The 144,179-nt window shown below is 39.4% G+C and overlaps 1 protein-coding gene and 1 pseudogene across 1 annotated transcript; both read left to right on the forward strand.

Moving 5' to 3' along the window:
- The first annotated feature begins 1,343 nt into the window (after positions 1-1,343).
- CAND1 (cullin associated and neddylation dissociated 1) lies at positions 1,344-44,503 on the forward strand. Its single transcript, XM_042947105.1, has 15 exons — positions 1,344-1,961; positions 12,997-13,140; positions 23,139-23,293; positions 25,076-25,199; positions 26,805-27,061; positions 27,141-27,246; positions 28,641-28,786; positions 31,906-32,198; positions 33,936-34,077; positions 34,411-35,904; positions 36,619-36,714; positions 39,372-39,541; positions 39,622-39,786; positions 41,386-41,493; positions 42,461-44,503. The coding sequence occupies exons 1-15, from the start codon at positions 1,894-1,896 to the stop codon at positions 42,683-42,685; spliced, it is 3,693 nt and encodes a 1,230-aa protein (XP_042803039.1). The 5' UTR covers positions 1,344-1,893; the 3' UTR covers positions 42,686-44,503.
- A 16,611-nt stretch (positions 44,504-61,114) lies between these two features.
- On the forward strand, positions 61,115-61,700 carry LOC122223668 (annotated as a pseudogene).
- The last annotated feature ends 82,479 nt before the right edge of the window (positions 61,701-144,179 follow it).

Raw genomic sequence — 144,179 nt, forward strand, 5'->3', positions numbered from 1 at the left:
ACCCGAGGTAAATGACCAGCTTGTTTGTGTGTGATGTGCAAAGCATAGTTTGTGTAAATATTGTGGAAAGGTTGTTCACAAGGGAGTCAACTGTGGCTGAAACTCTTAGAGAATGATGGTTGACTTGGGTAAAATGAGTGAAAAGACACGGTGCTACTAGGGAGAAACACAGCATTAAAGTAAAAGGACATGTGGGGGTAAACGAGGGGAAAATTTAGGTATGAATTATGAGGCCAGATCACATTTCATCGGTTTTAAACCGTTATTGATTATAACAGTGCCTGACTTTTAGAAAACACAACTACAGGAAAGAACAGTAGGGAAGCGTCAGATTTTATAGTTGGAAGGAAGGAGCTTTTTCTTTTTCTTAACAAGAGCAGTAGGAGAGACCATTTTCGTTGTCGCCTGACTGGGCTTTCCCATTCTTCTTTTAGAAAGGCCTGTTAGCTAGCTCCAATTCCAATTAAACAGATAAAAACGTGGGTACTAAAGCAAAAGATTTGGTATCTGATCTCCCACTGCTGTGTGTGTGTATGTGTGTGTCTGGAAACAATAAAATACACAACTGCAGGATTATTAAATCCATAAGAGTTGACTACAGAGGATAGTCCTTTAGGTAATCTGAATAAAACGAGTAGGCCTGAATACAATCGTTGGTCGTTGACCTTCCTTGCTTTAGGGAGCTAGCTCTTTCATGCACTGAGGGAGCCAGCAGAGACTCCGCTGCCTTCAGAGGATGAGACTACCATCATTCTCAAGGATTAGCGCTAGGAAATCTCTATTACATCTCTGCCAAGAACACTAACTGATCCGCAATGCGCCTGCCCAAACCGCAGCAGCCAAGCTCTGCAGACATCCCACAACAGCAAAAAGAGCTGCAAGAGGAAATCCGAACCCGCGGCAGAAACCAAGGGCGCGGGGAACTAAACGTTTTATCCACCACAACTGCCTCGCTAGACTACAAATCCCGGCATCCACTCCTCTCACGGAAGCCAATGAGGAAGCTACAAGTTCCTTCAGCCAATCACATCCTGACTCAGTGTAACAACCCCGACTGCATTCTGGGATTTGTGGTTTTCACGTGGCAACACTATTCCCCCGTGGTGAAGGCGAAGTAGGCCACGCGTCCGATTCGAAATGAAAGCTCCTTTTAATAATTCTTATGTTGGTTGCCACGCTGCATCTAAATTATCAGTACTCTATCGCCTTATACTCAAGAATCGTAAACCTTCCCCGGTACTGTCGTACAGAAAAAAAAAAAATCAAGTTATTCTCATATTACAGCATGCTCTTCCCCCTCACCCCCCCCGTCCTTTAACCGTCGCTTTCAAGTCTCGCGAGAACAGCCCCTTTTGGTCGTTGTCATGCTTTCTGAAAGGCGGGTCACGCGAAGACTGACGGAGTCTTCAGCCAACAGGATTGCCTTTTAACTAGCGTCTCTACAGCGTGCGTGGGGAGACCTTCGTGAACCCTGACCTCAGCTTTCCGTGGCGTCCCGCGTTCGCCGCCCCCGCCCCTGGAGCGAAGGAGGCGGGTTTTGGCCTCTTGCCCTAGGGAGCGAGTGCGGAGAGAGTGGGAGCGAGACGGATCCGAGTAGAGGCGTCTAGCTCCCCGGAGAGGCCCTGCTGTATTCCTCGCTGCCCATGAGCTCGTTCTCCTGCGAGCAGCGCCGTCGTTAGGCCGGCCCCGAAGCCTCTGCTTCCCCCGGGACAGGCCCGCTCCTCGCCGAGGAGGAGGCAGCCTGTCGAGGCGCCTCCCTAGTCCGCGTCGGCGTCGCGCTGCGACCCTGGAAGCGGGAGCCGCCGCAAGCGAGAGGAGGAGCCCCAGCTACAGCGGCGCCGGCAGCGGGCAGCAGCACCAGCAACGCCAGCGGGCGGGATCGAGGCCGTCAACATGGCGAGCGCCTCGTACCACATTTCCAATTTGCTGGAAAAAATGACATCCAGCGACAAGGACTTCAGGTGAGGCCGAAATCCGACCCTGCGCCCACCTTGGGGTGCCCCATCCGCGGCCCTGGCCCTCACACAGGCCTTGCCCCACCCCTTTGGCCTTGGCGGGTCCCTCTGCCTTCCCGAGGTCTCCGGCCCACCACCCCGCTCCCCGCTCCCGCAGGCTCCTGTGCGCTCCCACCTTCCAGCCCCCTCCCCCCATTCTTTAGGCGGTTGCCCGCCGCTGCTCTGAGGCCCCTTCTGCGTCCCCAGACGCCGCCACTGCATTCCCTGCCCCCACCCCCAATCCCGAGACATGATTCTCGCGTCCCAGGTGGCGTGAAGGGACAAAATCACCCGCCGTTGTGGGGAAGGGAGTTACTCTAGGCTTGGGGACCGGGAGACCGGGCCTACCGGCCCGCCCGCCTCAGGCACTAGGCCGCCCTGCTCGCTGGGGCTCTGGCTGCTGCCCACTCCGGGCCCCAGGTGCCGCCTCTTTTCCCGCAGCTGGGAGTGGGCCTAGGTGCATTCAGCTTCAATGATGTGCTTGTTTTGGGGCGGCTGTTCCTGGATTGGGTTATAAACTTTTTCTTTGGACCATTCCTTTCGGGAAGGTGGGAAGAAGGGGGTGGGGTGGAGGGGAGCCCGGCTGGGGAAACTTGACTCGCAGGGTTTTCCCGCCAGCGTCTCTTGTCATTTTTCCTTGTCAGGTAAAAACTAAGCAGGAATTGGGGATTCCAGTCTCATTTCCTTATATCCAGAATTACTGCCAGAAAGGTGAATTCCTGAACCTTAAACAGAAGAGTAAAATGAGCAAATGGATCTTACTGATAGAAGTTTTCAAATACGAGGGTGGTGAATATGAAGCCTCATTTATTAGCAGTTGTGTTCCAGAAGACTTGTACAATCGTTTCCAAACCTTGTAGCATGCATATTGAAGAAATATTATATTTTCACGGGTTATCTTGGTTTCTCTTGGTTTCTCTCTCTCTCTCTTTTATTTTTATTTTTTGCATTACAGTAATTGTTGGATTTCTTCCTTCCTACCTCCTATCCTTACTTATCACAGAATAAATAAGCTCCTGGTCTAAAAACAAGCTTTATATTTCTTTGATACCTGTTTTGTTCTCTAAGGCTCGTTGATTGTGTTTTGTGTGCATTTTAAAGAAAAGAACAGATAGTCTTCTATTAAAATCGTGGCTGAAGTCAAAGTCTTAAGGCTATAAGTTATAAGTCTACACAAGTTTTATGTAGATATGAACAGTACCCTTTAACACCTGAAAACCCATCCAGACCTTATCTGCCAGGAAGAAATTTCCCCATTTGTGAAAAGAGAACCATGAAAAATGTAATGATCACGTTCCTAATTAAATTGATGTGCTGGTGTATTCAAATGGCCAGTGAAATACAGTTCTGGTTCTGTGACTTCAAAGCCAGAAATGAATTTTTTTAAGTTTTGCTACCTAGGGAGTTAAGTATTGCATTTGAAACTTTTTAAACCCGGTTTGCTAATACCGAAGATTTTAGTGTTGTGACTTTTTGGAAGAGACATGTTTGTTTTGGGTAGTGTAGATCAAAATCAAGATTATTGGAGAAAATAAAAGTTTTGGTTTTTTGGTTTTTTTTTTTTTTTTTTGCTTTTTTTAGAGTTAGAATTCTGTTTACTTCCCTTTGGAGCTTTGCTTGCTCCCAGTGCAAGACACTGAAATTGAAATACATATTTGGGTGATATGTACACACACACACATTTAAGAGTGTGTGTGTGTGTGTGTGTGTGTGTGTGTATTCATACTTACGGCTGTGTAGAGTGTGTGGTGAGATTTGCCCCCTTCCCATTTCTGTCAGTTTGGCTCATTCTGTAAAAGTACTCAATATCATTCTGATTGTATGCAATTTCATACTAGAGGTAGGTAGCACTTTCCTGTAATGGCACTGTTTTGGTCAGCCAGTGAGACTTGTGTATGGGTAATATGGTATAAACAAATCAAGTCATGTGAATGTTGCATATGTGATTTTTGACTGAAGATACTTAAATTTCTTATAAAGATAATACATACATGCTTTCATGTTTTCTTTTTTAAATAAACTATATGAAAGAAATATTGCTCTGATGTTAAGTTATAGTCAGTGTTGAACTTGATAAGAATTATCTACCAGTTTCAGCCAGAGTAAATCAAAACACTGCTTGGTGGATTATTTTTCTAAAAGTGTAATATTGATATATTTCTAATAGTTGGTGAACATTATAGAAAGATAAGTGTGGAAACCGTGACTTGAGCAATTTGACATTAAGATTTTTTTTTTTTTAATTTTTAATGTTTATTTTCGAGAGAGAGAGAGACACACACACACACAGAATGTGAGTGGGGGAGGGGCAGAGAGAGAGGGAGACACTGAATCTGAGGCAGGCTCCAGGCTCTGAGCTGTCATCACAGAGCCCGACGTGGGGCTCAAACTCACGGAGTGTGAGATCATGACCTGAGCTGAAGTCGGACGCTTAACCGACTGAGCCACTCAGGTGCCCCTTGACATTAAGATTTTTATTAACTCTGTTCTAAAGACATGTCTTATGTTCAAGCCATCTAGTTAACAGACAAGTCTTTGGAACTAAAGCACTGTGTATATTAAATTACAGATATTTAACAGATTGATTAAAATAGTGAGCACTTGAAGTCAAGTATTTTGAACATTTTTCTGTATAATTGCAGTACAGACATTTGAATGTATGTGTTCTATTTTAAAATTATGCCTTTTAACTTCTCACTTGAAATTTATTTTGGTATAAATATCATACTTTGTTGCTACGTGTTTTAAAATATCTACCAACAGAAAGATCTTGAGGACAAAGTTAAAAGTCTGGAATATCAAACATGTGCAAGGGCACTTAGCACTACTTGTGCTAAGGGCAGAAGAAAACAATGCTATATCTAAAAGGAAAAAAGAAGATTATTATTCTCATGGTGGAATCCATAGAGAATATGACCTGCTGGTCACAAAATATGGGTTCTAGTCATGGGTTCTAAGGAGTCTTTTCTGTGAACCATCTGTGAAATCTTGGGCAGGCTACTTTATTTGGGATTAAATTTTCACTTTGTACATGAGTGATTACAAAAGGTCCCTAATAGGCCTGAAATTTTAGGTCTCTGGATAACTACATAGTCCATTCATGTAAAGAAATGGGTATAGGCTTCAAAAATTTTCAGATGTCAGCATTTTTAAAGAATCATTTTGTAAGATTTAAATCATGGGTTCAGTTGGGGGGGGGTGTCTAACGTCCTTTTCTTTCGTGTTTTAGTATTCTGTATTCTTTGAAGGTGGTATCTTTTTTTTTTTAATGTTTATTTTTGAGAGAGAGCGAGCGCACGAGCTTGAGAGGGGAAGGGCCAGAGAGAGAGGGAGACACAGAATCCAAAGCAGGCTTCAGGCTCTGAGCTGTCAGCACAGAGCCCGATGCCAGGCTCGAACTCACAAACTGGGAGATCATGACCTGAGCCGAAGTTGGACGCTTAACCAACTGAGCCACCGAGGTGTCCCTGAAGGTGGTATGTTAAGGTTTAGTGCCAGTAGTTAACAGTAGATAACAAAGTGAAAACTTTAGTGTTCATGAATCATGTGAATGCTCCACTTATGAATATTAATGTTGAAAATTCAGTGAGTTGAGGTAACTAAAGTTTTGCTTTTATTTTCATATGCTTCACCACTAACTGAATTATGGTATTACGAGAAATCAAGAGCTAAAGAAAATTTACCATTATTTTATTTTTTTCTACATAATAGTTAACATTAATGCTTACTGTCAACTTCGTACACTTGATCCTAATTATCTTTATTATGATACTAGTAAAGTGAATACTAACAATCTCTCTTCCAGTTGAGGAATCTTAGATGTGGTGATATTAATTAAGTACTTGCCCAAGGTGGGTTAGACATTAAATCTGGGATTTCCAGACACCCCCAGAGCATGAACTCTTAGCTACCATGTTATGTTACTTCTCCAGAATTTTGACTAGGGTGCATTTAAGACTAAGAACTTAAATATCAGTTCCTTCTCAGGCTTATGGAATATTTTGTGCTAGAAGATGCTTTTAGTAATTCCCTGAGAAGGACTACAGAATGTTTAAGATCTAGTGCTTGCCCTCAGTAATACTCCATGCTTGTGGAATGGTTAAGACATTTTTATAAAAAGGTGAAGAACCCAGGGCAGTATGTAGTTATTAGGCTTAAGTGGCAGAGAAGATGAAAGCCAGGAGGTTGATGTTCATAGAGTGATCTGAGCTAGGCCTTGAAATTGTAGGTAGAGAAAATGAGTATAAGTATGGAAGCACACTGTACAAAACTCCATTGGGGGAGAGGGAGTAGGTAATTTTGACTGGAGCTGGGGGTCAGTATTGTGTAGGGAACTGATTGAGGGTGGGGACCTTGTTTCACTGAACTGAATCCTGTACTGTTTTGGCCTTGCGGGTTCTTAATAGGTGCTTGTTTTAGTTGAATTGGATTTTAATTCCAGAGTTGAGAGAAAAGCATGTAAGGATTTTGGGAAATGTCTTCCAGAAACCACTGTAAAATCTCCCAATCTTTTTTTTTTTTAATATCATTTGATACAATTTAAAATAATTTTGTAGTGCATTGCAGAATTTCCTAGCTTGATAATGGTTTATGTTACCAAATTTATTTATTTATGTGTTGTTTTGGACATTAGGAGGTATTTTCTCTTGGAAACTTTAAAATGCTAATTAATAAAAACCTCAGGTCTGGTATGGAATCATAGCCTTTCAGAGCTGGAAAGGACCGTAGAGGTCTTACAGCTGAAAGTACTACATGGGCATTTACAATAATGTAACAATAAATGCTAGCTAGGTTCTCTGGACAACTTGTACTTGTAGAAAAGTAAGTTTAATCAGAAGAAATAGATTTGTAGAGGTTAACAAGGTGATGTCTGGGCACTTTTTACGTACTTTGCTGGTTGATGGCAGTAAGCTACTGGATTTCACTTATGTGATTTTTCTTGATAAAGGTGTACTGCTAACGCTGATTATCAGCAATGATTAAGGCTCACCACTGAAAAATAGAAGAAAGACCTCATTGAGGAAACTGGGAAGAAGAAAGAGTGCTAAAAATTAGTCTTATTTACATGAACAATACTAAGACTGTCCTAAATTCGTGTTCTAAGGGAATAAATAAGAAAAAATGAGATAGTGGTAAGTTCTTTGAAAGATAATTGGTTCACTGCATGATGCACTTGGCCGGTATTATTTAGCTTTCTTTTGGTAACAAGGGTAAAATTGTGTTTGTACATGAGGGGAGGGTTGTGAGAGCTGCTCATTGTGCAATACGAGGTGTCTGTTTCTACCACTGTTTCTACCACTGTTTCTACATCTCTACCTTGGATTTACTAGAGATGAATTAATCACCTCAAGGAACTTTCAGTTCAGTAGAATAAGCCAGGTGTTCCTAACTGCAGAGCCTGGCACGATTCCTAATGATGGTACCCCCCCAACTGCTTATTGAATAATGAATGAAATGGCACTGCCTGTAGGTTACATCCACCTAGGACTCCTGTAGAAGCCTGGAAGTTAACGTTCTAACTTCCCTGTCTCCCGTCTTAAGCCATTTTTATTCTTATTTTGTCCTGTTAGATTACCATCTACCAGATGGCCCAATTTGGAAAACCTTGATGTCACCCTTCTACCTTTCTCTGTCTCATTTAGTTCCCTGATGAGTATTTCTCAAATTAGTCTTCCTGTCTCAGGCCTCTTTTTAATCCAGTCTGTTGGTAACTCTTCCACTGGAGTTTTCTTTCCTAATGTCACAGCTGATCATTGCCTTCCCCACTAGTTCCCATTGACTGCAAGACAAACTCTAAACTCCTTAGCTGTTGCCCACCTAAGATCACCGATGCTACTTTTCCCCAAATTTCTAACAAGCTCTATGTAACTAATTCAGTGGATATTTTCTTTGTTTATCTACTTGATATACAAGGACTGTTTACCACTTGTTACTCCTTGAAATTCTCTTGTAGAGTCATCCCTGACACAGGTTGGGTTTATAACCATTACAGTGAGGGAGAACACACACTATGCGAAGTCTCAGTAAAAAGATGTTGGGTCCTATTCATTTGGGTAATTTTGGGAAGGGTCTGAGGAAGTGGAGTTTCACATTAGATTGGATTGTTGGAAAGTGGGGCAATTCCATCATTTGACATCCTAATACACGGAGGGCAAGGCTAAAGCAGAGGCAAAACTAATTGGTGAAGAAGCAGCAGTCACTTAATGAGTTAGAAAGGGGATGTTCCGTATTTTGTGGTAAGTGAACTTGTCTGAGATGGATGTTCTATGAGGTTGTTTATGTACAGGAAAACAATATGTTTTAGCTGTAAGCATCAGATGGGTTTGAAATAACATTGAGATAGAGGTATAAGCCTCAGATCAGTTCCTGAAGTGCAGAGCTACAGTTTTTTTCCTTCTCAGTCCTCACTTTTGGCTGCAGGGCATTGATTTATGGTGTTCACACCTTCACTCTTGCCGAGATTTTGTTGATTAGGATTCTGAGGAATGGACATTCAGTGTAGTCTGTAGTTGAGGCAGGTTTCTTAATCGTTTCTCCTGTTGTAAGATGAGTGGTTGAACCATCCAATGTGGCAGTGGCTGTTAAATCACAATAAGACTCCTGAAGGGGTACATACCTGACTGTAACGCCCAAGTCCTGTGGTTTTCCTCCTCCTTCTTTGCCCATTTTCTAACTCATCCCTTACCATCCCCATATCTAATCCATTTCAAAGACTTACTTTAACCTTTTAAATCTCAAATGATTGGTTCTTACTATTCTCATTAGTTAGTACTATAAAGTTACTATGAATGTTGAATTAGTGATTCTAAGCCTTCTAGAAGTACAGTGGTAGGTTCCTGTGAGCCTCTAGTCACAACATTTTCATAGTTGGTTAGCTCATAACCTTGTTTTGTGTATTCCTGTTTAAAGACACCTTATTTAAACTATGTTGTTGATTCATTCACACGTGCTCACGACCAGCAGCACTAACTTCATGCTTGAAAGAAGCTTATCTAATACATGTATTTTTTTCTGGAAGATACATCACAGCCTTGTAGTTTGGTAACACTAGACAGTACTTCACTATGCTTGGGGTTCATTTTAAACAGCAAAATTACGAACAGAAAGCACAAACATGCAAAAGATGTGGCAATACATAGAGAAGAGGATACTCTACAGTGTGTGAGCTGAAACAAGAATGCATTTACTCTGCTAATAATGAGGATCGATTGTATGTCCAATTTTCTTCCTCCATTGATTGTCATAACCCTGATTCTGGCTACCATCATTTCTCACTTAGACTGCTGCACTAACTCTCCTAACTGTTCTCCATTCAGTTTGGCTGAAGGAAGCTTGGTTCTCTCCAAACTCTTACCATAGTGTATGTAGCTGGAGTAATGTTTCTGAAATGCACATTTAATCATTTCCATAGTCTCCCCATCTCTACCTCAGATGCCTTTCAGTAGCTTCCCATTGCTTTTCAAATAAAGACTAAAATCCTCATAAGACCCCCAAATCTCTTTAACCTCCTGGTCCTTGCTTACTTGGCCATCTCCCTGCTCCCCGCCCAAAAAAAAAATTTCCTGCTCGTGCTTCGGGTCTCACTCTTCCCTGGTGCACAACCCCCAGTGCAGTCTACATCAGGTTATTTTGTTATACCATTGAGTTCTCTTTGTGCCATATTCCTTTCCTTCCCTTCTTAGCATTTATCTCTGTTCATAATTACATATATAATTAACCCATATATGTAGTTTTTTTTTAATTAAAATGTCTCTATTTGACTATTGTAAGCTTCAGGACCGCAGAACTATGTGCTTTTACCATCTCTTGTTTATGCAGAGCCTAGCATAGTACCTGATACATCATAGGTTCTCACTACATAGTCAATGAGTATATAAGACCTTTCTTATCCTGACCTCAACCTACATTTCCGTCTTCTTCCTGTTAGGTTTCTATCTGTGTCCCAGCCATTCTTAACTGCTTCTTGGCCCTTCACTCTGAAGCGTTACATCCCTCAGCATTGCTGTTGGTGCTACCAACCCCACCCCCACACTAACACAGACAAAAATGAAAATTTTAAATCCCAAACCAGCTTTCCCCATGCAAATTAACACTCAAAGGTGTTAATCCTTTGAGATCCAAACCAATAGTCCGTTCTTTGGTGTGATGATTGTCAAATGTCCTTGAGTATTTTTCAAAATCTGTAAGATTAGGATTTGTACATTTACCTGTCTGCCGTATTAGATGAAAAGGTTAAGAGGAAGGGACTGAGTCTGTTTTATCATCTTTGTTCTTAGCACCATACCTAAAATAGTAAATGCTTAAGAGACATTTTACAAATTGTCTTTTGAATCTGCCATGGACAGATTTTAAGCTCGTCAAACAACTTTCTTATAAGATGATTTATAGTGCAAATTTTTATATCAAATTAACAGGAAGAAATTCTTAGAACCTTCTGGTTTTGGGGTCACCATAAAAAGTAACTTTTGGTATAACTTAATACTATTTCAATCTGTTTTTTCTCATTTGTAAAAATACCTTTTGGTAATTTTACTGGTGCTTATTTCAACTTTAAAAAAAATGTTTAACCATTAATCATAGGTTTTAATTAAAAAATACTTCTATTGAAGTATAGTTGACATACAGTGTTATATTTCAGGTGTATGACATAACGATTCGACAGTTTTAATTTTGCATTACACAGTTGTCACCATAAGTATAGTCACTATCTGTCATCATACTAAATTATTACAATATTGACTATATTCCCTGTGCTTTACTTTTCATCCCTGCCATTTATTTCATAACTAGAGTTTGTGCCTCTGAATCCCCTTTAATACCCTCTAGGTCCATATATGCTGTTGAAAATGACAAGATTTCATTCTTTTTTATGGCTGAGTAATATTCCATCATTCTTTATCAATCAGTGGACAGTTAGGTTGCTTCCGTATCTTGGCTATTATAAATAATGGTGCAGTGAAGATAGGGGTGCATATATCTTTTTTTTTTTTTTAATTTGTTTAATGTTCATTTATTTTTGAGAGAGACAGAGAGAGAGGGAGACACAGAATCTGAAGCAGGCTCCAGGCTCTGAGCTGTCAGCACAGAGCCCGACACAGGGCTCGAACTCACAGAGTCTGAGATCATGACCTGAGCTGAAGTCAAACACTCAGCCAACTGAGCTTCCCAGGTGCTCCGTGTATATATCTTTTTGAATTAGTGCTTTTGTTTTTGGGGGGCAGATACCCATCAGTGGAATTGCTGCGTCCTATGGTATTTCTATTAATTTTTTGAGGAACCTCCATACTGTTTTTCCTAGTGACTGTACCAGTTTGCGTCTTAACCATCAGGGCATGAGGGTTCCCTTTTTTCCACATCCTTGCCAATACTTGTTATTTCTTGTATTTTTGATATTGGCCAATCTGACTGGTGTGAGGTGATACCTTGTGGTTTTGGATTAATCATAGATTTTTGAAAATGAGTAGACTCCTCTGAGGTCAGGAGCCAAGGTTTATTTACTTTTTGTCCTTTGCTCATAGTCCAGCCTTTGTAGCATAATAGGCAGTGAATAAATAAGTGGTAAATAAAGGAAAGAACCTGTGTACCAGTAGACTCCCTTCAGAACCATAAAACAACTTTTTGCCTTTAGATTATTTGCTTTTTTACCTAAGTTGAAGATTGCCATATTCTCTTCAACCAGATAATAAGCGTTTCAGGGGTCTTTAGAGCGCCTAACTACTAACTGCTGTCGTTTTATTTCATGGATTTTATGTAAGTTGAATGGCTAAGATGTTAAATGGCTTAAGGTGTGTAGAGTGCCTGCATTAGTATGCTGCTCATTTTTGTTTTTTATTTTCTAGAATATCGTGTGGTTTTGATTTCATTTGTCATCATATAAAATGGAGAGGAGCTTCCAATTAGAACTGTGTTCATTTAAAAAAAGTGCATGCTTACTTTACCTTGTGTAATGCCAGTTTGAACACAGGCTTTTCTTTATAAGCTGTTTTATAAAACTTGGTAAGAATTGTACTTGCATTATAGTTTAAAACTTTGTCAAATCAGCATTAAGTGAATGAACATACTAACTCCTTAAATTCCTAAATAAGTTGTTTTGCTAGTCCTTATCCCATAGTTTATTGCCTATATTGCCAGACTATCTGTGTAGCTATTTATCATTTCAGCTCCAATAGTTGTGTTTTTTAATTGACCTAAACATGGATTTGACATTTCTGTACGTAACATAAAATAACTACACTTTTCCTCAAACTGGATCTGGTTCAAATACAGGAGAAAAGCATTAAGTAATTGTTATTTAAGTAAGGTTATTTCAATAAGTAGAGAAGAACCAAGAACTATGGGAAAAATTCATTTGGCCCTTAAACAGATTTGAGAGGCTTTATTTCAATGTGATTATATATTACTACGAGAAATTACTTTTAAGACCATTGTTTGGTGAGGTATATGAGGAAAAAATCTGAACATCTGTTTACCTTATTTTTATCTCCTGTTAACCCTTTACTTCAAAGCTGAGATTAGACAGTTGATCAATCTGGGTTTTTTGTCAGACTATTCAGTATTAAACTTGTCTGTGGCAGTGGTTTTTGAGGGGTCTGGATGTCAGATGGAATGATGTTCTAGAATCACCTCTTTATCATTTTGAAAATACACCTGATACCTTGTGATGGGAGGTGGGGTAGAGGTGAGAATTTGTATTTTGGAGGTTTCCCAGTAATTTTGTAATGTGTGACCCACCCCCGTGCCCCAACACACATAATATTAAACAAGAAGGTATTCTTAATGTTTGTAGTTAAAGGCTTCCTAGATAAAATTAAAACTGCATGCAAAGAAAAAATAAAGGCGCCTTTCTCCTCCTGGAAGCAATGATGCTATTAATTAGAATGAAAGAGCATTCACTGTAGGTCCTGTCAGTAACTTAAAACAGGACTAACCTGGAGGAGAATCTTTTTTTTTTTAATTAATGCTTAAAAATGTTTAATTACCAATCAATTTAATTTTTTGATAGGTTTATGGCTACAAATGATTTGATGACAGAACTGCAGAAAGATTCCATCAAGTTGGATGATGATAGTGAAAGGAAAGTAGTGAAAATGATTTTGAAGTTACTGGAAGATAAAAATGGAGAGGTACAGAATTTAGCTGTCAAATGGTAAGTGTTTTTTTACTTGCTTCCCACCTCCACCACCCCATTAAAAAATTTAGTGTAATAGTTGGTAAATTATCTTAGTCTTGTGCTGTGTCTTTCTGTAGTTTTCTTTAGGGTTTGCAGGTGAGTCGTGGGTGTTTAATGTTTGTAAGTGGTACATACATACTTCTTAAAGTTTCTATATTGACTAGATGTGGCTTTTTATGGTATTTATTATTTAAAAAAATTTTTAATGTTCATTTATTTTTGAGAGACAGACACACACAGTGTGAGTGGAGGAGGGGCAGAGAGAGAGAGGGAGACACAGAATCCGAAGCAGGCTCCAGGCTCTGAGCTGTCAGCACAGAGCCCAACGTGGAGCCTCGACCCTTATACCTAGAGATCATGAAGTTGGACACTTAACCGACCGAGCCACCTAGATGCCCCTATTTATTTATTTTTAAAGTTTTGAGAGAGGGAGGGAGGGAGGGAGGGGAGGGGGAGAGAGAGTGGGAGAGAGAGAATTCTATGCAGGCTCTGCACTGTTGGCATGGAGCCCAATGCGGGGCTCAAACTCATGAACCCTGAGATCATGACCTAAGCTGAAGTTGGATGCTAAACCGGCTGAGCCACCCAAGTGCACCTATGGTATTTTAATTTGTGTGAAATATATATATGAAACTTCAGAAAGAGTGGTTCTTTCACTTGTTTGACTTGATTTTTTTTTAGCTGGGTTACAAGGCCTCCCTGCCTCTATTCATCTCTGTATGAAAATTTAAGAACCAATGATCAAGGGAAATAAAAAATAAGACTTCGTAAACAATAGCAGCAGTTAAAACCATAGTTAGTCCAAATTAACAGTGATGACACAGCAGTTACAAGAATTGTTCCTAAAAATTGTGGGAATTCCAATTGTCTTTGTGTACAGTGCAGTAGGAGCATCTAATTGGGCATGATATTGACAGTTTGACTCTTACTTTTAGTAATCAGGTACAGAATTTGAGTTCTCAGTAAATTCTATTAACAAATAGTTTAATTTATGCATATCAAATACTAGAAAACCTTAACAATTTACATAGTAAGGTATTAGAAAGTATAACGTTTAGTTTCATATGACAGATTAGGGAATTTTGTCATTTTGTATGCCCTATGATAATTAGGCATCAGTTTAAATAAAGCATTGTCTCATGATTACTTTTTTATTGCATTTTATTTATAAAGGTTTTAAGTTTGTTTTAGGCTAAGCTTTTACATACTTGCTGTAAAAACAGGCAAAAATGTGAGAAATCATTGGTCATCATAGAATTTCTAGACCTGCAGTACAATTTTCTTTAACTTGGGACATTTGCAAGTTTAAAATAAAATGTGTCTTCAAAAGATAAGATGCAGAATAATGTAAATGAGTATAATTTACTTTAATCATGATTTTTTATCTTTTATTGTTTTTGTCTGTGCTTAATAAAATTAAGTTCTGTTCAAAATATATGCTGAGCATTTACCAGCTTTTGAAAGTAGTGTTTGTCCCAGGTTGAGAGTTGAGAGGTACATAGCTCTTACTTGGATGTATCATTAGGAACCTGAGCTTTTGATGTTTTGAAGACCTTTTATACTTAAAATTAACAGGTTGGGGGAAGAAATGACATATGTTCAGGAAAAAAGAAAGGAATTAAGATGTAAACAAAAGTAATACAGTAGGAGATAAAACCCAAGAGTGATTCTTGGAGGAGGGAAAATCACAGTAGGTAAATTACTAAGTAGCCTTATTGAGAATTTGGGAAAATTGTTAAAGAACCTATCACCCAAAAGAAACTCAGGCCCAGAAATCTTTCACACAAGTCTTTGAAACCTCAAAGAACAGATAATTCCAGTACAGAGAGTTCTAGGACTATTTCAGAACATAAAGTATGAAAACTTCCCTGTCTTTTATTTAAACCCAACTACTGATAACAAATCCTGACTGAAGATAATACTAAAAAAGAAAGGTACAAACCATTTAAATGTTAAAAGTATAATCCAACAATATAGTAAGTGTAATAGACCACGATCAAGTGAGATCAATCCCAGGAATATGAGGACAATTCAGTATTATGTGCTTGATCAGTATATCTCATCATGTTAACAGATAAGAGGAAGAAAAAACAGTTGTCAATGCACTGGTAAGATTCAGCATTGACAATTAAAAAACAACAACACAAAACACAACACTTAGGTCAACAACAACAACAATACAAAACAGAACACTTAGTTAGGTTACTTAGTGTAATTAGAGGAGTGAAACACCTTCCAAAGACCAATATCCTACTTAATATGTCATTGGAGTGAAGAACAGGTCAGGTCAGGGATGCTTTATCTGACTAGGGAAAATTCACTACCTGTTTCAAGGGAAACATTTAATAACATGGAGTTGACAAGACCTTTTTTAGCATTACAAGTACACAAACATATACATTCATACCTCAGCCCAAAAGCCAATAAATTACCAGATACCTTTACACTAAAATCAGCTACAAAGCAAAGATGGTCTCTATCTCCACTAGATTCTCTTTGAAGGTATTAGTCACTGTAGGACAAGTGGGTAATAAAACTGGACACGTAAGAATTGGAAGAGGTACATGGGAACGTGGGAAAAATCAAGGCAGTCAAAAAAATTTAACGCAAATAGGAAGAATTCAGTGAAGTAATACGATGTGAAAGTAATGAACAAAAATCTGTAGCTTTCATATAAGCAAGCAGTAACCAATTGGAATATCTCATGGAATCAAATGTTCATTTATTACAGCAACAGAAAGACAAAATGCCTAGGAATGAAATGTAACAAGAAATGTGAAGTGGTGACCTTGAGTAAGGGTATTGTATGGTGTATGTAAGGTTATAGTTTTATCTTTTTCAAAACTTAAGGAAAACTTTAAAATATTTTTGACCCCTAACAAAAATGTACTTGGAATAAATGGAAAGACATTCCATGACCTTGGATAGGATAACTCAACAAAGTTGTTGGTTCTCTCCAAGCTTAGTGCTAACTTACTTGTAAAAATCCGTTATTTCCACAAGCTAGACAAGTTGATTCTAAAGTACATTTTAATAAATATTTTTAAATTTTCTTTTAACGTTTATTTATTTTTGAGAGAGCACGAGATGGGGAGGGGCAGAGAGAGAGGGAGACGATGAATCTGAAGCAGGGTCCAGGCTCTGAGCTGGCAGCATAGAGCCCGATGTGGAGCTTGAACTCATGAACTCTGAGATGATGACCTGAGCCGAAGTTGGACGCTTAACCAACTGAGCCACCTAGGCGCCCCATTCTAAAGTATATTTTGATGGGAGAGGGAAGGAGGCAGGTGTTTGCCAAGAAAAGTCTGAAAAAGTATATCAGTTGCTGAAGTTGGAGAGGTATTGCTTAGCCCTACTAGATATGAAGAGACTATTATGTTTCTCTAAGTACAGTAGTGAGGCATTAATGGACAAATGGAGTAAAATAGAATAGAAACTACGTGATGGAAAGTTGAACTTTTTTTTTTTTTTTTTAAAGACTGGTTAACCATTTGAAAAAGATAAAATTGTATCCTTATCTCACATACAACATTCCTACTTAAGGTCACCATTGTTTTGTTTACCTTAAAGTAGTTTTGCCTGTTTTAGAACTTCATATAAATGAAGTTATACAGTATGTCCTCTTTTGTGTCAGCTCTTCTCACTCACCATATCTGTGAGATTCATCCATGTTGAGTGTATTAGTATTTCTTGACTTTTTATTACTGGTTAGTAGTCCATTGATATCTATTTATGTATTTGGTTTCTTTCTTGGGTTTGGCTATTTTGAATAGAGATAAAATGAACATTCTTGTATGAGTCCTCTTTAGGATATAGGTCTTTCCTTACGGATAAATACCTAAGAATGAAATTGCTGTTGTCCATTTAGATTTTTAAGAAACTGCCCAGTTGTTTCCCAAAGTATTGTATCATTTTACACGAATGTCCCAGTTGTCTCCACATTCTCCTCAGCGTTTGGTTTTGTCACTTTTTAATTTTAGCCATTCCAATAAGTGTATAGGTGTAGTTTTTTTGTTTTTGTTTTTGTATAGGTGTAGTGTTAACTACATGTCCATGATGACAGTGCTGTTTTGTGTTTGTTATACTTTTTTTTTTTTTTTTGCTGGACTTTTCCCAATTGAGGCGGGGAAATATATGCAATTCATATATATACATATATTTTATATTTTCTCCCAACTTGATAAGCTTAAGTTTTTAATTTTAGTTTTAAATTCAGTTTTGTTTGATAATTTATAAATTAATTTTAACTTTCATGGTAATTGTTTTCCCTATCATAAGAAACCTTAGTTTTACCTTTTGTTGCAACAATTTTCTCTTGTTTTTTTCTAAAAGCCTAGGAGTTTCAGCTTTTACTTTTAGTCCTGTGATCTGTCTTGAATTTTTTGTGAAGTAAGAATTGAGTTTTTTTTGTTGTTTTTTTTTTTTAATTTTTTTTTTAACGTTTTTATTTATTTTTGAGACAGAGAGAGACAGAGCATGAACGGGGGAGGGGCAGAGAGAGAGGGAGACACAGAATCGGAAGCAGGCTCCAGGCTCTGAGCCATCAGGCCAGAGCCTGACGCGGGGCTCGAACTCACGGACCGCGAGATCGTGACCTGAGCTGAAGTCGGCCGCTTAACTGACTGAGCCACCCAGGCGCCCCTTGAGTTTTTTTTTTTAATTTAATTTTTTTAATGTTTATTTAGAGAGAGAGCACGTGTGCAAGTGGGGGAGGGAGAGAGGGATACGCAGAATTGAAGCAGGCTCCAGGCTCCGAGTTGTCAGCACAGAGCCTGATGTGGGGCTTGAATGCAGGAAATGCAGTATCATGACCTGAGCCAAAGTCGGATGCTTAAGCAACTGAGCTCCCCCAAGTTCATTTTTTTCACATAAATTTCCAGTTGCTGAAGCAACATTTCTTGAAAACACCTTCTTTTCTCTATTGAATTGCGTTGATATCTTTGTCAAAAATCATTGACTATTAAAATGTGGGTTTATTCCGAGGCTCTGTTGTGTTTCTGTTTGTGTATTCTTTTGCCAGTACAAAACTGTTACATTAGTGTAGTGTGTTAGTCAGCCTTGCCACTATTGACTTTTTGGGCAGATAATTCTTTGTTGTGAAGAGCTATCCTGTGCCTCCTGTGTACTGTAGGATGTTTAGTAACATCGTGGCCATTAGCCACTATTTGCTAGTACCATTCATTCCTTCTTCCCCCTGGAGTGACAACCAAAATGTCTCCAGACATTGGTAGCCGTCTGTTGGAGGGTAAAAATTGCCCTTTGTGCAAAAATGCTGGTATAGATCTGTAGAAGCCTGATGTAAGGTAGTGTAAGTTCTGTAGCTTTATTCTTCCTTTCCCAAGAGAACTTTGATTTTTAGTTGTTGGTTTTTATTTTTGTTGTTTTGAATTTCCATGTAAATTTTAGAATCAGTTTGTCAATTTCTCTTCTTCAAATAAGTTTGCTCAAATTTTGATGGGGATTGTGTTGAAGCGATAGAGATTTCTGAAGAGAGTCAACATCTTAACAATACTGAGTGTTTTCACAGGGAACCATAGTATCTCATACTTACCTGGTTAATAGTAGTTTTTGTTAATTCCTTGGGATTTTCTACCTAAACAGGGGTCATCAGTGTCATCGGTGAATATCCTCTTTCAGTTCTGATTTTGATAATTTGTGTTTTCCCTTTTTTTTTTCCCTCAATTCATCTAATTAGGGATTTACCAACTTTACTTACTAAAGAATTAAGTTTTGTTAATTTTCTCTATTGTTTGTTGCCTATTTCATAGATTGCTTCTCTTTTACTATTTTCTTTTCATCTTCCTTTCACATTTTTAAGCATTTAAAGACATATATGTGCCTCTATTTACTTCTTGAGCTACATTATACAAATTCTGGTAGAAATCTATCTTTTAAGATTTTATTTTTATTTTATTTTTAATTTTTTTTAATGTTTATTTTTGAGAGCAAGAGAGAGCACGAGCAGGGGAGGAGCAGAGAGAGAGGGAGACACAGAATCCGAAACAGGCTCCAAGCTGTCAGCCCAGAGCCTGACGTGGGGCTCGAACTCACAAACCATGAGATCATGACCTGAGCTGAAGCCGGACGGACGCTCAACCGACTGAGCCACCCAGGCACCCCAAGATTTTATTTTTAAATAATCTCCAGATCCAATGTGGAGCTTAAATTCACAGCCCTGAGAACAAGCGTTGCATGCTCTACTGAGCCAGCCAGTGCCCCTAGTCTGAAACATTTTTAATTCAGCGTGATTTTTCTTTGATCCATGGGTTATTAGAAGCAATTGTCAAATGTTTGGAGGTTATCTAGATGTTTATTTTTACTGGTATCTAATTTAATTCCATTTTGGTCAGAGAACCATACTCTTTAAAATTTCAGGATGTTTGTTTTGTCTACTTACTGAGGTTTCTTTTATGGTTCAGCGTGTGGTACGCCTTGGTGAATGTCCCATCTATACTTGGAAGAAAGTATATTCTGCAGTAGTTGGGTATAATGTTTTAGAAAGGTCAGGGTAGTTGATAAGGTTCAGATTTATATCCTTTGTGATTTTTTTTGTTGTTGTTGGTATTAAATACCGAGAAGTGTTTAAGATTTCCAACTATGATAGTTTATCTTTGATAATCAGTTTTTGCTCCCATGTATTTTAAAGCTATATGACTTAAGGGCATATACATTTATAATTATGTCTTCTTGATGTTTGACCTTTATGGGCATAGAATGTTTCTCTTTAAATATACCTTATTGTGAAATATATTTTCTCTTATGTTAATATGGAAAAGCCACCCTAGCTTTTTTTCAAAGCTTTTTTAAAAATGTTTTATTTACTTTAGAGAGAGAATAAAAACAGGTAGGTAGGGGAGGGGCAGAGAGAGGGAGGTGCCGAGGATCTGAAGCAGGGTCCGCACTGAGAGTAGTGAGCCGGATGTGGGGCTCAAACTCAGAAACCATGAGATCATGACCTAAGCCGAAGTTGGACACTCAACTGACTGAGCCACCCAGGAGCCCCCACCCCAGCTTTTTTAAGATTAGTGTTTGCATAATGTATCTTTTTTTTTATTTTTCAGTTTAATCTGAATCTGTGTTTTTATCTTTAAATGCTGTGTCTTGTAGACAGCAGATAGTTAATTCTTGCTTTTTTTTCTTATTGTTTCATGGTTTTTGCCCTTTAATAGGAGTGCCTTTGTAGTCCATTGACATTTATTGTAAATAATTGATTTGTTTGGATTTAGGTGTGTGTCATTTTTCTTATTTTCTTTTTGTTGTGTTCTGGGTTCTTTTTTTTTCCCCTGCCTTCTTTTGGGTTAATCAAATATATTTTTTAAAAATGTTTATTTACTTTTGAGAGAGAGACAGAGACAAAGAAAGAACAGGAGTTGGGGAGCAGAGAGGGAGACAGAATCCCAAGCAGGCTATGCACTGTCAGCTCAAAGCCTGACTGGGCGATCTCAGGACTGCGAGATCATGACCTGAACTGATAGGAAGGGTTGACACTCAACTGACTGAGCCACCCAGGCGCCCCTGGATTAATCAAATATTTTATAGCAACAGTTCTTAAAGTTTGATTCAGGGGACCTTGGAACATCCCATGACCCTGAAAGTGTCAAAATTATGTGAATAATTCTAAGGTGTTATTTTCCCCTTGGCTCTCCATTTTCTTTTAAGTGCATGGTTTAATTTTCCAGAGGCCACATGACATGTGATATCACAACAGACTGAATGCAAAATCAGATAATGAGATCCATTTTTTTAAGCGCAAACATATAAAACAGTGCTATTATTCTCACCTTTTTTGAGAGTATAGTTTATTTTCATTACTTGTAATTTTTAATATGGTATAAACATCGACAGATACAGTGCACATAAAAGCTCTTTGGGATCTTGATTGATTTTCAAAGTGTTAAAACCAAAAAGTTGAGAATTGTCACTCTAGGGGTTATAAATTGCATCTTAAATTTATGGCAATCTATTAAAAGTTAATATTGTGTAGTTGATATAAATTATATAAAAACCTTGAAACATTTTTCATTTACTTTCTTCCTGTATTTGTGCTTTTTTTTTAAATATATGTATGTGTGTCTATAATACAATATTATAGTTTGAAGAAAAACTATATAGTCTTTTTAAATTTTAAATTTATTTATTTGTTTTTTAGTACTCTATACCCAGTGGGAGGGCTTGAGATCAAGAGTTGGCATGCCCTACCACTGAGCCAGCCAGGTGCCCCATATAGTCTTCTAAATATAGCCTTTTATGTTTACGCACATTTACATTTCTAGTAATCTTTGTAAATCTGAGTAACTATCTGGTTTAATTTTTCTTCAGCCTAAAGAACTTTTCTTTGGCAATTCTTATAGTACAGGTTTGGTGGTGATAAATTTTCAGCTTGTGATAATAAATTATCTTTACAGTTTTAAGGAATAATTTCATTGGATTTGGAGTTCTAGGTAGATCTTTCTCTGGTTTTAGTTACATCACTATCTGGCATTCAAGTTGTTGTTTTCAAAAATACAGTTTTAGAGAGTTGACAGACATTATTGCAGAAGGGTTAGTCCAACAAAACTATTTTGCCATTGCCAGAAGTTAAACTCTTTAAATTCCTTTTTGGAATCCCTTTTATTTTCACTCTTAATGTTTTCATTGTTTCACCTGGGTCTCTACATATATGCCATGTCTCTTTTGTCATTGCCATCATTTTGGATTGGACTGTTGTTGGAGAAATCCAATCTTCCTGATTGTTTTTTGTCCTCCTAATTCTCCAAATTGCACTGCCTTGGACTTCTCTAGTCAAGTAGTTGACAGCTAATTGAGCGTCTGTATATGAAACATTGATCTGACATTTATCAAATTAAACTATTTTTATCATGTCATGTATGCTTGACAAAGTGCACTGGCTCCCAATTTTACCACATCACATTTAAATTTGCTGGCCTGACTTTAAAGGTTTCCATAATGTCTCAGGGGCCTACCTTTCCTGTTTTCTTTTATGTGTATTTTGTATCAAACAGTTCTTTTCACCCCTCATTTCTTTCAGTATGCATTCCACTCATTCTGTTCTCTGATCTTTCCATTTGAAATGCTCTTCTTTTTTTAACAATATTCCATCAAAGTCCAGTACCTAAAAATCTGTCCCTAAGGTTCAGTCTCCTGTCCTGTAAATGCTAATAACATTGAATTTAAAAGTTTTTTTTTTTTTTAAGAAATTGTGTAGAGTAGTGAATGCCTTCATTTCTCAAGTAGTTGTGTGAATTCCTTATCAACCAGTGGTAAATGTATGGAGATAGGAGCCATACTTTTCTTATTCAGTATAGTCTTGAATACAATGGCTCTTAAGTGAAAATTCATGCACCAAACATCTACTATCTTAAATTCTGTGGGAAGCATGCAAAGGAAGAACTTTTCTTCATCCTCAAACAGTTGACCTGCATGCAAACCTATAATAATAGTGTAAGATACTAATATGGAAGGAATATACAAGGTTCTTTGGGAAGACAGAGTAGTACTAACTTTTTGCAGCAGATTATTTAGTGCTTTAAAAATTTAAACAAAATAAGAGGGATGTAAATTTTTTTGGTTCACAAGATAGAGTTGGTGATGATTAGGAGGAAGGAAGGGTTAAAATTGGCAAAGTGAAATATTGGATGGCATTGCTATTTCATTTAAACCGTAGAATCCCTGTTAGGAGCAGACTCCTAATTAGCCTTTTTATTACTAAAAAAAATGTGTTGTGTATTTGAAGGGTTGGGGGGGTGGTAAGCATCTTGTTTCATGATACCATGGTAGAAATCAGTGGGGAGATGTGGGAAACCCATCAATCAAATTTGTTTTAAACCCTTATTCATATACTATCTGTGATTCAGGCATAGTGTATTTGCTTTGTGCCGGTAGTTGCTAGGCAGAAGAAATTCTTTTACTTGTCTATTTTTCTGTTTTTGTATTTAATGTAAATTAAAAACTTTATTTTCTATTTTATATTACAGTCTTGGCCCCTTAGTGAGTAAAGTGAAAGAATACCAAGTAGAGACAATTGTAGATACCCTCTGCACTAACATGCTTTCTGATAAAGAACAACTTCGAGATATTTCGAGTATTGGCCTTAAAACAGTAATTGGAGAACTTCCTCCAGCTTCCAGTGGTAAGCAAGAGCACCATTTTCTTCCTAGTTCCTTTTTACTTGGAGGTTTTTGCCCTCCACCTTTTTTTTCTCCTGGTCAGGGAGGGAGAGCAGTGCCTGTCAAAAGGTCTTTGTAAAGATCCCATTGAACAATCAAGGGAAAAAAAAAGCCTGGAGTCCTATTTTTGCTTAAAAATAAATTCAATTTTCAGTTTTAAATGAATATCTTTTGATTGAATTTAAGTATCTTGTAGGAATACCAAGATTTTATATTGTTGTATGTACCATAACTACAGAATAGAGTTAATGCCAACCTATGCAATGAGGGAAAAGATAACCAAAATTTTGAGTTATTTCTGATTAGTTCTCTATTTTCAGTATTAATTTTGCTTTGTATCAAGATTTATGATGTGTAATACTTAACACCATTAAAACAGCTGTGAAAGAGTTGAGTTTACTAGTATCTTTAAGGCTGAATCTACAGCTACCTTGGTAATTTAAAACTACAATTAATGAATTTGTCTATTAGATTTTGGTCTCTGGCACAAATATTTAGGTAATGCAGATTTTAGAATTGGTTTTGACTACTAAGCTATCAGCTGAAATCAGCAGGCTAAGGTTTTTGATGGTCTGATTCACAGATGGGGAGAAATTATTACCTCCCTATTTCATGGAAAGATGGAGACTGGTGGTAATGTAGTCTAAGTGTGTAGGTTTTACTCCTTTACTTAACAAGTATTTATTAATCATCTGCTCTACTAGCTACCATGCTAGATGATTCACGTGTATTATTTCAGTTAGTCTAAAGATCAGCCATATGGGAGGTCTTAATATTTCCAGTGTATTGTTGAGGGAACTGAAAGAAAGACTAGGTTAATTCACCCAAAGTTTCGATTACCTGTTTGGGTAAAGATTCAAATCCTCCATTATCTTTTAATCCAAAGCTGATGCTTTTTCTACTGTATCTTACCAGTTTGTCCTTACTCTTATTAATTATTTCAATAAAATATCTCTTATATTATTACATTGATTAATTATGTCAATAAAATATCTCTTGTATTAGTTAACACTGATAATCATCCTTAGTTCTTTTCTCTCATTGAAACATGTTTTAGTTGGTTTCTGGTTCTAACAAGAATTCTAACCATTTAGATTATTTCTTGTTCCTTTTTTTCTTCCACTTGCCAGTAACAATACGAATCTACTTCAGAATAGTAATAACCTTGATTTATGAGTTCTTTGGAACAGCATTTCTACTTCATAATGAAGTTTTGGGATCTTTGGATTGGAGTACGAAGGATCTTATTTTAGGTTACAGCTCTCTCTCTCTTTTTTTTAAGAGACCATGTTAGGTATTGGAGATTAGAATATATTTGGTTTTTAGTTCACAGAAATTTTAAAATATCTAGGTTACTAGTAATAAGAGTATTCAAGTAGAAGAATAATCATTTCTGCTTTCCAGTCTAGAGGTGCAAACACTATAGCCATTACTGGCTCCACAGGCGAGTCATTTCTGTATATAAAAGTAGTTGTCCAGGAGAGTCTGTTGAATTGGTATTGTTTTGCCATTGTCGTGTACTCCTTCTGCAGTTATTATCTCTTATTCTTGTTTATGTCTAATAAATTATTTTATTGGAAAACAATCTGTTTTGGAATACATATTTTTCTGAAATGAATCTCTTGAGTCAGTCTTGATTATAATCAAGTTTTGAGTTGTTGAATATCTGGTAACCACCATAAATACAAGGTGGAATCAACATACTTACTTGCCTTGAAATTATAATTGGTTTATTATTTATGCAGGCTCTGCATTAGCTGCTAATGTATGTAAAAAGATTACTGGACGTCTTACCAGTGCAATAGCAAAGCAGGAAGATGTGTCTGTTCAGCTAGAAGCTTTGGATATTATGGCTGATATGTTGAGCAGGTAAACATGCCTGTGATTTATATTATTTGTAATACAAAAACTGTGCATTTATTAAAATGCCTTTTGATAAAAATAAAATTTGGCCTAAAATTGTTCATGTTTGTTTATTTTTAATATTGTTATTTTTTAATTGTTCATATTTAAATTGTGGCTGTTTTATAGATATGTGGTTAGGGGTAAGAGGAGAAATAAGCTAATTATTTATCATGTAATACTGCATAGCAAGCATTTTTTGTAGTTTTGAAAAGTAATTAAATTTGTCATTTGAATGTTTCATCACAGTTTTTATAGTTTTTTACTCTTATATTTTGAATATAATGATCTATTTAGATAAGAGTTGTGTGGGTAGAAGTAACAAATTTTCCAGTTAAAATAATGCTGGTATACATTTTAGCACCCATGATTATACTGCATGTTTTGGGAGGAGGGAGCTTGACTTTGTACATTTGTTCCGTGTTTGCTTTCATCTGGAGGTCAAACTTGGGAAGATAGGAAGATCTAAGCAACTGTTAGGGGGAATATACCTTAAAAGACCTGTCAATTTCATTTTGTCCCTAATTCTCCAAATCATTATGTCTTCATTGTATATTGTTTTTGCCTGATCCACTGCAACTTGAAAATAATCAAATGCCTTCGTCTGGTACATACTTATAGTGAAAGGTAAGAGCAGTCATCCTGGCACACACAAGAGCTTATATGGTACTATAGGAGATAAGGACAAAAATGACTACAATGTAAGATTGAATGAGACTAAATACTGAAACTATTAAGTGTATTTTTGGGTTTAAAATGGACGATTCCAAGATTCCAAGAAAGATTGGCATTTGAATTTAATTTTGAAGAATGGATAGGACACTGGTGTATGTGCCCAGGCTTAGAATATATTAGCATTAAGTAATCTTGGAGTTGGGAAACATTGTATTCTTGTTTTCCATCATATATGAAATGAATAGAAGAGTAGTAGGAAATCATTTTCACAGGTTGTGGTTATGTTGAAGAGGGTGAGGGATTTATACTTAATTTGGTTAAGTAGGAACTATTCAGTTAGACTTCTTGTCCTGTGACTGGATCAGTTGCAGTGTCCTGGCACATAGATGCTTAACTGCTATTGACTCCTTGAACTGCCCATGTGAAATGATTTAGAAGAGAGGGTTGAATCAACAAGATCAATGCAACTTTGTATATAGATGTGTTGAGGAAGGCAGCAGGGATAGTCAAGAGATGCTGAGATTTTGAGTGTTGTGAACTCCCAAAAAGCTATAATAGAGAAAAAGCTATTAATAGAGAAAACAATTAGAAATCTGGGAGGGGGAGAAAGGGACAAGACCATTGGTTTTTTCATGTATTCTCAAGCTTGTTGGTTGGATAGGGATACAGTTCTAGATTCCAGAAGGGAATTTTGGGATACAAATTTCAAAACTGTATTTACTTAACTTTTTAGTTGGGTTGGTAGAGAGAGTAAGAATTTAGTTTTACTTTAATTCTGAATATGAATTAATGCCTTCTAACATTTTTACTCTTTGACTACATTGGGGTCAGAGGCCAGATATTTAAGTAGTGCTCAAACATCTTGAATTTATTTATTGTTTTCTTTTTTATTTTAAGGCAAGGAGGACTTCTTGTTAATTTCCATCCTTCAATTCTGACCTGTCTGCTCCCCCAGTTGACCAGCCCTAGACTTGCAGTGAGGAAAAGAACCATTATTGCTCTTGGCCATCTGGTTATGAGCTGTGGAAATATAGTTTTTGTAGATCTTATTGAACATCTTTTGTCAGAATTGTCCAAAAATGATTCCATGTCAACAACAAGGACCTACATACAATGTATTGCTGCAATTAGTAGGCAAGCTGGTCATAGAATAGGTAAGAAATATTTAAATACTTTAAAATTTTCTTTAAAGAAAAAAATGAATATTTTTAAGAACCAATATGCTTTTCTTAGGTGAATACCTTGAGAAGATAATTCCTTTGGTGGTAAAATTTTGTAATGTAGATGACGATGAACTAAGAGAGTATTGCATTCAAGCCTTTGAGTCATTTGTGAGAAGGTAAGTCTTAAGATCTCTATTTTTCAAATAAAAATGTTCCCTTAGAGTAATAATTAAGCTCTAGGTTAGGTGGGTGTGGAGAAATGGATTGTTTTGACAGTCAAGATTTGAGTTTTGGATTTCAGATGTATCTTGATTAAATTATTAAGCTGATCATATAGTATTTGAAGTGGATATCATCTTATATTTCAGAATACAGTCTTTATTTTGAAATGTTTCCATTTCATTCTTAGGACTTGAACTTAGAAAGTCATTTATTGTTGTCTTTTAGTGTAATTTGATAATGTGGTTACTATCCTAAAGGGCATTAGGGTAAATTAATTATCTGGCCAAAAATCAATAGTGAATTTTATATCTTTTCAGCAATTGTTGAGGTTTATCACCTCCATTTTGCTAGGACAGTGGATCTCAATTTGGAAACCTTGGTTCTAATAATAAAATCTGCATTTATGTGCTGGAAGGCCATACTGGCTAAGTAGCAGATTTTTTTTTTTTTTTTTTTTTTTTTTTTGTGCCTTTGGTGAGAATTAAGTTTGGTAGCACAGTGTCTTGAGACTTCACTTGTTATCTGCAATAATCCTTTGTCCCACTCATGGTTTTGAGAAGCAGCTTCATGGTCATACCAAATATTTTTTTTTATGTTTATTTTTGAGAGACAGAGCATGGGTAGGGGAGGGGCAGAGAGAGAGAGGGAGACACAGAATTCGAAGCAAGCACCAGGCTCCGAGCTGTCTGCACAGAGCCCGACGCGGGGCTCGAACTCATCAACCGTGAGATCATGACCTGAACCGAAGTCGGACGCTTAACCAACTGGGCCACCCAGGCGCCCCCATACCAAATTTTTAAAATCAGAAATTGTGGGATTTGTTTCTTTTTTTTTTTTTTTTTTTGTGGGATTTGTTTCTGTTCTTTTAATTATTCCTTTATTGTGGGGCATTTCTATGTTCTATCTCAGAACATATAGCCAGAGCTAGAACGTATAGCATATAGCTAGAAGACCTAGCCTAGAAGAGTGTGCCCTGACAAACAGTCCTAGTTGCTGAAGAGCATGTTCACTTGGGCTTGGTCTTCTAGTCATATGTTCAGAAGATAGACATAAATATACAGATTTCTATTCCACCCTAAATTAACCACAGTATATCATTTATTGTAAGAATCATCCTGATTTCAGAGATGTGAAAATGTGAGGGGGAAAGTTCATCTTAAAATTAAGTGTAATTTGAAAAGTAAATATTTTAAAATATGTCGAGTCATTGCTATTGAAAAGGCTAGGAACCACTTTTCCTGTGCTATGTTAAAGGGAAGAAAGAAATCTGGTAATAAAGCAAACTGTGTCAGATATTACATGAAGGGGAAAAATAGTTATTCAAGGCAGCTTTTATTTTTTTCTTCAGATGTCCTAAGGAAGTATATCCTCATGTTTCTACCATTATAAATATTTGTCTTAAATATCTTACCTATGATCCAAATTATAATTATGATGATGAAGATGAAGATGAAAATGCCATGGATGCAGACGGTGGTGATGATGACGACCAAGGTATTTCAAATTATATAGAAGCAATGTGTTAAATTTTCATCAAAGAGCCAGTGTTATAGATGGAGAGGATTCTTAACCCCAAATTGTACCATTTATTTATAATAGTGAAAGTGGAAATGACCTCAGTATTCAACAATAGCAAGTTGATTAAATAAATTATGGGGCATCTATGTATTAAACTGCTGTGCAACATTTTCAGAGTCCTGTTCTAGAAAAATATTAAGGCACTTATTAATAAGCTTTGTGAAAAAGTGGGACAAAGTTGTGTCCCAGTTTTATTTTTTTTTTAATATACAGAAAAAAAAGATGTTAGTATTTTTCCCTTAGCTAGCAATATAAACGATATTTGTGTTTTGTGTGTGTGTGTGTGTTTTGTTTTGTTTTTATTTTTCTTTATTCAAATTTCTACAAAGATTTTGTAAGGAGGGAAATGAAGGTTATTTTAAACTGTGATGTAGATATACATATTCAGTTGTTTGGCTGGTTGTATACATACTTTCATGAAAAATCCTAAATATTGTTTGAGGCTCCATTTAACTTTCATAAATAATCTAGACATTTCTCAGGCTCCTAAGATTGATGTCCTCATGCTGTGATTTGTACTCTGGAAAGGGATAGCACTTTTAGGAACATAGATGTTTGTGTTGTTTCTGCTAGTATTAAAAGAATCATAGTGGAGATAATTAAATAGGTAAGTTATGTGGTATATGGGTTGGTGGATTTCATGATAGTTTTCATACTTTTGATTTTTGAATTTATGTCCTCTTAAGTCTATAATTTCATTTGTCTTAAAACAACAAGCAACTATAAAAAAAAATCTCCCTTAACCCAATATTACACTGGCAGCTAATGCCCAGTGTCTCTTACAACCGAACTGAAAAGAACGCTCTCCAATTCCTTTTTTCTTCTCTCTTAAATCTAGTCTTCAGTGATGGACAGGATCGCCAGTGATCTCAAATGTTTGCCTGTTACTAAGTTCGGCAGTGTTTCTTGAACTTCCAGGGTACCACACTCTCCTGGGTATAGTCCTGTTTTTGTGATTATCCCTTTTCAGTCTCTGTGCTGGTTGCTCTTCATAATCCTGACCACTAAACTTCAGAGTATTCCAGGGCTTAGACTTCTCTGTGAACTCATATTCTTGTTAATTTTACCTAGTCTCCTAGGTTTAATATCCTTAAATGTCATTTAATATCATTATGCTGAAAACCCAAATTTTTCTTTATTCCAGATCTTTCCTGTGACTTTTAAGTTCATGTATACATCTGCTTAATTGATTCACTGCTTAGGTATAAAATATCTTCTCCCCACTTTTCCCCTATCTCCTGCCTAACCAGTTTATTCTTTAGCCTTTTCCATCTCATCTTAGTCTCTCAGGCCAAAAACTTTGAGGTTATACATAATTACTTTTTCTTGCATACCCCCCTCATTCAGTCTCTCATCTCCGGGCTTTCTTCTTTATTTATTCCTTCTCAGTGTTTTTATTTTCATTGCATTTAATCCCTTTTGACATACTGTAATTATTTTCCACATCTAGGATGTAAGTTTCATGAAGACAGAGTTTTAGTTTCTCTGTTGACTGCTTTATCCCAGTGCCTAGGGTAGTGCACACAGTAGGCACTCAGTAAATGTGTTGTATTAATGAAGGGATTATAATAGAATATCTTTTGAAAAAAGCAGTAGCAATATCTTCCAAGTTTTGATTGTTGGTTTTTAGTGTGCCAGGTACTTATGTTGAATAACTAACCAAGTCCTTTAGCTGTTACATCAGTTTTCATGGGTTATACCTAATGACTGTCTTTGCACCATAGTGTTATTGTAACATAAAAGCACCATAATTTCAGTGATTAGGATATTTAATGTTTTAATAACCCTTTTTTTCCAATAAAGTATATTTCTACAAAATAATTCACATGGGTTGCCATGGGGAAAACTTTATTTGTTTGCTTTTAAATAATCTATTTTGATATAGTACCTTTTAATTTTCAAATATGTATTTGCAAATAAGTCATATGCCTTGGGTTTAGTAGTATGTGGTTAGGTTTTCCTATAATGTGCCAAAATGAAATTAAGTAAACAAAACTTTAATATAATCCTAGGATTTTGTAAGGCATAGCTGGCCACATTTAGCTGTCACTAAGCTAATTGGAATATAAGCCAGTGAAGAGATGACATCTTTTCCCCCCACTGAGGAATCAGCGTGTCAGGGCTATAATCTTATCTAATAACAAAATTATTGTTAATTTTAGACTGTTCTAAGAACTGCTAGCATTTTTGCCATCCTCCTGACTTTATGTTGCCCAACTGATTCAGTCTGATAGTGTTGGAAGGAAATAATTTTCAGAGATTTTGTATGTAATGAAGCATACATAAGTGAGGTGGAGTTGATAATGCTTATACTTGGAATGCTTATTGTTTTAAGGTTTAACAGGAATTTGGAGAAGATGGTGCTTTGTTGTTAGAAGGATTTTCTTGTAATTGAGGAAGTATTGTGTTTTTAAACTGTCACGAGAATACGTTGAAAGGTTGGAAATACACATATTTTTTCCTAAGAGCCCATCATTAAATGTAATGAAAACCCTTGTAATCCCAAAGAAAGCTGATGTCAGTCAGGATTCTTTTTCTCCCCAGAAAATTAGTCTACAGCATGTCCTAGGATTGTAACCATGCTTTTTAATATATCATCTATAGTCACAAATCATATTTGCTGGTTTATTTTATTAACGCCTTCTGTGATTGATTGATTGCTTTTCCTATAGAGTCAAGTAAGTAAACATACTGTTTAAAAGGTTGGGATGAGAGATTTATGTTTTACAAGTATTTATTTTGGAAAGAAGTTTCATGTGTTAATAATTTAAAAATGATTTTAAATGATTTAAGCTGCTCATTACCCATAATAAGTGAGAAGATGATTAACGAGTTAAAAACAATTACGATTATTTTCTTTAGAGGTTAATTTATATGTAACCTGGTATAATTTCTATCTGTTTAAGTACTTGCACTTTTAACACTTGCTGTACTTAAGTGAAAAGTTTTAAAACTGTCTTAGTTTGAATATCGATTCACTTTCTGTATTCAATGATAAACTTTTCTTACCTGTTAACATTAAAACTTCTCTCTAGGGAGTGACGACGAATACAGCGATGATGACGACATGAGCTGGAAAGTGAGACGTGCGGCTGCTAAGTGTTTGGATGCTGTAGTTAGCACAAGGCATGAAATGCTTCCAGAATTCTACAAGACTGTCTCTCCTGCACTGATATCGAGATTTAAAGAGCGTGAAGAGAATGTAAAGGCAGACGTTTTTCATGCATACCTTTCTCTTTTGAAGCAAACTCGTCCTGTACAAAGTTGGCTGTGTGACCCTGATGCTATGGAGCAGGGAGAAACACCTCTGACAATGCTTCAGAGTCAGGTCAGTTTAAAATTATGATTGAGGGGCGCCTGGGTGGCTCAATCGGTTAAGCAGCCGACTTCGGCTCAGGTCATGATCTCGTGGTCCGTGAGTTCGAGCCCCGCGTCAGGCTCTGTGCTGACAGCTCAGAGCCTGGAGCCTGTTTCGGATTCTGTGTCTCCCTCTCTCTGACCCTCCCCCGTTCATCCTCTGTCTCTCTCTGTCTCAAAAATAAATAAACGTTAAAAAAAAAAATTAAAAAAGTAAATAAAAGTACGATTGAAAGTCATGTTCATAAATATGATCTTGTAAAATTGGGTTTTTATATGGAAATGTGAGTCTCAGGACATCTTCAGCGAAGCAGAGTTCTGGGATATACTTCTATAGGAGTTTATGTATACTCATTCATGCTATGTCACTTATAGTTTATTCTGATGGAGGTATTCTTGATTTATTAGATAAGCAATATTAAAATAATTTTAAGATTCAGTAAAATTATCTCTGATGTTAACAGAGGAATCTTAGGAGTGAAGCAAAGTATGAACACAAGTAGTGTGACTCCACAGCTCTAATTTAGCTGCATGATCCTGGACAAGGTAGTTATTTTTTTAAACCTCACTTTTCTCACGCGTAGTAATGGTTTACTTAGAATTGTCTACCCAGGGAAGTAAGAGATGAGATGATCTATGTAAACATTTAGTGTAGTGCCTAGTACATAGTAAGTATACTTATGGATTTTTATTACTAAGAGCTGGCATTGATATTTTTCACTTTAGGACATCTCTAAGATTCTAAAGATCAGAGCTAGATAGCTCCTATTGAATGTTTGGTGCACGCTAGGCATTTTCCTATCTTGTATTTAATCCCTACAGCAGCCCAATGGTGTACACATTGGTGCATTTTTATAAATTACAAAACAGATGTTGAGAGGGACTGAACAACGAAACTATGGGAGATGTACATACCGTATGTCTCTTGCTTCAAGTAGTACAAATTAACAGAAAATTCCTGGTGAACTTAAAGGTGAACATTGAAGAATGCACTGTAGAAGGAAACGAGATAAAGTGTATGGAGGACACAACCCATTAAATAAATGTATAGAAGTCAGGTAAAATCATGGGACATTCTGATGGTTTGACAAATCAGGTTGTTGTCTTTTGTCTCTAGCCCTCAGGTCACTCTTCAACATGGTATGTGTCTGTATGTATCCTCCCACCCAAATACCCTATGTATGTTTTACCAGCTAACAAAACGTTAGAAAGTTTAGAAGCAGATGTCTTTGAATCATAAACTTGCTGCATGTAGCTATATTTTGAAGTGAGGTCTTATTTCATTGTGAGAGCAAACTAAAAGCAAAAATAAAGACCTGTTTAATGGTTTATTTTCCATAATTTGTCCCTTTTCGTTTAATGCGTATCTGTGCTATTTTTGTTCAAAAAGCCATTTATAAATTATGTTGCTAAAATTTTGGTTGAAAATTTACTATTTGGTTAGATTTCTACTTTAATTAAGGAAGACTTGTTGCTCTGTTAGAGAGCTAATGCTAGCTTTTCTCTGTTATCAGTATAAAGCAAATACAGTTCAAAGAAAACAAATGTAGTGGGTACAACAAAAGCTGCATCAGACAATCTTGTTAGTAGATAGCGGAATTAGGAATTTGACAAAAAAAGATAAACTGTTCATTCTCCCCGTCCCCTATAATTTGTGGTAAGTGTACTGAGGAAATACCAATAGCTAATGAGTGTGTGATAATTCCAGGTTCCCAACATTGTTAAAGCTCTGCACAAACAGATGAAAGAAAAAAGTGTCAAGACCCGGCAGTGTTGTTTTAACATGTTAACCGAACTGGTAAATGTACTACCTGGAGCCCTAACGCAACACATTCCTGTACTTGTACCAGGTATGAAAGATAAATCACTTTGGGGACTTATCACAGACTATTATTAAGTCTTCGATAAGCTTAAATCGTTGTTTGCTTCAAAAGCGTAATTTGTGACAACTTAATTTGCACGTACAACCATCTTGAACTCAAGTTAGAAACTTTCAAGTACAGAGTTTAAAACCTTACTCTAACTTTCTTGGCTGTCCTATTTATCGTAGATTGTGGAGTCTCTACTACTTTAGAGATAGTATGATGAAGTGGAAACTTTAGTAATATTTTAGGGATTAGGTTTTCATTTTTTTCTTTCATGAAACTAAGAATTATTGGACTTTTTTTTTGTTGGCTTTTTAGGAATCATTTTCTCACTGAATGATAAATCAAGTTCATCAAATTTGAAGATTGATGCTCTGTCGTGTCTGTATGTAATCCTCTGTAACCACTCTCCTCAAGTCTTCCATCCTCACGTTCAGGCTTTGGTCCCTCCAGTGGTGGCTTGTGTCGGAGACCCATTTTACAAGATTACATCTGAAGCACTTCTTGTTACCCAACAGCTTGTCAAAGTAATTCGTCCTTTAGATCAGCCTTCCTCGTTTGATGCAACTCCTTATATCAAAGATCTATTTACCTGCACCATTAAGAGGTTAAAAGCAGCCGACATTGATCAGGAAGTCAAGGAAAGGGCTATTTCTTGTATGGGGCAAATTATTTGCAACCTTGGAGACAATTTGGGTTCTGATTTGCCTAATACGCTTCAGATTTTCTTGGAGAGACTAAAGAATGAAATTACCCGGTTAACCACAGTGAAGGCGTTGACACTGATTGCTGGGTCGCCTTTGAAGATAGATTTGAGGCCTGTCCTGGGAGAAGGGGTTCCTATCCTTGCTTCATTTCTCAGGAAAAACCAGAGAGCTTTGAAACTGGGTACCCTTTCTGCTCTAGATATTCTAATTAAAAACTATAGTGACAGCTTGACAGCTGCCATGATAGATGCAGTTCTAGATGAGCTCCCACCTCTTATCAGCGAAAGCGATATGCATGTTTCACAGATGGCTATCAGTTTTCTTACCACACTGGCGAAAGTGTATCCCTCCTCCCTTTCAAAAATAAGTGGATCCATTCTCAATGAACTTATTGGACTTGTGAGATCACCTTTATTGCAGGGGGGAGCTCTTAGCGCCATGCTAGACTTTTTCCAAGCTCTGGTTGTCACTGGAACAAATAATCTAGGCTACATGGATTTGTTGCGCATGCTGACTGGTCCAGTTTATTCTCAGAGCACAGCTCTTACTCACAAGCAGTCTTACTATTCTATCGCCAAATGTGTAGCTGCCCTTACTCGAGCATGCCCTAAAGAAGGACCAGCCGTAGTAGGTCAATTTATTCAAGATGTTAAGAACTCAAGGTCTACAGATTCCATTCGTCTCTTAGCTCTGCTTTCTCTTGGAGAAGTTGGGCATCATATTGACTTAAGTGGGCAGCTGGAACTAAAATCTGTAATATTAGAAGCCTTTTCATCTCCTAGTGAAGAAGTTAAATCAGCAGCCTCCTATGCACTAGGCAGCATTAGCGTGGGCAACCTTCCTGAGTATCTGCCATTTGTCTTACAAGAAATAACCAGTCAACCCAAAAGGCAGTATCTTCTGCTTCATTCCTTGAAGGAAATTATTAGCTCTGCATCAGTGGTGGGCCTTAAACCATATGTTGAAAATATCTGGGCCTTATTGCTAAAGCACTGTGAGTGTGCAGAAGAAGGAACCAGAAATGTTGTTGCTGAATGTCTAGGGAAACTCACTCTAATTGATCCAGAAACTCTCCTTCCACGGCTTAAGGGGTATTTGATATCAGGTGGGTACCTAGATTTTCTTACTTAAAATTTTATTAGCAGTTGGTAACCTTGAAAGATGCCTAATGCAGAAGCTAAAACAATCTTGTGTTATATGTAGAACCTGTTGCCATATTCAAGTGACATTTTGTTGTTTAAAAAGATAGAATAATAAGATAACGGTTACATGAATCTGTTCTAATTTCCAGGTTCATTATATTTCAGTGCTACTTTTTAATCTTAAAATTGTGGAAAAGACAGATGTTTGTTGAATTAATGTCTCCTAAGGAGCTTGGTACTACTAATTATAATACTAAAATTAATGAATTTAGTTTAAAGGAAAGAACCTAGGAGAGTTTTGTTTTCAGATTACCAGTGTCAACTCCTTTCGACCAAATAGGGGATAATAATAGCCATTGCTTTTTTTAGAAACTGCTTTTTTAAGAAATTGTGGGTTTAAACACTTCCCTTTTGTGAGGGCTTAGATCCCCCACTGCTGTTCTTCCAGCCCTTCTCCTTCCCAGAAGACATTATTTCTTTTGAAACCTAATGGGATTATAGTTTACGAGTAAAACTTTGCTTCCCTGAGAACAGTAAGTGTCACCCCTCTGGACCAAAGAGAATTTTAAGGAATTGAAGACACTGGTGTTAGTTGAAAGTGGTTTGAAAATGATACAGATGCCCGTGGATTTTAGTGAATTTACATACCAGTAGACTTAAAATTTATTTTTAATTAGGCTCATCGTATGCCCGAAGCTCTGTGGTTACAGCTGTGAAGTTTACTATTTCTGATCATCCGCAACCTATTGATCCATTGTTAAAGAACTGCATAGGTAAGTGGAAACAAAGATGAACATACTGATTAATAATTTCAGTAGCCAAAAATATTACCAAGGAACTAAAATGCTTTTAAGGGTCTGGTAATTATTTCATTAAAAAGATAATTGATAATGTGTGATTATCTATCATCCCTCAGTTTGCAGTTGTTACCAGATAATTTTGCAAATCACTGAAATTGGTAAATAACACTAGGATGTCCTTCAGAGTCAACTACATATTTGGTTCTTGCTTTATCTGTGGGAGCCCCGGTTTTCTGTTATTACTTGTAAACCCTCCAGCTCCTAGGGAGATCTGTGAAGACTTCATATGTAAGGTGAAAACAGTGGAAGAATAAAAAACTGAGTCGGGTAGAACTAAGATAGCCAAGAAAGACTAGGGCTGTCTCTTTTTCTGTGACGTCAAGAATTAGCTTCTAGGATTATTAGTAATGATTTTATAATTTCTTGTGTTGATTTCATCATCAATTTTCTTAGAGTTGGTAAAACTAAAAACCTTTAGAGTTTAGTTTGGTGTTTTCTTGGAAACAGAGCAATGACAATAACAGCAGAGAGAATAGAGGGATATGGCAAAGAAGCTTTGTAGTTTCGTGCCATTGTGCAGTAGGCCAACAAAGGGAAAAAACACAATTTAAAAGAATTACAGTGGATTACCTGGTGATCAAAAAGAAGGAAATCTTGTCATTTGTAACAACATGGATGGAACTAGAATGTATTACGCTAAGAGATAGAGCAAGATGAATATCATGATTTCACTCATGTGGAATTTAAGAAAACGAACATAGGGAAGGGAAGGAAAAATAAGGTTAAAACAGGGAGGCAAATCATAAGAGATTCTTAAATACAGAGAACAAACTGAGGGTTGCTGGAGGGGTACTGGGTGGGGAGATAGGCTGAGTGATGGGCATGATGGAGGGCACTTGTTGGGATGAGCATTGGGTGTTATATGTAAGTGATGAATCACTAAATTCTACTCCTGAAACCATGATTACACTACATGTTAACTAACTTGGCTTAAATAAAAATGAAAATGGATTTTCAGTTAAGAAATGGATTACCAGTTAATAAGAGGGATGCAGGGATAAATGGATGCTATCGCTGGGACCTAGAAATAATTTAAAGAAGGTCTGTATTGGAAGATTCTTGCCTTTGTTCTCCTCACCTGTTTTTTGCTTTGATATATTTGTTGACATTTTTTGTGTTGTACAAGATAGGACAAAGAATCCTGTGCCACATCTCTAGAGACATATTTCCAAGTTGACAAGTCAACTATTGTGTATCGTTTGTGTAGTTATTTGAGCAGATGATTGTCATTCTCTTTGAATTATGATCTAGTTTAGTATTATTTGTGACTAATATGAACATCAGAACCACCTAGGAAGCTTTTTAGAAATTATAATTTTTAAACTGAAGATTTGGGGATCTTTGATCCTAGTCCATGTCATCATTTGTCCATAATAATAGCAATATTTTAGATGCTTTTCTGAAAGCAGATAATTAGAATAAAGTATTATTCTCATTTACTGTCTTAGTAATTCTAAGCAAAGAGAGGGATGAGGAGATTTAGTCTGGTGTATTTGAATTCTTTTTGAATCCAAGGTATCTCCTGAACTTTTTTGTAATCAGAAGTTTCCTGGGGGGTCAGCCTTGAGTTTGCCCCCCAGTGTATGGTGTCTGAAGTATTACTTCCTTTCCATTTTTTCAAATTGCTGTTGTGATACAGTCAAGTGTTGGCACTGCTCTTTTTCCCCATGTATTCCAAAAGATTGCTGATTGTAGGGTTGAGACTGCATAATGAAGATTGGTAGCTCCATAAGAATACCAGGTATGTCCCAGACTATTCAACAGTGTACATGCAGCTTATTCTACTCATGTAGTCTTAAAAGGTTTGGAATTCTCATTTTATAAGCTGAGAAACTGAGGCTCTTGCCTAACGTACCTTGCCAAAAGTCATAAAATTGGCAAATGAAGTGGTTTGGATCCCCCTCTGTGTGACTCCAAACATCTTTGCACTATAATTTCTTCCCCACGTTTGCAGTTTCTACTTTTTGTTCGGTGTTGAGTTTCAGGTTCCTCCTTCTGTATTCTTAACCTCTTACCAATTCATACATTCGGCATTAAAGATAGAAATAAAAGTATTTTGAAGGCGCATGTCTCCTTATCATCCGATAAATTGTGTACTTGTTAATAGTGTTCAGTTTATCAAGCAGTGGATCTGTCTCAGGCTAATTATTTTATTTGAACTCAGTTTTTTCTATTTTTGTTGCTTTTAGTGAAAATACTAATTTTGAACTCTTGAGTGCACCATTAGCAATATTTTTATAGCTGCTGGTTCCGTCACTTCTCTGTGCAACCTACCTTTTTTTTTAAATTAAGTATCTGTAAACGTAATTGAAGAACTTTTGGGACTCACTCATTCCATACCCTCTGCATTATATAATGGTGCTAAGAATCGGTTATCATGTCTGAATGTGAGTGGGTTTAATTGATTACCTGTTGCCAAAAGAAGTTCTGTATTCCACTTATCATGTCCTTCTGTCACCTGCATGGAAGAAATAATATCAACATAAACTTAGCCATTTAGAAAAAATATATAATGTATATTGTATTTTAACCCTGCCATGACTATATGATGTTTCTCTTAAAATTTTCAGGTGATTTCCTAAAAACATTGGAAGACCCAGATTTGAATGTAAGAAGAGTAGCCTTGGTCACATTCAATTCAGCAGCACATAATAAACCGTCATTAATAAGGGATCTTCTAGATACTGTTCTGCCACATCTTTATAATGAAACAAAAGTTAGAAAGGAGCTTATAAGAGAGGTAAGTTAGTTACATTACTGTTTATCTAAGCTTGTCCTTTACTTTTAAGTATATCCACACCTTCTTTTTTGTTTCAACAGGTAGAAATGGGTCCATTTAAGCATACAGTTGATGATGGACTGGATATTAGAAAGGCAGCTTTTGAGTGTATGTACACACTTTTAGACAGTTGTCTTGATAGACTAGATATCTTTGAATTTCTAAATCATGTTGAAGATGGTTTGAAGGACCATTATGATATTAAGGTAAGATATTTGTGCCTGTTTATAAATTGCTTTAGAGGAAGACTTTGCTATAGTGACTTTCACCCTTGCAATTTACTCTTGTGTATTAAGAAAAATTGATTTGCTTGTCATGATTTAATAAGTGTACTATAAACTAGAATATGCAAAAGTAATAGTAATACAGTGTAACATTACAGGGAAAATCCAGAAACCTCATTGGAGGAGGAAGTCAAGTCTAAGTTATGGATGGAAAATTCTCAAATTCTGTATGCCAGCTTGCTTTAATGCATAGACCAGAGATCTTTCCATTACTTAAAAGAAGAGTCCAGGCAGGTTTTGGTGTTCAGAGTATAAGGAGTGAAATTATTACTACTACTACTACTACTACTACTACTATTTTTTTTTTTTTTTTTTGGCCTGTCTTAATATTGGACAGTAATCTTCTCAAGGGAGTTTTTTTTTTTTTTTTCCTTTTTAGTTTTCCATCAGTGTCTTGGCTAATTCTTTTGTCTGTCTTTAGAGCTGTTCTATATGATAACTGTTTTACTTACATGAATGGGGGATTTTTATTTTCCAGTATAATAAGCTTAATATCAAAAGTATTGTTAAAGGATAATACAGAAGGACTGTTTCCACATATACATGGCAATCTGTAGAAATTAGAGAGAAATACCCTTCAAAGTTTTAGAGTAGGAACTTTGCATAGCTGCTCTTTGTTTTATTTGCTCATGTCCATTTTAAATATGAACTATAAAAGGGTGATTTAAAAAACGTTCATTGTCTCTTCTTCAGGCCCTTTAGTCAAGCAGGGCAAAAGTGGTAGTTGAAAAGTAATTCAGCCATACTATCAGAATTCCAACTTGTTTCCTATGTGGTAGTAACCTGACCCTCCCAAATTCAATGAAGAGAACCCCAAAAGAAGTAATAGGATCCTCCTGTTTTATTCTGTAGTTTATAGTGTAAGAGAAAAAAAAGATTATGAGTTACTGGGCTTTATATGGATAACATAAGGATAATATAATAGAATATATATATTATTCTATACATATAATCCATATATTATATATATAATCTATATATAAGGATAATATAAGGATAATATAATATATGGATAATATATGGATAATATAAGACTGAATAACCAGTCTTTTTGATTTTTTTAGGAATATCTGCTAAGACAGTGGAAACTTATTACAGAGCTTTTCTCCTAGTTATTTTCTTGTTCAATGGTTTCCATTCTGTTACACACAAGGCTTTTTAACAAATACTGTATCTGTGACCCTATCCTGACAGGTTAAGTAAAAATCTCTGGGAAAGGGGTTGAGGAATTGGCAGATTTCTAAAGCTTTCCAGCGCTAATGTGCAGCCAGGATTGAGAACCACTTTACTAGTTTTGGACTCTAGGACCACATTATAAGGTCGATCTGCCTAATGCTCATAATTAATATTCCTCAGAATAAACTTTGAAACAAATTTATGTGATTCCAAATGGCAGATTACATTAAAATGAAACTTGATGGTACATGCTATGCATTTCCTCTTAGAAGCTTTGTTAGAATTTGGAATTTTGTCTTTAGAAAATAATGCAAAGTCTAAATTTTTTGTTTGAATTTCTAATAGATGCTCACATTTTTAATGTTGGTGAGACTTTCCACCCTTTGTCCAAGTGCAGTGCTGCAGAGGTTGGACCGACTTGTTGAGCCATTACGTGCCACATGTACAACTAAGGTAATCACTGATAGACATCACCCTAGGCCAGACTTGGTATATTCAAGAATCCTAGTTGATTCCATACTGTAGTTTTCCAGATTTAACCATGCTAGCACTCTATGTATTAGTTGGCTTTAAAAGTGAATCTTTTAGGGGCTCCTGGGTAGCTTAGTTAAGCATCCGACTTTGGCTCAGGTCATGATCTCGAGGTTGGTGGGTTTGAGCCCCGCGTTGGTCTCTGTGCTAACAGCTCAGAGCCTGGAGCCTACTTCAGATTCTGTGTCTTCCTCTCTCTCTGCCCCTTCCCCACTCACACTCTGTGTTTCTCTCAAAAACAAACATTAAAAAAAAATTTAAAAAGTTAACCTTTTAGATGTGGATGTTTTAGAAAACGTAGCACCATTAAATGCCATTCTTAAAAGCTTTTAATGTTATAGATATGTATCATACGTTGAAGTATCAATTCTGACACCATAAAGGAGGAAATGGTGTATTCCGGTAGAGGAGGTGGTAAGTGGGAGTTCTAGAAAACTTCATATGAGCACGATGACATATAAAATGGACCTTGAAAAGTTAGAATTATTTTTAGATTCAGAGGGAAACAGGACTTTTCATAGAAGAAATACATAGTACATGGCAGTACATGACATGTTTGAAGAAAAATGAGTGAACAGGGTAGCTAGAAGAATAGTTTCTTAGAGGCCAGAGTAGGACTTGCTTAAGCAGGTAAGGCTCTGGGTCCCATTCTGTTTTCAACCATGAGGGCTCTGAATTTTGTTTTTATAAGGGGGCTTTGTATAAAATGTTCCCTCCAAGGAAGAGAGCTACTGCTCAACAGTTTAAAAATAACTGTGTTTAGGTATAATGTATCTTTTGGACCTATAAGACAGTGGCTTTGCTTTATTTACCAGAAATTTCTACATGCTTAAATTTTGTTCAGGAGCTGTCTTTATAACCTATAATATAAATTTACTCAATGTTACAGGTGAAAGCAAATTCAGTAAAGCAGGAGTTTGAAAAGCAAGATGAACTAAAGCGATCTGCCATGAGAGCAGTAGCAGCATTGCTAACCATTCCAGAAGCAGAGAAGAGTCCACTGATGAGTGAATTCCAGTCACAGATCAGTTCTAACCCTGAGCTGGCGGCCATCTTTGAAAGTATCCAAAAAGATTCATCGTCTACTAACTTGGAATCAATGGACACTAGTTAGATGTTTGTTCAACACGGGGACCATTACTTTGACCATATGATGCACTGAATTGACAGGTTAACCATAAGACATGGAAAGAGAAGTATTTAAGGCTTCAAAATGTTCCATTTTTTTCCCTCTTCTCATGGAGACAGTTTGGCTTTCTTCCATTGTTGTTTTTGTAGCATTTATTTCAGAAACCTGTATTTCCACAATCTCCAGAGGTTGTAAAGCCACTAATGTTTTAGTGGTTAGGGCAACATTTAAAAAATGGAAATTAAAATTTAGGATTTATGGAGATAGGGTCCAGTATCTATTTGCCCTGTAATGTTTAGGATTAAAATGTTGAAATTTTGTGACCATGAATTTCTTTCTTTTATAATTTTTCTTTAAAAAAAAATCAAAATTTTACAAGACGAAAACCATGTTTTTCTCGTATAACTTTTTGTTTCAGCAACATAAATCGATTTTTAGGTGGCAGACAAGAATATCTGTGTAAGATTTGTTACGTTTCAGAGGGTTTGGCAGTTTAAAAAAAGATAAGGTATCATTTTTTTTTAAGTATGGGGATTAACAGTATCCCTATTGTGCACACTAATTTTGCATGAGCAAGTTTACAAATATGTATTGTCTGTAAAGCAGCATGTGCAGATTATTCATAATAACAAAAGTTAAAATAGTATTATTGTATTAGTGCAATTTTCAGATATTTATTTTTGCACAGAAAACATATCTGGAGAAAGAGAGAGAGAGGAGTAAATTTTTGAAACTTTGGTTTTCTTAATGCCAGTGTGAATTTGCAGATGTTTTCAGCAAATCAAGTCACAATAACAGTTTGCCACTTTTTCTATTATAAATTTTCTTACACATTTAAAATTTGAATATTTAAGTACTCAGTTTTTCTCAGTTACCCATTTGTGTGCGTGTGTTTCCAACTTAGAAATTTTTAAAGCCAGATGTTTCTTTCATTCCCTTTGGATCCCTACATTCCTTATTGAAGGATACAAATACTGTGTACGCTTTTGAATTTTATTTTTAGGAAAATTCTGAAGCTGTCACAGGTTTGTTAGCTAATATAGTGTTTTCTTTTAGTTGAGTTAGATTCCCCCCCCTCTTGTAGCGCTAATTCACATATTGTATTTGGTAAGTGTTGACTACTTTTCCTGATTAAGGGGTCTGTGCTGGGGGGAAGCAAAGCTTTGCAGTACCTTATATTGTAGTTAAATTTTTATTTAACATATCCTTCAGTGAGCTCATTTCACACTGTAGCCTCTTCCTTCAAATTTGTGGTGCTCCTGTAACAGTAAGAACTAACTTCTGAAATAAAAGACATCTCCTAATGCTGTGCAAACATAGTTTACATGTATTGAAGGAGGCAGTTGTTAAATCGACCAATTTAAGCAATCAGATATTTGAAAACTGCACCCTTTATTTTTGAAACTGTGAATTAGAAATATTTTTTCCTGCTGTATAACTTCCTGCTTTAACATCTGAATATGCAGTGATTTTAATTGATAACATACTGTGGTTATTCGATTAACAGCTTGATTTCAAATGTTCAGATGATAATGCATAAGACATCATTACCAGTAAGGATTTTAGTACATTAATCTAGAACGTTACATGAAGTTGGTGCCATTTCAAAATGTGGCAGGTGATAATCTTCTACCATAATTTGCATAAAACTGTAATAGAAATTTATTTCGAGATGTTAGTATATTATGTACTATGCATTACCGTGGTATAGATGTTGTGGATATATTTAAGTATTTGGTTACATGGTTTCACAATAAATTACAATACTGCAGGCTCTAGGACCATATAGGAGACTGACATGCATATGTTGTGTGACTGTCTTAGTTAATTGTCTAACGTTAAATCCAAATACTTCTCATGTATTGGATTTTTTTTTTTTAACTTCCAAGATGCATGGTTTTTTTGTCTTGGAAGACGGCTGATTTTTCTAACAGCTGAAATTCTATCTTTTAATACGAAAGTAGATTACACTTTTTTCTAGTAGTAGATCTGGTTTTAGTAGTTTTTAAAATATATATATTCACATATATATATTTACGTACATGACAAAATTAGTTAACAGAGAAGAATACTCCCGATTTTAAATGTTGAGTCATACTGATTAACTTGGTACTTCTAGTGGCGATGTACTAATTCTGGAACGGAGGTTGCGAGGTGTGGGGTCTGGTCGTAGTCTGCCATTCATACTACTTACTGGTCTTTTACCTACTATGGACAACCATTAAGCAAAACCTCCTTAATATGTAGGTTTCTCTGGAGAGCTACAAGTTAATAGAAAACAGCTGTTTGCCGATTTTCTTGAGGACATATAAACTGTTTAGATCTGACTTTAAAAAAAAGTTCAATACAGGGTTGCATTTTGAGGCTATTTTATGAAACCAAGGCAGAAAGGAAATTTGGTATGGCAAGGCCTAACCTAAAAATTTTTATATAAAATCAATAGCACTGAATGATAATTTTTAATTTTGGAGAGTGTAAGCAGGGGAGAGGAGATGAGAGAGAATCTTAAGTAGGCTCCATGCTCCACGCAGAACCCGGCATGGGGCTTGATCCCGTGACTCTGGGATCACTACCTGAGCTGAAATCAAGAGTCGGATGCTTAACCAACTGAGCCACCCAGGCACCCCTGAATGATAATTTTTGAAAAGGTAGTCATGTCTTCAGTAGTGATGGCTAAAACTTTCTGACCATTGGGAATTAGAATGCTTAAAAGATTGAATAGTTACAAAAAATTTTATGTAACCATAATTACTCAAATCAGTTTTTTTTTTTTTGTTTTGTTTTTTTTTTGTTGGTGAAAATAGATACGCTTGTATGTTATTTACCCATTTCTAAGGGATTTTTGTTTATACCTCGTTCAGGCTCGGGGACAACAAACGAATATGATTATACAGTCATGGTTGAAGTTCAAAAGAATGAGATATTTAAAATCCCTAGTCACTGAAACACTTCACTAGTTAATAAGCCGTGAGCTTTATTCAGCCACGTGACAAAGTATATAGCAATACTTCACAATTAAAATGTTGAAGTAACATTTTCTGCCCACATTAAATTTTACCAAAAATTTAAATTGTTAAAGTTAACTGCCATTCTTTACATATATTATGCTTCGTAAATATTTTGATATTAAAGAGCTTAAAAATCTCAGTATGTTTTGTATTCTAGCTCTATCTTAAATTGAATCCTGTTTTTCAAAGCAATGCCACCCCAGATCCATCTTTTTAAAATCTTATTTAATCTGTAGAATGGAAAATGGAGTAACACTTCATATTACTGTTTGGGAAAAGGATATTCTGGTTTTAAATGTGATAAGTTTTCCTTTGATACCTTTGGTTGTAAATATGGAACACTATGGAAGTCTTTGGTGGCGAGCTCCCAAAGGGCTCACCAGAGGAGGCCATTTTCTCTAGCATACACAGTAAAATTACTTCTTTTCCTATTCCTAGAAAAGATGTTGTGAACACCTATGCTACACATTAGGACGAGATCTATCAGCAACACGTTTCTGCTTATAAAGTTCTAATTGAAATTGGGATTTTTCATTGGGCATCATAAAAAAAACCAACTTCAATTAAAACTACTAGAGGGGATATTGCAGGTTTTACTTTATTTAGACCCTGTGATGTCAATGTGTGTCAGGTTTCAGAATAGAATAAAATTTTTAGAGGGAATCTTAATACCCTGACCTCCTCCTACCTTTTAATTCTGATCTTAATTATTCTTGATGATTTTGGCAAATTGAATTGTTTCACTTAGGTCTTAGAAAAAGCTTACATTCTATCAACTGAAAATTTTCCAGATTAGGTAGTACTGGAATTAGTGTGTATTTAGCCATTATCAGTAACTAAGGACATTGAGTGATACTGTTCTAGAATGCTCTCTCTCTCTCTCTCTCTCACACACACACACACACACACACACACACACACACATAAAGAATTGTACTCCAGAACTGGTTAATGTATGGCATCATAGTAACCTCATGTTTTAATAGCCTGGACTAATAACCCTGTTATTCTGAAAAGCTGTTTTACTTGTTTCACAGACATTTCACTTTTAATAGAAGCCCAACTACTTTCTTAGGTAAGGGCAGCTAAATGTGTGTGATGGTAGCTTACTATAATCCTAGTGTAGTATTTTTAGAAGACACACAAATGTGTGATTCTGTTTGGAATCATTACCATCTATGAACTCCGTTTAGTTAGGCTTTCCTAAAAGGGCTGGAAATAAACTCCTGGCTCTTTATTCTAGATCTAAAATCCGTGCTTTCCTCCAAGGTTTAGATTTCAATGGAGAAAGACCTGTTCTTTTTTAGACCGGGGTTTCTTATCCCTGGCACAATGGACATTCTGGACTAGATAATTCTGTATCATGAGGGCTGCCCTGTGCAGTAAGATATCCCCTTGCCTCTACCCACTTAGATACCAGTAGTACCATCACCAGCCCCAGAACTACCAAAATTGTCCCCAGATATTGCCAAATGTCCCTCCCCCATGTATGCAAAATTGCCCCGATTAAGAAACATTGTTGCAGAGATTTCTTTCTAGCAGCTAAACCCAACCGAGAACTGTACGTGTAGAAGCTTTCAGACCTTGTGTCAGTTCATCTTCCTAAGTACTACTTCAGATGAACCTATTTTCTTCCTAATCGTTAAGTTCAAGTCTCATGATTTAGTGAAAATAGGTTTCTACTCTGTATACTGTTCGCGCCTCTGATTGAAATGGGTGGTCTTAAATCCCTTAACACACACTTTTTCTCTGGCTGTAAAATGCTTTCTGCACACCTAATAGAAATACGAACATAAAGGGGCTGCTACTATACAGGCGACGTGAAGCAGTTTGAACGCTTTGGGATCAATGCGCTGCTGTATACAAAAGTTTAGGAACAGGAGCCATGAGCAACTGGTACGTTTTCCTTAATTCTTACAAAAAGAATAAGATTTGTTCATTTTCTCTTCAAGAGAGTAGTTGATTAATCCACCTTATTGAACTAATGATTTCTTTCCCAGTACAGGTAATTTCCTATTTAGCTAGAATATGTGAAGACCTGCCGAATAGTGCTGTTTTTTGTAAGTCCAAGGCAATATCTATTTGAACTTTGAAAAGCTGACTATAGCAGATTTTTGCTATTTTTCTGGCATTAGTTGATGTTTGGAGACAACAAAATGCTTCCGTATGAATCTTGATACCCACACATGGGATTTTAAAGACAGATGGTGGTAGGCAAGTGGCAGAAAAACGACCTCAAGGTTGCCTATTCTTTGAAACAAGACTGCTGTGTGAGTCATCTTTCAAGTACCACTTGGGAGAATTGGCATAAGCAAAAATAAGAGTTTCTCTCCTTTTACATGATACTGAAATATTAATGAGGTTATTTGTTCACAGCGTAGGTCCAGAATAACCTTGACAGATCAGTCTTCAAAATTGCCATTTAAAAGATTCAGAAATTTGTTTCAGCATCAGTTGTCTTCTAAGATGCAGTCAAGGATTATCAGAGGACCATGTGTTGCTCTCCAGATAAGAGCCCTGACTGATAAGTGTTCTGGAATAGCCCCTACTCACAGAGTTCTACATGTCAAGATTTATATAAAATATACTACCATGCTTCCCTTCCTGTAAATGTATCAGAGGCAAAGCTAATGACCTCCCCTCCCCCACCCACCTTTCCTTGGTACCTCCTACTTTTTAGTACTATGTGCTTGGTAGTGGAGACAGTACCTACAGGGAAAACACACTGCATAATTACTATTAAATAGTTTTGTAATAGAGGAAATACAAGGTTGTGCATGGTTTGTACCACAGTGGTTCCTGGTCTGGGGTTCAGAACAAGCCTAAGCCAAGGAAGCTGTGTACTCCAATGGGAACAGAACTGGCAAAAGTGTAGAGAGACAAGGGGTCATGGCATATTCAGAAGCTGAGTATGGCTGTACTTGGCAATATAATAATGAGAGGCTAAAAAGGGCAGATTATATGGGGGCCTTGTAAACAGTTTGGATTTAATTTCAGGGATGAAGACACACCATAGAAAGACTTACAAACTAGGCAGTCATGTGATCAGATTTGTTTTTGTTTTTGTTTTTTTTGAAAAATTAGCTAGTTTAGAGAATGGGTTAAAAGGAAGGTCAGACATTTGTTGATGAATTAGGACATTGCTGGTATAAACAGGTGAGAAGGAATGTTAACACTGAACGAATAATGAATATAGTTTGGAATGGAAGTCAGGATGTTTGAAATAAAATGGACAGAAGTATATACAATAATACTGCAATATGAACAGTCCCCCAAATAGGGAGTTCAGGACAACCTGTTTATTATTCTACACGTCTACTGTAGGTAGCATGGGGGGTCGCCTTCCCATCTCACTAGGATGCAGTATGACCAGGCTATCTGTCCATTGCTGTGACAGAGGGAAAGTGAATCACATCTGTCTCCTATTGCTTGTGCCCAACCATGACATATCACTTATCACATTTTGATGGGCAAGAAGTCATGGCCATATGTAACAGCTGAACGTTCACTCACAAGGCAATTGTGATAGTAAGCTGAGTTGTGATTTTTGTTTTTTAAGTAGAGGCAAGGGATGTAGAAGAGTTGTCACTTTGCATGCTCCACCACAACTCAAAATTAGATGTTCCTACCTATAACAAGTTCTCTTCAATCAACATGCTTTCTCTGAAACTACTTCACTCAGTGCCGGTGTCTGACTCCTCTCCATCTTTTCTCTTTATCCTCTATGATTACCCTCACCCTTTCCAGAATAAATTTTACGCTTTCAACACTGGCACCCAGGGCCATGGGAAATGGATCACCTACGTCAAGTCCCCTTCATCCCTCCCCATTTCAAGTGTATTCAAACAAAAGTACCAGCAATGTTGGTTATTTTCTAACATACGTATGTAGATAACCAACCCTATGATCTCTCCTTTTATCAACTTTTCATCTTTACTATTTCAACCAACCATTCTGAGGGATACGGCTTATTTTCATTTAGAGCTATTTGAACTTAACCCCAGATATCCTACTTCAACTACAACTTCCTGTCCATCAAATTCTGTGCTCACTGGCTCTAAACTGATCTTGACCTCATAGAGTCCTGCAGTCTGTATTTCCCACACTTTTGTTCTCAGTCCTTCCTAACCTGTTTTCCACCCAGTATTGATCTCCTGGTTTGATTTTCTAAATGGCTCACTCATAAAATTATTTGCATTTAAGGATGCTCACTCACTCCCTAAATCTTGCTTTAAGTTTTATACTTAGCTTTCTTCTCCATACCTACTGGATTACCATTAGTCTAATTTTATCAGTAAAATTAAGGTCATCCTTCCATCTAAAATTCTCACATCCATTCCCATCTTCACTCATACCCTCATCTCAGAGATTGAGTTGTTACCTATTAGCTCAAGACCAACCATTAGCTCCCAGAGCCCTGCGCTCTCCAGCCTTTCCCAGGTTTTGGTTAAGTTGGTTCATTTCTTCCCTTTATTCTCAACACCACTTCCACTGATTCCAGCTGCTGGCTGCAAAAGTACACTGAAGTCTCATCTTAAAAACTTCATTTTGTTTAATTGCATATCCACAAGATAATCTGTTATCTATAGAGAATGAGGTTTGCTTTCCCAATTTTTTTGCCGCCTTTCCACCGAACATAGTCTAATCTGGCTTTCATCCCTTTATTAGTGTCGTCTTAGATGCCAAAAGACAAATGGCCTTTGTTCTTTTGGCCAAAAGATGGACTTCGTTCTTTTTCTTAGTTGAATGTATGGATACTAATACTGTTCATCACTTCCTTCATGAGACTACCTGCTACCTTGGCTTCTAAGACTCTGCTGTCTCCCGGGGTTTCCTTATGAGGCCCCTGCATCTCAAGATTCCCTCAAATATTGTTCACTAGGGCTTTCGGTCCACATGTCTTATATACACAGGTTTCCCCTGCTACCAAAAGTTGAGCCTTCTATCAAAGCTTTCATAAGACGAAATGGCATAAAGTGAAGATGCAACTATCGTTGACTTACATGGAAACATTTCTGAGTGTTCCCAAAGCCAAAAAATAACCTGCCACCTTTTCTGACACCTTTGAACGCGTCTTTCCAACAGAATGGATGAATGAATGAATGAAAAAATGAATGGAGACAAAGCGCATCTGCCCACAGACAGAGTTCAAAGCTATGGCAGGTTGTTGCTGAGCTGCTGAGTGGTTCCAGGGAAGGAGTTGGTGGCGCCACTCTCGGAGCATGCACTGCCTCTATTAACTGCTGCAAAACAACCGCTGAATGCTGTTTTTGCTTTCTTTCATAAAAGCAGAAACCCTCTTGGGGTTTCTTTTTGTTAGTGAACACACGTACTCATGTAGGCCTCTCATAAAAGCACAGCGGCGTAACATTAACTTTTGAAAAGTGGGGATACCCGTAACAAATACTTCCTAGGTCACTGCATCCATTCTCATTGTTTACATGTTGGTTTTAAAATCCGTATACTGAGCCCAGTTCATGCCCCTGTATTTCAGACTATTACATCAAACCACTGGCTAGACCCCCTGCCAAGGTATGTGAAACACAGCATATCTAAGGCTGACCTCAGCATCTTCCCCGAGTTTTTCCTGTCTTTACGTCTTTGGGGAAGGCCCTCCGTTTACCCAACCACTCAAAATCTTAGCACAAGTTTGGAGGCAGAATAATGTCAAGCCCAAGGATTCTGCTGCCAAACATTGCCTGGGTTTGAATGTCAGCTGAATATTAGCTGCTCGACTTGGGTAAATTTCTTAGCCTCAGTTTCCTCATTTATAGCATGGGGATAAAAATAGTAGCTACCTCATTGGGTTATCGTGAGGATGAGTAGAAATACTTGTAAAGCCCATAAGACCGCTTGGTACAAAGTAAGTGCTATGTAATTGTTAGCTCTTATTAGCATCCTGCCCATTTCATTTCCTGAACACTTCTCAGGTCCATCCCAACTCCTCTTGGCTCAAGACCTCACTTTCTCCTTAGCTCGATTGGACTACTGCAAATGCCTCTTAATAGGTATTTTTTGTGTTCATGCATTCAGCAAGCTAATTTATTAAGTGGTTTGCTAGGTCCTGCTGGCCTGCAAAGGCGGGTGAGAGACAGTACCTGATACGAAGAAGTGGGCTCATTGCCACGACAGAACAGACCTACAGAAGCACCACAAAATTCTACTATATAAGGAGGGATAGGGGACTGAGAGGATGACAATGGAGAATATGATCCACTCTACCTGGGCGAGGCAGAAAAGGTTCGTAGGAAAGATGAAATGCTTCAAGGTAAGAGGTCTTCCTTAGAAGAGTGGTTTCAAGTGAGTATGCGTCACAATCACCTGGAGGGCTTGTTAAGACAGATCGCTGGGCCCTACCTTCAGAGGTTCAGGTCCAGTAGGCTGGTGTGGGGCCCAATAATTTGCGTTTCTCATAAGTTGCCTGGCCCGGATTCTGCCTCTCCAGACCACACTTTGGGAACTACCGTATTAAAATACCCGGAGAGCATGCATTCCCAACTCCTTTCTCTACACAATTGCCAAAACAGCGGTCTTGACCATTTCATATCCTTGCAGTACATCCCTCAGTGGTTCCCTTCTGCCCATAGGGCAAGTACAATCTCCAGATGTGGTTACTTACTGTTTGTCCCGCTAGCCTTAGCATCTGTCACACCAAGGACTGACCTTTATCCTCTGGCAAGAAAGAACTGTTTTCCTGAGCCACCGCACTGTTCTTTACCTTTGTATCTTTGCTCAAGTTTAAAAGATGCCTTTGACTAGAATATGTTGTTTTCTCTTCCCTTTAATATGACTGGATACTGTCTTGTAGGCTGAGACAAGGAGTCCGGGGAGTTTTCCTTGCTGCTAAGTGACAAAGAGGGCATAATCTAGGGGCCGACTCCCATGTTTGGAGCCTGTCCCATTTCCACACATGTAGTATAGTCCAATTTTTTTTTTTTTAAAGCACCTCTGTTACCGTTGTGCTGACACTGCTATTCCTCATGCCATTGCCTATGATTGCTGAGTAGGGGAGGACAAAGGGAAGAGTTGACTGAATCAACTGTTCGCAGACAGTCCTTTATGTATAACCTAATACTACCAGCAACCCGGGCCTCCTCTGTACCTAACGTCTCAGTTTGGAGTCCTCTCTGGGACTTGGCTGGCCTAAAAGGATTCCTGTTTTGTCTGGTTTGTGACTTCCTTTATTCCATTGCCCACCCTGCTTTCTGTCTTCTAGAAATTTGCCAGAATTGCTGAAATACTTGGATGTTCCCTTTTGCTCTCTATATTGTTTGGATTTATATTTTACAAATGTTTGCTATCATTTCAGTAGAATTTTGAAACTGAATAAATAGTACGTGACATATGTCTGCCATCTTGAAGCTTCTGTTATTTCTTGTTCTTTCTCATGGATTAATGGGAAACCTTATGACATAGTTGGTGACAGCTCAGGCTGTGATCCTGAGTTCAAATCTGATTCTATCTTAATTGTGGGACTTTGGCCAAATTATTAATGTCCTCAGGTCTGTTTCTTCATCAGTAAAATAGAATCAGGCGTACCAGCCTCAAAAGATTGTTAAGAAGGTTAACACACACATACCCACACCGCAGAGGATGGTACATAATTTAGCATTCAAATATATTTTGAGAAATACATTTATTCATACATGAATGACTATGGGAGCTTAATAGTCCACCTACAGATTTTCCTTATATTACTCCCATTGCTGACTAGTTGGATTTTTCCAAATGGGGAGGAAGGGATATACTTTGAGGGGGAACATTTTACACCAAACTTTGAACCTGCTAGTGTGGCTTAACATTTGAAGCCATAAAAACATAAGTCATTATACTAGAAAACCAAAATAATAAAATTATGGAGTAGTTACCAGAAATGATAATAAATAGTATCCTGAATGGTGAAACATTAAAACAATTTGATTTAAAGTAAGGTGCTAGGCCATCAGCATAATATAGCGTTTTCCTGGAGGCTTAAAAAAAATGAAAGAAATGGTAATGAATGTTATTAATTAGAAAAGAGAGGGGCACCTGGGTAGCTCAGTCAGTTAAGAGTATGACTCTCGATTTCGGCTCAGGTTATGATCTCATGGTTGCGAGATGGAGCCCCGCATCAGGCTCTATGTTGGTGGTGCAGAGCAGGCTTGGATTCTCTCCCCTTCTCTCTCTCTGCCCCTCCCCTACTTGTGCTCTCTTGCTCTCTCTCTCTCTCAAAATAAATAACTTCAAAAAGAGAGAGAGCAAGAGAGAGAGAGAGAGAGAGAGAGAGAAGAGGGTGGTTCCAGATGGCGATGGAGGAAGATCCTAAACCCAACTCCTCCCATAGACACATTGAATCTACAAGTACACGTGGAAAAATTTGCTCTGAAAAAGATCTGAAAGCTAGCTGAGCAGCTCATTCACATTGGCAAACGAGAAAGGGGACCACATCAGGGTGGGTAGAAGAGGCTGAGACATGGTCTCACCATAAAGACCATCCCTGGTGCAGCAATCTGCAATTGAGAGGGAAATCACAAATGAGAAACATCTCCCCGAAGAGTGAAGGATTTGTACCCCACATCAGGCACCCAAATTTGTATCTCCTGCACAAGATGACCCCTCAAAATATCTAGCTTTAAAAACCAGTGGCTAGTTGGGTGGCTCAGTTGGTGAAGCACCCAACGTTGGCTCAGGTCGGGATCTCATGGTTTGTGAGTCCCAGCCCCCATCGGGCTCTGTGCTGACAGCTCAGAGCCTGGAACCTGCTTCAGATTCTGTGCCTCCTTCACTCTCTGCCCCTCCCCCACTTGTGCTCTGTCTCTGTCTCTCAAAACTAAATAAATGTTAAAAACAAACCAACAGCATACATGCTGGTGAGACCCAAAGGAGACAGCAGAAGTCTCTCAAAGGGCTAACACATTAATTACTCATCCCAAAGATCAGCACAAAAGCAGCCATTGGAAGGATCCCCAGGCATTATTATGGGGAAGAGATTCATTGGCTAATTTTAAAAAATGTTTTATTTTATTTATTTTTGAGAGAGAATGTGGGGGAGGGGCAGAGAGAGAAGGAGACGGAGAATCTCAAGCAGGCTCTCTACTATCAGCAGAGAGCCCCATGTGGGACTCGAACTCAAGAACCGTGAGATCATGACCTGAGCCAAAGTCAGGCATTTAGATGACTAAGCCACTCAGGCACCCCAAGATTCATTGGATAATCTTAATGTATAATCAGTAGGGGCAGGGACACATTGGGATACTCTCTGGGAACAAGGGAAATAGTAAGAGTCAGCTTTTCTTTTTTTCCTTTGTCTTAGGAAGTGCCATCTTCACAATCTGCTTCTGCCACTATCGACAGTCAGTATATCCTGAGGGAGCGAATGCACAAAACTGATGTCCTGATTTTTATGGCCAAGGCTAGAATACACCACTTGTCACTTGATCCTGAAGAGCAGGGAGGTTAAAATTCAAAATATATAAAGAAAGCATACAGCTCAACACCAAACACCTAAATACTTCAACTGAAAACAAAAATGGGCAGAGGACCTGAATAGATATTTTTCCAAAGAAGACATACAAAGGGCTGACACATGAAAAGATGCCCAACACCACTAATCATCAGGGAACTGCCAGTTAAAACCACAATGACCTATCACTTTACACTGTCAGAATCACTAAGCTTAAAAAGCACAGGGAATAACACGTGTGGGGTAGGATAGGAAGAAAAAGGAACCCTCATGCATTGTGGGTGGCAAGGCCATGTAGTGGAACCGCTGTGGAAAACGCTATGGAGCTTCCTCAGAAACTTAAAATAGAATTACCATAGGCTCCAGTAATTTGACTCCTGGGTATTGACCCAAAGGAGATGAAAAACACTAACACCAAGAGGTACATGCACCCATATGTTTCTTGCAGCATCATTTACAATAGCCCAGGAATAGCAGCAACCCACATGTCCAACCACAGGTGAATGGATACAGAAAATGTGGTGTCTGCCTAATAGAATAGTACACAGCCATAAAAAGGAATGAAATCTTGCCATTTGCAGCAACATGGATGAACCTAGAGGGTGTAAGTCTAAGCGAAATAAGTCAGTAGAGAAAGACAAATACCATATGATTTCACTCAAATGTGGCACTTAAGACCCAAAACAGAGGAACACACAAAGAAAAAAGAGACAAGCACAAAAAACACAGTCTTAAATACAGAGAAATATTAATCATTGCCAGATGAAGGTGGGAGGGGGACAGGTGAAATGATGAAAAGGATTAAGAGTACACTAATCTTGAGCACAGAAAAATGTGTAGGACTGTTCCATCATATTATAAACCTGAAACTAATATAACACTGTTAATTGTACTTCAATTTAAAAAAATCATCAGGAGAAAAATCCAAGTCTAAGTGGACCCACGCAGTTCAAACCTGTTGTTAAGGATCCACTGTATCAGTACAGTACTAAAGAAAGTCATCAAACCACAAAGGAACAGAGCAAGGGAGAAAGAAAGGAATAGAGAGACATTATGAAAACAGCCAGAACATAGTAACAAAATGGCAGTAAGCACATGCCTTTTGATAATTACATTAAATGTAAATGGATTAAATGCTCCAACTAAAAGACAGAATGGCTGAATGATTGGCAAAACCAGACCCATCTGTCTGTGGCCTAAAACAGATTCATCTAAGATGTAAGGACACACACAGATCAAACATGAATGGATACAGAAATATGTTCCATGCAAATGGAAACCAAGAGAAACCTGAAGGAGCTATGCTTCTATCAGACAAAACAGACTTAAATGGGAAGGTTGTTACAAGAGACAACAAAGCACATTATATAATAGTAAGGGGTCATTCCAACGGGAAGACATGACAACATTTATAAATATTTGTGCACCCAAAGGGGCACCTAAATATGTCAAACCAATATTAAAAGGCTTAAAGGGAGAAAAAAGTGACAGCATGGGGCTCTAGTACCTCACTTACATCAAGGAATAGGTCATCCGTCAGAAAGTCAATAGGGAAACCTATTAGCCTTCAGTGACACATTAGGCCAGATGGACTTTGTGGGTATATATACAATACCCATCCCAAAGCAGCACAGCATATACATTTGCTCATGAGCACAAAGAACATTCTCCAAGATAGATCCTATGTTGGCCCACAACACAAGCCTCGATACATTTAATAAGACTGAAATGCTATGAAGCGTGATCTCAGGACACTCAAGTATGAGAAGGAAACTGGGAAATTCACAACTATGTAGAGATTAAACCCCATGTTCCTGAGCGACCTGTGAGTCAAGGAAGAAATTAGGAGGAAAAACTAAACAAAGCAAAACAAACCCTGAGACAAGTGAGAACAGATTGGCATCATACCAAAACTAATGGGATGCAGATAAAGCAGTTCTAGGAGGGAAGTTCATAGCAATACATGCCTACCTCAAGAAATCAGGAAAATCTCAAACAACCAAAGTTTACACCTCAGAGAACTTGAGAGAGAAGATCAAAAATGAATCCCAATGTCAGGCAAAGGAACAGAATAACAAAGATCCCCATGGAAATAAATAAAATGGAGTCTAACAAGGCATTAGGGGAAAAAAAAAAAAAAATCAATGAAACTAAGAACTGGTTCTTTGAAAACAAAATTGACAGTCTTTAGCCACACCCACCAAGAAAAAAAAAAGGGGGGAGCCTCAAATAAAATCACAAATGAAAGGGGAGACGTTCCAATTGATACCACAGAAATGCAAAGGATCACAAGAGACTCCAATGAGCAATTATTTTCAGAAAACAGGGGACACCATGGAAATGGATAAATTCCTGGAAACCTACAACCTCCTAAGACCAAACCCTCAAGAAATAGAAAATTTGATTGGACCAAGTACCAGTACCAGCTTGTGTCAGTAATCAGAAGCCTCCCAATAAGAATCCAGGACCACACAGCTTCACCAGTCGATCCTACCAAGCATTCAAAGAAAACAAATACCAATCCTTCTCACATTCTTCCCCACACAGAGAAGAGGTGAGGACACTTCCAAACTCACTTAATGAAGCCAACATCACCCTGATAGCAAAACCAGGGCACCCACAGAAAGAAAAATAGAGGCCAATATCCTTGATGAACAGAGCTGTAACAAATTGTCAACAAAATACTGGCAAAGCAAATTCAACAATACATTACAGTAGTCATACACCATGATCCATGGGGATTTCTTCCTGTGAGACACTGATGGTTCAACATCCATAAATTTGCACGTGTGATACACAAATAAAATGAAGGACAAAAATCAGAGGCCCCTCTCAGGAGATTCAGAAAAAGCATTTGAAAGTAACCTTCATATCTGGTGATGGCCAAATCTCTCAACCAAATGGGTTGAGAGGGAACATACTATAGGCTGTACATGGCAATGCCAGAGATGACATCATACTCAGAAAGTGCAAATGGAGTGTTTTTCCTGTAAGAGAAGGAACATGACCAGGATGCCCACACTCTTGTCATGTTTAGTCAACATAATGGTGGAAGTCCTGGCCACAGCATTTAAGCAGGGAAAAGGAGGAAAACTCCTCCAAATCAGAAAGGGAGAAGTAAACAGTCACTATTTGCAGGAGGCATTACACTACACACAGAGTACCCTAAAGATTCTGCCAAAACACAGAACTAGGAAACAAATTCAGTAAAGTTGCAGGATGCAAATTCCATATACAAAAATTCTGTTTCATTTCTACACACCGACCATTAACCAACAGAGTGAGAAATAAAGAAAAGAATCCCACTTACAAGTGCATCAGAAAGAATAAAACATTTCAGAATGAATCTGTTTCAGGAGGTGAAAGACCTGATTACAGAAAACCACAACACATGAATGAAAGTGAAGACAATAAGCCAATGGAAAGATACTCCTTGCTAGTGGATTGGAAGAGTTAGTGTTTTTAAAATGTCCACACTACCCTAAGTCATACACAGATTCCATGCAACCCCTATCCATGGCATTTTTCACACAAAGAGAAAAACCCTGAAATGTGTATGGTGGTGGGGGGACTCTGAATAGCCACAGCGATGCTGACAAAGAAGGAATCCCAGTCCCAGAACTCAAACTATACTACACATCTACGCTGATCAAAACAGTATGGTGTTGGCACAAAAATAGACCAATGTTCAATAGAACAGAAAGCCCAGATACACCCACAATGATATGACCAATTAATCTATGGCACAGGAGGCACGAATACACAATGGAGGAAAGACAGTATCTTCAACACATGGTGTTGGCTAAACTGGACAGCCACATGCAAAAGAATGGAACTGGGCTCCCTTTGTATACCATAAACAAAATTAAACTAAAAATGGATTAAAGACTTTAATGTTAAGTCTTGGAACCATAAAAATCCTAGAAATATTGATAGAGAAAATGATGGTAGAGTAGGAGGATCTTGACATCACCTCCACCCAAGGACAAACTTACGCAAGACCATCATGTAATGCAGCTTACTCTGAAAATTACTTCAGAATCAGAGATCTTATACAACTAATGGCATAAAAAGTTTTCATTTAGAATGTAGTTGCTATGAAATGCAGTATAGAATAAAATTCTGCAGTCCAACAGCAACCTCACATGAGAAGGATATCACAGACATTCCCTGAGAAGGAATAGGATTAATACTCAAACTGGACCTGCCTGACCTTGAGGAAGTAGACTGTGGTGGCAATTCCCTATAGCGTCGGCCCTTGAAAAATCAGTAGTGCATAACTCTGGGGGAGCTACAGGCTTAAACCAAGTCTCTGCTGTTAAAGGGCCAGCACTCTATATCACTTGTCCTGAGACCTAGCATGAATCACCAGTTTGAAAAACAGCTGCAGTGTATGTGAAGGTGATTCACTAACTAATTTAGTATATGTGCTAGAGAGGCAGGAATTTTCAAGGATGTCTCTGGGAATGGATGTACCATTTTCTTTCCTTCTTGTTTGCCTAGCCAGATAGCTGCTTACTGGAACTAGTACTGACACGATCTATCTACATTGCTAGCACTGGTTGGCCCACCTAGGTATTTCCCTGTGGACTGAACCCACTCACACTGGCAGGTGGTCCTCCCATGTGGCTCCCTCTCTACCACACCAGCAAGTAGCTTCTCTGGTGTTCCCTCGGAGTGACTACTGCCCTGCCATACTTGGCAGGCAGTCCTTGCTGTCAACAGCAAGTTAGGCACACAGTTAGGTCAACTCCCACCCTGGGGACATGGGGGCAGCAAGCCACATCCACCAGCATGCCTGCTGTAGCTATATCTGGGTTTCTTATTTAGCTGCTCCGGGGCAAGCTCTGTCCATCAGTGCTCCCAGAGTAGTTGCGGCTCATCCACAACAAGAGGGCTCATGCAACCCACACAGGGGATATTTTTTGAATGTTTAGCTCTGGTGACCAGGGGGGATTATGCTTCTAGTCACCACAAGAGACCTTTTATATAAGCCCATTACTTACGAGGCCAGGGGACATAGCTGTCCTACACAATGTATAGTAACAAACAGGATTCAGACAAAAGGAGGAGACAGAGGAATAATATCCAAACGAAGGAACACAACAAATTCCCAGTAGAAGAGCTAAACAAAATGGAGGCAAGCAACATACTTGATAAAGAGTTCAAAGTAATGGACTTAAAGATATCCACTGAAATAAGAGAAGAGTGAGTGAAATTAGTGAGGACTTCAGCAGGACCTTCAGCAGAAGGTCAAAAATATAAAAATGAACCAGCCATAGTTGATGAACACAAGAACTGAAATTAAAACAAGCTGGAGGGAATCAATAGCATATTAAAGAATGCAGGAAGATGGATCAGCACTATGAAACAGTGGAAAGAAAACCAACCTGAACTTCAAAAAGAAAAATAATATAAAAACAAGATTAGGCTAGATTAAGGTATCTCTGTGATGACATGAAGCACCCACATTATAAGGATTCCTAAAGAAGAAGAGAGGTAAAAGGGTAAAAAACTTATATGAAACAGTACAATCTGACCACCTCCTTAACTTGAGAAGGAAACAAACATCCAGCTTCAGCATATACAGAGAGCCCCAAATAAGACAAATGCAAGGATGTCCACACCAATACTCATAATATTAAAATGGCAAAAATTAAAGATAAAGAGAAACTTAAAAGCAGCAAGAGAAAAGCAAACTGTTACATACAAGGGTAACACTGTAAGGCCGTCAGATGATTTTTCAGTAGAAACTTTGCAGGCCAGGAGGAGAGGCAGACTAGGCAGACCAGAGTGACTGCAAGCACTAGCCAGAGAGGCGGTGGCAGAGATGGGGGCCTCCTGGCTCAGCCCACCATTGGAGAGGGCCTCCAGTGTGCTGGCCCCTCCCTGAGCCTGCCCTGGGCTGGTGTGCATTGGTCATTGAAGCCCAAGCTGCCTCCAATATGGTCTGTTCTTGAAATCATGAATCCCGTTTATAGTCCTGGTTCTTTTGGGGTTCCCTATGCAAATGTTAAAGCAATTATTATCCAGCTGATTTCCCCATGGGCTATGGAGCCACAGCTCCTGCCTACTCTCAACATGTGCCCTGGAGTGAATCCTACCTTCCAAACAGGTTACATTCCTAACACCCCTTACAAAGCATCCTGTTCGCCCACCAGCATGACAGTGCCACCATATTCCTGCTCCCCCAACCCCTACCAGACCACTGTGTACCCCATGTGGAAGCGCTTATCCCCAGCAGAGTCCCTGTGTACAGCAAGGCCATGTACCACACACAGCCACTGTATGCAGGACCCCTTCACATCATCCACCACATCATGGTGGTACAGCCCAATGACATGTTAGTGACAGTATACCCTGTTCCCATCTCTCCACTTAGGGGCAGCAGTGTTACTATAGGCATGGTGGCTGGAACCACTATGGCCATGTCAGCAGGTATCCTGCTGACCGCCCACTCCCCAACTCCTATTGCCCCCATCCAGTCACTGTGCTTACATATTGGGCTCCAAGAATGCCCACCTACAGCTAAGTTCTCCCTCAGTGGTGATCACCCTGCAAATGTTCAAGGATGGAGCTATGCAGTCACATCGAGGAGGTTTCACAGCAGGTGCTACAGACCTACTGCCTCAAACCTGGACTTTCTTCTTCATGGTTTTGACATTTTAGCTAAATGCTACTATGGCCTGGCCCTGCAAGTCCCAGCACCATTAGTCACCAACTAACTCTGTGTGTTGGTCTTAAAGCAAATCCTGCCTTGTGGTCTCCTGGCAATTTTTTAGATAAGTGTAATGATAAAAAGGGAGTATTAATCTATTATGATTCATATATAGTTGAATGCACATGGAAAACCCAGAAGACTCCACCAAAATCCACTAAAGAACTGCTAGAACTGATCCATGAATTCAACAAAGTCGCAGAATATAAAATCAACGTACAGAAATTGTTTGCATTTCTCTACACCAATAATGAGGCAGCAGAGCAGAAAGAGAAATCAAGGAATCGATCCCATTTCCACTGACACTGAAAACCATGAAATACCTAGGAATAAACCTTACCAAAGAGGTAAAAGATCTATATGCTGAAAACTATAGAAAACTTATGAAAGAAATGAAGAAGACACACACAAAAAAATGGAAAAACATTCCATGCTCATGGACTGGAAGAACAAATATTGTTAAAATGTCGATACTACCCAAAGCAATCTACATGTTCAACGCAATCCCTATCAAAATAACACCAGCATTCTTCACAGAGCTCAAACAAACAATCCTAAAATTTGTATGGAAACAGAAAAGACCCTGAATAGCAAAGTAATATTGAAAAAGAAAACCAAAGCTGGAGGCATCATATTTCCAGACTCCAAGCTGTATTACAAAGCTGTAATCATCAAGACAGTATGGTATTGGCACAAAAAAAAAAAAAAAAAAAAAAGACACATAGATCAATGAAATAGAATAGAGAACCCATAAATGGAGCCACAAATGTATGGCCAACTAATCTTTGACAAAGCAGAAAAGAATATCCAGTGGAATAAAGACAGTCTCTTCAGAAATGGTGTTGGGAAAACTGGACAGCAACATGCAGAAGAATGAACTTGGACCACTTTCTTACACCATACACAAAAATAAACTCAAAATGAATAAAAGGCCTAAACATAAGACAGGAAGCAATCAAAACCCTAGAGGACAAAACAGGCAACAACCTCTTGGACTTCAGCTGTAGCAACTTCTTACCTGACAGGTCTCCAGAGGCAGGGGAAACAAAAGCAAAAATGAATTATTGGGACCTCCTCAAGATAAAAAGCAAAGGAATCAACAAAACTAAAAGGCAACTGATGGAATGGGAGAAGATGTTTGCAAATGACAGATAAAGGGTTAGTATCCAAAATCTATAAATAACTTCGCAAACTCAACATCAAAAAAACAAATAATCCAGTGAAAAAATGGGCAAAAGACATGAATAGACACTTTTACAAAGAAGACATCCAGATGGTTAAGACACACATGAAAAGATGCTCAATATCACTCATCATTAGGGAAATACAAGTCAAAACCACAAGGAGATACAACCTCACACCTGTCGGAATGGCTAAAATTAACAACTCAGGAAACAACAGATGTTGGTGAGGAGGCAGAGAAAGAGGAACCCTTTTGCACTGCTGGTGGGAATGCAAACTGGTGCAACTGCTCTGAAAAACAGTACGGAGTTTCCTCAAAAAATTAAAAATAGAACTACCCTACAACCCAGTAATTGCACAACTAGGAATTATCCAAAGGATACGAAAATGCGGATTTGAAGGGGCACATGCACCCCAGTGTTTATAGCAGCACTATTGACAATAGCCAAAGCATGGAAAGAGACCAAATGTCAATCGACAATGAATAAAGATGTGGTGTGTGTCTATACACACACACACACACACACACACACACACACACACACTAAACGGATTACTTGGCGATCAAAAAGAATGAAATCTTGCCATTTGCAACAATGGAGATGGAACAAGAGTGTATTATGTTAAGCAAAAGAAGTCAGTCAAAGAAAGACAAATATGATAAATTCCACATATGAGTGAAATAATAAGAAACAAAATAGATGAACATAGGGGAAGGGAAGCAAAAATAAGATAAAAACAGAGAGGGAGACAAACCATAAAAGACTCTTCAATACAGAGAACAAACTCAGAGTTGCTGGAGGGATGTTGGGTATGGGGAAGAGCTAAATGGGTGATGGGCATTAAGGGGGCACTTGCTGGGATGAGCACTGGGTGTTATATGTAAGTGATGAATCACTAAATTCTATTCCTGAGATCATTATTACACTATACATTAACTAACTTGGATTAATTAAAAAAGTGGGGCACCTGGATGGCTCGGTTGAGTGTCTGACTTCAGCTCAGGTCATGATTTCACACGCCATGAGTTTGAGCCCCATGTCGGGCTCTGTGCTGACAGCTCAGAGCCTGGAGCCCGCTTCAGATTCTGTGTCTCCCTCTCTCTTCCCCTCCCCTGCTCATTCTCTGTCTCTCTCTGTCTCAAAAATAAATAAAAACATTTAAAAAAAAGTTTAAAAGAAAAAAAAGCTAAAAAAATCTCCGTAGAAATAAAGCTTGATCAATCTACCTGTAGTGACTAGTGAAAAATCATCATATGCAAAACCCAAAGGAGTGGAAAACATTTTACAACCTGTATCACCAATGCACTGTTGTAATGTACGCAGTCTTAAAGTTATGTGTTAATGTGAAAAAAAAAAAAAAAAAAAAAGAACTTTGCAGGCCAGAAGTGAGTGGCACAATATATTCTTTTTTTAAAGTTTATTTATTTATTTATTTTTTTTTTGTTTTTAAATTTTTTTTTTTTCAATGTTTTTTATTTATTTTTGGGACAGAGAGAGACAGAGCATGAATGGGGGAGGGGCAGAGAGAGATGGAGACACAGAATCTGAAACAGGCTCCAGGCTCTGAGCCATCAGCCCAGAGCCTGACGCGGGGCTCGAACTCACGGACCGCGAGATCGTGACCTGGCTGAAGTCGGACGCTTAACCGACTGCGCCACCCAGGCGCCCCAGTTTATTTATTTTGAGAGAGAAAGAGAAAGACAGGCAGAGAGAGAGGGAGACAGAGAAGCCCAAGCAGGATCCACACTATCAAGGCAGAGCCTGACGTGGGGCTCAAGCCCACGAACCGTGAGATTTTGACCTGGACCACGATCAAAAGTTGGACACTCAAATGCCCAAGCCACCCTGGTGTCCCAGCATGATGTATTCTAAGTGCTGAAAGGAAAAAACCTACAAACTAAAATATGTTACATAGCAAGGTTGTCAGTCAGAATTGAAGGACAGATAAAAAGTTTCCCAAACAAAAGTTAAAGGAGTTCATTAAACTGCCCTGACAAGAAATGTTAAAGAAATTTTGTTCAGTGAAGACAAAAAGTCATAAGTATAAAAAAATTATGAAAGGTGGGAGTCTGGGTGGCTCAGTCGGTTAAGCATCCAACTTCAGCTCAGGTCATGATCTCATGGTTTGTGAGTTCGAGTCCCACATCGGGCTCTGTGCTGACAGCTTACAGCCTGGAGCCTGCTTCAGATTCTGTGCCTCCCTGTCTGCCCTTTCCCCACTCACACCCTGTCTCTCTCTGGCTCTCAAAATTAAACATTAAAAAAACTATGAAAGGAAAAAACTTAATTGGTGGAAGCAAACGTACAGTAAAAGTAATAATCAGTAATTTTTAAAGCTATCAAGAAGATTAAAAAACAAAAGTAGTAAAATCAGTGAGAGCTACAAAAATTAGTTATGGGATACACAAATAAGATGTAAAATAGGACATCATATATGTAAAACATGGAGGAGGGGGTAAAAAATGTAATGCATTTAGAATGTGTTCTAATTTAAGCCACATTAACTTAATATAGATTGCTATAAACCAGGATGTTCTGTATCAACTTCATGTCGACCACCAACCAAAAACTTGTGATACATAAAAATTAAGAGAGAGGAATACAAGCATAACATTTAAAAAAGTCATCAGTGGGCGCCTGGGTGGCGCAGTCGGTTAAGCGTCCGACTTCAGCCAGGTCACGATCTCACGGTCCGTGAGTTCGAGCCCCGCGTCAGGCTCTGGGCTGATGGCTCGGAGCCTGGAGCCTGTTTCCGATTCTGTGTCTCCCTCTCTCTCTGCCCCTCCCCCGTTCATGCTCTGTCTCTCTCTGTCCCAAAAATAAATAAAAAACGTTGAAAAAAAAAATTAAAAAAAATAAAAAAGTCATCAGATCACAAGGGTGGAGAGCAAGAGGAGAAAAGAACAGAGAAAAACTACAAAAGCAGCTAAGAAAATAATTAACAAAATGGCCATAAGCACATAGCTATCAATAATTACTTCAAATGTAAATGGACTAAATGCTCCAGTCAAAGGATACAGGGTAACTGATTAGATAGAAAAACAAGATTCATCTATATGCTTCCTCCAAAAGACTTACTTCGGACCAAAAGACATATACACACTAAAAATGAAGGGATGGAAAAAATAGACCATGCAAGTGGAAGAAAAAAATTGCTGGGTAGCAAATTATATCAGACAAAAATAGACTTTAAGACAAAGACTGTAAAAAGAGACAAAGAAGGCCATTCTATAATGATAACAAGGTCAATCTGACAACTATATAACAACTGTAAATATCTATGCATATAGAGGTACCTAAATATATAAAGCAAATATTAACAGACCTACAGGAAGAGATTGACAGTAATAAAATACTAGCAGGGACTTAACACTCCCTTACATCAATGGATAGATCATGCAGACAGAAAATTAACAAGGAAACAGTGGCTTTGCAAGACATTAGACCAGATGGACTTCACAGATGTATACAGAACATTCTATCCAAAAAGAGCAGTATACACATTCTTTTCAAGTGCATATGGAAATTTTTTTTTAGGATAGATCACATGTTAAGCCACAAATCAAGTCTCAGTAAATTTAAGAAGATTGAAACCATATCCAGCATCTTTTCTGACCATAATGCTATGACTCTATAATGGTAGAAATCAATAACAAGAAAAAAAAATTGGGAAAAAACAAACACCTGGAGGTTAACCAACATGCTAGTAACCAACCAATGGATCAATGGAGAAATCAGAAGAAATAAAAAAATATCTAGAAACAAATGGAAATGGAAACACAATGGTTCAAAATCTTTGGGATGCAACAAAAGGCATGCTAAAAAGGAAGTATAGAGCAATACAGGCCTACCTCAAGAAACAAGAAAAACCTCAAACAATATAACCTTACACTTAAAGAAACTAGTAAAAAACAAAGCCCAAAGTTAATAGAATGAAGGAAATAATAAAGATTAGAATAGAAATAAATTAGAGACTAAAAAATTATAAAAAGATCAATAGAACTAAGTGCTTTTTTTTAAAAGATTAAATTGATAAACCATTAGACTCACCAAGAAAAAAAGAGAGAACTCAAAAGCAGAAATAAAAGAGAAATTACAATAGACACCCCAGAAATACAAAGAAATATAAGGTTCTACTATGAAAAATTATCTGTCAACAAATTAAACAACCTTGCAGAAATGGATAGACTGCAAATACAATCTCCCAAGATTCACTAAGAAATAGAAAATCTGAATTGACCAATTACTACTAATGAAATTGAATCAGTAACCAAAAATTCCCAACAAAAGTCCAGAACCAGATGGCTTCACAGATAAATTTTACCAAACATTTAAAGAAGAGTTAATATCTATCCTTCTCAAACGATTCCAAAAAAGAGGAGAAATTTAGGCTTCCAAGTTTAGTTTACAAGGCTAGCATTAGTCTGACTCTAAAACCAGATAAGGACACACACACACACACACACACACACACACACACACACACACACAAAGAGACAACAAAAAAGAATAACAGACAATTACAGACCAATAGCCCTGATGAATAGGTGAACATAGATATAAAAAAATGCAAAAAAAAAAAGCAAAAATATTTAGCAAACTGAATTCAAAAATAATTTAAAAAATAATCCACCTCATTCAAGTGGGAATATTCCAGGGATTCAAGACTTATTTATTATCCACAAATCAAAGTAATACACATTAACAAAATGAAGGATAAAAATTATTATGATCACTTCAATAGATGCAAAAAAGCATTTCACAAAATTCAACATCCATTCATGATAACAATTCTCAGCGAAGTGAGTTTAAAGGGAACACACCTCAATATAATAAAGGCCATGTAAACAAACCCACAACAAACATCATAGTCAATGGTGAAAAGCTGAAAACTTTTCCTTTAAGATCAGGAACAAGACAGGGATGCCTACTCTTGCCACTTTTATTCAACATAGTACTGGAAATCCTATCCACAGCAGTCAGTAAGGAAAAGGAAATAAGAGACATTCAAATGGGTAAAGAAGAAGTAAAAATGTCTTATTTACACATGACATTGTAAGATATGTAGAAAATCCTAAAGACTCTACCAAAAAACTATTAGAATAAATAAATTCAATAAAATCACAAGATACAAAAATCAATATACAGAAATCTGTTGTAAAAAAAAAGAAATCTGTTGTGTTTTCATACACTAATGACAAACTATCCAAAAGAGAAATTAAGACAGCAATTCCAATGAAAATTGCACCAAATAATAAAATACCTACAAATAAATTTAACCTAGGAAGTAAAAAGTTGTTCTCTGAAAAATAGGACATGGATGAAAGACACCGAGGATGGCACAAATAGAAGATATTCCATGCTCATGGATTAGAGGAATATTGTTAAAAAGCCCATACTATTCAGAGTAATACCCAGATGCATTGCAATCCCTACCGATATTCCAATGGTGTTTTTCACAGAAAGAGAACAAAGAACTCTGAAATGTGTATGGAGACACAAATAGCTCTAAATAGCCAAAGCAGTCTTTTCTCTTTTTTTAATTAAAAATGTTCTTACAGTTTATTTTTTGTGAGAGAGACAGAGTGCGAGTGGGGGAGGAGCTGAGAGAGGAGGAAACAGAATCTGAAGCAGATTCCAGGCTCCAAGCCATCAGCACAGAGGCAGATGCAGGGCTTGAACCCATGAACCATGGGATCATGACCTGGGCCGAAATCAGACGCTTAACTGATTGAGCCACCCAGGGGCCCCAATAGCCAGAGCAATCTTGACGAAGAAGGACAAAGCTTGAGGAAACACAATCCCAGAACTTAAGCAATACTACATATCTACAGTGATCAAAACAGTATGGCATTGGTACAAAAATAGATCATAGTTCAGTGGAACAGCATAGAGAGCCCAGATAAACCCATGCTTAGTGGTCAATCTATGACACGGGAGGCAAGAATACCCAGTGGGGAAAAGAGGCTCTCTTTAACATACGGTGATGGTTAAACCAGAGAGCTACATGTAGAAGAATGGAACTGGGCAGCTTTTTTACACTGTATATAAAATTCAACTCAAAATGGATTAAGGATCTGAAACCTTAAAACCCTAAACAAAACCAGAGGCAGTAATCTCTTGGACGTTGGCCCTAGCAATATTTTTATGGATATGTCTGCCCAGGCAAGGGAAACAAAAGCCAAAATAAACAACAGGGACTACATCAAATAGAAAAGCTTTTGCACAGTGAAGGCAACCATTCCCAAAAGGAAAAGGCAACCTGATTTGGAGAAGATAGTTGTAAATTGTTTGGTGTGTTGTATTTGGGAATGGTTGCCAAACACCCAAATACTTAAACTGAAAACAAAAATGGGCAGAGGGCCTGAATATGCATTTTCCAAAGAAGACATAAGATGGCCGACACGCACATGAAGGATGCTCAATGTCACTGATCATCAGGGCAATGCAAATCCAAATCAAAACCATAATGAGCTATCACCTCACACCAATCAGAATAGCTAGTATAAAAAAACTCAAAAAGTAAGAGGTGGCAAGGATGTGCAGAAAATGGAACTTTTATGCACTGCTGGTGGCCATGCAAATTGGTGAAGCCACCATGGAAAACAGTATGGAGGTTACTCAAAAAATTAAGAGGAGTAAAAAAAGTTAAAAATAGAAGTACTATAGGACTGAGTAATTCCACCTCTGGGTGTTTTCCAAAGAAAATTAAAACACTATTTCAAAAAGACATGCACTTTTATGTTTACTGCACCATTACTTACAATAGCCAAGATATAGTAACAACTTAAGTGTCTCCCAATAGATGAATGTTTAAAGTCCATAAAATGGACTGTTACTCAGCTACAATAAAAAGTATGAAATCTTGCCATTTGTGACAACATGAATGGACCCAGACGGTATTATCTTAAGTGAAATCAGTTGGACAGAGAAAGACCAATGCTATGTGAATTCAGGTATATCTTGAATCTAGAAAACAAAACAAATGAACAGCCAGAAAGAGACTCATAAATACAGTGGACAAATGGTGGTTTTCAGAGTAGAGGGAGTAGAGGGATAGGTGAAATAAGTTAAGGGGATTGAGAGGTACAAACTGTCAGTTATAAAATAAAAGTATAGCATAGAAAATATAGTCAATAATATTGAAATGAATGTGTGCGAGGACAGTGGTGAACATTTCATAATGTATTTGTTGAATTAGTAGGCTATGCGTCTGAAACTACTATAACTTTATATGTCAACTGTACTTCAATTAAAAAAGAAACTTCTAGGGGCACCTGGGTGGCTCAGTTGGTTAAAGCATCCAACTTCAGCTCAGGTAATGATCTCGCATTTCATGAGTTCTAGCCCCATGGTGGGCTCGGTGCTGACAGCTCGCAGCCTGGAGCCTGCTTTGGATTCTGTGTCTCCCTCTCTCTCTGCCCCTCCCCTACTCACACTCTGTCTCTCTCTCTCTCTCTCTCAAAAATAAACATTAAAAAAAATTTAAAAAAGAAACTTCTAGAAGAAAACACAGGCAGTAATCTCCTTGACCTCAGTCTTGACAGTCATGTTTTTAATCTGACACCAAAAGCCAAAGGGACTACATCAGATTAAAACTTTCTGCACAGCAAATAAATGAATGCATTAACAAAATGAAAAGGCAATGTATTGAAAGAGAAAATATTTTCACATCATGTACCTGGTAAGGGGCTAATACGCAAAATATATAAAAAACTTGCACAACTCCGTAGCAAAAAAACCCACAATCCAATTAAAAAATGGACTGAATATTTGAATAGGCATTTTCCAAAGAAGACATACAGATAGCCAACAGCTATGTGAAAAGATACCCTACATTGCTCATCAACAGGGACATGCAAATGAAACCATAATGTATCACCTCACTCCTGTTAGAATGACTATTATCAAAAAGGCTAGAAATAACATGTGTTGGTGAGGCTATGGAAAAAATGGAACTTCTTTTGTTGGTGGGAATGTAAATTGGTACAATCACTATGGAAAACAGTTTGGAAGTTTCTAAAAAAATGAAAAATAGAAGTACCTTATGAACCATTAATTCTACTTCTGGGCATTTATCTGAAGAAAAGGATATATGTACCCCCAACGTACATTGCATCATTATTTACAATCGTCTACGTGTTCATTGATGGATAAATGAATAAAGAAATCATGAGATACACACCACACACATACATACAGGAATATTATTCAGCTATAAAAAAAAAAAGAAACTATTGCTATTTGCAACATCATGGAGGGACCTTAAGGAATTATGCTAAGTGATATAAGTCAGATAGGGAGAGCTCTATTATAGGTGGACTCTAAATAAAAGGGAAAAAGCACGCACATAGATACAGAGAACATACTGCTGTTTGCAATAGGCAGGTGGGAAAATGGATACATTTTTTGTTTTTGATTTTAGTTTAAATAAAGTGACTTAAAACATATTTTAATGAAGTAGTTTGTAAACCCATTGTTCTTTTCTTCTCTTTTGGTTTGTTTTGACCACACGAAAATGTCCCTATTAAAAGTTCAACATATTTAGCCTTACTTCATCATCAGCTACCATTCCTAGGGTGTGAAGCAGGATCAGTATGGGTCAGATGGTCTCTGCAGTTGCCCTGTTACTGAACTTCTTCCTTACTATGCTCCATCGCCCCCAGTGCTCTGTCTATCCTGCCTCTGAACGATGCTGCAGGCAAGCTGTATAACCAGGAGGTTACTGCACTGCCATCCATTTTCCAAAGCATATTATCTGCACATTTTCTAATCTAGATTTTATAAATTATTTTTCTTTGAGCATTATTAGTGTCCATTTTAGATTTTATAAATTATTTTTCTTTGAGCATTATTAGTGTCCATTTTTACTAGTAAGTCATTGCTTAATGAAACATTGTTTTCAATCTGAAAATCCTGAGAATGGATTCTAGACCCTACGAGTCACAATTATGCTATTGTCAACCTTCCCTGAGAGTGAGAAGTTGGAGGCTGAATCGGGAGCAAAATACGATCCCTTATTCTCACGTCTGGATGGCACAGGCAATCCTCAGATTTATAACAGATACCTTGCCTCAGTTATAAACATGTTTTATATTTAAGATTGAAACACTCATTAAAAAAATTTTTTTTAAACGTTTATTTTTGAAGGAGAGATAGAGTGTGAGCAGGGGAGGGGCAGAGACAGAGGGAGATACAGAATCCAAAGCAGGCTCCAGGCTGTCGGCACAAAGCCCGACCCGGGCTGGGACTAACGAGCCAGGAGATCATGACCTGAGCCAAAGTCCGACCAACTGATGCCCAACCAACGGAGCCACCCAGGTGCTCTGAAAAACTCCTTTAAAATGGTGTCTTGAGAGAGAGGATTGGGATATCCTTAGAGGCTAACTCAGTTTTAAAAGACTTTTAAAAATTATACATAATTATATATACATAATATATATATAATTATATATATTTACATATAAAATATAAATACATATATGTTTATTTTTATTTAAGAGCGAGCGAGCGTGTGCACCAGCACGACAGTGGAGGAGGCTGAGGGGGAGAAGAGAGAGAGGATCCATGCTGAGTGTGGAGCCAGTTGCCGGGGGGGGGGGGGGGGGGGGGGGGGGGGGGGGGGGGGCGGCTCAATCCCATGACCCTGGGGTCGTGACTTAAGCCGATCAAGAGTTAGACTCTCAAACAACTGAGCTGCCAGGTGCCCCTAAAATATTTTTGTATTTTAAACATATATAATTTATAATGGTAATTACACACACAAGGTGAAAAAATCCAAATATAGAACTGAATAAGTCTCCTGTAGTCAGGATTGGGTTACCAGATGCAGTAAAAGTCAGTTATGTCTATTTTGCATATTATTTTTGTCATAAAACATAAGACTCCAGAGATTTAGGTTTTTGATAGGATGATTTTGATTCAAGTGTGTTCAAATGGCCTGGCTTGTCATTTTGTCCACCCCATCTGGCCCATCTGTCCCTCTGTCCTCCATCCACAACTTCTGGTGTCTTCTTTCCCGGATTTGCTCTTTACATAACTTTTCTACAGTTAACAGTCAAAATATACATAAAAGACTAGTGATCTATTTTTTAAATTAAATTTAACTTTTTAAAAAAAAAATTTTTTTTAACGTTTATTTATTTTTGAGACAGAGAGAGACAGAGCATGAATGGGGGAGGGTCAGAGAGAGGGAGACACAGAATCAAACAGGCTCCGGGCTCTGAGCTGTCAGCACAGAGGCCCGATGCGGGGCTCGAACTCACGGACCGTGAGATCGTGACCTGAGCCGAAGTCAGCGCTCAACCGACTGAGCCACACAGGCGCCCCAAATTTATTAACTTTTTTAAGACTTAGTTGAGTGTTAATGTGTATCTTGTGGTGGAAATTATTTTTTCTTTGGGTTTTCGCTTGATCCTTTTGCCTCTGCAGATTTGGTGCCTTAATAGAAAAGAATTACGAGTATTTGATGTTCATGGACTATTGGCTATAAAATTTCTGAACCCTTCCATAGACAAAGAATTATAAAAATGAACTTGTCAGCATTTTATTTTGGTGACTTCTATAATAGCCTCAGGTGTGGGAATTTAAGTACAAATAAGTAAACAATTCTAATTAACTGTGAAGGAGTTGAAGTGATTAATGGGGATAGAAAGGAGTTTTCTCTAGAAATAAATATCAAAAATAGTTTAAGCCACACATTATGATATTAAACTCTTGGACTTGTTTTACTAGCAATGAAAATGGGAAAATATTTAACATGTGATATGTAAAGGTCAAAGTGTTTTCTAGATAAAGAAATTGTAGGACATGATAATTATGTGATATTGGTATGTTTCAAAGCCTAGGAAATTCTGAAGGCTATCCCAGAATAGCCTTATTTTATAGACTTATAGATCTCTATACAGTTTTTGCTTACTAAAGTTAATTTTTCCTTCAAGGACACAATCATGAAAAATGCCTATTTAATATTAGGCTTTTAAATACTTACAGGAAAAGAAATGATTTATGAATTTAAAATTCCATAAGATAAATAGGGTTAAAAAAAATCTAATGGAAATGAAACTTTGTACAAGGTAATATCCTAGGTTGTTTCATTAAAAATTTTAAGTGGAATTTGAAAACTATTATCAACTATTGATAGGAAGTTGCCATAACTTTCATTTTCAGTTGATAACACTATCAAATTAAATATTCTACTATAACAAACATCTGTATTATCTTTTAATGGTTAGAGGCAAGTTTACATAGGATGTCTAAAATAACGTTTATTCTAAATCTAGTAATGTCATTAAACATTTTAAAACACGAAGAAGAAAATCATTTCATCCCTTAAAATATAGCATTGTGGTAAATCGCTTTCCAGAGTTTTCTATGCATAGATTTTTCTTAAACAATTGTCAAGTAGTACATACAATTTTAAACTATACCGTCTATACTTATTATATAGTAATAACTTTTTCTGGTCATTAAAACTTATTTCTAATTTAGTTTTAGTAGTTCATGGAGTGTATGTACCATTGTGTACTTATTGGTCTTATTTTTGGTTATACTCTTTCTGTTTCTTCTAGTACCAATTAAAAAATCTATCATCTATCTAGTTATGGTTAAAATGTGCATGTTTTGATGCCGCTGTTAGAATAAATTTCCAGGAGTAAAATTACTAGATCAAATGGTTATTAAACCATTTTTATGTAACTTTTAGAAGTTTATACTACCAACAACAGTCCAATAATACCAACTGTAGATTGAATACTGCTAAATTTGGAATATAGGGACTACAACTCACACTAAATCTTCAGTTTCACAGTCCATAGGTCAATTTCTAGTATTTGTCTTCATTTCAGTGCAAACAATAAAGATTATGCTGCCACCCAATGCAAAAGCTGGTGCTCCCTTGCTATTATCGCTTTTTTCATGGAAATCCAAGTTTTCTATATTTTACCCGCTAAATCTTTCATTGCTTCTAGAAGTTTTTATACATTCTTTGTAAATATTGGACGTTTTTCAGAAGTACCAGAGGTAAAGCTATAGGAGAAACCAAACACGTGTGCTCCTCTCTCCACAGCGTGGGATGGACAATGGGAGGCTGCTGCCCAGCCATGAACTCCACGGCCACACCTACACGAAGAGCAGTTTAAAAATGGAGGAGTTCCTGATGGGGAACTAATCCGGTGAGAAGTGAGCTAGGTGGTGAGAAGTGAAGAAGTGAGCTAGGTGGTGAGAAGTGAAGAAGTGACCTAGGTCGCTTTGGACCTCTTTGGTTTGTAAGAAGCAGGTGTGCCTTCTCTCTGGTGTTTTCTCCACCCCCCATAAGAAACCTGAGTAGCTGCAGCTGAGCCCTCACCTGAAGCTCAGCAGGGACACCTTCTTCCCCCTCCCCCCTCTCTGCTGAGTAACCCTTCCTCCTGGCAGCAAGGCCACAGGCAGAGCCACCATGCTCAGCTCAGTCCTTGGGTGCCCCCTGGGACATCCCTGGAATGAGGGGAGCTCGGGAGGCAAATCGTGTCCCGCCAGCTACCAATCTCCTACTCCTGTCCTCTCCTTCCCTTTGTGGGGCCAAACTCCTCTCCACCTGGACACCAAGGACTTCCAAACTTCTGACAGGAAGGTCGCCCTGCTCTCCAGTCTCTAAGTGCAGGAGGGAGTCCACCTGTAAGGTTCAGCCCACGGAGGAGGGCAGCACACATTCTAGTCTACTTTTCCAGTTTACTTGAATCCTCTCTCCCTCCTGTTTGAGAGCCTTTTTTTTTTTTTTTTTTTTTTTGAAGAAGCAGGAAAAAACTGGCTTGGCCACCTCCTATCCATTCTCAAATCTTCACTTTCTCATACTTCAGCCTTTTGCTCTTGAACTTGGGAGACAAGAATTTCTTTGTATTTTTTAGTTTCTTTCTTAATCTATTTCTAAAACTCCTCCTAGTGTTTTGGGGCCCCGCGTTTCAAAGTCTGAGTGGGAGATCATCATGGGGGTGGGGGGTGAAGAATAATTAATACTTTCAAGTAGTATTCTAGTTCACTTTCAGAAAATAGCATTAGGTTATAGCCTCTGTTCTGTAAGGTGTCTTAGTTTCTAAAATGTCAACAATTTCTTGTCACAATCAATACATACACATCTGTATTCACTTCAATAGCTTTATTGCAATTCATTATCTGAATGAAGTCCATTATTTTGAAAAAACTTAAACATCCTTAATTTTAGATATTTAGGGTAGTTCCAATCTTTATGATTAAAGAACACCCTAAACATACCTGTAGTAAATTTTTGCACATGTGCAAAAATACTCCCTGGAAATGGAATTGCTGGAGAAGACGTTATGCACATAGGAAGCCTTCTTGAAACATAGTGTCCTGGCCAGAAAGGCTCAAAACTTACACCTGAACCTGCAGTCTGAAAGTGTCCAATTCCCCCACTCCCACTAATACTGGGTATCATGATCATGGTTAACCCCCCAACAACAGGATGCTATTAGATATAAAATGGTTAAGAAGGCAGACCCTGCTGTTAGGAGAACATTTAATAGTATTATAGCAGGAGTGTGATTCTCCCATATGTACAGGGGACTGGTGTTCACGGACTCCAAAAAGGAAGTTAATCTTTCTACTATAAGTGCTTTAAAGCCCAGACTGACCTATCAGAGAGTCCTGAAATACAATACTCTAACAATAGCGAAGGCAGTTACTGTCAGCAAATGTAGGATTAGACCTCATCTGTGCCACTTTCCCTGCCTTCCCTTCTCCTTTGCAAGGACTTGGTCCTATGGTCAGATTTCTCAAATGCTCTATTTTCCATTATGCTCTCCTGGGAAAAATGATAATCTACACAGATGATTTTACACCAGAACCCCTCTTTACAAGTTTTGAGAAACATCACCCCATGTTTGTCCGTAGAGCCTTGGCAAGATAGTCACCTTGGGGGGAGATCTCACCTAACTGTGATGTACATAGTATGGGTTGAAGGTTTTCTTGGATTGAAAAGCAAAGCAAAACAGCACAGAATAGCAAAGAGAAGGAAGAGGCATATTTCAGAATGCCTTTCTTTTTCTGCGTTCTTTATCTTTGTGCATGGCATTGCCACCTACCTGGTCAGACAGTCTGATAATCTCCTACATTCTCATGCATCCGTCTCTGAATAGGTGCGATCACTATCAGTTCTCAATTCTACCTCCTAAAAAATACTTCTTTTGATTTCCCTCATATCCTCTGGCCTGATTCGGTACCAGTCTCCTAATTGGTTTTTTGACTCTCACAGCAGTGGGGAGGATAGATTGGAAGAAGAAAGAAATCAATGTTGTCTTTCTAAAGTAAAATATTTGGGGTGCCTGGGTGGCTCAGTTGGTTGAGCAACCAATTCTTGGCATCAGCTTGGGTGGTTGATCTCACAGTTGTGGCATTGAGCTCCCATGTCAGCCTCCGCACTGGGCATGGAGCCTGCTTGGGTTCTCTCTCCCTCCCCTTCTGCCCCTCTCTCACTTGCATGCATGTGTGTTTTCTCACTCTCTCAAAAATAAACATTAGAAATAGTTTTAAAATATTTAACTTTATTAAAGTTATTTTAAATTTAAATAAAAATTAATAATTTTTTTAACGTTTATTTTTGAGAGACAGCAAGAGAGCGAGTGAGCATGAGAGGGGGGAGGGGCAGATAGCAAGGGAGACATAGAATCCAAAGCAGGTTCCAGGCTCCGAGCTGTCAGCACAGAGCTGGATGCAGGGCTCCAACCCACAGATAGTGAGATCATGACCTGAGCCGAAGTCGGACGCTCAACCGACTGAGCGACCCAGGTGCCCCAAAATGAACATTTTAAAGTGAAATATTTGATGGTATTCATCTTTCAGTTAAAACCTTTCAGTAATTCCCCATTGCCTAGAGATAAGTATAAATCTTGAGGTTTTCACTGTCTTCTGGTCTTTCCTAAGCGTTCCCCCATCTCCCTGTCCTGTCCCCTCACCTGCCACTTTATCTCCTACTTCTCCTAATCTAGATGATTTAGGTTTACACATTCCCTGCTAGTCCATGCATTTTCACAAGCTGTTACTCTTTTTTGGATGCTCTTCTTGCTATTTCCCCCACTCCTGGTGCATCCAAACTCATCTGTCAGACTTGTTTGAAGTGCTACCTTCTCTTTGAAACTTCCCCTAACTTCCCCTGGAAGTTAATCACTGCCCCTATTGTTTTCCTGTAGGCACGTTCTTCATTAACACATGCTTATTGACTTAGTGTGTTTAAGGAATTGGGATACAAGGATGAAAAAGACATAATCCCTGCCCTTAAAGAGCATCCTCAGTCTAGTGGGGATGCTTAAGCTGAGTCTTAAAAAAAAAAATAGTGGACAATTGTGCTTTAGTCATCTAGCGGCCATTTATGCTACTTAGGGTAACAGCCCCCGTTTTTTAGCAGAAGATCCATCCCTTTGCTATTTTTAGTCCTTGTGGTCTGGTGGAGCAATGGGATAGGCTCACGACAAATAGGGTGACCCAGATCTAAGCCAACAAATGCTTTCATTTTCTCTGGGTTTAGCAGTTGGGGCTGGGGTGGTCACATGACTCGAGTCAATCGGAGCTACTGAGATGCCTGGAAAGAGATATTCTCTCATCCTAGCTAGACTTAAGCCTCAAGAATAGAGGCTGGAATTATCACAGCCACTTGCTAGTGTGAGGTCACTGAGAATTAAATCAACACATGTCAAAAAGCAGGGATAAGCAGAGTGATGGAGAAAAACAGAGTCCCCAGGACAAATTTTGAGCCCTTAATCCAGTTATTCCTGAAGCCAGCTTACCCACAAATTCAGCTCCATAAGCCAACCAATTCCCTTTCTATACTTACCCCAGCTTGAGTTGTTTTTTCTTCCACTTGTAACCACTAGAATCTTAAATCACGTAATAAGATTTTGATAGGTGAATAATGGAAGTACTGGAAAATGAAAATAGCATATGCAGGGGGGGATAGAAGAATAGATGAGAAAGCTAAATTGCAGGATGTGAAAAGATGGATAGGAAAAAGAGAACATGGGAGAAAAGGAAAACAGACTCAATGTTTAGACCAGATGAAAACTGACAAGAGCTAGCTTGACAAGTGCTAACCAGACTAAAGGATCAACTCTTTTGGGATCTGAAGAAAGAGGAGGACACAGGACAAACCACTGTCCCTAAGATTGGAGAGACAGACAAATGCAGGGAGTCACAGCTTACCTGAACAGAGACCAGTGGAAACCACATTGGAAAGCATGGCTGGAAGGAAATTCCAACTGGAACTGCAAATTGCCGGGAGCTTGGTGCAGACCACTCTGTTAAGAATTCCACGCAGACTCAGTCTTAGGGGGCCCCCACACTCCCTACCTCTAGGAGTTTGACCAGGTTCTCATAGTAACTATTGGTGAAAAATCTTGGGCTTCCAGCAGGGTGAGGAGCCATTTTGAGATACGCAAGAGCACTCTGTTCTTCTTAATAAGGCCTGCCTTCAGGGGAAACTAATTAACCACACCCTAACGGGTTAGAGTATTATCAGCATCTAACTGACCAGGGAGAATGGAAATACCCAACTCCAGCTGGCTCTAGCCTTCCACATGGGAGGAGGAAAATAGCCAACTTCAGCCCAATCTAGCCATCCTGTCCCACCTGAGAGGGGTGGAACTGAGAAACACCTGTGAAGTTCACAGCTTACTAAAAGACTGAGGCCTAATCCTAGGACTACAAAAATGCTTCTCTTCCCACCCCCCCTCCACCTCACAACCACATTACTAAAAGCCTACTTACATCAATTCAATTCACCCAGTCCATCGTGTCCAGCGATCAAGAAAAACTCACGAAGCATACCAAAAGGCAGAAAACACAACTGAAGAGACAGAACAGGCATCAGAACCAGACGTGTCAGGGATATTGGGATTATCAGACAGGGTTTTTTTTTTGTTTTTTTTTTTTTATTTAACTATGGTTATAACGGTGTTATATTAATTATAATGAGTGGTTTGACAATTCCATACCTTACGTAATGTTCACAATGATAAGTACAGTCACCATATAAAATGATTCCAATATTACTGACTATATTCCCTACATTAAACTTTTCATTCCCTTGACTTATTTATTTCCTAACTGGAAGTTTGTACCTCTTAGTAATGCCCTTCACCTATTTCACCCATTCCCCACCCCATCTCCTCTGGCAACCACAAGTTCTCTGTATTTGTGAGTCTGTTTCTATTTTTTTGTTTGCTCATTTGTTTGTTTGTTGTTGTTTTTGACTCCACATATAAGTGAAATCACATGGTATTTGTCTTTCTCTGACAGAGAATTTAAAACAACTCTAATCACAATGCCAGGAGTGCTAGTGGATAAAGCAGACAGCATGCAAGGATGGGCAACAGGGGCCGAGAAATGGGAATCCTAAGAAAAAAACCAAAAAGAAATACTAGAGATCAAAAACATTGTAAAAGGAATGAGGAATGCCTTTGATGGGCTTATTAGCAGATTGGACACAGCTGAGGGAAGAGTCGCTGCTTGAGGATATTTCAATAAAAACCTTTACAACTGAAAAGCAAAGAAAATAAAGATTGAAAAGGACAGAGTAAAATATCCAAGGACTGTGTGGGACAACTACAAATGATGTAACATATTCATAATGGGAATACCACAAGGAAAAGAAAGAGAGGAAGGAACAGACGAAATCTTTGAAACGATGATTGAGAATTTCCCCCAAATTAAAAAAAAATTTTTTTTAATGTTTATTTATTTTTGAGAGAGAGGCAGAATGCAAACAAGGAGAGGCAGAGAGAGAGAGAGGGAGACACAGAATCTGAAGCAGGCTCCAGGCTCTGAGCTGTCAGCACAGAGTCCTATGTGGGGCTCGAACCCACGGACCATGAGATCATGACCTAAGCCAAAGTGAGAGGCTTAACTGACTGAGCCACCCAGGTGCCCCAAGAATTTTCCCCAAATTAATGTCAGACACTAAACCATAGCTACAGGAAGTTCAGAGAACACCAAGTAGGACAAATGCCAAAACAAACAAACAAAACCCCACAAACTACACTTGGGTATATCATTTTCCAACGAAAGTAAATCAAGGATAAAGAAAAAAATCCCAAAGAAACCAGAGGAGGAAAGAAAAACACCTTAAGTGTCGAGAAACAAAGATAAAGATTGTATCTGACTTCTGCTCAGAAACCATGTAAACAAGAAGAGAGTGGAGTAAAATATTTTATGCATGGAGAGGATCAACCTAGAATTTAGAATTCTGTAGCCTGCAAAATTAAACAAACTGATTCTAAAAATTGGTCAGACTTTAACAGGCATCTCACCAAAGAGGATATACAGATGGCAAATGAGCATATGAGAAGACGCCCCAGATCAAATGTCGTCAGGGAAATGCAAATTAGAATAACAAGGCGATACCACTATACATCTATTAGATGGCCAAAATCTCGCACACGAACACCAAATGCTGGTGAGGATGTGAAGCAACAGGAACTCTCATTTATTACTGGTGGAATGCAAAATGGCACAGCCACTTTGGAAGACAGTTTGTGGTTTCTTAAAAAACTAAGCATTCTTACCTTATGATCTAGCAATCATGCTCTTTGGTATTTACCTAAACGGAATTGAAAAACTTATTTCCACTCAAACACCTGCACACGGATGTTTACGCATAGCAGCTTTATTCATAGAGAACCCTTACATGTATATCACTAAGTAAAAGAAGTCAATCTGAAAAGTCTATATATTGTAAGATTCCAACTATATGATATTCTGGAAGAGGTAAAATTATTAGGACAGGAGAAAGATCAGTGTTTTCCGAGGTTTGTAGGCGTGAGGGGCAATGAATAGGCAAAGTATGGGGATTTTCAGGGCAGTGAAAATACCCTTCAGGATGCCATAGTGATGAATATATGTGTCATATGATACATTTGTCCAAACCCACAGAATGTACAACACCAAGAGTGGACTCTAATGTAATCTATGGATTTAGGGTGATTATGATGTGTCGATGTGGGTTCATCAGTTGTGATGATTGTACCACCGTGGTGGGGGATGTTGATCTTGGGAGAGGCTCTTCTTCATTCCTTAACCTGCTCCCTACCATATGGACCCTCTGATCCCTGTGTCTTTCTGGGTTTCTGTTGGTTGGCATCTGCCTCTGTGAGCACTTGGGTTCAGTTTTCTCTCTTCTGTCAGGGCCGTTCACCATGTCCCTATCCATTTTCATTTTCCAAATGCTTGTCAACATCTCTTGTTCATACTCTTATTTTCCTTGTCCTGGAAGCTTTGCCTCGTGTTATTCTTTTACTGTAATTTGAGTGCATTTGGGGGGGACAGAGGAGATAAGTGAATGTGCTCAACCCACTATGTTTATTCCAGAATCTGTGATTTCTCAATTTCTATCTTTATTTAAAAGTAATGCAAATGTTACTTGACCTGAGAATAAGTAAATCTGTGAATTCTGTTTTATGGTTTTAGTATTTGATTTCCGATGGTGGTTGGTGTAATTCTAAACTAGCCCTCATGATTCCTGTCACCTGGTGTATATACCCCATGTAATCCCTTCCCCTTGAGTAGGGGCAGGAGGTGTGAGAGTGATGGATATCATGGTTATCCATGGTTAGGTTATATTATATGACAAAGATGGAGGGATTTTTTTGCAGATGTAATTAAGGTCCCCAGTCGTTTGAATTAGTTGAAATGGAATTTGTCCTGGGTGGCCTGGACCTAATCAGGTGGGGGGTGGGGTGGGGTGGTGAAATCTATAGGTCAGGGAAATTCCAAGCAGCAGAGATGCTCTCCTGCTGGCTTTGAAGAAGCAAACAATCATGTGAACTGCTCCTGGTGGGCGCCATGTGTCAGGGACCTAAGAAGATGGCATGTAGTAACAGAGTAATTCCCAGGCAACAGTCAGCTAGAAAGATGAGGACACAGTCCTATAATCACACGGAACTGATTCTACCAACAACCAGCAAACTTGGAAGAGGACCCAGGTCTTGGATGAGATTGAGGCCATGATTGACATTTTAGCCTCATAAGACCCCCGAGGAGAGTACCCAGCTAACATGTACCTGGACACCTAATCCATGTGATGTAATACTTTGTATTGTTTCAAACCACTAAATTTTGGTAATTTATTAGATAGCAGTGGAAAACCCCAGTTTGCCATACTTTGTATTCTTTTTCCATTGAGGTCAATTTTTTTTTCTCTCTGAGGCTTTAGAACAGGACATTGGGGTTATGGGGGCACACTGTGATGACTGGTTGGTTGTTTTATTTAGTTATGTGTGCTATTTCCCCACGTAAAACTGTAGGATGGCTTTACTTTTAGATGCCTTTCCAAAAAGAACATTAATTGAGTGAGTCTTCATCATTTCTGTATTTATGGAGACTAACTCGTTTGGTAATGAAGTAACAATAGGAATAACAACAGCAATCTCTCCTAACATTTATTGAGTGTTCGCGCCAGGTGGCAAACATCGTGAAAAATGCTTTTTGTGTAATCCTCCCCAAACCCCATCAAGTAAGTATTATTATTCCCTCTGGAGAGTTGAGGACACAAAGTCCCGAGGAATATGCTCAAGGTCACATACTTTGTGATGACAGGCTGAGAATTCCGTCTCGGGCTGCCTAACTCCTCAGCCCGTGCATTTAACACCTACGTAAGGCTGCCTGCAGGAATCTACAGAATGTCGACATTGCTGAAAATAAAACAGTGGACACAGCAATCTTGCAGTTCACGCTGACAGATTTGACTGCTCACAAGCAGCCCTGCAGGTTCATGTGGTTTCGCTGTAATGTAATTTCACGTCATCTAAATTAGGGAGAGCAGATTAACTGGTGAGGGAGCCCCACCAGTCGCCGGGGTGGTTCTCAGCCAATGGCCGTTGTGCTCTCATGCTCATTAAGAAACCCAAGGGATCATGCCAGAGTGGATACGTTTCTCTGTACACCGTAGGGGGAAATTATATGTAGAGTGGAATAAAAGGCAGAGTTCTAATAGTATTGAGCAAGGGAAAGATGGATATAAGGACCAGTAGCACATGGGAAACAGAGGAAAGGGGTCACTTCACTGTTGCGGGGAGGGGAGACTAGGCCAATACGGTCTCTCAATGGTATACATGAAGGGAACTTTTGGCTTACGTTTGAGGCCTAAATGGGACTTCTGAGTTCCTCTCGAGCCTACAACCAAAGTTTGGAGTCTTACCACCTCTGCTTGGCCTCCCAGTAGAGGAGCTCTCTCATCAGTGACCAACATGTGTGGGCATGTGACGGGACAGAGCAAGACTGCTGGGCCCCAGAGGCAGCCCTGACCCAGGGACTATTCCTGCCCTACGGAATGAACAGGAGGCAGAGATTCACCCAAGGGAACCAGCTACCTGAAACATATTAATCAGCATGTCCTATTCTGACCAATCAGATTGGCTCCTTCTGTGGAGACTGTCTAGGGAGGGCAGAAGCATGCCTCTTCCTATGATGGCAATTACAGGAGACTAGAAGGATCTCCCAAGATGTGAGATGAGTCGACTGCATGCTATTTATCTTACGGTTAAAACAAAAGCGCTTATATCTTCCCCTATACTCACATGGTGAGCTTGATCTGACTTCTAAGTTTAAGGGGAAAAAAATCGCAAGAGCGTGGGATTGAGCTGCAGTTTCCTTCCGAGCTGCACTCCCCAGCCTATCTACCCGCATTATAACTTTTCATCGCGAGCCTGCCTATGTTGTCACCACAGGCACATCCTATGAGATAAAATTTAAAGTTGGAAATGGGAGAGCTTTTGAAAGCTATAATTAATTTTGAATTCCTTATAAACAACCCACATCTACCCCCTTTTATTACTGCATTAAAAATGTTTTAGTGTGTTAATATTTTAACATCTCGTTCCAAACCCAGGCTTAATTGCCTAGCCAGCCTTTTGGGATTAATTATAAGTCCAGAGCTGTCATTACAACTGACTGGTTTCTCTGGTCAGGAGCGGCCTGCCTCGTTGTGCGCTTGACTATCTGGTTTGAAAGGTTTTGAAGTTTTGTTGGAAAAGCTGCGCCGCTGCCTCCCTTATGAGCTCATCTTCCAATTTGTTTTGATGAAGGTCACATGGAGTGCGAATATTGGATTTCTGACCCCAGAACCTATGGTTTCGTTGTTTACGTGCGCAAAGACAAAGATACCGAAAATAGGTGAAGTGGAAAGAAGTCTAGAGGCTGAAGATAGCAGTGATTTGAATTCACTCAAACCAGAAAGATGTACTGAGTGTTTCCTCTGCGGTTGGCACTGTTATAGGCAGCGGGGACACAGGAGTGAGCCCGACAACCCCCTGCTTCCCAGGTGCTCATGTTCTCGTGGAGAAGAAGGGAGATGATGATCACAAATTAACAAGTGCGGAGCATGTCAAATGGTGATACATGCTAAGAAAAATTAAAGCAGAGAAAGGAGACAGAGAGTGCTCTTTCATATAGAAGGTTGAAGGAAGGCCTCTCTGATAAGGTGACGTATGACCAGGGACTTGATGGAAGTAAGGCAGCATAAGAGGAGGAAGAACCTTTGGTCAGAGGAGGCAGCAAATACAAAGGCCCTGGGGTGAGAGAGTGAGGATGTTCAAAGAACAGCAAGGAGGCCAGTGGGTCTGGGACAAAGGGAGTGAGGGGAATTGCAAAAGGAGGTCATGCCTCTCCGCTAACTTCTGGCATTTTGCTAGCAGTCTTTGGCATTCTTTGGGCTTCTAGAAGCATCACCCCGAGCCTGTCTGTCTCCAAATTTCCTCTTTATAAACACAACAGTCATATTGGAATAGAACCCACCCTGACGAGCTCGTTCTAACTTGATTACCTCTGTAAAGGCTCCATCTTCAAAGAAGGTCACATTCTGAGGTACTAGGAGTTAGGACTCCTACATATTTCTGGGGGGGGGAGGGGAGGCCCACTTCAGTCTATAACCTGGGGCTAAAGTCAAAGTGATGGCAGGGCTGCTGTCCCTCTGGGAACTTCACGGGAGAACCCGTTTCCTGACTTTTCTATCTTCAAGAGGCTGCCCACATTCCTCGGCTCATTGCCCTCCTCCAGCAATGACACGGTTCCAACCTCTCCTTCTGTGGTCACATCCCCTTTTCTGACTCTGACACTCTTGCCTCCCTCTTTATAAGGACACTTGTGATTACATCTGGAAAATCAAGAATAATCTACCCCCACCTCAAGATCCTTAACTTCACCACATCTGCAAAGATCCTTTTGCCACGAAAGGGAACATATCCACAGATGCCGGGGATTAGGACTCAGACATTTCTGAGGGGGCAATATTCTGCTTCCCTTATTTTAAAGTTTATCTATTTATTTTGAGAGAGAGAGAGAGAGAGAGAGAGAGAGAGAGAGAGCACATACGAGGGAGGGGCAGAGAGAGGGAGAATCCCAAGCAGCCTCTGCACTGTCAACACAGAGCCTGATGTGGGGCTCGAGTTCACGAACAGCGAGATTATGACCTGAGCTGAGACCAACACTTAGCCGACTGAGCCACCCGGGGGCCCCTCTGCATGGTATTTTGAAAGCCATCACCCTGCCTGTCATGTGCAAGGGGGAAAGACTGTGTAGCAGGAGACTCATTAGCAGGCTGTGGCCGTGATGCTGGTGTCCTGGACCAGGGCAGAGGTGTTGAGAAGTGATCAAATTCCGGAATCATTGTGAAGAACGAGTTGCCCATGGAGCCCATGAGAGGCGTAAGACTGTAACAGAGAACTCCTCGTTGTAGCTTTCTCAGAAAAACAATAACTGACATTTGTTTACCCCAGTAAAATGTTCAACATGACTTTGCATTAATTTTCTCGTTGGAACTCCCTATGCCGTTGTTGTGTATCATTTTAATACTTAATTTAAGTCACAGGGAGTTAAGGATCAGAGAGGGGGCTTCTAGTGATTCTCGTTTTATTTCATAAAAGTTATTTTCTTGAAATTGGTTATTTCAATGCTTTGATTTTTTTTTTTTCTTTAAGTAGACGCCACGCCCAGCATGGACTCCAGCACAGAGCTTGAACTCACAGCCCTGAGATCAAGACCTAAGCTGAGATCGACAGTCAGACGCTTAACTGACTAAACCACCCAGGCACCCCAATCCTTTGATAGGTTTTAAACACAGACATGACTAGTTAAGCCTAGACTGGTGATGAAGAGAAACAGATGCCATTCGATATCACCAGTGTTTTCTAAATAAGTTTACTAATCACAAAGCCAGAGAGAGTTCCATATTTTTGGTGAGAATAAATGAGTTAATGTACATAAAGAGTCTAGAACATTGTCTGACATATGTCAGTCCTATAAAATGTTAGCAATCATTACAGTTATTACTTGTCACTTAGATTCTGTATTCCCAAAAGATACTGAAAATGTCAATTCAGGGGGAAACAAAAAAGCACAACAAAACAAAGAAACAGAGTAGAGGAAAAAATTGCACTCAAGTAGCTAGAATAAATTAGTTGCTACACTCAAACATTTAATTTAGTTCTGAGCACCCAGGCAGCTAGATCAAAACAAGGAAACACATTATGTAAGATAGTTCTTGTTGCTGCGTAATTGAAATCAAATTAGGTGGTCTAAAGAAACAGAACTTTTCATGGACTTCTAATCATAATTTAACGCGTAGATCCTCACATTAGGGGCTCTAGAAACAGAATTGTTTTTTTGTTTTTGTTTTGTTTTGGTAAAAGCCATTAAACCTCAGTGCGGTCCTCCACGCATGTGCTAAACCCACATATCCCGCTGTTTACTTCTTGTAAGTTGTTCATCCTCCCTCTTGTTGCCAGAGTGACTTTTAAAAAGGCAAACCTGATCATGTTACTCCCTTGCTTAAAATTTATCCTTGACACTCACTCCATTGCTCCACAGTGGTGTTTTCAGGCTTATTTTTAGCCAGAGGACCATTTCTTCAAATCAGAGTGTTTGTGGAAGTCCAATAGGTATTGGACATAGGCTGAGCTGCTCCAGGCGGAGTGGGTGTGGGGGGACCTGTCTGCCTGGCTTCACCTCCTCTCACCTCTTGCATCCGGTCTGGTCCTCTGAACTGTCAGGATCCAATCAGAGCCCCTCAGCACGGCCTCAAAGGCCTTGTTTCCACCCTCTGGTGTTGCCCCCCAGTCTGAACTTGGGCTGAGCTTCGATAAGAATATAATTTATGAACCAAACTGTTTTTGAGATTAAGTAATTATTTTAAAAATAATTAAAATCATCTGACTTTGGAAATGTTTACTTTTTGGTCAACCAATTGGCTTTATCTTATTGGTGGATATATAAAACAATTCCAAAAAATGAGGCTTTATAACAGCATTAAAGCAGACATACTGATTATCTAAATGTTTAAAAATAACATAAGTATAACAATTATTCTAGAAATATTACTGTATTTTATTTCGTTTCTTAGCTGGATCTATGATACTGTATTTCTCCTTTTTCTTTCATTTTTTCAATATAGTTCTAACATTTTCATAAAGTTCCCTATAATATTCAAAATTGGATTTATGGTATATAACTTGGAAGTTTTTGACACTCTTAATTGACTTTTCTCTGAAGATCCTATTTTTAATGAGAATATATTCTCTCTGTGGGCGCTGGGGTACTTAGTAAGCTCAGAGCAAATTCTGCTCAGTTGAAGATATTCTCAGTCCTATTTTTTTAAATATTAAAGCAAGTAAAAATTTTAGCCCAGATATTTTTGTTTCAATCCGGAATACTTTTCTTTGACATGTATTTTCATAAGACAAAATTCATCAAAGAGGTTGTCTTTATGATTATTTGGAATGGTTCACCAAATGCAAATGTTGTAAAAGTATAAGCTTCTCAACCATATTCCGTTCTATTCTGGAACCGAATGCAATTTCTCTAATTAAAAATAGGTGCTCCATCAAAAGATTTTCCCCAAGTCAAGACATTTTAAAGCGCAATTATGAAATTTCAAAATTAAACACTGTAACCATTTTAATCGTTTATTGTCACAGTCGTTCAGTTCCTTGCTTTCATGGGGACTACATTCCCTGCTGGTCTGTTTGTAATGTCTGTTTTCAATAGCCTTAATTTCCTAAAACATTTAGCAAGCTGAAGTTTTTTTGGTCCTCCATTTGTTGAATGCCTTGATTAATAAAGATCCCATACTTTCAAATAAAATGCAACCAAAATGTAGAGAATTTGCTTACAAAAATGCCTCATACCGTTGTAGGCTGCTTATGTCAATTTAAAAAGTAATTTGTTTAAAGAATCAAGCACTTCAAAAATCAAACTGATAAAAGGCAGCGGAGAAAACATGCTAAATTACTGTTTTTCAACATCAGCTTCCTCACCTCAGTTTTGTAGTTATTTTAACTATGTATAGTGATATAAAATATGTAAAAATCACTCTATTTTAATTGGCAGATTCTTCCATAATCATTGGACAGATTTATGTATGATTTGTGAATTTCATATTAGTGCTTCCTGGATTTCTTAATTTAGCAAATATTGATTTTACCACAATTTTGGTTTTAGACTCTGGCCTCCAGAAGTGTGAGAAAATGACTGTTGTTTCAAGTCACCAAGTTTATGGTAATTTGTTACAGCAGCCTCAGAAAACAAATACATATGCCTTTACAATAGTACTTATCACATGTAACTATAGGGTCTGCTGCACTAAAACATAAATTTCTTAAAGACATCTTATTTACCTTATATCTCTAGCTTACATCATAGTGCTTGGAATATTCGATTCTTGGTTGAATGAATGAATGATGTCAACGTATTAAGCTGTCATTTTTATAGAGCAAGGACTTAAAAAAAGTATAAACAGACTCATAATCTTGTTTTAAAAATATATTTGAAAAAGCTTAAATTCATTTTATTAAAATTAAAATTGGCGTAAGTCATAAGCCTCCATTTTTACTGGGTAATGGAAAACTCAGTCTTTCGTAGTCTGTTCTGGTTTAAGGCTCCGCCTCTTTCAGAATTCTCTACCCTTTTCCTCAGAAGAGGTTCAGGTGGCCTAACTTCCTCAGGGCCTGCTATAGACTGACTTCCACAAAACTCTTATGTTAAAACCTAATCACCCCCAAAATGATGGTATTAGGAGGTGGGCCTTTGGGAGGTGATTAGGTCATGAGGGTGGAGACCTCAGAAGCAGAATTAGTGATCTTATACAAGAGGCCCAAGAGAGCTTTCTCACCCCTCCTGCCACGTGAGGACCCAGTGAGAAGACAGCCACATACCAGGAAGAGTGTTCTCACCAGACACGGAATCTGTAGGTGTCTTGTTCTTGGACATCCCAGCCTCCAGAACTGTGAGAAATTTCTGTTGTTGATAAGCCACCTAGTGTATGGTATTTTGTTCTAGCAGCCCGAACGGATTATGATAGGCCTCATCCTGGCATTGGAAGTCAGTCCAGTCTCCGTGGAGATGTGGGTCTCTGCCTGGTTCTCAGGCTTCAGGCCTCACGGCCATTACTTCCCTTGAGGGAACTGTGATCCCACTGAGGCATCTGGTTGTCACCACCGCTGCCTTCACGCTGCTTCCCCAGGCAGCTCTTGGGAGCTGTGGGCCAGCTCTCAGCCACTTTGTACACTTCTCTGGAAGCTTGGGAATGAGGAGGGTGGGACTTGCTGGGACCTCCCCCACACCCAACAGCCTACTTATCTTCTCTGTCCATTGCCGCCAGATTAAATGTGGCCTTCTTCCTAAGACTTGTACCCTCCTGGACAATACTCTGGGAAGCTTCTGCTCTGGGATCCCCTCATATTTTCCTGGGATTTCTGTTGTAGTTTCTGTAGTCCTGCCGTCTCCTTGCTCCCAGGATTCAGTCTACGGCCTGGAGCGCTGGGCGTTTCTGCGGGACCCTCCGGCTTATTTATGCTGTCACAGCCCTTCTGATTCTCCCTTTTCCGCTCTCTAGTCAAACTCTTGTTTTATTTATTTCAGGGGTACGGTAGCAACTCTTGTCATCGCCCTGTAGGGGCTATTGTGTAAAGTCTGTGTCCTCGGTCCTTGAGTGTATGATACTTAAGGCCTAGTGTTTTAGAAGTTAGAAACAAAAGACAGAAAATCAGCTGAATCCAAAAAACAAAACCAAGAAGCCATTCTTTCTCAAAGTCCCGGCTTTTACAATTGAAAGCCAGGGCTTTTGCAATTGAAGGCAACACCTATAGGGGAAACCCTGCGGCTGCCCCAGTGTGGGTGTGGGGCCCAGAGCTGCGGGGGGTGGGGGTGGGGGGCAGGGCACATACTATAGGTCAATATTAAAATATTACTCTATTATTATAGCATGGCAAAAGTGTACTATTGAAAGCAAAATAATTACTTGGAGACTTAAAAAAAAAAAGGCTTTCCTGAAAGGGGATATTTGAACAAAGTGTTAGTGATGAGTAGACCGAAGAACTGACATTATAAAATATGTGCATTCTGACCTTTATGTATCTCAAGTCTCCGCAGATCATCAAAATTGGTGAAAGGAGTAAGCTGACAGTTCATAATCTGGAATATTGAGATCGTAAATAATATTGGAAACTATATGTCAACTCTGTATTCTAGCAAGCCTGGTATTTTCTGACATTGACAGCAAAGCATGTTAATTTGGGGAGCTGTGGTTTCCCTTGGTCACAGGCTCTTCAGAAGTTAAGAGATTTGCCCGAATATCCTCCTTCTCTGGATTTAGTAATGGTGCCTTTATAGAGTCAGTGAGAAATTTTAAGTATGGACTGATTAGTTAATTTCTACACTGGAAACAGAACTCCCTTTATAACAAAGTTGACTTTAGGAGAAAAAATAATGAAGCCTAGATTTTGAGGGTGTTGAGCTGGGAGAAGAGGGAAAGTTCTGACGTCTGTTTTGAGTCCATGACTAAAAAAATCAGATTTGCATAATACCCAAGTGTCAGTGGCATGCCGGACATGGTGCTATGTGCCTGCATATTAGAGGGACTAGTCACATGGGCATGGGTGGCCCATTCATTGTTGGACTTCAGAGAGACTTAGTGGTTCTCCAGGGAAGCCTGGAAAAGCTGAGAAGTTATAACCACTTCCACGAAAGGTTTATTCCTGTGGGTCCAAAACTTTGGCTGATGGGGAAATGGGACTGTCTAGAACACCAAATAGATGGTAAGAGGGAGAAGGAGGAAAGTAAGTGGTCCTGTCTTCCTGCCTGTGTGAACTGGCAGGCTGTCCATAGTGTCCATGCAAACATCTGCAACTTGCTTGCTGTGTGTTAGACACAGTCCTGAGTGCTAAGGTAGTCAATGGTTAGTCCTTACCCATGGGTGGCAGGAGGAGAAAACAAACAACTTTACTGGTTTGCAATGGCACCACGATGGAGGTATAAACAGGGTCTTGTAGGAGAGTGGAGGTGAAGGACTCCCTGGAGGAGATAAAGGGAAAGCAACTTCTGAGCTGCAGTTTAAAGAACAAATAGGCATTATCTAGAGGTCAAGGGGGACGCTATTAGAGGCAGAAAGAAGCGATAGCGTAGGTGAAGCACAGAGACCCGAGGGAACCTGGCACATTTCGAGAAACTTCTAAGTAGTTCTGTGTGCTACTAGTTGAGCTCGTGGTGAGAGATTGGAAGATGAGAAATTGTCTAAAATCAACCCACGAGAGACTGGTGAAATCTACAGGGAAAGGATCCATGGCAATTTAGATATATTTGTGAAATATATTTGTAGATATATATTTGAAATGAATTTGATGAAGGCAGCCAGCCTCTCAGTTTACTTTTATGTAGTCTTACTGTCAGGTTAGCACATGGCTGTCTCATTTTGAGGACAGGATGCAGGAAGTTGAAAGATAATCGCCAACTCGATTGCATCCAAACCTTTTATGTCTTGGTCACATGTCTGACTTCCATGGATTTATCGTTAAACACAATGATGTTCTGCAAATATTCAGCTGGCAAATAGCTGAAAGATGAACGAGAAGTTTACCCAAAACTGCTCGATTGTTGAGGCAACCCTGATTTCATCGTGAGAGAGGAAAAGGAAAAAAAGAGGAGGACAGGACGGACTGTAAAGATTCCAAGAATTTGGTTGTGTGCCAGTGAAGCACTTCGATTTTTTGGATATTTATGAACATTGCACTTCTGACCCCAAGTGTGGATTGAATGCGAGGCTGGGATGCTGAACTGTTGTTGAGGGTGTGTGGGCAGAGTTCCTGCCGTAAGAAATTTAGCAGTAACAAAGGGTAATTCTCTTTCTGGCTAGCAGCTTTGGAAAGAGTTCCGAGGTGGTGACTGACTGTCAAGTAACCCTCCTGAGTATCATGTTGCATGAGATACACTGTAAAGAGACAGAACCCAGGAAAGGATGAGGCTTCTTTGTATCCGCTTTTCTAACGGACCACCACACTTTTCCTTTCAGTTTATGGGTAGCTTGGGAAGCCCAATTCAGACAACATAGTCAACTTTTGGGGAATAGAAATAAATCTTCTAGAGGTTCCTCACAGTGCTTTTTACAGGGCAAGCCCTCAGGAAAAGTTGAATTAAAAAAAAAAAAAAAAAGGCCTGACATATTTCAATGCCATGTTCAAACCTGCCATCTTTCAAAATAGGCCATCAGGTATCACCAACAAATCACTTTTATCGGTTATGAAGGAGAGGTCCCTTCCAATTCTAAAATCTGAAACCTGTTTCATATTCTATGCTTTGTGAATAAGCATAATATATATTCAGAAAAGAAGTCAACAATTCCTGGCTACTTCAGGATGTTGGTGAGTTGTATAAGCTGTAAAACTCTCCCAAAGTCAGGATGGTGGGGCAGGATGGGAGAACAATTTCAGGGAGAACAGATGACTCATGAGAATTAACCTTAGAGTTCCCCTCTTTGTGTGACTGAAGCTTGGATTTGGGACTATGAAGTGGTTGGACTAAAATACTTCTTATTCTACAGTTTTATGATTTTTTTCACCACCCCCCTCCCCCCCAACCGCATGAGGATATTGATGGAGAAGACACGGTGACCAAAATAAAATTGTGTTTTAAAACAATATTTCAAAGCGTTACACTATGAGCCTTTGTTGATATGTAAACTAAACCTTGAGATATGAAGACTGATGGGATCTTGTGTAGAGTGAGTCAAGCATTTCAATTCATTCGGCTGTATTTGTGCCAAATGTGTGCATAACTCCAACACCAGCTAGCCTGGGAAGAAGAGTTAATCTGGAAAAATTCTTAAAACATTCATAATGTTTTAAAATCCTTGGCACGGTTTTCCCAAATTCTGAGACTTAAAAAGCAAAGATAAGGATGATTACTTTCGATGCCAAGCGTGGAAATCCTTCCCTCGGTATCTCTTTGTGCTCCTGGAGTGCAATTGACTCTTGCAAAATGGGATCTCGTATCTCTTTCCTAATGAGAATGCAGACCTTCTCTGGGGACTGGCAACTGGAAAGACTCATCACTCATAGGCTTGATGTTATCTCTCGCTCTCAAATAACAGACGCTGGCATTCTGAACATTTGCCTCTTAGCTTTCTTGGTTGCCCAACGTTATGCTAATTCACCCGGAACGTGATGTAAGTATGTCTCTTCAGTGACTGCAGAGTCTTCACCTTTCTGGAGAACTGAAGAAAATTCTCTTCCCGGAAGCCTGATATCCTGGCATCCTTTTTGTGTGTTCTTGGTCTTTCCTTCCAGGAGATGGCGATAGAACATCATAAATATCAAATTACAATATGCAAGGGTTTGGCCCCCTCAAGGCCTCCCATTCTAGAGCCTACACTAGTGTGGATAATTATTCAGGATTTGAGCCCTGTGTGAGCTATTTCATTGCAAAATAGGCTCTCATATCTCTTTGCTAATGAGAACCCAGGCCTTCTCTGGGGACTGGCAACTCTACAGACTGTTCAAGTTGGTATTTGGCCGGCCTCCCTTCTCCGCTTAGGATACAGGCAAGCAAAAGAAACAAAAGGATATTTGCCAAGAAACCATTTCACATGACCTTGGTTGGGAATGGAAATTCTGCATCCTGCTTGTCCATCCACCAGCTGACTTCTGGTTTCCTTATTAGGAGGGAGAAATTATTCCAAGGTCTATCATCGGTAGCTGCCTATCTAAAATTAGCGACCTTTCAGAGTGATCTAATTTGAAAGTATCAATTGTTTGATTACCTTGGAGATTTTATTAAAATAAAAATTCCTGATTTAGCAAAACAACTCCAAGAAAAATTGGAATAGGTGAGCAAAAGGGAATCCAATGGAGAATTAAGTATAAGAATCTAGAAGGGGAAGAAAAAGAATCTAGAAGGGGAGAGATGTTGGGCATCTAGAGGCCAGCTGCCAAGGGCAGCTTGGCAACTAAGGATAGGGACTTTCCATAGGGTGGCCCCGAATGCTTTTTTCTTTTTTTTTTTTTTTTTAAATTTTTTTTTTAACGTTTTATTTCTTTTTGAGACAGAGAGAGACAGAGCATGAACAGGGGAGGGTCAGAGAGAGGGAGACACAGAATCTGAAACAGGCTCCAGGCTCTGAGCTGTCAGCACAGAGCCCGACGTGGGGCTCGAACTCACAGACCGCGAGATCATGACCTGAGCCGAAGTCGGCTGCTTAACCGACTGAGCCACCCAGGTGCCCCCGAATGCTTTTTTCTAAATGTATTTATTTTGAGAGAGAAAGAGAGAGAGAGAGCACGAGTAGGATAGGGGAGAGAGAGGAGGAGAGACAGGGTCCCAAGCAGGCTCTGCGCTGTCAGGGTAGAGTCCTATGCAAGGCTCGAACTCACAAACTGTGAGATCATGACCTAAGCAGAAAGCAAAAGTCAGTCGCTTAACTGACTCAGCCACCCAGGCGTCCCCTGAATACTTTTTTATTCACGAAAAAATAGAACCATACTGCAGTACTCCATAATTGAAGGGTGGCAAAGATAAATGCTCCTTTCCAGACCAGTATTTTTGTAACTGCTCTTTTACTGACAAGAAGGGTTCTAAGATTGATTGATTAATTTCTTTTAACGTATATATAAGTGACCACCAAGTGTTTACCCGATTTATTCATGACACAGACATTTTTGAGCTCCTGCTATAAGCTGGGTCCTGTGTTAGGAAGTAGGAATGCAAACCTAATTAAATTTGGGTACGCACATATAAAGGAGACAAAGTACTGCTGTCTCAAGATGTTTGCTGTCTAGTAGATGAACAAGTGAACCGACATCGGTAAATAGTACTTTCTAAAATACATGGATTTTTCAGCTTTCAGGGGTCATCTAGGCCAGCTGAATGCTAGACTGGGAAGCTGGGAAAATATCATAACAGCAAATCCCCGGTTTTAAGCCCTGTCTTATCACTCACTAACTGTATGACCTTGGGCAAATTCTTGAAACTCTCTAAACTTTAGTTTCCTCATGGAAAGTGGGAATAATAATACTCGATGTGGGAATCGGATGAAATAATGTAAGTCAAGCGTTTGGTATGGTACTTGGTTCAGATTCAGTAAGTGGTAGCTACGGTGATCATTTCTGCTTGTCTCCCTTTGGCTGGCTCCCTTCCCACTAGTGAGGGCTTGGTGCCCTCTGCTTGCTTGTTGCTGTGATCCTAGGGAAACACCCCCTGCCCCCCACCGGCCTTTTCAAAGTTGCATGCACACTGTGGTGCGTCCTGTAGGCCTGCTGTCTCCAGAGGCATAGGGTTCTATTTCTAGAACTTATCTCAGACTCCCAGTCCCTGTCTGATACCATCCAGCTAATCTGATGAACTAGCCTGTGCCTAGGAGATCTAGGATAAATGTCACCTTTTAGCTTGTATTAAGGAGGGCTGCTGGGGCACCTAGGTGGCTCAGTCGGTTAAGGGCCCAACTCTTGCCTTCAACTCAGGTCATGATCTCATGGTTTGTGAGTTCGAGCCCCACGGTGCTCTGCGCTGGCGGTGTGGAGCCTGCTGGCATTCTCTCTCTCCTTCCCTCTTGTGCACCTCCCTCACTAGCTCTCTCTCTCTCAAAATAGAAAAATAAAAACTTAAAAAAAAAAAAAGGAGTTTGTTTCTGCTGAGACAAACTGTTAGTGTACGTTCTCAGGCTTTGTGACATTTTTTTTCCTGAGGAGGGATGTGTGTGGTCCTGGAACCGTTTTAATTGTTTCTGGCGGTAGGTAGGACAGCCCATGTATTCATTATAACATGTTTATGGAGTGGCTCTTTATTTCTAGATACTGGGTATACAATGGGGGACAAAGCGGACACTGTGTCTCACTGAATTTGGAGAGAAAAACGGGACCCAGACATTACACTGACAGACCCGAAAAAAATATCCACAGATTATCGTTGGAGGTAATCCACTACCGTGAAGAAAGCAATAGGAGACAAAGGAGCCCGGATTCTCATTCAGACTGTGGGAGTGTGTTAATTTCTTAGGGCTGCTGTAACCAAGCACCAAGAACAGAGACGCTGAAACAACAGAAATTTGTTATTTCACGCTTCTGGAGGCTAACAGTGTGAGATCAAGGTTTCAGTAGGATTGGTTCCCTTTGAGGGTCATGAGGAGAATCTGTTTGGTGCATCTCTCCTATCTCCTGGTGGTTGGCTAGCCATCCTTGTGTCGCTTGGCTTCTGGAAGCATCACCCTGATCCCTTCACGTGGTGCACATTTGTGTCCAAATTTCCCCTTTTTATAAGGACACTAGTCATATCGGATCAGGAACTCACCCTACTCTAATATGACCTCATCACACCCAAGAGATAGGGCAGGAGGCTTTTCTTTTAAACCATTTGTAGTTCGCCATTAATGTAACCCTCTAGCTCGGTCTTTCTAATCACAGGGCAGAGAATGGAGATCTGGCCAGTGTGACAGATTCATGTAATTTTCTGTCATGTCAGCATTGTGCAGTAACTGTAGAAACTAAGGAAAGTATCACCTGAGTGTTCACTTATTCATTCATTCAACCAGTGCTATAGGCCAGCACGGTGCCAGCCGATGGCCATCCACTCAAGTGATAGGAAAGGTATCTAATCACAACTGATGGCAAGGCACCGACCCAAATTGACCACATCAGTAAACGGCTGGTATGGGCCCCCAGTGGCAAATGTATGGGGTACCAGCCATGAGTATAAGAGTCAACACACAGCAACTATCCTAAGTCCCGTGAAGCCGGCAGCTGACTAACAGAAACATGCCATGTGCGCGTGTGTAACGTGAAACTCTCCAACAGCTACGTTAAAAAGGAGCAAGAAACCAGTGAAGTTAATCTTAGTCTATTTTATGAATCACAGTACATCAAAACTCTCTTTTCAACCTGTAACCAATATAAAGATTAAGAATGCAAGATATTACATTCTGTTTTAAGACTTAGTCTTCAATATCTGGTGTGCCATTTAATACACTTAGAGCACATCTTAACGTGGATGAGCCACATTTCAAGTGCTCAACAGCGACATGTGGTTAGTGGCTACCATGTTGAACAGCACTGACCCACGGGGTGAATGCAGGGGGCTAGCTCTCACTTACAAAGAGATCTAGATAAGAAAAAAGGTCCTCTGAGGGCACAAAAATATATATACCAGAGGGAGCACGCAGTGGAGGAAGATGTTAAAATACTAAGTGAATATATTTTTCATTTCTTTTTCCTCCAACTTGAAATCATGTTTGCCTACAGCCTTTCTGTCAGTATGATTCCCCAGAAAGCAGTGAATATAAATAACACTTTGGGGAGAAGGAAATAATCTGGGGCGAGTCTCCATCAAATAAGACAAAGAAGTAAAAGCAGATGTTTCTGATCTAAGGAGGAGACAAGTAGACAGCAGAGAGGATGAGAGGAAGGGGGTAGAGTGAGATATCGGTGTCTGTGCTTTCTCCTCCTCTCTTAGGGCTGAGGGGTGAGGTATACACACACCCATGTAAGCATGAGGGGACATAATGGAATTGAAGGTAGTGGCCTGCTTCCATGGGAATAGCCTAGGGAAGGATGCAAGCTTCTAGACACCCTGTATTTAAGTGGACACCATATCCAAAAAAGGAGAAAAGGCAGTAAAGTGGAATGGGGTGGGGGACAGGGAGAGAAAGAGAGTGAGAGAGAGACCGTCTGAGGCCATGGGGAACCACAGCCTTCGGGAGACCTCAGAGCACCTGTGTGCCCTGATGAAGGGACTTGGAGGTACTCAGAAGCCAGAGAACCACAGAGGTTTGGGGTCAGAGAAACAGGTGCAGAATTTGAGGACCTGTCTTAACTGGAGGCAAACAGTTGGGATCATAGACTGTAGCCTACTGAGACATCGGCTCAATGCCCCTTAAGGCTTGAAGGGAGACAAGGGACCTCAGAGGATGTTGTGGAGGCCCACAGAAGATCATCCATTCTTCAAACACCCGCAAAACCTGGAGCACATGCCGATAACCATTGTTGAGGTGTGTTTGCATTGGTCAGGGTCTAGTCAGGAAGGCAGAACCCACCACAGGTGGTAGAGGGTATTTACTAGGGACACTGGTTAGAGAGGTGTTGGGAGAGTTTAAAAGGGGAAAGGGTGAGGCAACCCTGCAATTCACAAAGGCAGGAAGCCATTTCTTCCAGGGCCTCACTAGCGCCCTGTAGGGAGGATATCAACCCAACTACTCAGTATTTCTCTGGCTGGTTGGCAGGGAGCAAGGGAAGGAGAACGGAGGTGTTTGAAGAATAGGAGAGGTTGATAAAAAGAAGTGAGAGTGAATGCAAGGTGTGAGCTGGTTGTTACATCAGGGCGGGTAGTAGCAGCCGTGGAAACTCTTTCGGAACAGCAGCCAAGGGGGCGTGGTCTTGGAGCAGGCTCTTGGCTTGCTTAAGCGTGGGGTGGCCCCGCCCTTGAGGTGCCACTCCACCCCGGGGAGCTGAGGACTTGGGCTCAGTGCTCTCCGCTTATCTCAAGTGTATCTCAAGTGTGATGGAGAGCCAGCTGTGTTTGTTCACGTTTCTAGGAGCCAAACTACCTGGGAGGCCATTCTTGCCAGTCAAACTACCTAGGGGGTCTGGCAGCAGCGTTTCCGAAGATGCCGTGGATGTTGGCAATTCTTATTCTTCTAAAACACTTGTTCCCAGAGGCTACCAGTGAGGCTCTAATTGAGGGAGGGCGTGAAGAAGCTTTGAGGAAAAATTCTCACTGTGCTTTAGAGGAGACTGTGCTTATCACTGGGAAATATCACTGGGGTGTGATATTTTAAGAGGAAACGCTGGAGTCTAAAATTCTGGTTTCCCAGTGATATCCTCACCCAACTTCATCTGAAGGGAAAACAATTCTGAGCAAAGGTCATCTGGTACTTTTGGAGGAAACTTTTGATGATTTTATTTTCTGCTTTGAGCTATAAGGATTAGAAGGGGAAAAAAACCCATTAGACACAAGAGAAACAAAAAGAAGAAATAGTTTCATAAATGGTAATAGATATTTCCCACCACACTGATATGAAAATACTGTCTCTGGCACTTTCAAAGCCAAGGTCAAAGATTTTATTTCAAGGAAAAATGATAAATGATTCAAAAATCATTCAGCTAATAGATTCTCTATGTCTTTCCATTTCTTCCCCTGTGCTTTTCCTTTTCTCATTAAGATCTCCACCAGTGTTGGAGTCATCATAATTATGTTCTAGTATCTGTAAAACTGGTTGGCTTTCTTGTTTATCGATATCTTTGATAAAATATTTGCGGTAAGACAGGTTGAGAAAGATGACAGAAAGTAACATCTAGGTTCATAGATGATCTATGATCCTAATGCAAACAATTCCCAGTTTCTGCAAGTCAAATTACTTTTGCAATTTGTAACTCAATGGGTTTTTTCTTATATGAAGAAGAATATTCCTTTGTCACAAATTCCGACTTTAGGGGGAAAAACGTTAAAGTTATTGAACTATTACAGTTATTACAGTTTTGTGAAATAAAACTTTGGTTTTGGTACTTCGCACTGATATTTCTTGCAGTCAGAGTGATGGTGCTAAGGGAGGAAAAAGTATAGCCAAAGGGTCCCCAGGAGAAAAAGCGCCCACAGTGTAAGAGTCATCTCCCCCCAAAGAAGTGACACTTAGGAATGACCACCTTGGCCATTGTGCCAATAAGGGCTCCCATTAATACAATAATTTAAAGGGTATGGGTGCTAAGCCTGTCCTCACCCTAGATGCCTCTCCTATACAACAGGATTTCTTCTGTTTGATTTGCTGCCTGAAATTCTGCCAATGTGTTCTTTTGAATGAACACTCTGGGCTTCCTTTTAAAATGCAAATATCTCTAGATGGGTTAGGCAGTTACTGCCAAATAAGAATTGATTTAACTGGATTGCTTTCCAGCAACCTAAGCCTTCTTGGAGATTATAATGCACATCAGGGAAGGACAGGATTTTGGAGTTTCTGTGGGTGGAGTGGGGGAAGGGGAAGATTGCCAAGATACATTTAGGCAGCATGAAAGAGCAAGGAAGGCAGTTGACTTATGGGAAATTTTGCCCAGAACTTAGCCTGTTGCCTCTTCAAACTTTACTTCCAGAAAGAATATCCCTGATTTGCAGAACAAATAAAAACTTCTTTGGGACTCCCATTTTCAGTTGATTGAATAAATATTGTTGAAGCCACCATGAAGGGCTAAGATATTGAGTGAGGCGATATTGGCATTTCATGAGCACCTATTATGTGACATGAGATTTGCATATATTATTTTACTTCATCTCCTCAGAACCCATTTGGCAGGTGATAAAACCTAAACCCAGAGAATGTTCAGCCATGGGGTGGGGAGTGGCAGAGCTGGAATTCGAATCTAGTTCCTCAATGTCCTCCAGGAGCCTGAACTCTTAGGTATCAAATTTCTGAATTTTTATTTGGTCTGTGTGTCTAGAAGAGAGCTAACGGGATTTTTTTTTTTTTTTTTTTTTTTTTGGCTTGGTCATAGGACACGTGTATATCTATTTTTATTAAATATATTATCAAAAGCTTTCCATAGTGTTTAAGCCAATTTTCACTCCCACTAACAGGGTATGAGAGTTCCAGTTGCTCCACATCCTTGCAAATACATGGGATTGTCAGTTTTTATTTTTAAATTCAGATATAATTGACTTTTTTTATCCTATATTTGTTTCAGGTGTACAACATGATTGATTGCAAAATGATTACCACAATAAGTCTGGTTCACACCCATCACCACACGTAGTTACGGTTATTTTCCTGGAATCTTCTTTTTATAGAATGCGTAGAGCTTTTCTTTTCTTTTTTTTTTCTTTTTTTAAAAAAAATTTTTTTTAACGTTTTTTAATTTATTTTTGAGACAGAGAGAGACAGAGCATGAACGGGGGAGGGGCAGAGAGAGAGGGAGACACAGAATCGGAAGCAATCTCCAGGCTCTGAGCCATCAGCCCAGAGCCCTACGCGGGGCTCGAACTCACGGACTGCGAGATCGTGACCTGAGCCGAAGTCGGACGCTCAACCGACTGAGCCACCCAGGTGCCCCCGCAGAGCTTTTCTAAAAAAAACACCGAGTAATTACATGAGGGGGAAATACCAAAGGAAATCTGATACCAGGTCTCGTATGTCTCCCTAGGGCAAAATTATCTCCTGTCATAATGTTAGAAGATTTAGATGCAAATAACCTGAGCATGGGACATGAGCTCTCACAGCTGATGGACATACGTGCTGCCACTTAGAAGCATCGAGGACATTCTGTTAAAATAGTGAAGAATATATATATTGTTACAAGCAAAAATATATTTAATGAAGTTGTAATGCCGTGTGAAGAATCCATATTTCAGAACAAGCCTGGCAGAAGAGTAATACTTTCTTTTAATTGAAGTAATTTTTTACTTTTTCCATGATAATTTTAACGTGTCAGTACACAATAGGAATAACTTCATTCCCTGGCTAATTGGAATGTGTAATTCTCAAAGAGGCATAGATCATCTTAATTAGAAATAAGGTTTATGATGTTGAGATAATGGCCTTTGGTTTAGTAATTTGGAGCAAGGTAATTTAGAATGGAAACAGAAGCTTGACCCTGGCTTGCTTCCGGTTCAGGTCTGTTGGTGCACATGGTTTATTCACCTTCCAAGTGAAGCTCAGCTCTGCAGAGCCTGGGCCAGGCCAAGGCAAGACCTTGCAGGAAAGAGGTAGTGGTCCTGTTGCTGAGTCCTCCCTTCTCTGAGCTGTGATTCCACCGCTCGGTGCTCCCTCGCACCTGCTTCGTAAGTATCCCGGGCCTTCAGGGAATCCGTGAGTCTGCCAGTCACTGCCATTCGGGGTACACCCTCCTCCTCCTCTTCCTCCTCCGGCTCTCATCCACTCAACTTAAACTCTAACACAGGTATGCTGCTCCTACCTAGTTTGAAAGGAAGGATTGGACTACGCCCAGAACCACAGAGGAAGGGTCAGGGTTTTTGCAGTGACCCAAAATACCAAGCCCGGGCAGAGGTCTAACTGTGCATCACCCACCATGCTCTGCCCTTTTCTTGGCCAAGTGGCGCCATTTTTCCCACTGTGTACCCTGTGGGGACTGAGGCAGCCCATGGGGAACTGTATGTAATTCAGGCACCCAGAGGGAGTTTCTTGTTCTGTTCTGTACAAGAGCCCCACATAGCAGGCAGTGGCTCCGCCTAAATTAATTATTATTGCAGTGACATAGACCTTTAAGGATTTTATTTCAAAATGCCCTTATAAACATGATCTCACTTGAAAATTACAATAACCCAGTGACTGAAAATGGGTCAGGGACCATTTATCTCTATGGTGCAGACGAAGAAGGTGCGGTTTGGATTGAATAACTTTTCTAAAGTCCTAGATCTTGATCTTGAACCTCGTGCTTGTAACTTTATTTATTTATTATGTAAAAATGTTTAATGTTTATTTATTTACTTTTGAGAGAGAGAGAGAGAGAGAGAGAGAGAGAGTGCACAAGCAGGGGAGGTTACAGAGAGAGAGAGGGAAACAGAATCTGAAGCAGGCTCCAGGCTCTGAGCTGTGAGCACAGAGCCCCACGTGGGGCTGGGAATTCACAAACCGTGAGATCATGACCTGAGCTGAAGTCAGACGCTTAATTGACTGAGCCACCCAGGCACCCCAAAAGCATTTGAGAATACGGAACTAAAAGTTAATTTCCATCACTACCCCACATTTTCTGCTGTCTTTTTTGTAATTCCTACCACCTGTCCCTCCCTGTCCCTCCCTTCTCTCTCACACATATCCCTGAGCAACCAGCGATCTGCTTTCTGTCACCGTAGATAAGTTTGCATTGACAATTTTACAGAAGTGGAATCATATAGCATGTGCCCTTTCTTGTTTGGCCTCTGTTACTCAGTGTCATTAGTTTGGGATTTATCCATATTGTGCCAAGTATGCCCCCATTTGGTTATCCCTCTATTAATGGGCATTTGGGTTGTCTTCAGTTTTCGGCCATTACAAATAAAACCTATGAACATTTTTGGGGCAATTTATGGACATTTATGTCTTTGTATGGACGTATGCTTTCCTTTCTCTTGAGTTAATACCTAGGAATAGAATGGCTGGGTTCAGAAAAGTTGCTCACTCCAGCTGCTGCATGGAAGGGAAACCCTCTGGTGGACGAGTTGTGCACAGCCCGTTTTGTACCCAGGCGTTGGTGGGAGTCTGTCTCTTTAGTCTGAAAGTTTTGCTCTTTGATGATTCTGCAGTGTTAAACTCTCTAACTTTCAGACCCATGCAAATTCAAAATCTGAGAACTATCTTCGGGAGGAGACCAGTTGTATTTTTGCAGGCTCCTTCTTTCCAGTAGGATTTTGCCTTCTATGCAACAAAAGACTGAGGGCAGCAAATGATCCCTGGAAAAACCTAGCCCTGCATTTGGGTCTCCTGTAGTTTTCAGTCTGCTGGATGTGTGTGAACACAAAAAGCTCTGCTGGTTTCACTCTACCTGGGCCAAGCTCAATCACTGGTCTCTCACCAATGGCATTTATCTCTTGGCGAGTGCCCCAAAGGAAGAAAACAGGTGGTTATGGTCAACTCACCTAGGAAGAGTTTTCCCTACTCTGGATGGGATTTTTGAGTTAATCTAAACCTCATTGCCTCCAGAAAACTCTAGTATCTTAAAATAATGATTTTTGGGGCGCCTGGGTGGCTTGGTCGGTTAAGCGTCCGACTTCGGCTCAGGTCATGATCTCACGGTCTGTGAGTTCAAGCCCCGCGTCGGGCTCTGTGCTGACCGCTCAGAGCCTGGAGCCTGTTTCAGATTCTGTGTCTCCCTCTCTCTCTGCCCCTCCCCTGTTCATGCTCTGTCTCTCTCTGTCTCAAAAATAAATAAACGTTAAAAAAAAAATGATTTTTTTTTTTTTTTTTGCAGTTTGTTTGTCTTTTGTTTATTGCAGTGGGAATGTTGGCCCTCTGTAACCTGTGACATTCTATTTTACATTTAATGGTGCTGATGCTGGTGATTGGAGACCTACACCTTCAAATACCAACGTAGTTTACACGAGACAAGGCAATATACTTGCTTAGCCCATGTAAATTGTGTATTAATCTACAACTGAGGATTTAAGGTCTAAATACATTACCAGAGAATGTACAAGAAGACAAAATCTTAGTTTAATCAGCTGCTGAGAATGAAAAATATTCCAAATTCAGTTTGCCATTGGTCATAAAAGTGTACACACAGTTAAATCAAATTGTATCCAATTCCAAAAGTGTGATTTTTATGAGTGCCTTTTTTCAAAAACGTTAAGTTTGGGAAGCATGCTCTCTAGTCCCTCTCTATTAGATTTGAAATTCAATTTTTAAAACAGGGAAAGAAAAAAAGGTCGAGAAATGATCTTTTGAAGAAGTTCATTCCCTGCTGATTGAACTTCTTTAATTAATTTTTTTTTTCATCTTTTCAAACTATTCGTTACGGGGGTATAACTTACAGTTACAAAATTGCACCCATTTAACATTCATATTTCAGTGAACTTTGACAAATGTATGCACCTGGGCAACCGTCCTCACTGTCAAAATACAGAACAATTCTCAGATGTTCCCACCTTTTATTAGTCTGCTACAGACCTTCTACTCCAGCGAGGACATTTCCTTCCTTTCTCACATAAATTGCTCGTTTCTGACTCAAGCATCTACACAGATCATCACTTACTGCTTCTTCTACTCACCCCTCAAAGACTTTCTTGACTGAGTCCTCTGATCTCTGTTCCCTTCTTTTTGTTGGAGCCCTCTAAATGCTTATGAGAAGAGGCCTCGGAACTGTTTTAAGGGAGGCATGTCGGTATGTTACTTTGTAAAGCTGTTCTCCATGTGATTCGTTTTTCTCCACCCTCACGGCCCTCCAGGAGCCAGAGGGGCTGTTTCTCTTGAAATCCCCCAGAGTGCTCTTTACTATATTTTCTTCTTTCAATGCTATTAATAGAAGCAATTTGCAGAATGTAAATGAACTTCACTTTCCAAAGTCCTAGACGTACCCCAGGGAACCTCTGTGGGCTTTATTCTGTGCAGAGAGCTCTGAGCACACACTCGCAATACACGGTGCCGTTAGCTCATTCAACCTTTCAGCGTAATTTCATACCTGACTAGTATGGGATTGTTTTTTACAAAAGCACTGACCCACGGCAGTGGCAGCATCTGTCTACTGGTGTGTTGAACACTAAATTGGAATTTTAATGGCTAATAATTAACTAGAATAATATCTCATTTGGACAGAAGCCATTTAATTCTCTCCTGTGAGCTCAAATATTATTTGGGTAACTATCAAGGCCAGGGAAGTCAGAGGAAAATTTTATTATGATGTTTAAGTAAGAAAGGTAAAATAAGAAATTAAGATTTTATGAAAATGCTTCTTAACAATAATAACCATTCTGAAATGGTGTTGATTGATGCAAAATGATTTTGCTATTGAAATACTATCCCAGGTTTCTGCTATTTTTAAGCCAAGCGAGGCTCAAAGAAATAATATTGGCCCTTATACCTATAATGCTACTACACATTTGAGTTTTTGATAGATTCTAAGGAAAATCTAGAGAAATAAAATTCACCAGTTTTATTTAAGCCTAGTACCAATAACTTTCTTTTATAATATCTTATGAGAATGCTTGCTAAGTTCCCTCTTTGCTTTCCCCTTCCGGTAGGGATAGCCTTAAATGAAGAGACTAGAAACTATGAAAATGACAAAACACAAAGAGAAGGAAAGAGTGTGAGAAAAGATCTGTGTAATCCCTGACCAATGCAATCAACTGATGAATAATCCAGAGTTGGTAGAGGTCAAAGACTTAAAGCAGGACATGAAGATTTATTAAGAACATCCTAAAGCCAGGGGCTTTCCATGTGGTGTCTCATTTAACTCTTTACCACTCTGTACATATAGGATCTCTCTATAGAACAGAATCTATCTATATCTGTATCTATATCTGTAACTATCAATATCTGTATCAGTGTCTATATCTGTCTGTATCTATATCTATCTATCTATCTATCTATCTATCTATCTATCTATCTATCTATATTATTTTGGAGATGAAGAAACTGAGACTCAGAGCAGTTTAACTTACTAGATAAGGCCACAGAGATCCAGAGTCAAAACCCTTATTTTCTGACTCAGAGGCTCATGTAACTGCTGCCCACATCCATGTCTAGCTTCTCACAGTCATCAAATGGTGGCAAGGAAGCAAACATTGCCTCTTAGCGCCTCGCTCTTTGCCAGCGTACATGTGAGCAGCAGACCCAGATATGGTAACCTCACTCTTTTGACATTTCCATTTGCTTCACAAGTTTATTTATCTGAAACGTTTCTTGATCGATTCAAAGAGAAATGCATCGGTCCTCGGAGAGTAAGCACCGTTCCTCCTTTCCCTAGGCACTGGCAGGGACTGTCACCTTGCTGTGACACCTCCCAGCCTTCCTAGTTGTGGCTTTTAGGAAGCTTCCTCCTAAGGTGAGCGTCGAGACTCCAGGCCTCAATGCTGCCTTGAGACTGACAGAGGTGCACTCTGTGGGTGACAGAAACCCAATTAATACACCGGACACACAAAAACGGTCTCTAAGCGCTGGAAACGGGGCCAGGTGGCAACGACAGAGACAGATGTGCTTTGTCTGCCCTCTGGGTGTCCGCTTTGCCCTGTCCTAACAGCTTCCTTCTCACACTGTCACTGTCACTCGAGTGCTCTCTCTCACTCTTTTCCTTTCCAAGCAGTGTCATTTGCATTCACACCGTGAAAGGCAGTTTTACAGGTTAGGGCATGTCAGGAATACAAAGTTGTGGAGGTGGAAGGCGTGAGTCCAGTGAGATTTACTTTTACTTTTATGAAATCGATTATGTAAAGCAATTTATTTGGTCGCCACTTGGTTCTGAGGATGGAAAGCTATAGATGAGTGCAAAGTTAGGAATGCCCGATGAACGTAAGTTGTCTGTGTTACACGAGGGGCGGTGGGAGTCCTACTTAATAGCTGTCATAATACTAACAGTTCAAATTTGTGCGTGCTCACTGCGGGCAAGAAATTGTGCTAAACTTACCAGGTTATATGGTTATAAGATCATCTTTTTTGAGGTAGATACTGTGGTATTCACTTAAAGGTAAAGAAACTGACATTTAGAGAGCTTAAGTAATGCGGAGGCACATGGGCACTAGGCGACAGAGCTGGGATAGGAAGCAAGGTTTGTCTGACTCGGGAGTCTGTGCCTTTAGGCACCACACTGTTTCTTTCTGTCATTTTATGGTAGAAAGAGTGTAGTAAGCCAAAGGCCCCCAAGCTGCAAGTTGTTAATTTTCTCCTTCTGGGTCACTGGCAGAACCAGAAATGGAATCCAGATTTTTGAGTCTTGGTCCATTGAAAACTAATTGGCTGCTTTTGCTTCTTTGGAAAGCGTTTCCTTTTTCACTGTTTCAGGAAATAGATCCGGAGTAAAACATATACCAATAGGAATTATTTTTTTTAAACTGCGCACAAAATGCATGCTTGTGCATTTGGTTACTCTATAGTCCACTCTGGTGAGCAGAAATGCAGAATGCCCAAACCCAGGCCAGGCTAGGTCCACCTCAGAACTCTCTTTGTCTTCATGCCAACACCACGTCAACACAGAGAGGGCAGCTCAGAGCCCTGGAAGTCTCCTTATTGGTGGTTAGTGATTTTATCACAAGGAGAAGTCTCAGTGGGAAAGCAGGCATACTGGGTTTCAGAGCCCACCCATCTTTCTAATCTTTTCCTTAGCAGTAGGTAAGGCTACCTACTCGTTGCTGCCATAGGATTTCATGCTTGCTGTTGGTTCCAAAGGCAGAGACATTATCACGAATTCCAATAAACCAAATCCTGTTAAATTGTGCTGTTCTTGGGTTAGCTCTTTCAAATTTCACTTAGGAACTATGACTGAGAGACTTTACAAATACATATTATTTGTCATCATGCTTGTTATAAGTGGGATCCAAGCTGTGAACAAAATGGTCGAAGGCCATAAACCATGGCTTCCTTAAGGTCTACCATAACTGTTGGCATTTCTGACTGAATTCACTCAATTTCCACTGCAAGGTTTTGTGAAAAATAATACTGTATCCATTCCTGGGACTTTGAGAAAGCGTTTGAGACTTTCCAACATTCAATTTAGGTACCTAAAGGTTACTTCCAAAAGTGGGTCTCTTTCCTATAAAAGCTCAGTGTAAGCTGAGGTCAAATGCATTTGACTGAATTTTTAAGCCTTTCTTTTGTCTCTCCAAACTGACTGGCTTTGTGTTTAAAAAACCCCACGCATTTCTATGATACAATGACTTTCCTGCACTCTAACACTGTGTAAATGGCAGAAAAATGTCACACAATTAGATGTTCAGTATGACCCTCACTTTATAATGGATATGGATTTCATTTTTAGAGTGAACATAGACTTTATGGATCCATCTCTATATCCCAGTAAATGGGAGTGAAAAGGTGAGCAATTGAATCAAAGATGATTTTGGTAAGAAAACCAAATAGGGAATAGGATTTGGAAAACAGGAACTCCTCACTGGAGATTAGTTCATTAGTTTCCTACTGCTGCTGTAGCAAATTACCACTATCCTAGTAGCTTCAAACAACATCCATTTCTTTTCTTTCAGTTTTGTGGGTTAGATGTCTGGTAGGCTCATCTTATGGTCCCACGGGCTAACATCAAGGTGTCAGTAGGGCTGTGCTCCTTCCTGGAGGCTCTTCGGCCGGAATCTCTCCCTCTAGTCTCATTCAGGTTGTTCGCTCAATCTGGTTCTTTGCTGTTGAAGAACTGAGGTCTTCGTTTTCTTGCTAGCTGCCCACAGGAGGTTTTACTCAGCTCCTAGAGCCACCCACATTCCCTGGCTCATGGTTCCCTTCCTCCATCTTCAAAGCCAACAAAGGTGGCTCAGATCTCATGACATTTCATATCTCTCAGACCTTCGTTCCATCCTGCCTCATCTTCTCTTTGCTGCTTTCTGCTGCTACATCCCACTGACTGCAGCCAGAGACATAGCTCTTCTTTAAGGGCTCCACTGATTATATTTGGCTCATCCAGATAATCCAGGATAATCTCCCTATTTTAAGATCTGTAAATGTAATTACATCTGCAAAGTTTTTTTTTTTTTTTTTTCTTCACAACAATATCTAGATTTGTGTTTGGTTGAATAATCTTGGAGGGCCATCTTTAGAGTTCTGTCTACCATAGCAGTGAATATAGCAGAGGTCACCCATTAGTGTCTCCTTGGCCAGATGTGGATGGGTGGCAAGGTTTGATTTAGAATTCCACATCACTGCTGCCTCTAATATTTTTAGTTTGTAAGAAGAAGACCATCAGATGATCAATAAATTATGTAGTCAGTAGACAGAAATAGATTTTAATGTAACCAAAGGGAATTTACATATATACTGAAATGAGAAATCACTTGTGTGTTTATAAAGTCACTGGAAATACGTTGCAGGAGGTCATGGAGAGGACAGGACCAGGGAACTAGACCCAGGCAGTTGGAGGCTACTCAACCCTCCCCTGTCCTTGGAATGTACCTTCTGCCCATGGTTCTTACAGCCAGAGCTGTTTTCAAGGATGCAGCCTTGAGAGAGCAATGTGTTGTTAAGACCATCTGGACAGTGTATGTGACTAGACCCAGTTAAGGTCTCTGTATAAACTTTTGAGATGTGGCAGGTGGTGTGGAGATCTATTTGTCTTGTGGCCACCCACAAGGAGACTGGTAAGTTCCCTGCTTATTAAAACTGCCACCTACCAATCTGGAGTGGCCTGCCTCTTTCTCAGGTCTCTCCTTACCTTCTGTGTGTTGGGCCAGTTTCAGATTTTACCCGGGAAGCTTCTGAGGTTTCGAACCAACAATATATATACATAAAGTAGAGTCCATAGATAATCTTTCTCTGTTTAGCCCAGACGTACCAAGACTCCAAAGGTATCTGTAGAGGATCAGCATTGCCTTAGCTCTCAAAGTGCTGACTCCCTCATCTGACATAGCCCACTAGGGATCAGGTTAGAGCTGGAGATGGCTTTACTAATGACCTCACGTGGGGCAGTGGGATTGAGAAGGTGATGACTTAGAACTAAGGTCTCCTGGCACGTTGAAGCTGAACCTCAAGGAAGCTGAAAGAATAAGGTAGTGGAGAAAGACTCCCAGGGCTGGGAGGGAGGCGGTTTCTCTGTGGTTAGTAGAGGATAAAGGAAAGGGAGACCCTGAGAAGTGGGGCATTTTTCTGATGTTCCCTAAATTCCTAAGCCAATGTTTTGGACAGATCCCAGTGACTTTTCCATTTGCCCATCTCTGTGTTCACAGTTCTCATCCTTCAATCCACACTAGGAAGGTTGCAAGGGCTAAGGCAACAGAAAAAGCACATTTACAAATGAACATGATGTAAACTATTCTAGGCAAATAAACATTCACATGGTTTTCGCTTAGCTGAGGGCTCTCATGAATTATGGATTAAGTATGATGAAATATGGAAATGAAAACTTAGGACACTTTCAGCCAATAGTCAAATACAATATACTCTCTGTAATCCAGTATATTCCATTGATTTTTTTTTAATGTTTATTTATTTTGAAGGAGAGAGAGACAGAGTGTGAGCAGGGGTGGGGGGCAGAGAGAGAGGGAGACACAGAATCCGAAGCAGGCCCCAGGCTTTGAACTGTCAGGACAGAGCCTGACGTGGGGCTCAAACTCACAAACCGTGAGATCGTAACCTAATCCGAAGTCTGATGCTTAACCCACTGGGCCACCCAGGTGCCCCAGGTATATCCCATTTAAATTGCACTTTCCTTTTTGGCTGGTAGTTTATACTGAGGTGACTAATGTGTCTGATAATGACCTGGAGACACAACCCATGACTTCTGAATTGCCAAAGAAAGATGAAAACATGCTCAGCTTGGGTTTTAGAAATTATATGCATATTCTTTGGGAACTGACATTTAATGTTCCATACAAATGCTAAAACCTCTGATTTAACTAGAATGTTTGATTGACAGACTGCCCATTCTCTATATAGTGTGTCAGCTCTAGATTGCTATTGGGTTTTTAGCATTTCCTCTCTGTTTTCTTTGCACGATCCCATGGAAAGATTTTCATGAACAATGGCCATAGCTTGGCCCAGGTTCAGAGATTCAGGACAATCCAATGGTGAAGTGGAGGGCTTGGTCCTGCCGGAGTGGTGTCCCCAGGGCGCATGTCAGTGAGAGGTCTGTCAGCACATGGGTTGAAATTATATATATATGGTATTTAACGTTGTAAAGCATTTTGAGGGATGTATATCATACTACAAGTAGTTGTGGATTTAAATTCTCTATATTCAAATACAGGGTCTATTAGCTTATTAGCTAATGTAATAGCTAATGTAATGTAATAATGTAATAACTTATTAGCTCTGTAAATCTGGGTAAGGTTACCTCTCTGAGCTTCAGTTTTTTCATTTGTAGAGTGAGACTAGCACTTCAAAACATTGATGTAAAAATTAAATGACACAAGTGATTGACACAGAAGCCCTCGGTAGGTCTTAGCTTTGATTATTGATGTGCAAATCCATCTACTCAATGCTTGTATTATAAAGGCTTGTGAGTAAACACCAGTAAGGATGACTGTCTTTGGATGACTAAGTAGAGGAGAATTCTTTTTTGTTTTTAATTTTTTTTCATGTTTACTTATTTTTGAGAGAGCGAGAGACAGTGAGAGTGGGGAGGGGCAGAGAGAGCGGGAGACACAGAATCCGAAGCAGGCTCCAGGCTCTGAACTGTCAGCTCAGAGCCCGATACGGGGCATGAACCCACGAACCGCGAGATCATGACCTGAGCCAAAGTCAGACACTTAACCAACTGAGCCACCCAGGCACCCGAGGAGAATTCTAATTTAAGCAGATTCAATATAAGAACGTCTTAATATTAAAAACAGTAAAAAGCTATGGTGAGGTTGTCTTGACCCCACGGGCTGGGATACGACTGTCAGGACGGAAAGGAGAGCAAATCCACATGCCTTTGATCCTTCTGACCACCACCTGGACTGGGATAGCAAGCTGACCAGTGAGAGTTTACTGAATCCCACTGCGTGTTTGACGACACTGTCTCATTCAATCCTTGCAAGAGCTACTGGGGATACTATTATAATCGATCTCCAATTTACAGATGAAGAAACTGAGATTGAATAGTGTTCACTGTCACAGTCCCAAGCTAATAAATGGTGGGGCTGACATTGAAATCCCAGTCTTCTTCCACACGGTGAATATGGCATCACCAAGGCGTATCACCTCTGACACACGCCCGGGGGTCACTCCTGCAGGCATTAAGGAAGCTGGGAAGAGACTTCCCACAGGGACAGCCTGGCCATTCTGACCCAAAGGACAAGTTCGCCTGGAGGCCCATAGAACGGGGTTATTCATTTGTAACTGTTTCATTATAATGGCACCTCCTTCATTTACTTAAGTAGTCAGATAAGTTTAAGGCAAATGATTATAATAATAGGCATCAAATATTGGCTTACTCTGTACTAGGTAGAACAAACAGAACTTTACATACATGTAATCTCCATAATGACCCACAAAGTACGTATCATCATTATTCCCTTACTACAGATGAGTAGAAAGACTCAGGGAGGAGAAGTAACTTGCCCAAGGCACAAAGTGAGCTGTAGGAATGAGAAATGGTCAGTATCTCTGCAGTGTTCATATAAGACAGTGGGAATCAAGGGATCATCAAAGAGCTATCTAGAAAGCCAGCAGTTGCTGGCAAATGGGTCACTTCTGTCCCTCCAAACCTTGTGAATTCAGCCGTGGGTACTTTGGGAAACTAAAGTTCTTCTTGTGGTTAGAGGGGGAACAGATGGCTTGAGAAAACCAAAGTCACAAAGGACCTGAATAATAGTAGGTGCTCTATCAGAAAGAATTCAATAGCAGCTGTGTAACAAAATAATATAATAAAAAAATATGCTCACAGTGATGGCATTCTTCTCTCTCACGTTTGATGAAATATTCATGACATTTTCTCAGAAAGGCATGAGCGAGAATCACCTGGAGAGAAAAAGAAAAAAAAAAACCGTGACTGTTTTAGGTTCGTTTGCAACTTGTCACCACAGATATTTGAAAGCCTTAAAGCTTTTTCAAGTTTGCCAGTTGACAGAGGAAATGATGATAAAAAAAACAAAGTGAGGTTGAAGAGGACAGAACGCAAAAGCTGCTCACCAACACCACGCAGCTCACGTCCCACACCTATTCCCCCCGGGTAGCTCAATCCACACAGATCGACAGCATTTAAACTTTTTTTCCATTTTTAAATTGCTTTTTAAAAACCCTCACAAAATGGGCTACATTAATGCTTAATTTAAACTTTCATTACAGAAAATGTATCAATGAGCAAGGTTTAAATTGATTCAAAAAACCCCCAAACCCTCCAAAAATGATGATTGATCAGTGAACAGCCTTTGACGTATGGCTCCCTTTTGAGATCTGGGGTGGAGTCAGCAGAAAACTGCACATGTGCATGAATGTAGATATTCTGGAGAGTGGCAATTTGTAGGCCTTCTCCTTGCTTGTAAGTTGGCAGGCCCTCCGTCCCATGAATAGGGAAGAGATGTCTCCTGCATTTCTTTCTTTTTCTTTTTAAATGCTTAAAAAAATGTTTATTCATGTCTGGACGACAGAGAGAGACAGAGCACAAGCAGGGTGGGGCAGAGAGAGAGAGGGGGACACAGAATCTGAAGCAGGCCCCGGGCTCTGAGCTGTCAGCACAGAGCCCAACGCCGGGCTCGAACTCAGGAACCGCAAGATCATGACCTGAGCTGAAGCCGGACACTCAACCGACTGAGCCACTGAGGTGCCCCTCTTTTTTTTTTTTTTTTTTTAATGTTTTATTTATTTTTGAGAGAGAGAAAAAGAGCACGAGTGGGGGAGGGCAGAGAGGGAGACACAGAATCCGAAGCAGGCTCCAGGCTCTGAGCTGTCAGCACAGAGCCCGACACGGGGCTCGAACTGTGAGATCATGACCTGAGCCAAAGTCAGGTGCTTAACCGACTGAGCCACCAGGCGCCCCAAGTCTCCTGCATTTCAACGTTAGCCCTTCTTGCAGCTCTGCTTTAATCACAGATTTTCCAGAACGATGTGCTCTAAGCTTGTCCGTGTGGCACAAAAACCATTGCAAATGGGAGGCACGCTCAAGGAAGCCTTTAGAAACTTGTGGTCAAGTCAGAAAAAGGAAGCCTTTGGACTGGCATTATTGTTATATCCCCAACATTATGTAATAAGATAATCATAATAATAATAATAATAGCAGCTACAATTGGTAGAGCACTTAACATGGGTCAGGCAGTAGGCCAGGTTCTTTAATCCAAGATCTCACTTCACTCTTACCTAACAGATGAGAAATCTGGAGTTTGGAGAGGAGCTGGGTCATGAAGCTGGTGGCTGTGATGCGAAGCTGATGGCCATCCGCTGATGGCCTGATGGTATAAGATCTAAGAACCCAGGCTCAGGGATCCAATGAATTGGGTCCACCACTTTTGCTTGTGTAATTTGGACCACGTCATATAACCCGTCCATTCATCTGTTTTGTCATCTGTAAAAAAAAAAAGGGTGAAAATAAGACCTCCCTGGTTGACTCAATTCATGTCAACTAACCGACATCCTGAAGGTTATGTCCTCGAGCCACACACCATGCACCAGCCCCTGAAGCCAAGAGTCTGTGTTGAGAGAGCAAACCACAGATTCTGTTTGAAATTCCAGCTCCTTGACTCCTGTAGGTTGCCATTCTGCTCGCCAAACTTAAGCATCTTTCCGTTTTAATACACACTTACATCTGAGGAAGCGCTTCCATTTAGAATGTCAAGAGTAATGGCACGAGGCTCCAGTCAGCAAAGACTATGCCGCACAAGTTGACGGTGGATTTTATTTTCTTCTTTTACCTAAAAATTGGTTCAGTTTTGGGTTTTGGTTACATTTGTGTTTTAAAAATTGAACAAACCACCATAAATTTACTCTTAAAAATGTGTGTTTTTTTTAAAGTTTATTAGAGAGAGAGAGAGAGAGAGAGACAGCAAGCATGGGAGCATGCAAGCAGAAGAGGGGCAAAGAGAGAGGGGGAGAGAGAGAATCCCAAGCAGGCTCCACACTGCAGCACAGAGACCAAGGCAGGGCTCGATCTCACGAACTGCAAGATCAGGACCTGAGCCCAAATCAAGAGTTGGACACCTAACCAACTGAGCCACCGGGCACCCCTCCCCCCCAAATTTGTGTTTTAAATGTATGTAAGTGGTATGTATATAAGTGAAATATAATACAACCTGTTGTTAAAAAACCCTCAAAACAGAAAACCATGAAACACAGAAATGTATAAAATAAAAAGCTAATATTTCTCTTTAATCCATTTCAACTCTAACTCCTCCCCAGTCCAGAGGCAGCCACTGATAATAGTTTCTTTGTGTGTATCATACAGATTGTTTCCTGAGCATTTTTATATGGGGATAAATATGCACCTCTGCCTATTCTTCAATCATAGATGGGATAATATTTAACATAATTTAAGCGGCACTACTAACAATAGCCAAACTATGGAAGGAGTCCAAATGTTCATCAACTGATGAATGGATAAAGAAGACGTGGAATATACATACAATGGAATATTACTCAGCCACCAGAAAGAATGGAATCTTGCCATTTGCAATGATGTGAATGGAGCTAGAATGTATTATGCTAAGTGAAATAAGTCAGTCAGAGAAAGACAAATACCACATAATTTCATTCATATGTGAAATTTAAGAAGCAAAGCAGATGAACATACAGGAGGGAGGAAAAAGAGGGAAACAAACCATGAGAGACTCTTAGAGAACAAACTGAGGGTTGATGGAGGGAGGTGGGTGGGGGATGGGCTAGATGGGTGATGGGTCCTAAGGGGGGCACTTGTTGGGATGAGCATTGGGTGTTGTGTGTAATTGACGAGTCACTGAATTCTACTCCTGAAACCAATATTGCACTGTAGGTTAATTAACTAGCAGTTAAATAAAAATCTGGAAGAAGACATATTTGACATGATATTTTCATTTTTATGGGGGCCTTATTAAATGAAATTTAAAGTCGTCATTGCAGCAATGAAGACCCTTACTATCCGCTTGCCCCCCCCCCCAACATCAACACCCTGACAGGTGCCCTGTCTTCAGGAAAATGTCCTTGTTATCTTCTGAATGAGACCTGGTCACCATCACCTTTATAGATTTGCTATTCTGGGTCCCTAGCCTGGAATGCCTTATCCTATTTTTTCTACCTTTACAATATCACTCCTTTCTTTAAAAAAAAAATTTTTTTTTAATGTTTATTTATTTTTGAGACGGAGACAGAACATGAAAGGGGCAGGGTCAGAGAGAGAGAGGGAGACACAGAATCCAAAGCAGGCTCCAGGCTCTGAGCTGTCAGGACAGAGCCCGACGCGGGGCTCGAACTCACGGACCGTGAGATCATGACCTGAGCCGAAGTCAGACGCTTAACCGACTGAGCCACCCAGGCGCCCCAATATCACTCCTGTCTTTAAGGGCGAGCCAAACCCCCTTTTCTCAGAAGGCCTTCTCAGACTGTCTAATCTCTCTGAGATTACCTAGTACTGTCGACCATGACTTATGTACCTTTTGTATTCTAGTTACCATGCCACAGCCCGCTGGAGCACTTTTGTGCATATCCTGTCTCCTCAATAGAATTTTGGTGTTTAGCATGCACAACGGGCACACTTCAAAGACATATTCGAAGACTTGAACTGAATTGTTTTAAAGGAGGGCAGACCAAATAGGGTCTTTGAATATTATGTCTGTGGTTTGACCTGCTTAGTAACTTTCTGTGAGCAGCTGGGTTGCTTGCAGCTTGGTTCACCTTAGAACCGGTTGAGAAAGGAGTGCCTTCCTTAATGGATCTTCTGAGGGTCTCCTCCATTGCCCAGGGCTGGGTTTTCCTTGTGACATAAAGGAATGTTGAGAATTACACTGACATATACTTTTAATATTCCTCAATACATGTCAAGTATTTTTCACTGCTACAGTCTCTCCTTTGGTCAGGATGCATTGGCCCCATAAACACTCAAATCAAGCTGAGTTAGGTGGTTATAGCAAATAAATTGTGTGGTCCGTTATAAGATCACCACCTGTGATTGAGAAGAATGGTCATCAATTTCAGCCACCTTATGGATAAAAACTTGGTTGTGTAACATAAGGTCCAGCGAACCTTAGCTGGGACGATGCTGGAGCAGTGTGCACATGGAAAACAGGTGAATTACTTAAAATTATTTACGATTTTTGTTTCTATTAAGGTATTTTTAAATAATGGAATGCCAGGTTAATTTATCAAGTTTAGCAAACTGCTGGTGATATTGAAGCTTTGGATTTATTGGATTAAACTTATGTGACTACGTTTGACTTAATAGGTTAACTAAAGTAAACCTCCCAGCAAATGTGACATAGTTAGTCATTTTTACCTAACAGATATATCGCGGTAATCCTTTAAATCCTATTACAGTAACCTTGCTGGGGTGGTGCTAAATTCTTTGGACTGGAATTTAGGCTTTTAATGAGTGGATGGTAAACTGAGCTTTATTTATGGGAAAATTTTGAACCTGTGTAACTTTTTAGCACTTTAATTTTGTTATTATTTTTTATTGAGGTATCATTAACATGTAACATGATATTAGTTTCAGGTGTACAATGTAATGATTTGATATTTGTATATATTGCGAAATGATCACCGCAATAAGGCTAGTTAATGTCTGTCAGCATACATGGTTACAGAAGTTTTTTTTTTTTTTTTTTGTAATGAGAACTTTTAAGATCTGTTCTCTTAGTAACTTGCAAATAATGCAATACAATGTGACTAACTATATTCTCCATGCTGTACATTACGTTCCCGTGACTTATTTATTTTATAACTGGGGTTTGTACCTTTTGAGTTCCTTCACCCATTTTGCCCACTCTCCATCCCACCTCTGGCAACTGCCAATCTGTTCTCTGGATCTCTGAGCTTGGTTTTCTTGTTTTGTTTTGTTTTTAAAATTCCACACGTAAATCAGATCATATGGTATTTGTCTTACCTGTGTGGTTTTTAAAAATCGGTCTTTCCCCTAAAATACCTAATACCTCCTTATATTGTTTTTTGCAGATTCAGTACATATAATTTTTTTTCAGTAACTACTTATATTCTTACCTATATTATTCAATAATTAGAGACTCTTACATTAATTCCTCATATTTATTATAGGAAGCTTTCTTGGTAACCTGGTATTCCATTATAGAAATAAATTAGCTATTGATAAATAGAAACTTCATAACCAGAATGCTGTAGAAACACCTCATAAATTTTTTCTCCTTAGCACATTTAAAAAGCATTAAAATAAATGACAAAGAACTTGCTAAATGTTTATGACTCTGGTTTACGCATGTGGGCTAATGGGATGAAAGGCTAATCTGTCACTTGGCTCTTACTGCATTTAATTAGCTTGGATCACTTTATACTATACCAGAAATGCCTTATCTCCTTTTCTCTTTTTTTCCAGGACCAAGTAAAATGAACAGTAACAGGAAATAGTTACCTTAAGTTCAGGGTTGATGTAAATGGTGAGAAATACAAGCTTACCGTAGAAAACAAACAACGAACATACAGCCAGCCGCCACTCTGAACATCTGAAAGTCTGAAGAGACCACTTCGATTGTGGACCATATTTGCTTCTTTGTGTCATTGGCTGCTCTCTTTTGTCTGTGACATTATATCAGTGATGTCTGGCGAGAGGCAACTGTTACATAGATAGGCACCCAGTGTTTAGGCAATAAGACTTAAGGATACGTGTTCTCAGTTTTAGGAAACAACTTCATATTCTTATGTCTCAATTATGCACTTTGTATTTTTCAATGCTTTTTAAATCATTATTAGTTGTTCATAAGACAAATTTGACAATCAGAGGGTTGTTCTTGGTGGAGATACATGGCTATAGATTATGTGGAATACGCCTAATTTTTTTTAAATTTCAGCTTTATTGAGATATCATTCACATGTAAAATGATAAGATATTTAAAATGTACATCATGGTGACAATAAAAAACTTACACATTGCAAAAAGATTCCCCCTGTCTAGTTAATTAAAACATCCATCACCTCACTTGTTATTTATTTGTTTCCTTATTTATTTATTTTGGTGAGGATATTTAAGTTCTCTCTTCGCAAATTTTAGTTATACAATCCAGTGCCATCAACTACAGTCACTATGTTTTACGTTAGATCCTCAGACGTGCTTATCTCATAGCTTAAAGTTTGTCCCCATTTACCAACCTCTCCCTATTTTCCCCAACCCCCAGCCCCTGGCTACTTTTCCATTCTGTTTTCATGGGTTTGATTTTTTAAAAAGGATGATACATATATGCGATCCATGAAGTATTTGCCTTTCTCTGGCTTATTTCCCTGAGCATAATGTCCTCAAGTTCCATTCATATCGTCACAAAAGGTGGGATTTCCTTCCTTCTCGTGGCTAATATTCCATTGCGTGTATGTGTATATATGTACATATATCTTCTTTATGCATTCATTTGCTGATGGACACTTAGGTTGTTTCCATACCTTGGCTCTTGTGAGTAGTACAACAGTTCTATTTTTAACAGAAGAAACGCCATGACTGTGGCTTGACAGATGTTCATTAACTGCTATATCGAATTATGTAATAAAAAATGACTTCTATCTTGGACAATGAAGGCAGCAGCAAATTACTGCTTGGTTTAGTTTGGTGTCGTAGACACCTGGATTCTAGTTTCAGGTTAGCAGCCAGCTGATTGTGTCAATTTAAGAAAGTAGTTTAACTATTGTGGATTCGTTTTAACCATAAAATGAGAGGTTTTTTTCCCCCAGATATCTGCTTTCAACTTATATACCCTACATTGATATTCCAGGAGCTCTTGGGCTGGGGCCAGCCAATAGCAAGGAAAGGAGGAAGCCCCAAAGAAATGGGTCTCTAAGACCTTCCTGATGAGAAACTCTGCTTTTTTAAGTTTGTTGTGCCTTTGGGGGCGGGGGTGGGAGGAGTTTCTCTGCTTAACAAATGGGTTGGAAAAACTCTGTCCAAGATGATAACTAGATTTCTTTCTAGCTTTTCATTCCATACTTTGAAGCAGTAGATGTAACTTGCAACATGAATGAAAGATGCATGTAATTTTAAAAAGAAATGCCGTTGGAAGAACACAGTAATTCCTGTCCAATTGTGGCTTGAAATTTTATATACGACTGTGATAAATGGAACACACTGCAGGAGGGGAAAGGCAGTCTTGGAATCGACATTCTCTTGGCTAATTGCTGCATATGATATTTATCTCTGTGAATCTAATGAAGTCAGGCAGGCTCTACTTGAAGTGACTCTTTAAATTCAGTTCATATGAGCCTGGGTGGCTCGGTCGGTTAAGCGTCATACTTGGACTCAGGTCATGATCTCCCCGTCTGTGAGTTTGAGCCCCACGTCGGGCTCTGTGCTGACAGCTCTGAGCCTGGAGCCTGCTTTGGATTCTGTGTCTCCCTCTCTCTGCCCTTCCCCTGCTCTCTTTCTCTCTCTCTCAAAAATAAATAAACATTAAAAACATTAAAAACAATAAAGTAAATTCAGTTCATATAAACAGTTCTCTCAGTTAAAAATGTCCCTATATTGAATCAATTTCACTATCTAATTTAATTGGGAACATTGTTTTATTAATCACAATTACCAATACGTTGTGTTTTCTTAGTCTGTGAGGTTTTTTTTTTTTTAATTTGGAATTTCCTTGGAAATATTTTAAAAGTATTTTTAAAAAACTCCCAAGGTTTATAGAAATGGTGAGAGTGGAGGGAAAAAGAAATAAGGATTTAGCAAAAGGAAATTTAAAATATACCTGGGATACAGGGAGCTGCTTGGCATTTGTTCAGTATATGGATAAAGAGTCCCTGCAATTGAAGCAGAAGCCAGTTTGAGAATTGCTTCTCTGGTTTGGAAAACTGGTGCTGTGACTCGATCTGGTGCAAAGGGACACCAAAGAGGACAGAGAGAGGGGGGTCCTATTTCATTTTCCTGTGGTTTCACATCCTCACATCTGCCACCTGTCTTCTCACCCTGCAGGGCTTCTAGGGACCCAACTCTATTTGAACTTACTCGTCTTGATTTCTACAGGAGGTGGCAAGGCATCATGCTGTCTGTCCCCTGTGCTCTCGCTCTCTTCCAAGAAACTTTGTCCTTTAAACCTATTAATACTTTGCCCCGAGAAATGTGCCCCTAGGTAGAGGTGGGACATCAGGGTCAGGATTTTCTGTGCTTGAGCTTAGAAGGGCTTCTGCAGCCAATAGTCAGGAAATGTCACTGCGGCTAAACAGGGACAATAAATCCCCAAGCTACCCAGTAATGCAATCTCCCTCAACATGGAAAAAGGTCAGGCTTGAACTGTAAATAAATTCCTGTCACACAGCAGCGTATGTCTTCAGGTGAGATAGTAAATCTTCTTGGAGATAAATAGCCACAGATACCATAATTCTCTTCCTATGGTCCTGGGCTTCATCAGTTAATTTTTCTACAGTCAATCTTCCATAAAGCTTGGGTATTAACATTCCTTCGGTGTGTAAAGACCTCCCTGAGCATACAAGCTCAATGAGGTGGGGGTGGGGGGCTGGGCTCCAGAGGGTTCTATACTCTATAAACCATGAACAAAATTTATAGAGTATAGGCTATAATACCCCAAGAGGGAAGAAAATTTTGATATACAGCCTGTTTGTATTTAAAAGAAGGTAGGACATAATTGATGCTTCCTTTGGTATATAAAATTCTTCAATTTTTTTTTTGTGTCAAACCTTTTCAAATGCTATAAATGGAATATCCAACACATTACAATGTATTACATTCAGTTTTCTTTATCTTAACAGTCCAGAGGTTAGTACTGGGAGTCAAACACCTGAAGTCTCAATTCTGATTCTTTACTCAGTTGATCAGCATTTATGAAGCTACCAAGCGATAAATATACAAAGATGAATGAAGTTGGCTGCCCCAAAGAACTCACAGCCTGGCTGCAGGGGAGAAACACATGCACACACACACACACACACACACACACACACACACACTTAAAATATAATATCCTGGGGCACCTGGGTGGCTCAGTCGGTTAAACATCCGACTTCGGCTCAGGTCATGATCTCGCGGTCCGTGAGTTCGAGCCCCGCGTCGGGCTCTGTGATGACAGCTCAGAGCCTGGAGCCTGTTTCGGATTCTGTGTCTCCCTCTCTCTCTGACCCTCCCCTGTTCATGCTCTGTCTCTCTCTGTCTCAAAAATAAATAAATGTTAAAAAATTTTTTTTAAAATATAATATCCTAAGTGCTATATCCAGGGTTTCCCCAAAAGGCAACAGAGGAGGGAGCCAGTAACTGGGAAATTTGGGAAGGTTTCACCAAGGGAATTGTATGATCAATTTCTTGGAGAATGAGTAGTTTTCCTCAAGGTAGAAAAGGAAGGAGAAATACATACAGATCGAGAAAGGTTGTGTACAAAGACCCAGAAATGTAAAAGACCTTGGCATATCTACACAACTGAAAATTTCAAATATGATAGAAGCTTAAGGTATATGTTGGGAAGTAGTAGGAGGTTTAACTTTGAAAGGTTAGCACAGTTTAGGTCAAGGCCAAAGACATGCACAGCAAAGACAAAGGAGGTTGCATCTAGCAAATTTCATCATGTCTCTGGCAGCCAAATATAAAGCAAGATGAGGTCTCTTTCTATACCTAAGACACACCCCTATCTTTGCAAAATAACTTATCCTAGATAGCCAGATGAGCTGTAGTACTTCATTGAAATCTGCTGGCTTTGAACTCTGATCATGAAGGAGTCCTTAAATAGCAGTGCATTTTAGAAGAGCCCTTGTCTTTGACCTCTGCTTTTTTCATTTGGCAGAAGTTAAGAATGACAGTTTTTAGAATATAGGGTCAAGTCCTTTGAGTGATCCAAGAGCTCCTGGAAAAAAGGAAGTCATTAGGGAAGTTATTTGTACTTCTCTTTGTTTCATATTTTGGCAATATTATTTTGTGTTTTTGTAGAGCAACTGACGTTTGAAATATAAACTGAAGGGTTTTTATTGCTCAGCATTTGGCATTTGTTTTATAACTCTTGTGAATATATGCAAAGAGGAGAAGGTCACTAGGGAGTAAGCATTTTGATATATGTTGACAGAGCACTACCTTGCCAGAATCTGAGTTCTTACTTAATAGCAAGCAGGATCATTACTAATTTCTAAGTCTCACAGTGAAACATGAGTTCAGGTCCATTACAGCCAGCTGTTTGAACTAGGGACTAAAATGTTTGCAGTGTCTTAGGAGAAGTGCTAAAACCAGCTCTGAAAGGACACATACAAAGAACAGCAGTCTTTTCTTTTCTTTCCTTTTTTTTTTTTTTTTAAAGGAATTCCAGTGTATGTAAAATGGACTTCTAATAGGATGGAAGATGCTGGAATGGATTTCTAAGAATCCTACTTCCTTGGATATTTTGATCTGAATGCAAGGATATATTCATTTTAAATTTTTTTCCAAATTTTTGTCTAAATTATGGTTAACATATAGTGTGATATTGGTTTCAGGAGTGGAATCTAGTGATCACTTACATATAACACCCAGTGCTCATCACAAGTGCCTTCCTTCATATCCATCACCCATTTAGCCCAACCCCCCCCCCCCCAACACCTGCCTTCCTGCAACCCTCAGTTTGTTCTCTTAAGAATCTCTTATGGTTTGCTTCCCTCTCTTTCTTTGTTTTCCCTTCTCAAATGCTTATCTGTTTTGTTTCTTAAATGCCACATGTAAGTGAAATCATATGCTACTTCTCTTTCTCTGACTGACTTATTTTGTTTAACACAATACACTCTAACTCCATCCATGTCATTGCAAATGGCAAGATTCCATTCTTTTCGATGGCTGAGTAATGTTCCATTGTGTGTGTGTGTGTGTGTGTGTGTGTGTGTGTGTGTGTGTATACAAAATCTTCTTTATCCATTATCCATATTTGGGTTCTTTCCATATTTGGGGTATCGTTGATAATGCTGCTGTAAACATCAGGGTGCATGTAATCCTCTGAATCTGTATGTTTATATCCTTTGGGTAAATACCTAGTAGTGCAATTTCTGGGTCATAGAGTAGTTCTATTTTTAACTTTCTGAGGAACCTCCATACTGTTTTCCAGAGAGGCTGCACCAGTTTGCATTCCCACTAACAGTGCAAAGGGGTTCCCCTTTCTCTTCATCCTCGCCAACATCTGTTGTTTCCTGAGTTGTTAATTGCGGCCATCCTGACAGGTGTGAGGTGGTATCTCATCTTGGTTTTGATTTGTACTTCCCTGATGATGAGTGATATGGAGCATTTTTTCATGTGTCAGTTGGCCATCTGGATGTCTTCTTTGGAGAAGTGTCTATTCATGTCTTTTGCCCATCTCTTTACTGGCTTCTTTGTTTTTTGGGTGTTGAGTTTGATAAGTTCTTTGTAGACTGTGGATATTAACCCCTTATCAGATATTTCATTTACAAATCTTCTCCCATTCCATCAGTTGCGTTTTAGTTTTATTGACAGGTTACTTCACTGTGCAGGAACTTTTCATCTTAATGAAGTCCCAATAGTTCATTTTTGCTTTGGTTTTCCTTGCCTCTGACGACGTGTCTAGTAAGAAGTTGCTGTGGCCAAGGCCAAAAAGGTTGCTGCCTGTGTTCTCCTCTAGGATTTTGATGGTTTTCTGTCTCACATTTAGGTCTTTCATGCATTTTTGAGTTTATTTTCATGTATGGTGTAAGTAAATGGTCCAGTTTTATTCTTCTGAATGTTGCTGTCTAGTTTTCCCAATACCATTTGTTGAAGAGACTATTAACATTGGATATTCTTTTTAAAAAATGTTTATTTATTTTTGAGAGAGAGAGAAAGAAGTGGGGGAAGGAGCAGAGACAATAGGAGACACAGGATCTGAGGCAGGCTCTAGGCTCTGAGTTGTCAGTGAAGAGCCTGACACAGGGCTCAAACCTACAGACTATGAGATCATGACCTGAGCTGAAGTCAGACACTTAATCGACTGAACCACCCAGACGCTCCTTTCATTCTTCCTGCTTTGTCGAAGATGGGTTGACCATACATTTGTGGGTCTACTTCTGGGTTCTCTATTCTGTTCCATTGATCTATGTGTCTGTTTTTATGCCAATACCACACTATATTGATGACTATAGCTTTGTAATATAGCTTAAAATCCAGAATTGTGATGCCTCCAGCTTTGCTTTGCTTTTTCAGGATTGCTTTAGCTATTTGAAGTCTTTTGTAGTTCCATACAAATTTTAGGATTGTTTGTTCTAGCTCTGTGAAAAATGCTGGTGGTATTTTGATGGGGATTGCATTAAAAATGTAGATAGCTTTGGGTAGTGTCAACATTTTAACAATGTTCATTCTTCCACCTCATGAGCATGGAATGCTTTTCCATTTTTTGGGGTAAGTGTTCAGTAGTTTTCAGAGTACAGATGTTTTACCTCTTTGGTTAGGTTTATTCCTTGGTATCTTGTTTTGGGTACAATTGTAAATGGGATCGATTCCTTGATTTCCTTTTCTTCTGTTTCATTATTGGTATATAGAAATGCAACAGATTTTTGTACATTGATTTTATATCCTGCAATTTTGCTGAATTCATGTATTTGTTCTAGCAATTCTTTGGTGAAGTCTTTTAGGTTTTCTACATAGAGTACCATGTTGTCTGCAAATAGTGAAAGTTTGACTTCCTCCTTGCTGATTTGGATGCCTTTTATTTATTTTTATTTTCTGATTGCTGAGGCTAGGACTTCCAGTACTGTGTTAAATAATAATGGTGAGAGCAGACATCCCTGTCTTGTTTTTGACCTTAGAAGAAAAGCTCTCAGTTTTTCCCCATTGACAATGATATTAGCTGTAGGTCTTTCGTATAGGATGTTGGGGTATGTTCCATCTCTATGCTTTTTGTTGAGGGTTTTTATCAAGAACGGATGATGTATTTTGTGAAATGCTTTTTTCTGCATCTATCGAGAGGATCATATGGTTCTTATCCTTTCCTTTATTAACATGGTGTATCACGTTGATTGGTTTGTGAATATTGAACCACCCCTGCAGCCCAGGAATAAATCTCAGTTGATTGTGGTGAATAATTCTTTTACTGTCCTGTTGGATTCAATTTACTAGTATCTTGTTGAGAATTTTTTCATCCATGTTCATCAGGGATATTGGCCTGTAATTCTCCATTCTAGCAGGGTCTTTTTCTGGTTTTGGAATCAAGGTAATGCTGGCCTTATAGAATGAGTTTGGAAGTTTTCCTTCCATCTCTACTTTCTTGAACAGTTTGAGAAGAATAGGTACTAATTCTGCTTTAAATGTCTGGTAGCATTCCCTTGGGAAGCCATCTGGCCCTGGACTTTTGTTTCTTGGGAGATTTTTGCTGACTGATTCAATTTCTTTGCTGGTTATGGGTCTGATCAAATTTTCTATTTCTTCCTATTTCAGCTTTGGTAGTTTGTATGTTTCTAGGAATTAATCCATTTCTTCCAGATTGCCCAGTTTGCTGAAATATAATTTTTCATAATATTCTCTTATGATTGTTTATACTTCTGTGGTGTTGGTTATGATCTCTCCTCTTTCATTCATGATTTTATTTATTTGGGTCCTCTCTCTTTTCTTTTTGTTAAGTCTGGCTAGGGGTTTATCAAGTTTATTAATTCTTTCAAAGAACCAGCTCTTAGTTTCAGTGATCTGTTCTACTAGGTTTTTTTTGTTGTTGTTGTTGTTGTTATTTTTTGTTTGTTTCTATATCATTTATTTCTACTCCAATCCTTATTATTTCTCTTCTTGTACCAACTTTAGGCTTAATTTGTCTTCCCTTTCTAGCTCCTTTAGGTGTAAGGTTAGGTTGTGTATTTGAGTCTTGCTTCTTGAGATCAGTCTCTATTGCAATACACTTCCCTTTTAGGGCCACCTTTGCTGCATCCCAGAGGTTTTGGAGTGTCGTGTTTTCATTTTAATTTGTACCTGTGTATTTTTTTATATCTTCTTTAATATTCTGGTTAACCCATTCATTCTTTAGTAGGATGTTCTTTAACCTCCATGTATTTGTGGTCTTTCCAAATTGTTTCTTGTGGTTGACTTTCACTAATGGTCTGAAAATATGCATGATATGATCTTGATCTTTCTGTATCTATCGAGGACTGATTTGTGACCTAGAATGTGGTCTATTCTGAAGAATGTTCCATGTGCACTTGAAAAGAATGTGTATTCTGCCGCTTTAGGATGAAATGCTCTGAATATATATATATATATATATATATATATATATATATATATATATATATTTTTTTTTTTTTTTTTTTTAGAGAGAGAGAGAGGGTGCAAGTGAGCGAGGGACAGAGACAGAATCCCATGATGGCGGGGGGGGGGGGGGTGCCGGGGAGAGAGGAAGGGAGAGGGAGAGAGAGAGAATAAAGCAGGGCTCACCTGGGGCTTGTGTTTTTATCTGAAGCTGGGCTGGAGCTCACCAGAAGCAGAGCGCTGGCTCACCCGAAGCAGGGCTCATGTTCAAATGATGTGGGGCTTGGGCTTACCCAAAGCGGGGCTTGTCCTCACCAACTGTGAGATCATGACCCGAGCTGAAGTCAGATGCCCAACTGACTGAGCCACACAGGCACCCTCCTGAATATATCTGTTAAGTTCATCTGGTCCAGTGTGCCATTCAAAGCCATTGTTTCCTTGCTGATTATCTCCTTAGATGATCTGTCCATTGTTGTAAGTGGGGTATTAAAGTCTCCTATGGTGTTATTATCAATGAGTTTCTTTATGTTTGTTATTAATTGATTTATATGTTTGGGTGTTTTCAAGTTGGGGGCATAAATATTTACAATTATTATATCTTGTTGATGGATAGACCCCTTAATTATGATATAATGCCCTTCTTCATCTCTTGTTACAGTCTTTGTTTTAAAATCTAGTCTGCCTCTTAAAGGCAGCATATAGATGGGTCTTGTTTTTTTATTCATTCTGGTACCCTATGTCTTTTGATTGGAGCATTTAGTGCATTTACATTCAGAGTGATCACTGAAAGTTATGAATTTAGTGCCATTGTGTTACCTGATGAGTTGGTGTTTCTGGTGATATTTATTGTCTGATCCTTTGTAGATTTTGTTGCTTTGTTCTTCTTCTTTTTTTTGTTCACTCAGAGTTCCCCTTAAAATTTCTTGCAGGGCTGGTTTAATGGTCACAAACTCCTTTAGTTATTGTTTATCTGATAAAGTCTTTATCTCTCTTTCCATTCTGAATGACAACCTTGCTGGATCAAGGATTCTTGACTGCATATTTTTCCCATTCAGCACATTGAATATTTCCTGCCACTCTCTTCTGGCCTACCCAGCTTCTGTGGACAGGTCTACTACTAACCTTATGTGCCTACCCTTGTAGGTTTAGGACCGTTTGTCCCTAAATGCTTTCAGAATTCTCTCTTTATCTTTGTATTTTGCAAGTTTCATTATGTTATGTCATGGTGTTGACCTGTTATTGTTGATTTTGAGCAGAGTTCTCTGTGCCTCTTGGACTTGAATGTCTGTTTCCTTCCCCAGATTAGGGGAATTCTCAGCTATAATTTGTTCAAATAAACTTTCTACTCCTTTTCCTTGCTTTTCTTCTTCTGAGACTCCTATGATGTGGATATTGCTTCATTTCATGGAATCACTTAGTTTCCTAAGTCTCCCCTCATGACTTACTAATTTCTGTTCCCTCTTTTTTTCAACTTCATTATTTTCCATAATTTTATCTTCTATTTCACCTCTTCTCTCCTCTGCTTCTTTAATCCTCATTGTCACTGTATTCCATTTGTTTTGTATCTCACTTACAGTATTTTTTATTTTATCCTGACTAGTTCTTAGGTCTTTGATCTCTGTAGCATGTGTTTCTCTGGTGTCTTCTATGCTTTTTTTCAGGCCCAGCTAGGAGTCTTATGACTGCTGTTCTAAATTCTTGTTCAGCTATATTGCTTAGATCTTTTTTGACCCAGTCCCTGGCTGTGACTTATTCTTGGCCTTACTTTATGTGTGTGTGTGGGGAGGGGGGGTGGGAGGGGTTCCTCCATCTTATCATTTGGCTACATCTGTCTTTTGTGTGTTTTAAAAGCCTGTTATGTTTCCTGCACCTGAGAGTACTGCTATATTAAAAAGGGGTCATACACTGTCCAGGGTCTGGAACTTCAGAAGGTGTTTCTGGCACTTGCTGTGTGCACTCTGCTGTTGCATTTTGGCTGCTCTTTCTCATGGTCAGTCCTCTGCAGAGCTCCTCCTTCCTTGCAGCGGTGGAGCATTTGGACCTTTAACTAGGTGTGCTTTGATTTGTTTGTTGAAGTACCCCTGGAAAAAACATTGGGGAGAAAGCCTGATCCTTAAAAAAGAGAAAAGGAAAGGGGACAAAAAATATCAGAGAATCAAAAAACTATAAGGATTATTCCAAAGAAGAAGAAAGAATAAAGAAGAAGAAAAGAAAAACAAACAAAAAAAGAATTAAAAAAAGCCTAATCCAAAAAAAGGAGAAAAGTAAATAAAAAAAAAATAAGAAACTAGAAGACTGATTCAAGAAGAAAAAAGAGAAGAAGAAAGAAACAAAGCAAAAAGAACTGTAGGTGTCACTTTGAAGTCTTGGATTTTCAGTGCACTTGGTTCATGGGGGGTGTTGGATGCACTGGTCTTCTAGAAGAGAGGTCTGCTGCTTTGGCTTAGAGTCAGTCTTGCCCCAGTAAATAAGCAGTTGCCAGGCATGGGGGTGAGTGGATTTGGGGTTTGGCATAAGTGGGTTCTGTCTCCATGGGCAACCACTGTGTTGCTCTCTGAATTCCCACTGTGCTGGTATTGGGGGAAAATTGTGCCTCCCCAATCTTGTCTCCTCTCTGACTGTGGATCTCACATACCTTCTGTTCAGACAGACGTCACAAAATAGTGAGGGCAGTAAGCTCACCCTGAGCCACAACTCTCCTGTGTTTTTTCCTTGGTGGGTGGCTAGAATTCAAAACCCAAAATCTTATGGAGCACCTGGGTGGCTCAGTTGGTTAAGCAAACGACTCTTGATTTGAGCTCAGGTCATCATCTCACAGCTTGTGACTTTGAGCCCCACGTTAGGCTCTGTGCTGACAGTGGGGAGCCTGCTTGGGATTCTCTCTCTCTCCCTCTCTCTCTGCCCCTCCCCTGCTCATGCTCTCTCTCTCCCTCTTTCTCCAAATAAATAAATAAACTGAAAAAGAATTTTAAAGGACTCCCTTCTCCAGAGTAGGGCCGCTCTATGCTATGTGAAGTCTTCTGTCCCTGAGAAACAGCCCCACACCTGCACAGGGCATGAAATCTATGGTGTAGCACTGCTGAAAGCAGCAAAGGTTATATTCTCTCTGGGTGTGCCTCTGCACCCTGCTGATGAAAGGCCTTTGGCTAGTGCCTGCAGTGTCTTTTGTCCTTGGAAGGCAATAAACCCTCTTCCAAAAGTCCTCCAGGAAGGGGACTATTCTCTCTCAGTGCACCCTTGAGACTGCTACACCCTGCTATGCTCTTCAGGGCCAGCACCCTCCTCCCCAGGAATGCACACCACGGCTCTGCTCCAGAGAAAGTTGCACACTTCCAAACATCAGGGTTTGAGCTTCAAATGCCATTTGCAAAAAAATAACTGGGACACTCAGTACTTCTCTGTGGTCTAGAGAGGTTTTCCTCTTGTGCTAACTCAATGCCACACTTTCTCAACCCCTTCTCTTTCTCTACCTTTTGTCTTTCCACAGAAGGTTCCCTCTCCTCCACAGCACTACCATTTTTCTCTCTCCCAATTCACTTCCACACACCTCATACCTACCAAGCTGTCTCCCTCCAACTGTGGAGATCCTTCTGTCAGTCCGCAGATCGATTTTCTGGGTATTCTAAGCGATCTGATCTGAACACAGCTGTGTTTGAGGGACAAGGAAAGCCCAGAGTCCCCCTACTTCTCTGCCATCTTAACTTTTCCTTGTACCTGATTTCCTCAGCAATGAGCTGTGACCAGCAAAGCTCATTAGAGACTCAATGTCCAGGATTCTTGCTGGAAACTGGTCACATAGACTTACTTTCCTTAGCATACACTAAAATTCTAGATTCCCAGAAAGAAAGCAGATGTTCAGCATAGATCACATGGTTTGCACAATTTTGCAGAGTAAGCCATTAGTATCAGTTCTTGGAATGGTGGGAGTTGTCCTGAAATCCAAGTTCCCATGTGTCAGTCAGAGGGCAAGCTTGGTAGCAGGCCTTTCTAGAAAGAGGCATTTTCAGTCCTGCTGTGTTTACTCCTTTCTGCACAGGTAGGTTGCTCTACCAGCATAAACTCTTCCATGCTCTTCCTTGTGGCTGGCCCATGACAACCTTGGCCCACTCTATCAGCAAATTGGACATATCTATACAGAAATGCAGATAGAATGGCTTTTGCCAGACTGCAGAGTATCAGAAAGGGAGGTCTGGTGTAGCAAGTTCTTGTCTTATATCCATGTGCTAGTCAGGCTTATGTGGTCTACATGACTCATGTCCCAACTTTGAGTTGATTTGCATCCCTTGGTCCATGAAACTTGGCTAATCCTCACAAGGTTGTGCTCTTCTAGATGCCCTTGGTACCTTCGAACTTGTATATGGCCCTTATCCTATGTTGTATCACATCACAGCTCTACTGGAGACAGAGTTATTGTTATGTGAGTAGAAATGGTCTTGCTGACTCCCTTGGACCTACTAGCAAAGGCAAAGGACGTTTGATTGGTAGAACAGCTTCTAGGCTTGGACTTTACTCATTAAGAAAATAAAACTGCACATGCTCAAAACAAAACAAAACAAAAAGCCAAACAACAACAACAACAACAACAACAACAACAAAGACCTTGAATGGCTAGAAAGGTCCTGGAGCTACTTCTGAAAGAACAAGTCAGGTTTGGGATGTTAGACTAAGGTAAGGGCATTGAGAGAGACAAAGAAAAAGGTAACCCCTTGCTGGAATTGGGATAGGAGAATAGATTTAAAGGAAGCAGACACTGAAGGGTTTTGAGGAAAGGATCCTTAGGACAGCTGCTTTGGTTTGTACACTGTCATGTCTGTTAGTTGCTTATTTGAAAGACCTCAGTACATTTATACATTTCTTTTCAATATTTAAAAATTTTCTTAGATGTCATCTGATGTGTTTAAGTGCAATGTCATTCTGAAACATGAGGTGGTCTGCGTTTGTTGCCTGGCTGAGTTTGTTTTTCTATCATCTATTCCATCAGCTTCTTGAGGACAGGAAATGTAAAGGATACTTTGTACATTTTGGATACTAATAAAGATGTGATGAATGAACACACACATACATTATTTGGCAAAAGAAAAGGAGAGTGATGTTGTTTTGTAATATGCCCAGCAATCAGGATCTAAGTAATGCCAGAAAGGATTTTTTCTGGAAGGAGCAAATTAGTTGTACCAGATGCCAAACCACACTCTAAATGAGCAAGGGGTAAAGGTGAGAGAGCTGGGGACAGGCAAAAATTTTAGGCATAGTTCTGAAGCATTTCAAATGATATAGCAGCAGGATTTTGAAGAGATCTAAAAGGACAGCAAATATTCTAATCCAGTATCAAAAGTAAATTGGATGTTTTTGAACAAAGCAATACAAGACTTCTCTAAAGCAGTCTAAAGTAAAGTCACAGCCAATTGGCTAATGTAAACTTTGGCAATAAACTAAAAAGGACTTTATAAAGACCCAACCAAATGATTTTTTAAATTTTCAGACAATTTTGCTATGAGCTGGCATTGAATTTCATTTCATACCTGTTACAAGCAAAGAGATCTTACCAATGCAAAGATATTCTTTCGGTAAGAATGTTTTCTAGGAAAAGAGAATGGCTGGATAGTCTTTGTTTGACAGGAATAAACAAAAACAATGTCTGGTTAAATACCATTTGATTCCTGACAGAGAACTGAAAGTGTGGGTAGCAAGTTCCCAGAAGAGATCTGAGGCTAATTAAAGTTTATCAGAAAATTCTTTAAGCATTTTTATTCAGGAATGGTAATTTTTCCCCAGAAGAATTTGTAAATAATCTTATAAAATGATTTTTGTAATCAGACCACGTTTGGGCATTTTTTCCATATTAAGAAAGAACATAGTTGATTTTTTCAATCATATCAGTATTCACAGACACATGTTGTGCATATAGATCTTCAAATGTAAAGGAAGCTGTCATATGTCATCCGAACTGTTATAGTTGGAAAAAGAATGACTTCAGTCACCATAGGGGGAGGGACACGGAACGTCTCTGGTCTCGAGAATATGTCATTCATTATCAAGTGTAAGTAGGCACATTAGGTAGATCCCTTGCTGCAGGTTTCTATCTTTAGAATAGCCAAAATAATTATAAGAAAGAGGGGTGGCTTATGGAACCCAAGGGCTAGAATGCAGCTGGGCCTTGGGAAGGTTGCAATAGTTGCCTGGAAACCTGTGGGAAATCCTGAGTACTCTCTCTGGTCTCTTGCTTCTTTCTATGCATCTGTTGCCTTCTTTCTTGGGGAACAGCTTTTCCTGTGTCTCAGCCCAGTGGAAGATGGTAGCCAGCAGTTTCCATGTTCACAAGGTCTAGCCACACAGAGGGACCAACTTTCATTCTTGCTCCCAATTTCAGATTTCTAGGAGGTTGGGGCTTCTCACTTGCTCAGCTTGGTACATTGCCATTCCACTAAACTGAGACCAGGGAATTCAGTTGTATCATATAAAAAGGTCTGCTGGGTCCTCTCGATAGATTGGGAAGTTCTTAGAGAAGGAAGAATTGTTGTAAGTGGGGCAAACATACTCCAAAGTGTATGACATTAGGCTTGATCAAAAGCAGGGATTATTATTTAAAAGTTCAATACAGCAAGACAAAAACCTGTTAACTACTGAGCAGCCCTAGAGAACAAAAAGTTTGAAACTATGGAGTGCCTAGGTGGCTCAGTCAATTAAGCGTCCAACTCCTGATTTTGGCTCAGGTCATGGGCTCATAGTTTATGACTTTGAGTTCTGCATTGGGCTCTGTGCTGGCAGTGCGGAGCCTGCTTGGGATTCTTTCTCTCCCTCTGCCCCTCCCTTGCTAGCATACACTCTCTATCTATCTCTCTCCCAAAATAAATAAATAGACATCAAAAAAATTAAAAAAAAATTTGATCTTAGCTCTGGAAGTTTCAATAGGATGTCATACTCACAATGGCTCCCAAACCTGGACAATTACCAGAAACAGATTTAGATTTAGATGTTTAGATTTAGAAATAAGTTTCCTGGTTCTCCTTTAAGATTCTGATTCATTAAGTCTGAAATCTGCATTTAAAATCTTCTTTACTGATGCTATTAATTAAGTAGATTTGGAGACCACTGATCTACTGTATACTCTGGCTTCTGGATAGCAAAGATCTTATTTAAAGGGTTTTCAGGGAAAGACACTCATAATCTGAAACATTTCTTGTTATTTTTTGACCTGAGTATCAGAAACTTTTTCTTTACAACCAAATAAAAATTACCACCTACAATGAAATGTTCAAAGCATGTTTTGCCTTATATTTATTCTATGCTTATTCTTTCCTAGCTTCTATCCAAATCCTTTACACATTTCCAGTTCCATTATATGTGCATTATTCAAATCCAACTATGTATATCTGGACAAAAACATTTCCCTTTAAAATATGCTGGAAATTTTGCCAGACCACTGTTCAGTTCTCTTCAGGGCCTGACACCATCCCAGAAGCAACTTCAATCTTATTGGCTAGTTCCAGCCTGGATTTTGTCTGGAGGACATGCTGGACAATGCCTGGATGTTCTCTGGAGCAAATGTAATTTGAGGGGTGAATGCAGTTTCAGGGAACCAAGTTCGCTATGAGAGAAGCTATAATGTCTGGCATTGGACAAAGTGAGGAGGTCAGAGGCAGCAGCTGACAAGAGACATTTGACGCTGGAGTCATCAGAACAGGCTAGAAAATATGAGTGTGGGGTGTGGCCAGGCAGGATGGCCTGGTATTGCTCAGGGAACAAAGGAGACTTCTTGGGGTGCCCTCTCACTCAGGCTGGGAAGCAATGGGCAGATTGGCCCTGATGCCAGGCATTAGAAACTTACCATTTGGTTGTCACTTTATGCAATACTTAATTGATTTCCTATATCTCTTACCGACTTCTGTCCAATTTTTTATTCTGTAACTCATGCAGTCTATTAAAAATTCTCTTGGACTTTTCTAGTTTATTCTTCCAGTATCTTCATTATGGCATGTTAATCCTGTGGTGCACCATACAATGGCACATGAGTCTTTAGTGGAGAGGCTCAGTAATATTGGTTTGATTTTTCAGTGCTTTCATTTTTTTTTCCAGGAAGTACAGAGGTACAAATAAGTAGGGGGTGTACAAATAAGGGGAGAGAAAGAGGGGGCCATGAGTACGGGCCTTTTAAAACAATATCTCATTGGGGTGCTGCAGTGAATTTTTGAGCACCATGTTTTAAGAATAGGCTTTGGAGAAAAATGATGGAAACATGTGAAGGACTGAAGAGTTGAGGCCCATGTACATGGGTTAAGAGAATCGGGGTGGTTGACTGAAAAGTTGAGAAGTCTGTGGGGTGTGGTCATATGGAAGCATAATCTGTGGGAATATAGTTTTGAAGGTGGTCTTTGCAAAGACATGACACATCTTCCCAGGGCATCAATTTATGTAAATATCAGTGTGGGGGAGAAGATTATTTTTTTAAGTTTATTTATTTTGAGAGAGACAGAGATAGCACAAGTGTGGAAGGAGCAGAGAGAGAGAGAGAGAGAGAGGGAGAGAATCCCAAGCAGACTCTGAGCCACCAGCACAGAGCCTGATGTGGGGCTCAAACCCACGAAGCCACGAGATCATGACCTGAGCCCAAACCAAGAGTTGTCCACTTAACTGACTGAGCCACCCAGGCGCCCTGGGAGAAGATCATTTTTGTGTGACTCCGTCATAGCTATATGATGAGAGTGCGAAATTCTCACAAATTGTTAACATAAAACACAAAAGAAATGTTAAGCTTTCATCTGAGTTGCCATGGTTTAGTTTTTTGAATCCTGGGTATACGCATTTAATTTCTTTAGCCGTCTAGAAGCACCCAGTTTTCAATTACAACATGGAGGAAGATGGTGACCAACTTCCTACCAGCTCAAAAGAACTAGAATTATGGGATACAGAAAATTTTTAACTTCAATACAAAGGAGGACTTTCATCAGGGTGAATACAAACACATCAGATCGTCAAGTGAATTTAGAAACAAGAATATACTTCTTACCTTAAAGAAAAGGGTAACGTGGAGCGGACTGGATATGCTGCCCTCCAAATCTTGGGTGTCTTCTCTCTGAGATGGAGTCTCACCTGGGGGGTGTGCTTCCTTCTTCTGATGAGCCTTCTTTGCTGAACTGGAATCATGGTGAACACACTTCTTGCTAATGATCTCAGAGGACAGGGCTGAGGCAAAATTTCCCAGAATGTTGTTATATTTAGACCTATCTGGAAGCAAGTTACCAGATTTGAACGGAGTATTTTCATATCAAGAAATTCTGATTCCAATTGCAAAAGAAATAGCATGGATTTAAGTGAAAAGTGAATGTCATACTCTTTTTCAGTCTCATCTTCCAAAAGTAACTACTGATAACACTTTCTTATACATCCTTTCAAATATTTCACGTGCATGAATAAGGAGATACACACATGCATGCACACACACACTCATAATCCTATTATTCACATTTCTTTACCTTGCTTTTTTCATTTAAAATGTGCAGAACATTTACTATACAATTTCCTACGGCATCTTTCCTAATAGCTACAGACAGCTGCAGAGTATTCCATCCCGTGGCTGTACCATTCATTACTTAAACAATCCCATATTTCAGGAAATTTAAGCTGTGTGACAGATGTAGCAAGTTGCTTATGAATATCCGTTCTTCTTTCTGATGAAGACAACTCTGATTTTGTTCAAAACAGCAATATTCTCGGGGCGCCTGGGTGGCTCATTTGGTGGAGCGTCCGACTTCGGCTCAGGTCATGATGTCACGGTCTGTGGTTCGAGCCCCGGAAGCTCTGCACATGGAGACTGTTTTTGAATTATTTCTGTTATAAATGAAGTTTCAATCACTGCCCGTTTGCCTGATTATTTCCTTAGACGAAAGAATCACATGTGGGGCAGAAGTTTGAGAAGTAGCCAGTGGATGAGACAGTGTTTGGGGGTGGGAAGCAGCCATCTTTTTGGGTGTATTCTACAGTACAATGACCCTCCGGATTTTGTTGATAATACAAGTTGACTCAGTGGCACATCGTGCATCGCCAACATAATTCTTGTAGTTACTCATATCCCTGTTTCTTCCTGGCTTCCTTCCTGCCTGTCTACTCCTGGCACTTTGTGGCCAGAGGTCAGCCTCCTGTCTGTGTCTTTGACAGTCTGGATGTTATTGCCATTTGCATTCCGCCCGGGTCTGTTCTGATTATTTCAGCACGACTTGGTCAAAGGAGAAGAGCAAGCGAAGTCAGTCCCTCTCATGGGGAGACAGTTCATCCAGGCTGCAGGCAAATTTATTTCTGTTGCATCTTGATATCCAAGGTGGAAAAAATTGAGGTCACACATCACAGGCAGGCAGAAAACAGAATTCTCAAGCGTTTTGAAGCCATTTCACTTTATTGAAAATATATTGCAGCGCAGGGATGGGCAAGGGTGATCATCAAGATACTTAACAATCATAAAATGTGGATGTTCCTTATCAGAATGGACGCTGGCACTAAGCAACCGGCTGCCCTGGTGTGTACCCACTATCAGCTGGGGGGACAGGGAAATGGGATTCTCCTTTTTTATCCTCAGGAACTAAATTATGAAATTCTTGCCAGCTGGACTTCCCTTCAGCAGGTGCTTATCTCTCCTAACCAGTCTATGAGAAAGAATTTTCCTAAATCCCCCTTAAAAAAAAAAAAAATCTCTCTTTGATTATATCATCAGTGGATATTTTTTCTTAAAGGTCCAAAAATTCTAACTTGGATGTATTAGAACTCTTTGGGTTGCAAGCAAGTAACAGAGCCTAAGTCAGATTATATTCAACATAAAGGGGAAGTTTTGGGGTTCCATGACTAGGAAGTCTAGGATGGAAACCACCAGGTATGTTTGGATTCAGGCTCAATGGTACTGTTAAGACTCTTCAGTAATTATCTCTGTTCCTCTTTGGATGCTGGCCCCATTCTTTTCTCTGGCACGTGGTCTTCTTCCAGACTAGTGGTCAGGGCCAGTCTCATGGGTATGTGACTCTCACGCTCACAAAGGTCCTGGCACTGGAAGGGCCCTGAGCACAGGCATGTGAACAAGCCCATCTCCGAGTAACTGAGCCAGACTTGGATCAGCAGAACCCCCCACCTGGCTTATGAACAATAATAAATGCTTGCTGCGTTTGAGTTTGGGGACACTTTGTTATGTAGTATTACAGCAATAGATAACAAATCCAGGTGACTGTTAATACTCTCCCAATGCTTTACCAACCATTGTGAGACTTTTTAAAACAGGCACTATGTGGTATTCACCTTCCTGTTCCCTAGCAGTACTTAGCACAGCACCTTACACTTAGCACTTGGCCAATAAATATTTGTTGGGACAAAATTGCCCTCCATTACTTCCTTATTACTCTGTTTCTCTTTTCAGTGAAATGTCCTAAGTGACTTTTCTGTGGTTAAGGACATCATCCCCATTTTACTGGGCTTCTGACCTGACCCCTCCATCGAGGCTGTTCTGGAACTACTCGCCAGTGCCATCTGTGCTGCTTACTGGTTATGATGGTCACCCTTCTTCCCTTCCCTTACTTGGCATCTCCACAGCTTTAGGTACAGTTGGTTCCTTCTTTCTTTAGAGGACACTTTCTTTTTCTGGCTTTTGTGGCACCACATTTGCTTGGTTTTTCTTTTTGCTGGCTACCTTTCTGCAGGCTCCTTTGATGGAGCTTCTTTCTTCTTAACATAAACAATTGGACCTTGGATTTCTTCTTTACTTTTCTTTCTGTTCTTCTCTCCTTTGGTGACTTCAACTATCCTCTTGGCATCAAATACCATTTCTATACTCATCACCCTTAAATACTTATTTCCAGCACAGACTTCCCCAAAATCTGTCTGCTTGCCTGGCGACTCCACTTGGGTTTCCAGATGATATTTTATTTATTTTTAAATGTTTATTTATTTATTTAGAGAGTGAGTGAGTAGGGGAGGAGCAGAGACAGAACCCCAAGCTGTCGGTGCAGAGCCCAACACGTGCCACAATCTCATGACTGTGAGATCATGACCTGAGACAACATCAGGAGTCAGATGCTCAACCGGCTGAGCCCCACAGGTACTCCTCCAGAGGATATTTTAAACCTAATACCACTAAAACAACCATTCTTTGTGGACCTCCTCACTCTGTTCCTATTCCTTAGGTCCCATTGCAGTAAGTGGCACCACTACCCCACCCCGTTGGGCATGACAAAAATCTAGGCATTGTTCTTGTTTCCTCTATTTCCTTTACTCCAACATTTATCCCAGAAAGATCTACCAATTCTACTTCAAAATCTATCCTGCATTCTTCCACTTTTCTACATCTTTACTATCCCCTAACCCAAGACATCATCATCTCTTGTCTGGAGGAATATAACAGTTTCCATATTAATTCTCTATCTTGTCTCATCATCCATTCTTCCCTTTGCAGCCAGAACACAATATTAAAACATTGTAGATCAGATTATGGTTATGTTATTCTTCCAACTTAAATACCCTTCTTGTCTGAGTTCTTCTAAGACTTGGGGAAAAAAAATCCAGTCTTTATCCCTTCTTAGGAAGGCCTCATCTTATGACCCTGTGCTCAACTTTTAGCATCTTCACATCAGCAACAACTCTCCAGCCACACTAAGCTTCTTTTGGCTCCCTGAAATTGGTTCCTACTGTAGGTGCTTTGCATTAACATTTTTCTCTGGAATGTGTTTATTATTCCTTGATCTTTGCATGACTGTTTCTCATCACACAGATCAACTTTATTTTTTCTTCTTTTTATTTGAGAGAGAGAGAGAGAAAGAGAGAGAGAGAGAGAGAGAGCACGAGTTGGGGAGAAGGGCAGAGGGAGGGAGACAGAGAATCTCAAGCAGGCTCCATGCTCAGTGCAGAGCCCCATGTGGGGCTCAATCCCACGACCCTGGGATCATGACCTGAGCCAAATCAAGAGGCAGATGCTCAACCAGACTGAGCCACTCAGGCGTCCCCAGTGTTAATTTACCTTCAAAGAGAGGCCTTTCCTAGACCACTCAATCTAAGTTTACTACAAAGTCTCCCTCTTACCTCCTCCTACTTTTACATCCTGGCATAACATTGATCACCCTCTAATACTGTTCTTGGCCTTGTCTCTTTCTCTGTCATATCCCAAGGCCTAGTATTTTCCCACATTTTCTCAAATGTGGTGGGCTCTCCCTACGTATTTGTTGAATGAAAATGAGAAAAGAAATGTTGAATAGTGTGAAAGGCTGAACTTACCTAATTTTACTTTCATTAAGAATGGTATTTATAACTCAAACCTGAAAATAGCACTCTGACAGTTTCCCACATAATCCAACATTTTGAAGACAAAAGTTCAGTTTTGATTAAGTCTTTTATTCTTTTTTTTTAAATCAATTTTTTAAATGTTTATTCATTTTTGGAAGAGAGAGAGACAGAGACAGAGAGAAAGAGGGAGATACAGAACTTGAAACAGGCTCCAGGTTCTGAGCTGTCAGCACAGAGCCCAACATGGGGCTCGAACCCACAAAATGTGAGATCATGACCTGAGCCAAAGTCTGATGCTTACCTGACTGAGCCACCCAGGCACCCCAAGAGTCTTTTATTCTTGATGACAATGAGATGCTGAAAAAAGAAAGCAAAAGAGGGGGTAAAAACCCAATTCACTACTAACTTTAGATAAATAATTGCTATTGCATATATATAAAATTCTCAAAAATAAAATGATTATTGGAGTTGGCAGTCAACCAAGATTCATATAACCATCAACCTCCTCTCTCTCTCTCACTCTTTTTCTCATCGCCATTTCTTGGGTGGATGTTATGGAATTTTAAAAGAAGAAAAATTATCCAATGCATATGACACCTGTGAGAACTGTATAAATCAGGAGATAGACACGTATCCCTGCTCCCTAGTGGCAGCTAATAGGTTAAGAAGAGAACTTCACTGTGATCAAACACAAAGCAAAACACTGGGAAATACCATAATAGAATTATACCATTATCAAGAAAAGCGTGTCTGTGTGGTAGCAGTTGGAGACAATGAAGAGGAGTCACACATTTTGGAAAAGGTGGATGAATGAGTTAGATAATCTGATGACATAACATGCATAGCACAAAGGCACTAAGATCAATAGAAGATGACGCCATTTGCTTTAAAAACCTTTTCAGCTCCAACAAATCAGACGTCTTAACAAAAGTCAGATGGATTTTCATACTGTTGTCTTCGCTAGTGTAAGAGCTGAGAATGAATAAAGCTTTCCACCGATCCTTGCAAATGCTCCAGGGGCCCCATTCAGTGCAGAGTAAGATCAGCACCCCCTATAATTAGCCATTTGCTCTGAATCGCAGGCCACAGATAAACTTTCCAGCAGCCCTTGGGAAGGCACGAGAGCCCTCAGAAAGGTGACCCTGCTGGCAAATTAAAAGCATCTAAGTGGATGTGCACACTTTACTTGAAGAAAGGCATAAATTAGTCAGGATATTTATTGCAGGACAAAAGAATCCCCAGTTATCTTCTCTTACCAAATATCTGTCTTGGACAGTTGGAGAAACTGGACAGGACAATGAGTCAATAACGTTCACACTGCTGAGTGGCCTTTTTGGTGAGCTCCTTGTGTTAAGAGTTTGCAAAAGGCGACTGAAGTGGGTGATGTCACCACCTGTTTCTCCATAATAGCTGGGGTCTTCAGCTAAGGAAGGAAAAGAAAAGAAAAGAAAAGAAAAGAAAAGAAAAGAAAAGAAAAGAAAAGAAAATGCTGGACTCTGCGATTGTATACGCCCTAGTATTTTGGAAAAGCAAGTGTGGTTAAATCAACATATAACTTATTTTCTTTTTTCTCAACCTCAGTCATGACTTTTTTGACTCTTAGGTAAACAGGTCTATTGTCATTTTAAATTGGAAATGCATTCTGAGTTCAGAAATTAAGTGTATTTGGCCCAAGACCTCTGAAATGGATTTAATTCAAATATTCTCTTCTTTCTCAGCTCTGTCTTCCTCAGGCTGGATGCTTCCTGGGACGAGAGGGTGGTTGCTGCTCTCTCTTTATAGCTCTTCGTCTGGCTTTTCCTTCTCTCCCTCTCCAGATTGCCAGTCAGTTTCTAACTCCTCGAGGGTAGCAGGATGGCAGGATGCTAGGGTAGACTGGGTCTTCATGGGCTTTTCCACAGCCGGGGTCTGCCCTGCTTTCTTCCTCTTCCTTTGGGACAGGCTGATGAGTCTAGAGCACAGCTGGTGAAGTATGGCTGTGGGCCACATCCAGCATGCTACCTGTATTTGTTAATAAAGTTTTAGTGCAACAGAGACATATGTATTTATTTATGGATTGTTTATGGTTGCTTTCATGCTACAAACAGAGAGTTGAGTAGTTGTGACACAGATCATATAGCCCTAAAAGCCTAAATTATTTATTATCGGGCTCTTTCCAAAACAAGTTTGCTAACTGCTTTGTCTAGAGTTTGAGCAGTCATTTTTAACTTCTTCTGGAACCGGTAGACATCCAACTTTCCCCTCCAACTTCTTGCTGATAGTTTTCTTCCAGCACTGCGGGAGGTCCTATTGCTGACCCTACT

The sequence above is a fragment of the Panthera leo genome, chromosome B4, assembly GCF_018350215.1.
Source record: "Panthera leo isolate Ple1 chromosome B4, P.leo_Ple1_pat1.1, whole genome shotgun sequence".
NCBI lineage: Eukaryota > Metazoa > Chordata > Mammalia > Carnivora > Felidae > Panthera > Panthera leo.

Bases quoted from the DNA above. Each gene is read 5' to 3' on its own strand.
- CAND1 (XM_042947105.1), top strand. From the start codon at position 1,894: ATGGCGAGCGCCTCGTACCACATTTCCAATTTGCTGGAAAAAATGACA. The intron at 13,141-23,138 runs GTAAGTGTTTTT...TTTATATTACAG, and splicing joins CAGAATTTAGCTGTCAAATG to TCTTGGCCCCTTAGTGAGTA. The intron at 27,062-27,140 runs GTAAGAAATATT...TGCTTTTCTTAG, and splicing joins GCAAGCTGGTCATAGAATAG to GTGAATACCTTGAGAAGATA.